This window comes from Plectropomus leopardus, chromosome 5 (assembly GCF_026936395.1).
Source record: "Plectropomus leopardus strain MGB_pleo_1.0 chromosome 5, ASM2693639v1, whole genome shotgun sequence".
Lineage (NCBI taxonomy): Eukaryota > Metazoa > Chordata > Actinopteri > Perciformes > Serranidae > Plectropomus > Plectropomus leopardus.
In genome coordinates this window covers 18,995,308-19,117,203 of record NC_142180.1, presented here as the reverse complement: position 1 = coordinate 19,117,203, position 121,896 = coordinate 18,995,308, and the positions used below count along the sequence as shown (strand labels likewise).

Genomic DNA, 121,896 nt, shown 5'->3' with positions numbered 1-121,896 from the left:
TCTTTTTAACTTTCCAGATTAATTATGAATTGTGATGAGAAAAATATTAGTAGTAATTAGTATCAAGAAAAAGTATAATTTAAAATGCAATCTTTAAAAAAAATGAATTGACAAGTTGTAAAAATAGATAAATGAATTATGTTAACAGTGGTTGAAAGTTACTAATTGCATTCATTCAAGTACAAGTACAATTATCATCCATTTAATTTAGGGCATTGTGCAATACTCTTGGGTGTATGGACTGGAGGGGATACTTGATGTCCTAAAATAAAATTAAGGCTACATACATTTACCATTATTAAGTTGTATCTCAAGGTTAAGCAACTACAGTAAAGGAATAATGTTTCTGACTCATTCTGCCACTTTTGATGTGCGTGCTATCTTTTCAATAGTTACCAGAATGAGTTTTTCATGTATTTTGTTTTGCATGTAAATAAGAGAAGCTTACACACCTCTATCCTTTATGCACAGCTGGGTGCACACTGGATAAGTTCCAGTGTACCAATAATAATTTTTAAGGATTTTTTTCTGCATCTTTATACTCTATGCCAGTCTTTTTGTTTTCAAGGAAAACATATGTTTAGTTAGTTTAGTTTAGTTGACGTTTTAAAAAATATCTGGTAATAGATATTTTTTCGCAGGTGGCCTGAGTAAATGCTTGCCGCTTAATTTATGAATCACCATGAAGCATTGCTGCATTTTGATTTGTCATTTGTGCTGTCGTAAGGCCTGTCTAAGTTGAATGAGACTTAATGCACTTTTCAGTTATTTAAATGTGTCTAATGGACATAAGCAGTTGATACACAAATGGTTCTTAACAAAAGGCAGCACAACATTGAATTGATATAAAATGAAGTTCAGAAAACTAATTCCATAAATTCAATCTCAACACAATCTATTACTATATGGGGTTTGTGAGCCATTTGTCCGGGATGCCAGTCACAGCCTTTGAACTGCAACAGGCAGACAAATGGTGGAAAGCTTTTGCATAAATGATTTTCTCCTTTGCTTTGTTTGGATGCCAGTTCATTTAACATGTGAGGAAGCACTTTGTTGTTATAGATGGACCTGTGGAGGACAAAGGGGACTGTAGTGTTTGCCTTAACCTTTGATTTTATTTGAGACAATCCTGGGTTTCTAAAGCAACATCTTTGATCACGGTCAGTACCTAGAGACAGAGGCCACAAAGTGAAGTAAACGGATGAGCTCTCCAGTACTTGGAAGAGTTCTTTTGGGGCAGTTGATACAGCCCTGTCTCCTAGAAATTATGTTTGTATACAACCAATTTGAAACAGGAAATACTTTTTAGGGAAACTTAATGCCAAGCAAATGAAATTTTCGATTAACATAATGAGGAAGTGTTGCTGATGACTTTTGCTTGTTGTTGTGGATTACTGACAAACTACAATTGAGTTTGATGAAGATTTTATTCCATGCAATAATTTGATAAAGGGCATCTTTACAGAGCAGTGAGCTGTGCTTCAACTCTGAATTATTACAGACAGAAAGAGAAATTAGAACCAAAAGAAATCCAAATTGTTTAAGACTAGCATCAAAGTGGAACAGAAGAAAATGCATCACTTACCACTGCAGACAAATTGGTTTCATTTCTGATAGCTGTACATCTAACATAGGGAAGCTTTCCAACAAACACTATTAGCTCTGTTAGTGGGTGTGTGAAATAACGTCTTTGTCGCTGCATTTGATACTCCTATGACAGGTCGAGTCCCTGCACAGGGAGACTTCTCATGTTCACTCGATTTGGCTGCAACACAATGTTGTGCTACAGCCTTTTTGTCATTGTTCCAATATTCGCTCGTCATTTTTCAGAGGTGGAACATCTTCAAGAAGTCTGCTCTTCAGCAGCAGCATTGTCAATCTTATTTCCTTCCAAACATCTGATCATTTTTTTCAGTTTTGTTCAAATGTCAGAAACAACCTGCTTCTATGTGTTTGATTTTGCTGCCATGTTTGGGCTTTACAGTGCCCTGAAAACATGTTTGTAGCTCATTCATAAATGATACTGTGCTGCACTGATTTTAATCATGCCATCGTGTTTTGCAGTCTAGAAAAAAAAAAGCCCAGGGCATTAAGATATTGGAGGAAAAAAGCCATAGCAACATAACATAACAGTGAGGCAGAGATGTTGAAACTGCTTTTGTCCTTTTTCTGATGTCACCAAGTAACACTAAACTTTTTTCCTCTATTAAAGGTAGGGATTATGGTTATGATTTCCAGTTACTTCGGCTGATGTACTGTTAATGAATTGTTTGTTCCAGACTGTCTGATCAGGGGCAGTTTAGTTGCTTGCTCTGGAACAAGTCGACAAGACACACAGACCATGTTGAGGGGCACAACTTGTCACTGTGACACAGACATGCAAAGGACAGAGCAAAATTACTCATTTTATGATTCAAAGAGTTCTCTACTGTTTGGTGCCCCCATGAGTCAGACCTTATCATGTCTCCTTGGCTTCAATCTGCCCTTCTCTTACCTGTATTTTTACCCCACCCACTAAGTGCTATCTTTGGAGTGTGACATCTTACAAAAAAGACGCAATAACGACCCATACCCACAAATATACAACTTTCCCAATTCAAAGAAAATATACCATGTTTTCATTTGTCAACTCAGACAAGGTAAACAGGTTTGTTTCAGCTGCCTGAGCTTGGTATTCTTCCTATGTGACAACATGATTTCACCTCAGAGTGAAAATGTGCTATTCCAGATGGGTACAAGTGAAGGCTGTGTGTCTGCATTCACAATCTACAGATGGACTCTCCCGAGAGTTGTGTCTGTGCATTGATGAGGCCTTATTTTCCGATCTTAACTCCCCCTCTCAGGGGAGAGTTGGCTATGAGATGATCACTGGCTGTTGTTTACAACAGGAGTATGTTGGTGGTACCCAACATTGCCCCTGAAGATGCCTTGTCTATTGAAAATCTTGTCCAAAGGTTTCAAACATCTGGCAAGATTCAAGTCTTTCATGGTTTGGGGTTTAATTTCAAGCATTTTAGAGACATTTGAGAGGAAAATTCATGGTGTATTGATAATGCTGAAAAAGAAAACCTGCTTATTTACTACAAATTTTGAAACTTTAGACATTTTGCTATTTTACAGTTTTACAATTGGTTATGTTCCAGACTAAATGAACAGTAAAAAAAGACAGAAAAGAAAAGAAAAAAAGAAGCAATAGTGCCCTGAATTAAATACTTATATGAAAAAGACAATGTAAGCTTATGGCAAAGGTAGATAAACTAGCAGTGTGTAACAGCTGTAGAACTGATGACTGATCAGATGAATTGTAAAACACTTCTTAGCATCACTGCTCATTCACTGCGTATACTGTCACATGAAATGTCCTCATAAATTTCCTTGGTGAGACAGAACATCCTAAATTATTCACTTGAAATTTGAAATAGTCCAGCTGTGAAACTGAAGCAGTCAGACCACACCTCAGCACATGTTGTCCTTGTTATACATGGAATCTACATAGAGATGTAAAATGAGCTCTTTAGTCAACTAAGCAGCAAAATAAATGTTGGTACTAAACATCACAAACCCATTACAAAACACAGTTCAGCTGTTTAGCGGTGATGAGAAAACATGAATATATACACATGGGGTTCAGGTGAGTCATCATAGTAATTAGAGGTGAGCTTCAAATGTACAGAGATCAATTCATTTGTGCATTCACAAAAGAACCAAATATAGTTGTATAACAGTGTGTAGTCATAGAGTGTAAAAATAATGGATGGAGCTACCGTAATGCCATCTGTTGCTTTTTGAACTTTCATTTTGAAGCTTCAAGTTTGGCATTTCAGCCATGATCATCTTCGAGTTTTAGAACCAGAAGTGACCATATTTAGATGAGAGGTTGTAGCTGTGGAGGAGTGAGGGGTGGATCTGACTCATAGACCGCAGTGACACCTAGCAAACAGTCTGTCACCCAAGTAGCCCCTATGTGTAACTTTCAGCCTTCACAGAATGTTAACGGTTGAGTAAGATAAAATTTCACCCTCTGTATTTTGTCATGAATGTTGATATTAGCTATAGAGACAAAAAAGGTTTTGTACCAGGCTGTAAACTTGTTTATTCTGTTGTAAAGTAGGGCATTTTAACAAGGGAGTCTATGGGGATTGCATCTGTTTTCGAGCCAGCCTCATGTTGCCATTCAAGGAATTACAGTTTGTGGCACTTCAGCATCATCTTCATTTTTCATCCCTGCATGATTCTGCTTGTGAAAACCTTGAGGAAGCTTATAGATCTTTGTAATTCTACACATTCAGCAAGTGTTATATTGTGTTCAGCTTCATGTCAGAACTCTGGGGCAGCAAATAACTGTGTCCAAAATTTTATTCAAGTTTTGTTTTTGAATTTTATCAAACAAAGAGTCTGGTTATATTTTTTTTGTGGTTGTTGTTGGTTTTTTTATTTTTTATTTTGGGAAACAGCCATGTTTATGTTACATTTTGAATTTTCTGTGTAGGCTTCATCTGTACTACCACAATTACTTTTTTTCCCTTTGGGGGAAAGGCAAGGCCAGGACTAACTTAAGTGTTGCTAATATGAACACATTGACTGAGAAACACACGATTATTGCATCACACCTATAATAACAGTCATGTATTAGCAGCTACAAAGCAAAGCAAACATGGTTGAACCAGATCATGAATATAGGTTACAAGTAATGTTGTGTATTATTGGTGTCACACACACTTTCCAAAGATGCTTTCTCCTCCTTACTGAGTAATATATCATCATGTAAGTTCATGCTCTGCAATCTTCTGTGCACTCAAACAAAGCTCTGGAATTAGATATGGCATGAAATGGAATTGGAGTGGTCTGTATTACCAGACAGGCTTTACCTTCCGACTATATTGCCACAGTCAAAGCCCAGGACATTGCTGCAGACACTTATTTCCTGGTTCAGTGTGCTTTACCCGAGTTTACATCATGCAGAGAGAAAACCATTGCTTTCTACAGTACTGTAGACCAGAATTTCCCTCTTGTTTTATTCATCCCTGCTTTGGCATTTCCCCCAAAAATGATGGGTTAAAGGTCGTTAGATGTGTCACGGGCCTATATACTGGCCTGTGGGAGAAGATCATCCTCATGGCTTTTTTATGGGGCCACAGAACTACACGAGCTGTGTTTCTGTTGAAATTGGGCCTTTTCTTTCTTTTATAAGTATGCTGTTTGGTTGTGTCCTGGCTTATAACACTTTTCTGATTTTCTGACTTTTCTGGTCTGGCAGATTGTACAAATCAATCAGTGATGACTTACTGTACACTTTTTCACTAGTTTCACATTTTGCATCCAAGGCAGAAGGTGTTTTTTTATCATCATTTTAACCTTAAAAATAAACTTGCTCTTGGGGCAAGATTTACCAAATAAGATGACCTTGCACACAGCATTGCATTTGCAACAAACCTGTGACAGTCATGAATCCCCAACAGTAGAAGAGTAAATGTGTATGGTGAGGAGAATGAACCCTTCCCCTTTCAAAATAATGTCAAGGAGGGACCAACACATTGGCTAGAGGTACACAAGAAAATTGCTTGTCGCGAAGCACATCGTGGCCAATAGTACATTGTGGTGATGATAGTGATAATGCCTCTGGTCTAATAGAGTACCAGAAAAGAAAAAAGGTGCATTCATTATATTTTGCCTGAAGTGCAGATTTAGTACTCACTCCAGCTAAACTATCCTGTACTGCCTTCAGTACTGCTGAGGTTGTCTGCTCTGAAAAATGTGTTTAAATTGCTCCAAGAATCATTTACGTTGTGATTTTTCCTTTTAAGAGGTAATGTCTTGGGAATAATACGTGATTACAAGATACAGCTTCAGTGGACTTTCGACCCTCCTGCATGAATAGCTTTGGAGGATGATTCCAATGATGTTACCCAATTATATAGTCTTGTAAAAGGTACTGCATTTAACTTTCTGAAGAGAAGTGTCATCTCTCTCTGAGGCCATTCATGCAGTCCACACTCTGTTGCTGGCGTTTGCACTTCATATAGGCAGGCGTGATTACAGCTGAGCATCGGTCAAAATGTGACTGACACATAACTGAACATTGGCTGGCATCCTATTGTTGCAATGCTAGCTTCCATCTGCAAATTACTTACTTTTACTACTATTTAAGACAGTGCAGGTTAATGGAAAAAATCATGATTCTTGTTTAATGAAGGTATTTATCAAAAAATAGGAAAAAGCGCTAAAATCTGTATGTGAGGAGGTCTGTCTTATATAGTTACATGTTTTTATATTAAACTTGAGTCACTGGGTCGCATTATATGTAAGTTATTGAAAAACACAATCTAATATTCCATAGAAATATAAATGTAGCCTAAAACAGAGGCACTAAAATCTCATATGAAGAGGAACACTGTCCTATGTTAAGTATAATGATACGTTTTGAGAAAATAAACCTGATTCTGAGGTTATTGGAAAAAATTAAGATATTTATGTAAAATAAATAAAGCAGGCCAAATAAAAATAAGTGTATATTGTATATTTTTTTTAAAAATCACATTTTTTACTAATATTGACAGAATTAAGGTAGGCTATAGAAAACTATCTGTTTTGTGTTATTTAAAGAGTAACACATTGATGATCTCCAAGTCAACCCCCAGCCCTTTGTTTCACCATGCAGCTGGTGCTACACAGTAAGCTAGCTGAGCTGATGGTAAGCTAGTGGTAAACTAGTCAACAGATGATGCTATTATGACCTCCAAATATGACTGTGTTTTCCTAACCTTAAGGAATATCATATGCTGTATGAACCAATAAGCGCTGTCTCAAGGACCAACTAAGCTTTAACAAAAACTGCAAAACTTACCCCCTTGGTTGCTCCTATGGTAAATGAAACACCACCTCTATGGTGGCCCAATGTTCAAGACCTGCTAGTGGAGAAAATGTGATATGGGGGGCCCCAGGGATGACATATTTCTGTGGGCTGCTGTGGAAGTAAGTTTATCAACTCACAAAAAAAAGAAAAAAAATAGATTTTTCTATTGGATTTTGGATTATTCCAGAATATTAACTCTGTAACATGATTGTCTCTTATGCTTGTGTTAGCCACAGAACTTATTTAAGCCATCTAACCAAAATCCCATTTCAAAATCTTAATGATCTTAATGATTAAAGACAAGGAAACAGGGAGTTTTGATATGTGAACTCATTTATAGGTTTTAGGACTAATTTCATCAGCACTCTACATTCAAGAAAACTTTGGAAAATGCAGCCACTAGGGAATGCTGGTAGTCTGACACCTAGTCTTTCAGAGCATCAGCTACAGTAGATCTGTACTGTAAATCAGTACAAACTGACTGACATTTTGATGAATTGTTTTCATGGTTTCTTTTAGCATATATACTGTAGCTGTATATATAGCTGACAACACAGCACTGACAGTGCCCATCATACTGAAAGTTATATTTGTCATACTTTTAAACAGGTAGCATTTCCCACATTAAATATCTAAACAAATTATTTTTGGCTGGAAAAACAAGCATATATGTATGTTTCTGTGCAGTTACAAGTTTGTTTCAAAAACGCAAAAGCTGCTTCATAATAGAAATTACTTTAAACTCATATTCTTTTTCTTAGTGATCGATAACATCTCAGCACAAAGTACACTGTGAACAATATAAAGCATAAAGATAATTAACTTAATAACTTAAACACACAAACAAAGCTACACATGACTGACAAGCATTTTGTTATCTGAACATGGCAATACAGTATACAGTACATACTGTAGGCTATCACAAAACAATGCAAGTGCAAAGAATATGTTACAATACAAATGATTTGATATGAATAATTACTGTACATAAAGCATGACTTACCCCTTACATCATGGACAATTACAGAAGCATTAACACGAAGAAAATAAGACATTCATTTGTGTATGATCTTATGTCCATCCAACACCATTTTTTGACCTTCTTACTGTTTTATTGTAATCTTTATTCCATACTCTTCAGTTTATCCTTCCTTTACACCACTGTTTCACATATCCTTAATGTATTTATAATACAAATATATAAAAGGTTTCAACCTCTTTCTGACTTGAACCAATCTGTATTCACTGATCCACCTTGTTTGTCTCAACCTATAAATGCCAGGGTTTTTGTAAACTGTGATGGCATCACTTGAACATATTTTCCAAAGCACACTTAAGTGCTTGCAAAATGATGTGTTTTTAAATTTTACTTTCAATTTTATTAGGTGTTTATATATTGAACATTGAAAATTATATTTCACGTATTATATTTGGCAAACTAGAGAAGACATTCTACTGTAAATTTTTGGAAAAGGAGTTAAACTTCAGTATGTTATTTGCTGAGTTATGGATAAAGCTTTCAAAAGCAGCATAGTAACACTTACACTGCTTGAGCTGCAGTTCTTCCACTCAAGATTATTTTAGATATTTAGCAGTGACCTATAATGAGACAGTCTTTCTAAACACATTGTCGTCCTATAAACATCATTTTCCACTTGATGTGACCTCTAAGTTGTATTAATGCATAAAAGCTGTCTCATCTTTCATCCTCACGTCTCCATCCTCCGCCTCAGCTTCGACCACAGCAGCTCCGTTGCTGAGAGGTGCATCACTCAGTGTGCTGCGGAGCGTCACCCGGGTAACACTGAGCGAGTGTTTTCTGGGAGAGATATGATGTGGCCGATGGCACATGACCTCTTTGAACATTTCTCTAAAGCGTGTGGACATGAGGTTGTACAGAATGGGATTGACTGCTGAGCTGAGGTAGAAAAACACACCGGATATAATGTGCACATACTCGAAGATTTCATGGTGGTTGTCGGTCCATTCATTGATGAAACTCCACATGAGGCGGTCAGTGTGAAACGGGGCCCAGCAGATCCCAAAAACCACCACTAAAACGACTGGAAAAACAGCAAGAGAAAAAAGAGATAATAGGAGACAAAAGGAGAGGAGAGCTATTAGCAATGTATTGATGAACGTTTCCAAAATGCTGTCTTTGCTTTCAGTTGAGTTGTACCTCTAGGGGCTGGTGTGAATGATGCAGAAAACTGACCTGGGGACAATGCCTTTGATTGAAAAATAATGCCAAGACATAGGCTGTATACTGCCCACTGCAAACTCCTTCAATGTTTCACACTGGCAGCAACAACATGGGGCTAAAAAATTAAGCCAACACTGAAGAGCCAAAAACTTCAGTTCCGTGTATGGCCACTTGAAGTAGTAGTCAATCCCCATAGACCCCAGCCCTAACCCCAGGGTTAGGGCTTAATGTTGACTGAATCATCCCAGACAAATGTTGATGTGCTTGCATTACAAAAAAAAAACCCAAAAACTGTAAAATGAGTCACCAGAGACAATACGAGGGTATACTTACAACTTGACCATTTCCTGGTTGCATTTTGAGTACTGGACAAAATTGAAAACTCGCAAATTATGTGAGAATTGGTTGAAGTAGCATTCATCTGTGCAATTACATGATCAAAAATCCATGGAGGGTGTTAGATTATTTCAAGTCTAAACATGATCCCTGATTATCCGTGATTGGAAAAACAAAATCAAAAAGGGGGGTCGGTGTGCTTATCCTCCAGTTTTAGAACTGGACAATCATGGCAGCTGTTTTGGACTTGTGGAAAATCTATCAAACTACTCATCGAAATTGCAGTTTATGTATTTTCCCCAGTGTTCTCCGTGTTTTGCTGTTTGTCTCTTTCTCTGTGTGTGTCTTTTGATTTACCTGTGTGTGCTTGTGTGGACATGGTCTCCCTCTCTCATTCTGACTCTGCTTATCACAGTCACCTGTCACCTATCAGCTCATCGAGCACACATGCATCTCATCAGCTAATCTACATGCATCTACTCCCACTCTCCATCCACTCAGCCATTCTAGCCAGATTGTTGGTAAACCTCTGTGGTAGCATGTCATACCAATCCAGTTCATTTCTAGTGTTTACTTCTTGGTATTTTTTTGTGTCACCAGTTTTCCCTAAGGATCACCATTCACCCAGCTGCCTGCTACGCCTGCAATGCCTGCTCTCTGCGCTTCCCTTTGTTATCTGCCCATCTCAGTTCCTCTACTTAAACCCCCGGATTCCTATTCCTCACCATCTGTTCCATATCCTAATGTGGTAATAAACCTTTTTTTTTCCATCATCATTCAGTCTGTGTCCTGCACTTGGGTTTAGATTGTGTTCATAACTGAAATTAATTTTTATTGTCATTTAACACAAGAAGCATGTTGGGCTTTTCCTAAATCATGCTTTATTCCATATCATATAACTATCTCCAGTGAGCCCCCAATGTAACAGTATTTGGCATAAATTTGAATATTAATTCCATGAGTTATGAGTGTATTCCTGTTTTAAAAATATTCAGTGGTACAGTGTATACATTTGACTAATTTAAGAAGTGTGAAGGATGTTACTTTACAGTATTCTACAATGCATTTTCCCTGACCAAATTTCCTGTATTAACTTTATTTTTTTTAGAAAATCTGAAGATCTGCACCAGCCGAATCTGTTTATATTGTCATCATCAAAATATTTTCTTTGTGTTGGTATTTGTATTTCCTACCTTCTCTGTGCCTTTCTGACCTTTAGACTTCCAGCCTTTTTGCCATGTTGCCATCTTTATAGATTACTCTGACCTTTTTAAAGGTAGAAAACATGATTCTAAATCTTTTGATTTCTTGACTAGATATTGCCTGAAATAGGATGTAAAACACCAGAGGTCTCACCACTGAAGTCTCTGAGGAGAAGTCTCAAGAAAAATGTGAGTAAATGACAGATTTATTGATCTTAACATCCGCATATGTGCTTCCAGCCAGGCATCTGAGAGCATGTAAACCAAGGTCATAGCATTATATTAAGATAAGGTAAAGATTAATCCCTTTAAGCAGCTCATGCTTATGCACCATGAAAGATGTTCACCTCTACATTTGCTTTTACTTTCACCTGTGACAGATAAAAAAGGACATGCGAGCAATGTTATTAAGCTAGTACAGTCTGTGGCAAACACTTCTAGATCTGAAGGTGTTTTGTTTTATATGGAAGAAACTGGCCACACTTAAATCAACACATCAGTGTTTGTACAGAAAATATCAGCCTCATTCAGGTAGAAATAAAATGAGATGCAATTTATTTACATTAAATAGATGGACAACAGCTGTCGCATTTGTCTGATTTTAGATTTTCCTCTCCGTAGCCATCATGTTTTTTTGGATCCAGAAGTGATCATGTTTAGACAAAAGGATGGAGCAGACTCATAGACCGTAGCAACGCCTTGCAGACAGCTAGTTACTCAGAAAGACGCCACCCTTGAGCCTTAATAAAATTGAAAAGAGTTATATAAAAGTTATATCAAGCCATTTAAGAACCCATCCCCCATACAGTTGTCATGAATGTTGAAATTAGCTCTAGAAACCAAAACTGTTTTTGTACCAGGCTGTGAACCTGTTCATTTCTGCTGTTAAATTGGTCATTTAACATGGGTCTATGTGGATATACTCACTTCTGGAGCAAGCCTCCAGTGGCTATTTAAGGAACTGCAGTGTTTGGCACTTCCACATTGGCTTTGTTTTTTTCAGCCCTGGAGGCTGCTGCTTTGTTGTTTCAGTTTCATATTAAGCACACTGTCCACGAAAACATTTGCACCATACACAATCATTAGAAAACAAAATAGTTGAAACATTTTTCTGAGCTATCCAAGATGGTGGCCCTTTTATTACAAAGTTGCTTGTCTGATCTTTATAAACTCTCAAATATTGGTATATTGGCCCAAAAACTCTAGTTGTCCCATGAACAGATTTGGTCACAGGAGGGTTAGGTACAAAGTTTTGGGTAAGATTAAAGTCAAAGAGTTGTTTAATAGGCTACTCACACAACATTTTGGTGACCTGCTGGCGACGGGCCTTCTGCTGCTGTGTTCGGATGTTACAGAAGCTGTCCTGTCCAAATCCTGTCTTCGCCTCCAGTGACTGACGCATTTTTTCCTGCTTTAGCTGCAGCCCGATGAGCATATAGAGCACGCTGATGGTGAGCATGGGCAGCATAAAAAATAGCAAGGTGGTCACCTGGATGGTCAAGTTGTACATCCAGCGTGGTTTCACCATTGTACAGATTGATGAGTCAGGGATCTCCACGGTTATGTTTCCAGTGGGGCCAGTGGAGCAACTATGAAGGACACTGATCCCATGCAGACTTGTGTTTGGCAAAGCACACAGCACCGACACACCCCACACCGTAAGGATAACCCGCTTGGCATGGGTGCGTGTTACAACATACTTTGCACGTAGCGGGTGCACCACAGCAATGTAACGCTCCACGCTCAGTGCTGTCACGTTGAGGATAGACGCCAAGCAAACGGTCTCAAATAGGAACGTTTTAAAGTAGCAGCCGCTCTTCCCCAGGAGAAAGGGGTAGTTCTGCCAAAGCTCATACAGCTCTAACGGCATACCGAGCAGCAGTACCAGCAGATCTGACACTGCTAGGCTGAACAAATAGTAGTTTGTTGGCGTCCACATCACCTTGTTGCGTGCAATGACAGTGCACGTCAGCACATTACCCACCACACCTACCAGGAAGATAACCAGATAGATGAGGCAGACAGGAAGAAACACAGGTGATCGACGAGGCCCCAGATATCTCTCCAGGTATCCTTCCTCTGTCAGACATGTGTCATCCAGATCAATGCGGCTTCCGTTCATACCAGAGGTGAGATTAAGACATTTTTCCCCCGGAGGACAAAGCCAACTGCCTTTTTCAGCAATGAGATCAAAAGAGCAGTTGTGAGCTGACATCCTGCTGAGGTAATCAGAATCACTATCTGAAAAAAAAAAAAAAAAGATTAAATGGACATTTGTATCAAATGCCATTTTTATAGCACAAGTTTTGGACACACATGAAGATAAAGGAGGAGGTAATGGCATTTATACCAAAGAGATTCCTAATCATAGTTTTAAAGAAATCAAAGTGTTGCTGCCCACTGTAAATATACACGTGTCAGCGCAAATGAGAAGTTGTTTCACATCTTGACATTCAGCTCTCTTCATCATGTTTCCTGACCGCTGTTTCTGCTAATGAGTTTTGAATTGACTTCTGACAGCAAACAGAAGACTGATTGATTGAATAAGCTTGAACTGCCATCTGTTTCCTGCCATTGTAGTAGATCTCAGTCTTAACAAGCTTTGCCTCGGTGCTTCAGCAAACACAAATAATTTCAAGTTTTTCTTTAAACTAAATCCCTAAGTAACCATCAAAGAAATATGATTTTTTATGCCAGTCACTACTTTTTTAGATACACTAAATATTTGTATGTGATGAATGTATGGAATCATTATATTTAAAGCTATAGTTGGTAACTTTCTGAAAAAACAACAACCCCCCCCCACCCCCCCAAGTTTTTGTCATATTTGCCAAAACTGTCACCACAACCACACAGAAGTACATGAGACAGTCTGTCAAATAAATCATGTTTCTCTGCCATCTCATAGTGTTTCTGATGGCATTTGCTTGAATTCACAGGTGTGTAGTTGAGCCCACCATGAAGGATAGGAGTGGCCTGAGCAAGGGTGCCCAAAGTAGGGGAGAAGGAAGTAAGTTTATGCCCTTTGGCCGACATTTACTTTAGGTCATGGATCGCTGTGTTGTGGCTTGAGTGATCCCATGGTGATGGTGTCTAGTTTTCTAGTCTAGTTTTCCTGGAGTTTGTGAGCAGTTAAAAGGGTAATGAATATAAGACTTACTCACATTTGCCTGAAACAAGAATCCAAATTACAGCAAATGTTGTTTTATGCCAGTGTTGAGTTTAAAGCTTGTTTAATGCCCCCAAGTGGTTAGACAAAAAAGGATCAGTTAATGCATGTTTAAAATAAATCACAAATATATAGGTCTAAGAAAAAAGGGTCTGTAATTTCCTAAAACAGCTGGGCTCTGTACTTTTTAGAAAAAAATGACTCAAAAATGTTGCAAGTCTGTGACACAGAAGAATGAGCTGTTCAAGTTTAAAGTACACCAGATTAATTGATGGTGTTGGTCTAGTCAAGGGACTTACTGAAAATAGGAAAAAAAAATAGAATCACCAAGTTCACTTATTAAGACTGCAATCTTTTTTTATATCCTTTATTCTGTTACCTTGACCCATTAAAGCTCAGTGGTTGGAGACTGCCTGTGGTGGTGGCGGCTCTCTGTCTTGTATGAGTCAGAACACAATGAATGGCACTGCCACTGACCATTTTATTAAGTGTACTTAGAGCACTGCTAGATTAGAGTGGCCCAGGATTGTAGGTGTAATAGTGTTATGCAACTTGCATCACTTCCTGTGAGGATGATCATTTCTTTTTTGTAATTTAGTATATTACTCATCCAGAGAAGACTGACTGAGCAAACACAGTCACACACATTTACACCTGAAAGTTTTTTGGTGTAAAGTCTGATCTGATGGCACCTAAGCAGCCACAGATGTGTGCCAGACGATTTCTCCACTTTAGGGGTCTTTGGAAAGTCGAGAATAACTTGCCAAGTGTATATGACTGTTTCTGACTCTGAGTAGCCACTTGGGTGCATGTTTCTTTTCCATACAACATTAACAAGGTTACCACCAGTTAAATACCTTTGCCTACTAAGTCTCTACTGCTCTACTTTTTAACTGCTGTGATTATGTCAAAGCAAGCTAAAAGGCCAATTTGGAGATTCATATATCTGCCTCGTGCTTGGTGTTTTCACCGCAATTTCTTAAAGCAAGGGGTGTGTGTATATCAGGGGTGGATTTTTTATTTGGGTCTCCCAAGGCAAATACCATCTTTCTTTACAGTAACTACTTACATTATATCTGTACCAGGCAATGTTGTAGGCTCTTTGCAGTCGTATCAGAAGTACTCAAAACGTTTTATTCGAATATAACTGTTAACTAGATATAGTTAAACCATTAACACCACACAGGAAAAATCCTGTACAATGTGTTAAAATAGAAACAAAATTCAATATTTTTTTATATAAACATCATAATAATTCTCGTACTGTTTGAGGCCCCAGGTGTATCACTCAAGACTGAAGGAAGCGCAGTGTTAAGTGTGAAGTTGTTTGTATGAGAAGCTGCAAGGTTTTAAACTGACACTGCACTAGTCAGATATACCGTGTTATCCACTGAGTTTAACAGGTGTTTGTTGGGTGGATTTTGTCACCTTTAGATCAAACCAGGCTAGCTATAACCCTATTTCCAGTATTTCCAAGCTATCTCCTGCTGATACTATTTCTTTAAGGGCAGGCGTTTCCTTTAGGACTCGGCCAGATGTATCATGCCAGTCTGGTGATCAAAACTGCGACTGTTTCTTTGACTTTTAGCATCACAGTGACAGGGGCAAATGAGCAGATTCTCAAAGACACCTGAGTGTCCTTGAAAGGTATACCTACTGTTCAAAGGAACACACATGACATAGCAGTGACTATATATAATATCTATATGAGGGCTTTTTGAAGTTCTGTAATTTGATAGCACTGTAATTAGATTCCAGGGTGAAGCGCTTTAGGAACTTGGACAAGATGAAAGATAAAAATTAATTAATAATTCCATCATTAAATGACTAAGGCTTTTTGATAGCAGGCCGATAACATAAAGGACTATTTGATTATGCTTACAGAGAAACTTCTTTGGCTTCTGTAAGACTTGATCTGGCTAGTCAATTTGTCGAATGTAAATTTCTGACTTGGAATGTAACATTATTTGCATTTTCCTTGTGAGAGCTGGATAATGACAGATAGGAAAATGCTTTCCTGCCAGTTTAATGAACGGCTGTTGATTATAAGCAGGAAAACACCACAATGACTTTTCCATACATTAACATATATGAGTCAGAGGTCTTTTCTATCTCCAACAGAGTCACTGTGTTATGTATTTCATTAGAATGTGCTTTGTGTCCACACAGAAGGTAAGTTTGAAACACAATCAGCAGAGAGGCATATTTTCAGTGTACAAAGGCAGCACATCTAATGGTTCACAATGAATTGAAGACCATAAATAATTTTCCTAGGAATTTTAGAGTGCAGACACTGCAGTGCTGTGAATAAATTCTTTTGTCAACAGGATTTTTATACTAAAGCCCCAGCATCTTTTAAATTATTGTAGCAACTTCTGTAAATATATCTACTACTGCAATGAATATTTCAGTCCTGCAGGATACAGGTATTGTATTTATGAAGGATGACACATCTTCCTCGTGAGCATTCTGCACATCATACAATATTGTCCTTCATAAGTTTTGAGTAACTCACCATTGTTTGTGATTCATCTTTTTTCATGAAGACACCTTGCAATTTTGTTTCCAATGCTGTCTTCACAGCAAAATGCTGAATTATAAATGATTTGACATGCCATCATTTATTTCAAACAATCAGCTCTTAAAGCATGTCTTCAAAAGTAAATTAACTGCCGTGCCCATCTGAGAGTCATGCCTTGTTTTCGCTACAATGAGTGAAAACAAAGTCACAAATCACCTTGTTTCAAAACTACTAGAAACGGCTGTCTGGGAAAGGATTTCAGCTGTGCATTTGATGGCTTGTACTTGGCTTATAGGCTTTAAAATGTAATGATTTAAAGCCAGTTGGGGCTTTAGAAATACACTTACAGCATGGATAAAACATCTATTTTTACATATGGTTCCATATTTCCTATGTAGACATCACTGACAAAGTCATGGTATTTGACAAGTTGGGAGTGAGAACAGGCAGAGAGACTGCAGTAACATGTGGGGCTTCCACAGTGGCTCTGTCTTTACAAATCCTCCTAGATACACAGCTCATTGCAAACAGAACATTTTAACACTCCAGCCATGAGAAACAGCTTTGCTACTGTAATTACTTTGAAAAATTTAGCATTTGTGAAAACAGTTTCCACTCCAACACCAGATTCATATCTAGTCAACAACTGTTAACCCCTTCATATTGGATAGGTAATGCTTTACCCATAGGGAAAGACGTGTGTTGTCCTGGAGGAAGTTGTCAAATGGCTGAATGGTGTATTGCTTAACAAAAGAAAAAAAAGAAGAAAAAAGGAGATGGATAGTATGAGGGCTTGTCCATCACAGTACTGATCCCTGGAGTGAAGACACTGTTATGCTTTTTCTCTTTCTTCAGAATGACGCCATGAATAAATCAGATCATAGACCAAAATAACCATCTTTTGCATCTAAATCAAGATGACACTGCTTCCTGTGAATCAAAAATTGCTCTGTGGTTTAAGTGCATGAGTGCATCTGCTTACTTTAACTCACTTAAGTTTCTTTGTAGTCAAGTGTAGTTTGAAGGCAATGTGCAAAACCCAGAAAAATTTGAAATTTCTCAGGCATTCATCTTTGCTCATAAGTCATTTTAAGCTTTAATAACACTGCAATCATTCATCATCAGTTGAGGCATTGATGTTACAGATCATCTCTGTCTGACCAACATGAATGAACATGCTGCACATTTCATGACATCATTTAAGATTTATACTCTCTCCTTAAACTTATGAAAGAGATTATTTGCTTTATTGTCATTTTCTTATTTGCCTAGATGTGCTCATTTATTCAGATTTGGTTTGTGACGAAGCAGGGCAGAAGGAGAAAAGAAAGTCAAGGAGACAGATGACATACTACAAAGATGCTATTTGCGTTTAAACTCCTAGTATATTATTTATATTGTGTTTTCGGGCTGAATGCGGCACCCAGAGGCTGAGTACGTTTGCATTTAGACAGAGTATTTAGGATTTTTAACAGAGATGCATTTTTCATCTCATTCATGCATAGATTTGTGGGGTTGAATGGCTTTCTCCCCACAATCCTGTTACTCTTAACTTGGCAGTGGCTTTAACAGACACACACCACTTTTGTGTATGAAGATGACGGACTCACAAATTAAATTACAGCTTCAGTGTTGTAGCCTAAGCAAATTTTACTTTGTTGGTCTCACACAAAAATACAGAAATGTCTCTGAATGTGCACTATCGCTGATATAAAACATAAACCTCAAGTTATGTATTAGAACATGTTATAAGAACATATTATGTTATCAGTATTCACATACAGTTAATAAAAGTTGTTTAGTGAGTCACTTTATTACATTAGCTAGAAATAATCAAAAGAATATGAAGTCTTTTTTTATGCGCAATATCTATTATTTTAAAAAGTGACATTGTTAAAAGAACCTTTGAAAATAAAGTTTAACAGTTTTACAGAGGAATATTGATGGATTAGAAAACAGTACCCACCATGATCCTCTGTATTTTGGATGCGCTAAATCATCAAGTGATTTTTAATATAGTGATCATACATCATAGTGACACAACTATGCTAATGATAAATAGCTTTCAAGAAAACGTAAATCTTCTTACCTCCGATGTGTTGGCTTGTTGTTATTCCCTGATGTTGATACAGATCAATGTCTTTAGTGGAGTGTGAACAATGTGCTGCTCTTTCAGTCCACTCTCCTCCTGGTCTGTCGCTCTCTCCTCAAGCCTCACTCACGCATGCACACGCTCACACACATAAAATGCTCTCTCTCTCTCTCTCTCTCTCGCTCTCTCTCTCTCTCTCTCTCTCTCTCTGTCTCTCTGTCTCTCTCTCTGTCTCTCTATTTCTGTCTATGTGTATTTGTGAAGAACACATTGAGAAATACACATAATAACACATAAAAGGAAATGAAAGGGCAAAAGCCTTTTAGGGTGCAGTACTAATACCAAAGACAACATTTGCAACTTTGCACAAATCGTTTTTTTATTGTCTTTTTTTTTTTTTAATAATTATTATTGTGTTAGATAAGTTGTTTATTTCTCATTAGCTCTTGCTCTAGTACTACTAAATACAATCACAATAGTGTTGCATGCTTGGACAGAAATAGGCTCCAGGTATGCATGAGTTTTCACAATTTTCTTAACTGTTTCGTATTTCTTCAGGCACAGGTGCACAAACACAGACATGTTTTTCTAGCGACGTACTTTCTTCTCGGTTCAATTCCTGACTGATGCATGCAACTGCGTCATACCCCTCGGGGACCCCTTTGGCTGTCCTTCGTGTCGGTCTGAGTTTTCACTTATTGCTTCCATTAACCATTACAGTATAACATGAATGCTGCAGCTTCATATTAACACTTATCACAATATATTATACTGACAGCTGCACATGAACACATTTGTCAAAACATAAAGTCAACAACATAGCAATAATATAAAAAAAATCTATATTTAATCAAAATAGTTTCCATTATATACATCACATTACTGTAGGCCATACAGTAATAATAACAATATTGATTAAGAGGGGGGTGTGCTAAGGGTGCCAAATGCTTTACGTCTGGCACTGGTATTGAGCTTCAAATCTTGCAATCAACTTACGCCATACACCGTGACGGCTGGGTGTAGTTGTCCTTGTTGGGAGGAAAGTGCCAGTTGTCTGTTAATCTCCTCTACATAAGGCTGGCTTACCATCTCCTGACTGAAAAGTAATTGTTTTACTATTGCTTTTCCTGTGTGCTTTTGCAGCCCCAGAAAGACAAACTGTTTTGTCAGTGCAAGCAATCACAGGGCAAGAAACTATCACTGTTGTGTCACTCAAGCGCATTGCATCTTGCTGCAGGAGACCAAATACCTAACACTTTGTATGTAGGTGCCCCACATAGATTGTGCAAAATAATGGACGTGGCTACAGTGACATTACCCATCGGTTTGTGGACTGCAAGTTTTAGGTTGTGAGTTTCTGCATTTTTGCTGTTAACATGTTTGTTTGGGGGGTTAGCAGGGACCATATTTGGGCAAGAGGCAAGTGCTGTGGAAGAGCAAGGAGTGGATCTGACTCATAGACTATAGTAATGCCTCGCAGACAGCCTGTCACTCCAGCTGCCCCGCTCGTAAATATGTTTGACTTTAAGCCTCAGTAAAAATGTTAATGAGTGAGTTATAAAAAAAAAAAGTCACCCCCATACAGGTTTCATGAATGTCAAAAATGTATATTTTTAAGCAGGCTGTAAATATTAAATTTGGGCCTTTAAAAGGGGCGTGTATTGGTATAAACTTGCTTTAGGAGCCAGCCTCAAATGGCCATTCAAAGAACTGCAGGTTTTTGGCACTCCAACATAGACTTTTGTTTTTTGGTACCTCATAGCTGGAAGAAGACTTTGTAGTTTTCCAGGCAAACTAGACCTTTGTTTAGCAGGTGCTGGACCAAACTGGCCTCCTCCACCCATGAACCATCCACATCACCCCAGAGAAAATCATAAAACACAGATGAACACAGTGGTCCCTGGAAGTATTGAGAAGGTAATGACAACTTGAGAATGGGACATGCACCCTTCTTCTCTTGAACTCAGCGCTTAGAGATACTTTTTTTTTTTTTTTTTAGCACAGCCAGCACTGGAAACATCAAAGAAGGTGTGACAGGGGCACACATGTCTAAAAAGCATGTTCACTGATAGAGGTGGGCAGGTGAGACCAATCTCCTACCTCAATCAGAAATGGACCTACCTGCCAGTTAGGATCTAATGGGTTAGATATTAGACTTTACACACTCACACAAAAACACACATGATTAGCATTCCACCCTCTAATTTTGGACAGATTGATTGGCCTCTAGGGGGTAATGGACCATAAAGACGAAGCACAGTCACAGCAGGTGGGTAACTGTATATGTGCTGTGCCCACTGATGACAGCTGGGTGATGTTACTACTGTGGGAGAGAGGAAAGTGGTGGAGGTGTTGGCAGAGTGCCCTCTTGTTCCTAATTTTCCCTATGGAAGATTTTTTGTTGGAGCATTGTATTTCTAGTATGCAATCTGACACCCACATACCTTCACATTGTTTTGACACGTCATGGACTATGTAGAGTGAGTCAGGACTCTTATACTTGTGGGAATATCAGTCATTTGCCAGTGCCTGAAAGCCATGAGGAAATGATTTTCAAGGCAGGTCATTTCACCAGATTTGTCTGTCCAATACAGGTTCTATATGTCAGCCACACTGCACAAGCTGTGCAGAATAATGGGTGTCTATTAAACGAAGAGTGGCATTTATCATCCCCAGACAGATGGCCTTGTAGTAAGATTTAATAAAACAGAAAAAAGGTCGATCAGCCCTGTACCATACCGTCCTTCTCGAAAGATTAATGGGATCAGCATCTCACTTTCTGGTCACATCAGTAACGGAGAGAGATGAGTTCTGACTAAAGGCTGTAAAATCTTCCTTTAAACCATCTCACTGACCCAGAGAGTGAGACACTGGATCATGTAGACATTGCTCCAACAGTGATTGATTTGTTGGTATCATTGCTAAGAGCAAAACTCTCACGGACTGGCTTAGTGGCAATATTGTGGCTGATACCTGGGAGCAGTATCCATAAGGGGCAAAGGACGGGTGCTGCTGAGATGAGTCATTGGGTTTTGCCGAAGACACTGATTTTGCATCATTAGACTAATAATCAGTCTTACTCAGACTTTCCCAGGTTGTGTTAAAACATTTTTTAGTTGCTTAATTAACATGTTAGTATGCCAAACCTCCGACCTTTGCCCAAAAGATAAGGTAAACATTTGAAGAGATGGGTTTCTCAATGTACCAATACAAGGCCTTGTTGTAGATTTGTTGTTGAAAATAAGTTTTCGAGATTCTTCTCACCGGCAGGATTTGAATCGACTCTTCATATTTCCCTGGTCCAAAATATAATTTTATCCAGCTAAAATCATGTGTAGAGTTTGAACTGCACTTGCATTGCTATTATTTTTTTATATATGTTTCTTTTTTTTTTTTTTGGAGCTGAGCTAGATGGGCAATCAATATCAATTTCATCTCTTGCCAAAAAAGAGTGGTCCAAAATGTATTTAGCTCAGAGCTGTGTCTTCCTTATTCAACACATTGGGAAAAAAAAATCACAACTGAGACTCGGGTATAGATGTTAAAGCTACATTATTTCTTCATCAGCAATCTGTGGGTTGAACAAGGTTTCGATTTTTTGGATTGATGGACACCTATATAACATAAAACCTGACCTTTTCCAGTACAACTCTTTAACATAGAACTGACATTTAGAGTTTTTGTAGTTTTTGATGCAGCTTTGCTAACAGTTTTCATTTGAGTTACACTAAGCTAGGTTAAATAGACCCATTTCATCTTTGTATGCACAGAGTAGATATGCCTCTGTTTCCCCTGCTGCCTCAGTTTAGGCAGCAGGGGAAACATTTAAACACATTTTACCTTAAAATATGACATTGTCCCTTTACATAGTATTAATGAGGTGGTTGAAAATACTAAGTAGTCAATAAAATATGTTTTTTTGTATTTGCAATATTTGATTGAACCATCTTTAATTAAATTTACACATGCCTGTCGAGATGTAACATTCGATTTTCAGGGAATTTTTCAACAGTGAGAGACTGCATAATTTCCTTGTGCCTCCTGGTTTTCTGCTTGTGTGATTTGTCTCTTTGTCTTTGCACCCTCCTTAATCAGACCCTCCTCCCATTGTCTGTTATTTTATTTTCTCCTCTCGTGCCAGCATACAGGGGAAAGAGGTTTCTCAGGGTAGTTATAAAAATATACTGATGATCTTTATCTATATCAAATCGTGCTTGGTTTTATAAGAAGCTCTGTCATCTACTTCACCTCAGACACAGATTCAAAGTGACAATGAATAGATGTTCCTAAAATCTTATGATATGCCCCAATTTCTTATGCTCAATGCTTTTAGAAAACTTCAGCTGTGGCGTTATGCACTGCAAAATCATTTTCCCTTTAACCATTATTTTTGTGCTTCTCTGTCACAAATCTTGTGCTGTAGCCGACTGGTTTATATTAGTGCTGAAACATATAATGTGCCATCAGTGTTTTCGAGTGGTGTTCAGCAGTCTGTTAAGGGGTCTTTGTAAAGCTAAATTCAAACTCTAGAATATTAACTTTTGTTTTAAAGTGTGTGATGTAAATGATATTTAAACTAAAATCTGCAGTGCTGCATCATCCCACTATGTGCATTTGTTGACATCACAATGTCGACATCCTGAAGCTTAAACAGCTGATGCAGAAGGATACCTTAAATGTCATAAGTAGAAGCAGAAGGTCACTGACAAAGCGACGACAATTTGGGATGACAACTTGTTAGAGAGTCTCAAGCTGTGTCTTGATCCACATGATACTAATACTTAATGGCCTAGTGCTCTGCATTAATACCTTGCTGTGTTGGCACATATAAATCTACAATTTTACTAAGCTTAAGATACAGCTCAAGACAAAGAGACAAAGAAAAATGAAGAGTATTATAGAGTATCCAACATTAAACCAAGATTTCAAAGAAGTTTTTATAGAACCGGCAATAAAAAAAAGCCTTCACTAAAATGACCTGTGATTGGCCAAAGTCTCCGGTCTCAAGCAGATTTTCGAAAGCCTGAAGACAGAGCCAGTAAGGGATGCAGAAGTCTTTTTTCTAAGTCCACTTTAATTACAGTAAGCTCAAAGTTAACTATAGAATTTTTTTTCACTAAGACACCAAAACAAGACTGCCTTTCCCAGCTTTAGATGCAATAGTCAGGATCTATAACTCATGTTCCACTTTCGTGTCCTTTTAAGAGTGAGCAGGATACAGTGGGGTTGGTTGGTTATTGAGTGGATGGGGCAGGTTTATGGGATGTGCATCAGTTCCAAGCAGTATTTCTCTTTAATTTAAACTAGAAAATGCAGTTCCTGTGGAAAGTGCTTGTGAATGCTGAAAGCTGAAATAAATTTAAAGACATGGCTGAAAATATAGAAATAGTTAAGAAATTTGCACATGATGTATAGCTGATGCGACCGTTCCTCTCTACAAACATTTTAAACAATAGCCACCTTGCATAATCAAAAATAGCAGGACTGTTAGAAGGCCATATCTGACCAGATCTTCTCAAAATAAGCCACAAAGTCAGTAAAGTTGCAGTCATGTTTTCTGTGTTCTCCATTGAGCTGACTCTGATTACAGGTGATGTAGAGGTAGAGTGGCAAAGCTTTTCATTTTTATTTCAATTCAGTGTTTCTCACCAAAATGCACTTTGTGTATCTTCAGATCAAACAATCATGTTGAGTGCATATCTTAAATTACAAATTACAAAAATATTTAAAACATTGCATTTGCATTGTTTGCTTCCATATGGCTTTAGTAGTAACCATCAGAATGCAAACAAGAACAAAGAAAAGGACCCACTCCTTAAAAAAAAATAAATAAATAAATAAATTGCTCTATAGGGCCATTAGTGGTCAAAAACTCCCACAGGGCACATTTAATTTCACAGCATCCTATGACTGTTGTGTTACAGCCCCAGAAATCAGTAGTCAGAGAAGACATGCAGAGGGAAACGATGCCTGGGTGCATAACCTGCAGAGCCAAAGTGCTCTGCTGCCTCACTGCAACTGCTAAGTGGTCGGCAGCTGATTGAAGCCTACTAGACAGCTTTTTGGAGGCAACCAGGAATTTTTCATTTTAGTTGCCTTGGATAACAGTACAACTGATTAAAAAGCCTCATGCTAGCGCTTTGCACCAGAAGTGAATCATTAGCTTGAGGCTTCTAGGCTGCAGAAGGCAGAAGTGTTTTTTTTCAAGTGCTTGTCTGAAGTTACACATTTTTTTGTTATTATTATTATTACTGTTGTTACTGACTGTACTTTTTTTTTTATCATGGTTCAGATCATAAAAACACCCTAGTGATCCATCACTAACTCTAGCCTCTGATAAAGACAATTATCTTTTTTGGAATCATTAATTTTTATGATTTATCACTGATTTGTTTGGGAAAATATTACTGCAGTCATTTACAAAGTCAGTGGGGCATGGGATTGTTTTTTTTTAAGTGCTAATCCATACTATCAATTAAAACAGACAAAATTGCCTCTAAATGGTCAAAACACAGACACCGGAGGCAAGATCATTCATGAGCTCTCCCAGTTCACTGAACTGCTTACAGGACAGACCTCTTTAAATCTATTCCAGTAATCTCACAGTCTCATAGAGCCTGATTGCCTATTCAGTGATCAGTCTGACATATGTAAATCATTTTTGTACCTGGCATGTTTCATTTAATCTTTATTTCAGGTGTAAAAGATGACATGGGTAAATCATTTAACAGCACACAGGTGTCACATAGCATTTCTGTTTTTCATGAATGATAAAAACTCTGGCAAACAGATGTTTACCTGGACCTAGAACTAAGAGTTATACATGGTAATGAGTGATCACACTGACCCTTCATACACGTACGCACGTACGCACGCACGCACACATGCACACACAAAACACACACAATATTTTTCATAGGGTTTAAAGCTTCCTACAGGGAAAAATTATGTTTATGTGATCTATCACTTACTTTTCTTGAGGAATCTACAAAGCAAGATATCTTGCTATTATTATTTTATTTTATTTTCCTTACTATGATGTAATAAATTACATTTACACTGCGAGATCTAAGGAAATTTGGTCATTGCAGCATCTTGAGGACACCAATGCAGATAGAAAAATATATATATACTAAAGCCAAGAAAAGAATACAAAATACAACTATACAAGAGCATTTGACAAGATAAAGTAACAGTGGTGTGTATAAGGTGAGAGTAGCCTGATTGATTACGCAAAAAACAGTGTTATATATTAACTTGATATAGTATCAAATGATATCTAGCCTGAAAGAGGAAAAGAAGACAATCTTGTGAGAATGCCTTTTTTTATGAATAATGACACCATCTGAGATAGATAATAGAACAGTAGTGTGGAAAATGGAGCTCAAAGTGTAGGTGCAGGAAAAATCAGTTGTTGCCAAGACAAATGCCATTGTTCGAAGTGTCATTTCTGCTGCTGACTGCTAATTACTGACCAGCAGACACATGCATATTCAAGGTTCTACATGTATGCTGAGGACAATTTCCATAAAGTCATAGTGCAGCACTAAGAAGGTGACACGCTGAGCTGGGTTGTTCTAATTTTGAGCTCTGTGGTGTCAGTCAGTTCAGTTATTGCCATGACAGTTTGACAGCTTGGCCTTTCAATGAAATCCATTATATCTGACATTGTTTCACCCAACAGCTGGCTGAATTGCCTGGAGTTTAGAGGTAAAGCCAATCTCAACAGCTGATGTGTCTACCAAGTGTCTTTAAATGCCTCACACATTGGTGGCTTTTAACCGCAAAAACCACATAACTGTCGTTGAGTGACAGAGTTCAATTACTGTTCTTTAGTGTCTTTGCAAGATGTTGTTAACTTTGGAGAACAGAAAATGTAACTGATGTTGGGCTAAATGTATTTCCATTTAGAGTATACACTTCTTAAAGTAATAGAAAAATATTCACTGTGAAAAATGTCAATTCTTAACCTCCATCCAAAAGAGATCCTATTTATGAGATTTATTCTTTTTTATTTATTTTGAGGAGTTAGCTTTTTACTGCTGCAATACCAATGTATGTAAGAGAGAGAATTTATTTAAAAGAATGGCTGTTTTTTTTTTTTAGAGATTGTTTATAGTGGTTACTGATTTATGCAGACAGACATTGGTGATAAAATGCAATATGTTATTTATAGAAACATAACTACTGTATAGTTTTAGCTATAGACACAACATTGCTGTACCAGCAGGTGTTTTTTTTAATGATACTTGATGTTTAGATAAACAACCCACAAAAGCATATGAACACATGCTGTATACTATGTATGCAATACTATGTATGCATGAAAAAGCTCTATTAGATAAGAGTATAAAGGCATTTTTAGCAATCAGTGTGGATACAAAAGTGCTACTCATCGTGTCTTTGCAAGTCTGTTATTCACTCAGTAAGTTTAAAAGTGTCTTTGCTCCAAATGAGTTCTCATTAAATGGCTGATTTGATTCCCAGTAATGAGTGCAGCCTTGGATGGCATTTAAATTTAACAAGAAACTTATCAGTCAAGATTCAGTAAATGAATAGGCCTTAATTTGGCAATTGGAAAGAAAATGACTGTCATAAATCGGATATTACAAGGGCAAATAGTTGCAGGAGGAACTTACCGATCTGACGTGGGCAGTTTGGGTGGCTAAAAAAGACTGGCTGATGTGCTATAACACCTGATTAAGTCATTGCTCAGACATAAATCCACATAAAAAAGGCTTTTAGACATCAGGGTTGTATCTGTCTGTTTTTTGGGGTTTTTTTCAGACCATATTATAACTCATTTCTTAGCTCCTTGTTAAGTGATACTGATCTGGATTTTCTGAATAATGCATGATGTATATAATATATAGGAATTCTGTGATAACAGTGTGTGCTAGCATCTCTGTGTGGCTTTACTTATCCACAGCAGCGCATACTAAAGTATATGTTTGATTCTGTTCACTATTTGGTTTAGCAAGTTAGCATAAAGTAAATAACAAAAAAACAGGGGGGCACTCAGCTGGGAGAAGCAGGAAATGAGTTTTGCCCTACAGGGTTATCAGGTCAGCTTGATGTAGACAGGCTGGTGTCACTCTGTATGAGCAAATTGTCTGCAAATGCCTTCATCTTCAGGACTAATTTCCACATTGGTCAAACTCATTTGTATGCACATGCAGCCACCTCAGTGCAATTCGATTCAGATTTATATTACTGGTCCAATACCGCACACAGGACAAAACACAACCACACACTCATACACAAAATCACAAGACTGATGGGGATTATGTATGTGTGAAGGGGTCTGGAAAGTGTACCTTTTTCTTTCTCATTAATCATTTGCCAGACAGATGTTTTAAGTGTTTTAAGTCCAGCTACATCCATTTTTATGAGCTTGCAGTCTTCTTTCCTGCCATTATTAGTGCATTGGAATATATCTTTGCATGTTACCGCCCTCTGTTGATCAGTGGAATAGTGTGACACAATTTACAGATGAGGTATTTGTCACCAACAGCATAAGATAAACAAAATAGGAACCCAGTTGTAGTGCTGCTAGAGGTCTTAAAATCTACAGGATACCCTTAATATTAATGATAATTTCTGCTCATAACAAACAGCTTTTCACTGTAACAGCTGATTACATTTCAGAACTATAAACAGTTTCATAAATAGTTTAATATGGCTGTTGATATATAAAACAGGCATGGTAAGGTCTAAACTGTATTTTGGCAGTCATGGAACATAAACCATGGTGGTCACTGTCTTGATTACTGGAGGATATTCATATGCGGTGCTAACGCTGATTGTAAACGGGGTCTGTTTCACAGCTGCCATGTCAGACATTTTCCCAAGTCACAAGCAAATGAGAGCAGACTCTGAAGACTGGCCAAGCAAAAGGCCATATCATAAATATGAGCAGGATGGCAGATGGAGGCTACAAACTCAATTCATTTTAATTTTGACCTTTTTTTTCCCTTAGAGGATCTACTGTGTGCAAGGGAGGTGATATAAAGGTAATGCTTTCCCTTCTTTAATACTTTAATATTTTAGAGTTTAAAGCTGTATTCATAGTTTATTTCTGCCACTTTGGGGTAAGCATAGCATGCTGTAAAGACAGCTCTGACATATTATGACCTTTACAGCAAGTTGGTGCTTGCCTGGGCAGGTAGTCTGCAGTGGGATCATGACAGCTTTTTCACTGAAAACAATGAGCTGATGCTAAATTGTTCCATAGAGCAGAAGGAGTTAATAATGCCCAGTTGGTTCATCACTATCAATTGCCCCTTTCACATAAGTCATTTGAGACATTTGTAATCATAGACATTATTGATTGATGCTGCCTAAAAGTATTGATACTTACAGTGATACTCACTGTGGTGACTGGTGGTCACATTAAGTGTGTTTTAATACAACACATTTTCACTTCAAACTTTTGATCCTTGGCCAGTGGCCCCAAGAGTTAAAATATGATGTGCCAGGTATCCCTTCTGCATCAGATTTATGCTGGTTGCATGCACCATCTCTTTAAATATAACTTTAATTTTTTACAGCATATAAACAGTTTGGGCTCATTACATGCATAGTCTTTTTTAATATAAATGTAAATTATTTTGTATTTATCCTTTATTCAGCAAGGAAGGTCCGTTGAGGTACAAGATCTCTTCTTTTGGGGAGTTCTAGTCAAAACGGCAGCGCAATCCATTCCAGCAGCAGAAAAGCAAACTGTCACAAAGACAAACACACAGTGCATAATAGCGACGCAAGGGAAATAAGTAAAAGAAGAGGCATACACAAGCTATACAAGTGACATTTATACACATTACACCTAAAGGTCAAGGACATCATAAAGCAGCAACGTGTTACCTTCAAGGTAGTCTTTTAAAGACCTTTATAAATGTTCAAGGAAGGGAGTTCTATAGATAACATTTAAATAACATTATAGAATGCAATGGTGAGTGTGAGTTTGCATTTGTGGCAAAATGTATTGCAGAATCTATTTTTTAAAAAAAAAAAAAACATCATGGTTTGGCTTAAACTGAGTTTGTGTGTTACTAACATAACATTACGTGCGATATGTCTCTAATATGGTTTGCTACACATACTGGCACAATATGTTGTTATTAAAACAAGTTGACTGACCTTTGGTTTCACTCTGGACATTAGCATAGAGTTCCTGGGTGAAAGTCCAGAGTTTGTTTGACCCATGTACCTCCCCTCCCACCCACCTAATGCAGACTTTATTCAATTTTATACTATGGTAGTTGCCTGGAGTGTCAATGAATTCAGATTGTCTCATTCCTCTGTGAAAGGGTGCCTCTGTGCTTCAGTGACTGACAATGCCGGTTCACCGGCCAATCGTTGGTATTTAAAGAGTCAGGAGTGAGACTGGGGTGTTTCATAATAAAGGTTCCATAATTCCATTCAAAGTCACACAAATTGTAAAAGCTGACAGCTGAGGTGGGGGCTACTTTTTAAGTGCACCCTCAAAATATTGTAATTCTGCAGTGATATCCCTGCATATCATATAGTGAGGGATGGAATCTTTGCACTACTAATTCGTTGTTTTTTATCATCAATCAGTTCTACAAAACTAGAGAGCTACAATAGTAAAATGAGGGAATTGAATGTGATGTGATGCCAGCAGTATCCCCTCAAAGTTTTGTTGTTTTTTTTTTACATACTTAAAGGTAACCATTAATCATTTTTAATATCTGGATCCAGCAACTTGACATAACATCATCCTGTACTGCCAAAGAAACAGAGAGGCATTACAACTTATTCATACATATAATAAACAGCAAGTCATATGTACACACCTCTCATCCATGTCAACATACTTAGAGTTCAGGTCTATTCCACGCAATATCTCCTGTCCGTTGTATAACAAATGCAACTCCTTCCACTCATTGTTTTATAAACTCCAGATTTTACATCGCTCTCAACAGTCTGTACAAGGCCTTTGTGCAAAAACTTCTGAGTCAAAGCCAGATGGCTGTTCACAGCTAACACCGGTGTTTGCAAATGGAAACTCTCGGACCAACAGAAAAAGACACAGCTTGGACTAATTTCCACAGCGTCACAGTGTGGTTCAAAATCCCTGCATGATTATTAATCTGAAATTTAGCATCTCCTCTTTGGTGTTTTCCCTCATGCAAAGCAGTCACTTCAGCATGCTATCAGTTTGTAGCAGCTGCCTGGTCTTTGCAGTTTTTATTATTTGCTTGAACATATTTGTTCATTTAGACGTTGCAATTTCAAGACAGTTCACACACAGGCCTATGCTGAAAATCCCTTGCCAAAAATCCCACCTGCAGAGGATGGCTTTGGATGTCATTGAGAATGAGGCTGAGTTATCTGTGTCTGTATCTGTATCTGTACTTGAAAAGGGCGGAGTTTAAACAATAAGCTGGTTGGACTTGACATGGAAATGGGTGGGGTCTAACCTGGAGCTGTTATTTTCAGCCAGAAATTAATATGGGCTGCTATATATTTATTATTTATTAAAGAACTATTTACAGAAGAATCTCAAATTTGAACTTTGGATCATTTTTGGATCATTTTTGGATCATATGAGTAACAGATTGAGGAGAATTTTCTTCCATCAAGAGTATAGTGTATATAGAGTGTATATAGAGTATACTGACATATTTTACTGGGATTATACTTGTAACAAAAAGTAATTTACCTGTACAGGATACTGGTTTCATGCAAGTATTTAGCTCAACCCTACTAAACAGCACGGAGATAAAAGAGGCCCAATAGAGTTTTCTTGCTAAGCAAAACTGCACATTTAGATTAAAGAATAACTTACATTTTCACTCCACAAATTTACTGCTTTGTTTGTCTGAGTAAGTGTGACAAAGTGTAATCCCCTGCAGCTATCTGCCATGGGCAAAGACATACAGAACTACAGTTAGACCAGAAATATACTGTCAACAGGACAAGGCATTTATGGAGACCAAGGTTGCAGAATATGCATATTGAATACAGAAGGTGACTTATATTAGCTGTGCAATATCTGTATTGCATGATTCCCTTGGTTTTATGGATATTCATTTTAGGTCAAGTGCGCCACCTATTGGCTGGCTGAACTAATAACCCAAGTTAGCAACAAAGAAAAAACTGAGGCTCATCAGTTGGCATTTGGTGGTCTTAAGGATGTAAACTCATGTGGTGTTGTGCATTCTTGACTTTACTTCACTTTAAGTAGTTTCTTATCTGTTCTTTGATTTTCATGTAGATTCCCTTTATTTCATTCCTAACCCACACTCCCATATAGAGACCAGAGTACCATTCTGTGTTTGATTCTGTAGTGTGAGTTATGCTATTGTTCACATTAATAGGATGACATGGTCATGTCATTAGTGAATTGAATGTTGCTTTAAAGGCTGTGTCATTGGCTCTTTCTCTACAAAAACTTTTTTGGTATATCACTCCTTTTTTTTTAAAATTTAAAACCACCAGATCTCAGGATTGTTTAACTGTAAACATTAACCTTGGGAAAGCTTCCTTTCACTTCTTTGCACCTTATAATTTGAATTAATTACAGAAGATATTTTTTTTTAAACTTCAAATCTACTCAATAATGTCTGTGATTGTCTCTGACACTTTGTGTCCTTTTGCTATGTTATTTTTTGTTATGGCTAAGCTTGTTTTCTTCTCCACTGTAGTAAGGACTTTTAATGAGGTTACTTGATACAACAAAGCTTTTAATAGTAATGACTTCATGAAACCAACACCACTAGCTCTGCTCAGTGTGAATTATCTAAGAGAAAACACACGAAAGGCCTTTTGTTTAAACAGAATTATATGAAACCTTTAAGCTCTAAACCAGACTGTACAGCGTTATTACACTTAACCAAACTGATATTGTTCCTGTTTTTGTATCCCCTTATATAGGACTGTGGACATGGTGCTATTTGTGAGGTGAAGCTGAAGAGAACCATTGCAGAATCTCCACTCGCAACACAAGATCTTTATCATGTCAGTAAATAACCTGCTTCCATGGATAACACATTGCAACAGGTAAGTTCAAATACCATATTGTTTGTTTGCGCTACTAGATATTTTAGAGCAGATGGCTGATGCAGGAGGTCTCCTCTCACCTCCACATCGGCGGCAGCTAATGGCAGAGTAGCTTGGTGTGTTTCAACACATTGCCAACCTAAAACGTACTGATATAGATGTTGCAATTACAGCTTGTTTCTCCTGCCCCCAAGTGGTTATTGCAGATTTAACCAAATGTTTTAGTTGCTTATAACTGCCCAATCCACAATCTTTGTCAAACCTTAACTAGACCATAGCTGACATGTACAGAGATCATAGAAAAAGAAAAAGAAAAAACAGTTTTAAAACAAATAAAATATTAATTGAATGTAATTTGGGGTTTGACAGAATCAACTAATCTGGCAGTATGGGTGGCCTGTTTGCCTGTATACATTAAGTTATATTATAATTTATCAAGTGTAAAATAAAAAAAATGGCTTGGGCTTTGGGTTGCTTCCACCAAATACTAGGTGCAATTACCTCAAAATGTGTGTACAATTTTCCCTTCAGTATATCACAAGAATAATTTGTGTCCCCAAGAATACATGGGGACACAAATTACAAGAACATCATTGTCACACCTGTTGACAACAAGGGTTATGAGATGTCAGACATGCTGGATTTTTCTCTGCTCTTGAATGAGTGTCACTGTATGTAAATGAAGAGGCTGTTAAAATTGCATATGTGATGCTGGAGAATCTCCATCCTTTGGATGTTGGTGGAGCAGTGTTAGCGGGCTGGGAGAGCATTATGGTGCTCAATAATGATAAAAGGGATTGAGTCTCCCAGCTGGTGCTTGTTTAGTTGTTCTAGTCTCTGGTTATGGCTGGTATAATGTGAAATTATTTTTTTTTTAAAAACCTAGACACCAAGAAATATCTCCTGATTTAAGAACTTGGTGATACAGGCTGTCCTCTTGGTTTTGGCCAGAACTCTTGCAGCTGAATTTTGAATAATTTGCTTGTGCCTGATGGTCTTTTTAGGACGTTCTGCCAGAAGTCCATTGCAGTTATCAATTTTGCCTGATATGAAAATATGAAACATTTTTTCCATTTTCTTTTTCACAAGTTCTCTGGTTTGGCTATGTTTTTGAAGTGATTAAATGCAGCTTTTGTTATTGCTTTTATATGACTGCTAAAACAAGGCTAAGACATACATGGCCATATTCCACCTTTAACTCTGTTATTCTTTAATTTTTCGTCATGCAGAAAACTTCAGTCGCATAACTAAACCAAATGTGACCGTGAAATGATAAGCAAAAACTGACTTCCCTTCTTTCTTTAAGAACATTTGCTATGGAAGTTCACAAATCTGTGGATCTTATAAAAAAAAAAGACAGAGAGAAAAGTATGAACACTAGATGGAGACATCATTCTACTTATCCTACATCCTGTTTACTCAAAAAAGCCCCTTTTCTGAATGAGTCTCTCAGAGTCACACTCAGGCTTACAACCCTCTAAATCCTTTTTTAAGATTTTTTTTTAATAATTATTATGATAAAATTGATAAAATAATACTATGACTTATTCCCTATGACTTATTAACAATCCTGTGAGGTATGGAGGGGCCTCATACAGTATCTTGGTTTGACAGTATAAAATGTAAGTTAATGTAAAAGGCTAAACTGAAAAGTAAAAATCTGCCCAAATCAAAATAAATGTAACTTTGAGTGAAAGATAAACATTTTAGTATAAGTAGGAAGATGCTTTAAAAGTTTAATTTAGACAGTCAAAACAGAATAAATGAAGACGCTATGGTTCATGAGACAAGAATCTGAGTTTAACATCAGTCCCATCATTTTGGTAAACCAGATGATTTAGCTCGGAGAAAAAAACACACATCAAATTTTCATAGTATAAGGAATTTCACTGTATTTCATCTTCAAATGCTGCTGTGCCCTGAAACACCTCAGCCAGAGCTTCATGTGAACACTCCAAACACCATCACACTTCACACACACCTCATCTACCTTTCTACATTTCAACCTCCCACCTCTAAGGCACCATCTGCCCTCTGCCCCCGCTGCAGCTCACGATATGTACTTCCACTCATGCAGAAAAAGTCACAGTGTGCGTCGGTGAATGTCTGCCTGTGTTCACGTTTGTTCTCCGTCTGTTTCACTGTAGTTCGCCGGCATTCATGCACAGCGAGCACAAAGAGCCATGGATCTAAACCTTTACACTATTTTCATCATAAGCCACAGTCCCTCCTCCCTCTGTCTCTCTCTGTCTCTCTCTGTCTCTCTCTCTGCTTTTTCTCTTTTTGTCTTTGTAATATTTTAAATCCGCGTTCCACAAATTATTGCTGGAATAGAAATGGCAACACTCAAAGGACTTAGATTAATACACCAACCCCACTTATCAGTACCATTAATCCTCTTGGCATTTCAAAACAGAGCGCTGGGTCTACACTGCACCTTTTCTAAAATACAGCAGTGGAATTTAATTTACACTCTAAAGACTACTAGTCTGTTGGCTCTTAAAGTCAGAATTTAGTGTTTCAAAAAAAAAAAGTGCTGCATCCATTGTTAGGCCTCCCGGATTTTTCTTCATTTCCTTTATTTTACGTATGATATATACTGTATATATATATATATATATATATATATGTATATATATGTGTGTGTGTGTGTGTATGTATTCTGACACATTTTTTTAAATAAAAGTTAAGTGAAATACAGTGAAAAAAGACAATGACAAAAAACAATGACAACAGCTGAAATGCAAGATCACTTACTTTAACAAAAGAATGATTAAAAGTTACACATACAATTTCTAGAGTTTTTAATGTCCAGAGTATTTAACCTCTATTCTTGTTGCTAAACACTGACTGATAAAGTAATCTGATTGACTGAATCTAATCAAACCGTAAAGTCCTCCAAATAGAAATAGATTTTCAGTAGGGCAGCAATTTTTTAAAAAGTAAATGACTACTTGCAAAGGTACCTTGAAGGTATTATTGTGGATATCTTACTCATTTTAAATAATAATTGGATTACTAAGTAAAACTTTTAATTATGCATTGTCTATTCAGCCATCCCCATCGTACAGCCCATACAGTTGTGTAATATGAAAAATAAATCAGTGTAATTTTAGGATTTTTCAGATGATTTAATGTCTAAAAAGAAACAAAGATGCTGGAGTATTCCTCTCTCCATCTCTCCAACAGTGGAGTTTTAGCTGTCCATTTTGCAATCATAAGCCAGCTTCTCTAACAAATGTTACTGATTTCCAATTAGGTAGGCTGTATTTCTGTCATTCATCTGGGTCATTTCTCAAATGTTTTTGGACTTTAAATGTCCCCAAGCATTACTGCAGTGATTACATGATGCCATATTGTTAAGAGAGCAGCGTATTGTTAATGGGATACTATGTGTTTATGAAACTGCACATATTAGGCTGTGTACTTTTCCTCTTTTTAGTAAGTAGGACCATGTCTCTGTCCTCATGACTAATTTCAAAATGGCACTTGTATCACACTCCCGTCTGTTGTGGCTGCTGGAAACAATCAACGACCATTCTTTTGTCTTTCTCTTAGCTGTGATCACCAATACTGTGTTTTATTCAAGCCATAACCTCTGGGACTATAAAATGAAGCCAACATGCTTCTGTCAAAACAACAGTTTCTCTAGTAGCCACTAATGGCTGGCTTAAGAAGCAAATCAGTCCCCATGGAACTTACAAAAACCTTCTCATCCCAGGTCATCACATTTGTCAGTGGACTTCCACGTCTGCATTTCATACACTAGGTTTCCCCCTGCATCTGCTATTGATGTCCCAGGACACCACAACCAGCACTGCACATCAACAAAACCACATGGTTAGGTTTAGACAACCAGAACAAGTGGTTAGTTGTAGTGGCAAAAGCGTGTGGCAACCAATGCCACCACATCAACAAAAGTACATGGTTAGGTTTATGAAAAAGAATAAAATGGTTTGGTTTCACATTCATACAGGTAGCGAACAGCTGGCTCCTGGGTAAAAGTCCGGGGTTGGTTAGGCCCATCCAGCACCCCTACCACCACCCTATAGGGATTTTCCAGCTCCTTATACTACGTTATTACTGGCAGCGTTTAAACCTGACGCTGGTTACTTTATGAACAGAGGCCTCCTGTCCCCATGTCATACTGCTGCGCCAGGTGCCGTTTGGCCGACCACTAAAACACATTTTATTACGTGCTTAAAGTTACATGTAATCAATGGTGGGATACTTTGAGTGACAGACTGCCAAAAGTGCCCTCAGCTTCTGTCAGATCCTCCACAGCACCAACCTCTCACCCAAATATGGTCACAAATGGATGACATCATGGTAGCTATCTCCATTATATATAGTCATATGTTTTCAGTGCAGCTGAATTAATGATTATTCTCATTTACACTGGCTTCTGTATTCAGATAAGTATGAAATATTTAATTGCAGCTCAAAAATACTATCAGATAAAGATAGCAAAAGGTTGTCTTCTTTATTTTACTGCCATTCATTCATTCTAGCATACAGTGTATATTTCATAATAACAAAACAATATGGCCAATAATTGCTATAATCTTTTGGCAATGACTGTAGACACCCCAAATATACACAGTGCCTTCCCAAAATCCACTGTTCTGATTTGTTTTCACTGAAAACAATCGTTACTCTCTGTCTTCAGACGCAGCTCTTGGCTGTCTTGCCAGGCCTTTGCAGCTGCCAAGCCAACCTGTTAGGACTAATTCACTTCATGGATCCCTGACAGACTCTTGTGTAATGCACATTAGCTTTATGCCCAGACGATCTATAGTGGCCAAGATATCACGGTTTGATACAAGGCTAATGGGTCTCTCTCTCTGTTAACAAAGATGTTTCTCATCTGTTATGTTAGTCGACAGGTTGGCAAGGTCCTGAACTAACAAGTTTTACACAAAAAACATTTGTCCATTATTTAAATTATGTAGCACTTTGTGCATGCAGTTAAATAAAATTTATTAAAAAGAATTACTTGGATGCCATTATCACTAACAAGCGAGAAGACTTATTATACATATTAATTTTTTTTAAAAATCTTTTCGGTATTTAGGAATGCTCTATTTACTTTGAATTAAGTGCTGTCATTTGTATTCAAAAGAAAACATACTTCAAGGATAAAGTCACCTCTAAAGTGTGACAACTCTAACAGAGGCATAATCATGACAGCATCCAGCCACTAAAATCATGCAAAAACAAAAGGGATGCTTCTCACAGTTGGGAGTAAAGCTGAGGAAGGGACACAGGCTTCAATTAGTAAGCTGTTGTGGAAGCTCAGTGGCATCCTCAGTCTTATCAGTTTGTTTCAGAGTTTCCGAGCTTTGCAAGCGCATGCCAGCCTCAGTCTTCTATCGTGAACTGTTCCCCATCAGACCTACAAAACTGCACCAATGGGAGAGCAAAAGAAAGCCATCAGCATGAATTCATTAAAACTTTCACACATTATCACATGTCGCTTTTCAGTGGACGTCTCTGCATTCACTTTAACAAGCGTCATGGCGGCCTATCTGCACGGAACAGGTGGGAAGCACAGTGGCCTCTCAGAACTCCGACATTAGGGAGGCGCTTAGAGAGGGGTGGCTAATCGATTAGACAGACTGGATTTACTGAGATGACTGAGTCACAGGGTGACTGCAGAGGTAACGCAGGAGCTGTGTGTGTGCGTGCGCATGTGTGCGCATGTGTGTGTGTGTGCGTGTGTGTGTGTGTGTGTGTGTGGGAGGAAGGTGTCTGATTCCACTGAGAAACTCACTACCTGAATTATCAAAACTAGGATAGTTTTGAAGTGTACTGCATGCTAATGTAAGTATGAAATACAGTCATTTTTGTTTTATTTATGGGTAAAATATGACCAACATTCTTTAGGAGCAAATTATTTTCAGTGAGTTTAACCCTTTAAAACCAGCATCAATGTCTCTTTTCTTGTGCTCCATTTGGACGCCTTTCACAAGTATTTGATACTTTTGATCCTGAACAAATTGATTTGATTTCTTTCTAAAGTATGGAAAAAAAGCCAAAAGCAGGTTAACAAGAATTCTCCCACAAACTGAAAGAAATTAGTAGATTTTGGAAAAATATTTTTTAAAGCAAATAAAATGTCCTGAGAGCTATATTATAATGATCATAATAATTTATTTATAATTATTCTACAGAATTATTATCAGTTTTGGGGGTACTCTACTAGTACTTTGTTACTAATGTCATGCTAATTTTTCAGTCAATTCTTCCCACATTACTCTTTGGCCTCTTATGTTTTTGAAATATAAGCCAATTTGCCAAGGTTTCATGGATTTAAAGAAACTGCAGATGATTAAAAATATACTTAAGACATTCAAATGACAAACTATATATTTTATGCCGTTAGGTGATGTTGCAAGGTGGAACTAAATCACATACTCTGGCAAAAAGCAGGTAGGACAGTGACTACTGTAGCAAAAACAGGGTTACTGAAGCTAATTTGACTTGCTAACCCAATTTAGCACTACACAAGTTTCAAAACAAGTCAGATTTTCTTGACAAATCCTATTTTTAGACTATCTGCCAGCCACTAGAAAACAGGGAGCCATATTACAAATTTATTTAACATAAAAATAATTTGCTTAAGAAAAACTCAAATGGTGGTAAACATCATCCCTGTAAGCACATGAAGGTAAAACATACAATGCCCTGACTTTCTGGTGATGTAAGTAAGATTTGTGTACTTTACTCAACTTTTTCTGTCCTGTGATTCACATTATTGACACTGCCTTCATCATGTTGTGATCCTGATCCACCCACACAGCAAATGTATAGCTGAACTCAATGTATAAAAGTCACTTAAAGATAGTTTGAAACACCCCCACATGCCCCACAGCTATATAGTGGACAAATAACTCTCCAGACAACTCTTGTCAACTCCATATGTCATGAGAAATTCAACTCTGCAGCACCAGAAGATTTGCTGAACATTTGGTACTCAGAACATGTTGCAGTAATACGAACTTCTGAAAATCTCATTATTGTCCACGATCTGATAACAAAAGAAACTCTGTGCTTTCTGATTCTTTGGGAGTTTTCGCTTGGAAGAAGCCAACAGCTCTTTGAAAGGAATGGGCAGCCTTGACAACAAAGAGATTTAAATGTTGTGCCCACTGAGTCCTGCAAAGCTGCTGACTGTAAGAAAGATGAAGAAGTGTTTGTTGTTGGTTTTTGTCAGTACCAAGAAAGTGATGATGCAAACTCAGGCTGGCCTCTGTCTCTAATTATGGCAATTAGATTAAGTATATGCAGAACGCAAAGTAGACTTTTCAGTGCCTCTATATGTGTGTATCATATTTGATCATATTTGTTTGGAAGTTTATGCCTTCTTAAACAGTAACAAAAACATGGCTTCGGTGGTAAAAGTTTAAAAGTTGAGCCTCTTACATAAAAGCCTGCAAAATACAAATTTTTTTAACAATCTTATCATAGTATCTGAAATAGCATTCTTTATTATCTTGATATTTTCCCACCATCTCAGCCTGTTCTCAGTCTGAAGTCATCAAATAACACTGCTTTGACAGTGATTTTGGAGTAAGATACCAATGCAAAAAGCCACATTTCACGGCAGTAGGATACACCACCGGGTGACATCAGTTTGGAGAGTGGCCAGATGGAAACAGTGCAGTATTATGATATGCTGCCATTTCACCAGATGGTGCTTGGTGAGGCAGTATGATACACTGATGGGCGTACTGAGTTGATAATGCGATCAGACGGAACCTGTCACAGCAGCTGGATAGTGACCACTGGACTACATCTGGTTGAAATGACCCTATAGGGTGGGTCCAACAAACCCAGATTTTCACTTGAAAGCCCGGTGTTCACTTCTGGTATGTTCTTCTTCTAACGTACCACATGTTGTTTTGACATCCCAACATTCATTGCAGCATCCTGGAATGTCAACAGCAGATGCAGGAGGATACCCAGAGCATAATATGTAGACGCAAAAGTCTTACGACAAAGTGTTGATAAGTGACGTGTTGACCATCTGCTGAACGTCGCAGTACCAGAAAAGGTACAAAAAACATTTCAGTATGTCCATTGTAAAACCCTTGAGTTTTTAAGGTTTTTTTTATTATTGAACCATGAATTGCTTGCTAGAATAACCAAAAACTAATCTGATGACAGATAAAATGTTAGAAAATGTTCAAATTATTACTCTTGTGTTTAACTCTTTACCATGCTGCAATGATGCATATTTTCTGACAGGAGTTACAAAGCAAACGTCCAGTCAATGACAACAGCAGACTTGAGGCTTTTTACTGTCAACAAATAATGTTTTCTTTACCTTTTAGTTTTAATACTATCATGTTGACAGTGGGGAAAACTGTCCAGAGTCTGTTCGCTCCCTCCTTCATTCACTGTCTTCTTCTCCGAGTTATTTGGTCAGGGATGAGTAGAATTAAGGGCTGGGTGTACACAAACTGTGCCGAAGACAAATACACCCTGTAAGAGGATGCTTACATTCCCCTCCAAGCCCTATTAATTTTTCTCTCTGTCTGATGCTGACATTATGCACAGCACAGCTCAAGTTGACATGTTCAACTCTGAGTGCCACAGGCACTAACCCAAAACCTGACGCATCCAAAATGCTGAGAAAATGTGAGATTGGAAGAGACACACGTCTGCTACAGACAAGGGCAAAAGCGGGGCATGAGAGAGAGATATAGTGGGAGAGTGAGAGACGGATGTACCATCCTGTACCCTCCAGAATTTCAGATCATTAACCAGCTTGTCTCAGACAGTGTTAGCCAGACTATGTAGGAGGAGAGAGGCTTCTTCAGCTTGCTACGTTTCTGCTCGTCCTGTAATCCTGTGTTGTCGGCAGGCGAGGCAGCCCATGCATTTGCAGAGTTGTACTGAAGGTCACAGGAAATTGATTTGCAGAGTGATGCTTTTTTATAGAGAAAAGTAGCAGGGAGGCATTTTCGCCCGTCACTATGTTTACATGCACACAAACAACTACTGAATACCTTTTTCAAGGTTTAGTTTAGTAAAGGCATTTTTAAGGTGAGTGGCCTGGCTCTGACCCTTTACCTACAGTGAAAGCATTGAGACAAACTGACTGTACTTTTCCTGAAGTAAATAGCCAGAACATTTACTTGTTACACAGTTGTTATTTTTACTTCATATACAGCACAGATGGGTGCAACAGTCCATGGCAAATTATTTTATTTTAGAGGCTGATTGTATGTTTTCTTTGTTGAATCTCCTTAGCTTCTTTTCACAGGTACCTCCCCATTAAGGACATTAAGTTTTTGGATTGCTGCGCCTTTTACTTCAATCTGCATAACTTAAACCTTTTGTCGACGTTTGTGGATGCTTTTGTGCCATCTAGTGGTAGAAAGAGCTCATTAATCCATGTATGAATGAACGAATGAATATTTTATACTCTCGTCTTGACATTTACATTACCCAGCACTCATGGGATTGTTCAGACACATTCACTAGTAACAAACCAGACATTCCGGTATGTTAACCCCTCATCATCCAGCAGCACAATACAAGAAAATCATCCAAAATATAAACACAAACATTATCAGGCAACAAAGCAAACAGAAAATAAGAAATACAAAGTACAAACACGGCCCCCTGAGCGCAAGACATAATTCAAAATCCAAACAAGACAAAACCCACATTTACAAGAATTGATGCCAAATACAATTTGATCTGGTTGACAGACTGATAATCCACAGTCCAAACCAAACAGAGTCAGTGGCATTTGTCATATGTTACTTTTGTCTTCCTATTCTAAACTCTAAAAAGATATTCAGAGATTTCAAAACAAGATGGCGATGTGCTCGGCTGAGTCAGTCTACAGCTGAACCAGACACAAAGTGGACAAGGTACATAATCTGATCACATTTTATGAAACTTCTTCATGTATGCTTAATAATGTTTGTTGTTTTACATGACATACAAATATGACCAATTTTTTGTAACAGTAACAAACTATGACACTGTTGTTATTTGTTGCTGTGATTCATTTGTGACAACACTCGAGCTCTATTTTGCTCTGTATTGTCACAGCTGTTTCTCTGTCACCACAAAAAGCGACTTTTATTTTTCCTTCACCTCGAGCCATTCCGCTTTTTTATTAAACACATCGCTTTGCATCTGGTTTACGTCATGAGGTATGCGGTGAGTTTGCAGAATCAAAACACCACATGGTAACCAAATTAAATAATCAACAGGAAAGGGGTATTTCAAAAGAACCTAACTCTGAATCCGGTTATCTTTATTACAATCTAACTCATTTAAGGTGTTTACACGACAATTAATCTGAGTATCACCTTACTGAGGATATAGTCACATCATTAGAGTGAATGTAAACACACTTTGTGATTCAGTGGACACATAATTGACTGTAACATGAGGTGTGGGCCATCCAATGGAACAGATTGCACAAGTCAAGCACAGTTCATTATGTTCAACATGATTGTGTGTGTGTGTGTGTGTGCGTGTGCGTGTGCGTGCGTGCGTGCGTGCGTGTGTGTGTGTGTGTGTAGGTACAATGGGTGGCTGTGTGGGTGGGTGAGCATGTGTAGCCTGACTGCGAGTCTGTGTGTGTTCGTATGTGTGTGTGTGTGTGTGTGTGTGTGAATAAAGCTCACTGTCAGTGTAGGTGGGTCAGCATGCACAGTATGATTGAGTGAGTGTGTTTGTGTGTGTGTGTGACTACTGCATGAGTGCAGGGTGGACAGTTAGATATACAAACAGACTGTCATTCTGGACGGCGGCCCGTGAGCTTCACTGGGAGATTTGGTATCGAGAAACTGGAATTAAGAATCATTATGTGGAAGTAGAAGAGTTAACATCACTAATCCAAAAAGTTCTGGGGGAGAAAAAAGGCAAAGTGACTTCCCCTTTTAAAATCCCATAGCTGAAAGTATGTTTATCTCTCTCCCTTTTGACAAATGACATCCATTAAAAGAAAAGTTGAGAATTTAAGAGAAAAGCTGAGGGGGGAAAAAGCTATTTTACTGAAACAATAAAGTAATGTAAAATTGTGTAGGATGGCAGAAGTACTTAAGCCAACAGAGAGCTGTTGCCAGCACTCAGTAATATTTTGTCTCTGTCACAGGCCCTCTGTTTTTAGATAAAATGAGCTTTTAATTCAACATGTAATTTCCAGTAATTCTGCTAAATCTCCTCACTCTTTGAGAGGGGAAATTGAGGTGACTCCGGGTTGATTTTTGTTTCCCAGCTGTTGGCAAGATTGAGAAAACAGAAATGAGATGCGTTTCATTTCTGCATTTTGTTGCTGATTAGCTTTTCAGCATTCATAATAGAGAACCTAATATTTTGATTTTCTTTCTGTATTAATTTGGGGATCTAAGGAGGTTCCACCCAGGACATGTGTTTCTGATAAGAGTCTTGATGTGATTCTCTGATGTTTGGCTGTGTGTAATTGTGGACACATAAGTGTGCATTTACAGATAGATTGTCTGAGAGTAAATGGCACTGGAGACAGAGATGGGGGGAAAATCTGTCACCATGGGGTAAAGATGGCAAGAGATCAGGAGAAAAAGAAGAGAGTGAGTGGGAGTTGTGGACACTTAAACTGTGAATCACTGGGAAAGATTGAGGAGGGCTGTGTGACCCCTGATGACCTTTCACACCCATATGCACGATGCAAAATCCCTTTGAGGTCTATTGTTGGCCTCCATTATTTTTCTATTTGGCCAAAATCAGAAAACAATGCGTACCCGTGAGGCTCTCCTGCAAACTGTAGCCCAGATCAGTCGCCCTTGGCTCCACAGCACCTTCTGAACCACAAATAGTGTCCATCACAGCAAGAAATTCAATATTGTACTGGTGTTTTGAGAGGTTGTTTTTTTTTTGTTTTTTTTTAACAGTAAGTCAGTAAGTGAAAACACATGGAGATGAATCACTGATGTCGGGAGTAAAGACTTGTATTGAACTAAAGTTAAAAACAAACATCTGGAAAATCATTATCAGTAGATTCATTTGCAATTGTGGTTAAAATAAAAAATGGTTTGTAAAGCTTAACTAGTCAAATATCATCCAATCCTCCCAAAGATACTTCACAGATTCATCTGTGATCCAACTGTTTTAAGTAGTTTTTAATTTTGTTGTGTTTGTTTGTGGGAATATTTTCTGCTCTTTACCATAGCAGATAGTTTTTGGTGGGTTTTTTTTGGTTGTGTTTCAAACCTGTTTCTTGTTAGTATCTGAGAGAAGAGGAACCAAGTCATTGTTTAGCAAGTCACATGAAAGTCTCAAGTACGGTCCTAAGTCAAGATAATTAAGCCTGGGTCAAGTAGTCAAGTGAATAGGTGGAAGTAGACAAGTCTACTAGTCTACTGAGGTCTAGTCCCAAGTCCTATACGTTGGTTTTCAAGTCCTAAACAGAACAAAATGCTCACCAATCATGATACAGTTTTATTGACAGAGTAATAATATATTGGATTTTCAAAAATCATGAATGATTCATAAAATATGTTTACTTTTTAAAATTAGTTTGTCAGTATTTGTTGCATTGCTGTTTGTAATTTTTGACACATGTTTTGCATACTACAGTTTGCAGTCTTTTTTTTTCTTGATCACCATGTTGTTTTAGTACACAGACAAAATGATCTTTGGTACATTTTTTTCCAACTGGCACTCAGTAAAGTAACATTAGTTCTTAATGGTTCTCTCCTGCAACTGATGTTGGTGGATCAAACAAAGTGAATCACCTGGGAAATTAAATAAAGGGAAATGAATAGATTCACTTTAATCTTTGGGCTTGGGGGAATGTATCAGTGTTTTCAAGTCAAAAGGCTTAAGTCTAATGAAATCACCAGTCACTAGTGTTAAAGTCCAAGTAAAGTTGCAAGTCTTTTTTTTTTTTATTTGATTGGAGTCTATTGTGATGAAATTTTCTGACCCGATTCTTACTCATGTTCAAGTCATTTGATGCAGGTCCACACCTCTGGTATCTGTTCTGATTACCTGTTGCTGAAGTCTTACCTGTAGGTTCATCTGGGCTCTGTCTGCTTAATCTACCTTCCTGTCCATTGTAACCACCACCATCACTGTACCAGTTGGGTCTCAGTATGGGTTGTTCGTCCCTTATTCCTGTTGTCAGTACCACACTCCCTCTGACTGTTTATCTCTCTACGCCTCATCTTGTTTAGAACCTGCTGTGGTTTTTAGTTGTTGCTGGTTTCTCTAACTCGGTCTGTTCCAGAGACTCTACTCTGTTATGTTTTTTTTTAAACACTCATCTCTCGCCGTCTGAATCTGCTCCAGTCTTCCTGTCATTCCTTGTTGTGAGATGTTTTTTTTCCTAAGATAGATAGAATGCACTGCATTGGGGAGGTTAAGATTGTGTTTTGTAATTTAGCAATTAAAATATATGGTCTTGAACTTTCTTGCTCTGTTTGTGTTGTGGTATACACAAAGTCTTGCTCATCTGGTGCTAAAACACCCTGCAAAGCATTTTTGCAAACACAGTTTGACACAGGTCTACTGTTGTTGCACCAACTATTAAAAAGATTCTCTCCTCAGCTCTGATAGACAGGGCAGAATACTGTGGGAAAAGAGGTCAGAGGCGTTGTTTTGGCTGCATGCTGCAGCCTCATAAATCAGAGGCTGTATAAACCGACTTTGCTGAGAGAAGGACACAGAGGCGTCTGTTAGCCTGCTGGATCAGAGGCATGCAAACAGGAATAAGTACTGTGTTTATGTGTGGCTGCCTGTGTGTATGTGTTTGTTTAAACGTGATTATATGTGTACATATGTATATTTAATCTCCCCAAAGGGATCATTAAATCTCAGTTTGGCATACTCCAACATGTGTATACGCACAATGTGTATACGTGTGTGTTTAAATTTGCACGTGTACTTTTGTATGAGTCTTTATCTCAGACAAAATGAGACACCACCTGTCTACTGTACACACACAAAACAATACTGAGCGCAACACAAGTTGATATCAGTAGATTTTTATCACTCATATTATTTGTCTTATTTTGATCTCTGGGATGAAAATAATTGAAAACAGACATTATTGTCCTTAAGTGGCTGTGATGTGCTCATATGTGAAGCTACCATGACAGTAGCAGCTTACTGTGCAATTTGAGAATCTAAGGCATCTTTTGGTCCGAACCATGTTGCCAAAGCTTGTCAGGAAGAGGGCTAAACAACACTCCAAAGTTTTGGCGAGGCATGGCCATTTTCACAGAGATCCCTTGAACTCTCTCCTCATTGATTGATTGAATGATTGATTTCTTTATTTTCATGTCATGCACATAATGTGCCCAACCCTCATGGGTTTATAAGACACCAAAATTGCTGTTGCAGCAATCAAATAATGAATCACATTTCGATTCATCACATTTCATTTCATTATAGGTATATATAATGTACAATATGTATATGTGTTTAAATTAAACACATAAAAACATTAAAAATTATTTTACAGCTTAGCCTTCAGCATAATATTCTGCCTATGGGTACCAATGAGTCTCCCCTAAACCTGAGAGGGCTTATTCTCAGTAAATGTTTTGTTCCATACAATCAATGTACTCCTTCAAATATATATATATATATATATATATATATATATATATATATATATTGTGGAATACTGTGGAATACAGAATGTTAATGTTAACTGTACTGGTATTAGTATGAGTACACCGGGTAATGAGTAAGATTAACTGTAAAATATGAAACCAAAGTATATCAGTATATGATTCCTTAACTCTTCATCTTGACAGAGTTTTCAACCAGCCTATACTTCAAAAACATAAGTGTTTTTCAATTTTAAAAATTCAAACAGGGCCAATATTAGCACAACCACTCATGCAACAGCTGTAGTGACTTTCTGAACAGCTCTGTGTAAATTCAAGAAATGCTAAAGTGAAACTATTGATAATTGTATCATTGTTGATCATTTATTCATGAAAAAAAACATGTTTTCAGCAAATGTTATAGTTGTAATATTATAATTAATGTGAATCTGCCATTTCCAGTTTAAATAGTAAAATAAGACAAAAAGTTTTTGTACTGTTGCTATTTGTTACACCTTTGTGTGCAGCTATTAGAGAAGGGGTTTGGGGGATTGTAGGATGAACAGAAGCAACTGGCGATGCAGGGAGGACGCAGACTGAGGCAAAATGGTTGTATTTAGTGGGAATGCACTGTAAGCAAGTTCCTAAAATCCAATTATGACTTTTGGTTTTGGTGTGCCACCCCAAAAATTTTAGTTTTCACAAGTGGTTTCACAAGTTTCTCTGAGCCACCACTGGCCATGCGCCCTACTACTAGAGCCCTATTTGTTGGCCTATATTGGTTACATCTTGGCAACTTTGCATGATAAAAGTATGCTGAATTTAATATTAGCAGTTTCTCTTTGCAATGTGCCCATGAATGTACTGACATCTGTCACTGAGTTGCATCAGCATGGAAGAAAAGTTTAAAATGTGATGTTCAGGCAAGTTTTAGTTTTGGTAAATCATGCAGAGGATGTACAGCTTTGTTTTGTTGTTTTTTGTTACTGATTTAGATTTAAACATACTTTAAAAATATGTTCAAACAATTTCTTTTATAAATGTGAATCACCAAAGTACTATGAAATGAAAATGAATGACATACATATGAGTCCATGAGGTGTACGTTGGAATTCACAGACACATTTACAGCCAGTTTGTGATTTGCTTGGAATGGCTTACTGGTGAACTATCAGACAAGATGACAGATTCAGGAGCAGCTTGCACTCCTTGAGAAAGGATCCAGTCTAATGCTTTAAGCCTGTCCAATGATGTAACATTGCTTCATTCTCAGTGGCTCTTTTGGAGTTTCTTTGCTGACACAAAAGATTTTCTTTGTTGCTCTATACTGACCCTTCTCTGCTAATAAGGCACTGTGGGGATGACCCTTAGCCAAAGGTTTGATCCTTCAATTTCATTCTCATGTGGTTCAAATTACAGAGAAAACAACAGTGGGTTGTTTCTCAGCTGAGAGGAAGTGATGCCCACAGTCATGTCCTGGAAAAGTGTGGCTGAAGACATGACCTCAAAACAATTGCTAGGCTGACCCATGGAAGCTTAAAATTGGGAAGGCGGTATGTCAGAGACTCTGCAGTAGTTGTGCTATCTTGACATCTTGTACCACTCTTGTGACTTTTATGGTGAAGGAACCCACTGAGAGACTGAATGTTTTTGTTCATGACAAAAGCCTGGGAGGAAAGCCAGGAGTGATTCCTATTTTGTCCCACACCACTATCTCTCCAAGAAATTCCATAAAAAAATGTAATTGTCACCTGGATTCACTTTTTTGGAAAGAAGCATCAAATATCATTTACCTCACTGGAGTCGCTGTGAGGTGGCAAGTACACCAAGAGGAGCAGTGAAAAGTTGAGTGCTGAGTTTTGTATTTTTGTGTCTCTTAAAATAATCGTGGCAGTGATTACGTTGTCACCACAATGTAACTATAAATACAATTTAGTCATGCACAAACTTAATTTCTAGGACACGTGTGAAGTCACAGTGAGTGAATACTGTCTTGCAGTATTAGATATTTTGTCAGAAAACAAATGACCTAATTGACAGTTATCATTTTACTGATTTGTTCAGAATCAGTTTGGCAACTAGCAAGATGAACAACATTTTCTCATAATATTAATAGAAGATGTAAGGGGCTGTTCAGATGCCGTATTTTTTGGGGGGGGTTGTTTGGCTTTTTTTGTACCCTTAAATTTATTTTCCTTTAAAGATGTGTGGAAAGCGAAAGGGAGCAGCGCAGGTTACATGTTGTGTAGAGGAACAACCACTCACAGCCATTATATCTCTTTCCTTTCTTCCATAAATATTAATCTACATAGAGGGGAAGCTAACCATTTTATTGCAGGGCTACCACAAGCTGTGTGACCTGTCCCATGGACAATAAAATCAGTGAGTGAGGGTGTGGCCACAACAAATATGGATAACTAGGAAGACTCACTACTTCCAATGATATAGATGTGAAGCGATGCCATTCATGGAGCCTAGTAGGATTTCTGGTACTGCCACCGTGGAGGTCCACTGTGCAGCTTTGTAGGCACAAAAAGGACTTGGTTAGATTTAGGGAAAAATCATGATTTTGGTTAAAATAAGTAATTTGTTAAGGTAAGGGGACCATCATCGTCATGGTTACGATAATAAACATTTAAAATACAACGATGACTGTTGGTTGGAAACAGGAAATGAACAGCATTCTCCCATGTGAAAGTCTAACATTTGGTCAAATGTGGGCAAAGGAAAGTGAGCGTTAGGAGGCCATATTTACTGGAAACAGTGGCACCGCTTCAGACCCAATATAAATGAAGGTCAGATTATTAAGTCCAAATAATATATGATGACACTGACAATAATAAAGTGACACTGAATCAAACAACAATGATTATATTATTATTACATTATTATAATTATTATATATTTACCACTCAGATGAAACAATAGATAATACTGAATACTGACTAGTCATACTAATAATTCAAGATACTGTCCAGAGCTTTCGTCCGCATTCCAAGGACATCACAATCACTTCTTTCATAATATAAATTTGCATTAATGCATGCATTTTTAAGGTTCTGTGTGAGTGCATATTGATAGGTGGTTGATAGTGTTTCACTCAGCTTTGCCAGACATTTTATAACTCTGTCTTCCAATGCTAATAATCAAAAGTGTTTCCCTCTTCTCAAAATGTTATTTCTGTCAAAGCTCATCTTTTCTGAATCACCATATCTTTACTTTTCTACAATGAAGGACACTGTTATTGAATCAAATCGTATTGAATCTGTCCTGGGGATTTGAGGTAATGGCTGTGCTGAGACAAAAAGTATCTTTTTTAATTTAATGTTCTACATCAGTGAACAACAATTTGGTTACCTGATTGTTAATGCATTTCTTACAGTATGAGAATCCTCATTGTTTAAATAAAGAAACTAGATTGCCTCTAGCATAGTGTTCAAGGTAACAGAATGAATGTTGTGTTTTTGCACTTGTTCTTGCTACACAATGGGACCAAAATACTTACAACATTAACCAACACAGTAAGGACATTTTTGGAAAATTATGTTGGCCAGTCCTTACCTCTTCTATGGCTAGTTTTAGGGTTTAGACTTGACTAGACTTTAGATGTGTGTGTGTGTGTGTGTGTGTGTGTGTGTGTGTGTGTGTGCACGCATGCGCATATAAAACATAACGAGCTTAGATGTGTAGCAGTGTACACTTATGAGTTCCTGTAACTCTAGATGTATGCATATTCATGTTTTATAAATGATCTCACTTTATTGTGAACCAGAACCTGCTCATAACTTCCAGTGTCCTTTTTATTTTCCACCCAAAATCAACACTAGCTGGTCTTCCTCCACTTGCAAGCGACTTGGGCGCCTTTGATTCTGATAGTTTATGTTAAGGTTCTGATATACAAATTCACAGTCAGGAAGAGACACTGATGAGCCCATTGGATGAGTTAACAGGATGGCGCTGTGGCTCATTTTGGAAACAGAGCTTGTGCCATTAACAATAAACTCCGGTAGTGGTTGTGTGTTACTTAACCAAAACCACAAGCACAAACCTCCCAGAGCTTTAAACATTAAACAAATCATATCCCTGCCTTGATCGCGTTTTCTCTATAAGGTTCTGATGAATAAAGTGTTGCAAGAGACCGCACATGTGTGTTCTTGCTTGTAGGACTTCATCTGAGGTTTTTGTATGGTTGGATGTCCTTTTTTGTAAACATGCTGTTGGAATTCATGGATCTGTGTGTATTTTCACAAGACATTTTTATGCAAAATGTATTTCAAATTCTGGTTTATTGCTGGCGCATTATGAAACAAACATAAGTTCATTGACTGCATTGTGTCCTGTCTCTGTTCCCTCCCTGACTGCACCAAGCCAATCTAAGCAATTAGCACAGCATGCCCATGAAGATGACTTTGGAGGGGAATTTTCTCTTGGTAAGCCACATGGCTTTTTGAAAGCTTGGAGACATCATTTAACTGCTCAGAGATGGGGTCAGTCGCTCCACTGTCCTCCTCATGTGGGCGAGAGGAGCCAATCAGACTGACATTACTCTGCTGACAGCATGTGTTTGTTGGTCTGAGAGCAGCTGCGGGGCACTCTCCTTGACTCCTCTCCATGTGTTTTAGATAAGTACAATACAGTTGCACTTCTTCTTGAACTTTTATAAGAGTTGGACAAATTCAGCAGTAGTTGCATCCAGGAAAACAATAAGTACAACTATTTGCTTGATTCTCTATCACCTAATTTCTCTCTTTATAAATTTCAATAATACTTTTACCATATGCAGTACTAAAAGCCATCCAACTGGCATGAATAAATGGTCATTTATCAACAATATGCTTACGATTCACTAACATTAATACTGTATCCATCTTCTTTGGCAGCGCTAACATGTTGGCCAAAAGGTCCTACTGCGTCAACACCCAAAGGGAAAAAGAAACTTCTGAGTAACAAGAGAAAGTACTTTATTTGTCTTATAAAATGTCTTGGGGACACAGGCGATGAAACCATTAAACGGTTATGGGAGATGTAACCCCGCTGACACTGATGGTATCAGGGATAAGTGGGAGGGGAAAACACCAGGGACAGACCATGTGAAACTCAACCCACCCCTGAGAGCCCTGCTGTTCACCCTGACGTCCACGCATCAGGGAAATCAAGTCCCTGAAATTCCACTCTGCCCCTCCATCTACCTCCCCTCCCTTCACTTTCTTTTCCCTCAGTCAATCAGGATGGGGTCCAAGTCTCCCCACAATGGCCGCCACCAGACCTGCTCACTGTTCAAGCTACCATTTCCAACCCCATTCTCCCGCTGACTAATTAGTGTTATGGTTAGTTAGCATTTTTGGCAGGCCGAGGGGTTCCCTGTGACATTATGTCTAAAGCACTTGTCAAAACAGCGGTTGGAGGAGCCGTGCTGGCCTGCCGACTGGGGAGGCTGAGGCAGCAGCAGGGGTTGGTGGTGGTGGAGGGGAGGCAGCCAAAGAAATTGCGGGTGGGCGGGAGAAGGGGAGAGAGCCTGGCGTCTCAGGCAAGGCCCTGACAGCTCCAGTCTCCAGGCTCCCTGCCCACAAACAGCACCGGCCAGACAGGCAGCATTAGCTGAGTTTGGCTGAAGCTAACTGCAGTATGCAAACTTGTGCCTGCTGCTCAGAAGAAATCCTCTCCCCTCCCTACAAATCAGGTTATAGATGTTCAAGTATTGCAGAGCACAAGCTCGGTTGCAGTCATCATTTGATATCTATCTCAGACTGTACGGAGAAAAATAGAGGAGGAATACATTAACCCGTTCAGAACCCAACTATGTTCCAAGCACAATAAAATAAAAAATGTTGCTAAGATGGATTTCTACTCTAAATGCACTCATAATTCATTAGCACTTTTTCTTTCAAATTTGGATACCTTTTTATATGTTTTTATTCTGTCCAATCTAGTGGACTAAAAATCTTAATGTAGAAATGGCCTAAATGAAGATCTTAATAACATTAACATTTTCAAACATTACATTACACACACACACACACACACACACACACACACATACACACACATATATATATATATATATATATATATATATATATTCAGGATATACTTCAGAATATATATATATATTCTGAAGTATATCCTGAAAATAGTATTGGAAAACCTCCAGAGATGAATATTCTGTGAATACAGGCTAATTAATAAGATGCATTATAAGATGAATATATTCTTAGAAATCAAAACAAAGCAGTGATTCTCTGTTTAAACTGTATTTCTTCATTTTTCATTGACATTCAGATCCACCGTCCGTTCAAATGGATGGATAATATTTTTTTTTTAAATCCTTTGTAAAAGCTGTAAATCTTTCATATGATTTTTTGACATGAATAAATACTATAATATCTCACATTTACTTTAAAGACTGTTTAAACATAAATAATGTATTTTAATAATATGATTTATAGACTGTTAAGTGCCACGCACTTTCTGCTTTCCCCCAGTCGGCCATGCTCTGCTACAGTTGTTGATGTTTAAACCTGTAATTCACTTGCATTTGAGTAGAGTCAGATGATAGTAATCATGGAATTAGACATCCTAGAAAATGTATGTCCATTGGAATGGGGATCTGAATGGGTTCAAATTTCCTCCTTCCTTCTTCTCTTTCCTCTCTCTGTATCAATTTAGACCCTGCGCTGGTGTTTTTGCAAATGTCTTCAATTTGCATGGAGTCGTACCCCCTGCTTGCTGCCCATTTACCTCTGATCTTTGATCTTAGTTTCCCCGCCGATAAGCTATCACTCATTTCAAAAGGGAGACCCGTCTGTAATGTGGTTTGTTGTGAGAGTCTCTGGGTGTTGTGGGCTCCAGAGTGAGGATAGTTTATGCATTCCCTCATCCAGGCAGTTAGGAGCTTACACAGAGTATAAAGATAACAAGCTCAGAAATCAAGATGGATGAAGAGACCAAATGCCTTTAAATAAATGGTTATGATGGCAAAATGTTATTAAATTAATAGGGCAAATTAGATGATGTAGTTAGAGGTTCGTTTCTTCTTTTATCACTCTTTTCATACTTTATTGAGTTTGAAATGGTTGCTTTGGGTGCCTGTGGAGCTACTGTAGGATTCTAAGCAAGAAGTAGCGCTAGCCATACTTCAAAATTCGGCTCTGATTTGAAGTAATTTCATGCAGGGTGAGAGAGGTGGTATTACTAATATTCATTTTAATTTTCATTCGTAAAGGTAACAAATTTACTATTATGATGAGTTTACTGCATCATAGTGTTCATTGCTCATGTGTGACTTGCCAAATATATCCTTTCACTATTTCCTAATAATTAATTAATTTTTGTGTGAATTCTAACAAGGTAATTACTGCACACATGCATATAAAAAGCAGCAGAGAGGAAAAGAATGCATACAAAAACAGATGTCTCCATGTGCGAGAATGTAATTACAAATGACATCATCAATTGCGTTGTTTTTTGTAGTGACAAGACTGATGTGGTGTCGATGCCGTACTTAATATTAGTGAATTAAAACTTAATAGGTATCAATCCTGAAACTCCCCATAATTATGACCACTCAAAATTCTGAAGCCATTTTAATGTCCCATTGGACCAAAAGCCCAATTCTCCATGAGCTCGTTATCCCAAAAACAAACACCCATTGCTCTGTTGTCCTTTCTCTGAAAAAACACATTCAATGCAGTTAGACAACCTAGTTGCCCGTAAATATGTTTCCATTGCACGTTTTAGCAAACCGTGGATACAATACATTTGTCGACAGTGCTGTGGATGTGTGGTGGAGTTTAGGCACAAAAGCACCTTTGTTATGTTGAAAAAACACCCTTGTTTGGTGGCACAAAAGTTGTTGGAAAAGCAGGAACGGGTTGGTGAAAAACGCCCCGGTGGCTGTCGGAACAATGGCATGACACCACGAATCTGCCCTCTCCTGGTGATGGAGTGGAGTACTTTTTAATCCAAAATCCAAGAACTATGCAGCCTTTAGCAACACAGATGCACTAATGTAAAAAAAGAAAAACAAAGAAAAGCTGGCGACAAAAACATTAAAAAAACAAATCGAACCACATACACAACATTGCATGAGCACGACGATAAACACGACAATTTTTTGATTTTATGCTGTAGACAGGAGTATGTACATGCAGTTGTTAGTTTTTAGCTTGGGAATTAAGTGTTTCAGAAGCTCACCTAATTGGGGTAATAAACAATTATCACTGTGTAGGTGATTCTTAAATGCCATACCATGATGTCATCACAGCCACAATCCTCTGCCAGCACGTAACTGCCCAAAATTCAACCCCTTATCCTCCTGACCTGCTCCCCCTTTTCCTGAGTCCAGTATTTATTTGAAAAGTACAGTCTACTCTTGTTGATTTATGGCTTTTAAAAAGGAGGGTTTATGGTATCCCTGCCAGTTAAATGGCTCCCAGGGTTGCAGTTTTTTGGGCTGGAAGCTAACTCTCTCTCAGACAAGACCATTACTCGTCATCCTTCCACACAGCACAGTGCATTCACAAGTTCACTTTCTCAGACTGACTCTAAGTACCTGCACACCCCAGATTACACCTTCCTTGCATTTTCCATCCAGCACAGGATGCAGACTTCAGTACAAAGTTCCGTTTCCTTTGAAATCTCCTCAGAAGCATTCCCTCGTCCCTCTGGATGTGGTGCTCATATCAAGCTTGAAGTTTTCTTTATGTCTTTGAGTCCTCGCAAGTGGCATTAGAAAAGGAGGCAGGTTGCATGTCAGCATTTTCCATCCCTGACCCACAGTTTGATTTCACACTACACACTGTTTCACTAAATACGCCTACTGAGGGCAGAGCACATGAGCCAAAAAGCACTCATGCATTCTTATTCAGACTGGTTTGTTTGTCTGTTCATCCATACTCTCCACACGTACATACATCCACTGCTATGATTCACAAACTCCATTCCAACTTCTTGTAGCTGCAGACTTTGTTACAGTGGAATCCATACGCAGTGAAGAGGCTGTTCATGAGCTCCACAGGGCAGAGGAGCTCATCAATAATGCAGCAGAGAGAGAGGCTGATGGCTGGGTATGCAGGAGCGGAGCATCTGCCCTCAGGGCTTGGAGGTCTGGTCAGGCCCTGCAGGCAGAATGATAGGCTGGTGCCCTCAGGGCAACGGACCACTGACACCAGCATCACCTGAGGAAGCTGAGTGAAAAGCCCTGCTGTTTGGATTAGCCCTGCGAGATTTAGTGTGTGTGCGCTTCTGCATGTGTGTGTGTGTGCGAGTGTGTGTGTGTGTGTGTGTGTGTGTGTGTGTGTGTGTGTGTGCGTGTGTGTGTGAGAGTGTGTTTCTTGATGTGTTTGTTTTTGTGTGTGTCGGAGCTGGGTACTAAGAGAACTGTGTACTATCAGTAACCATTAGCACCTCTGATTATTATCGCTGTGGTTTAATGCTGAGCGGCAGGCTGAGATGTAGATAAATAAACATAAAGGCACACTCACTGATAACAGCAGATGCTTGTGTACGCACAGATGAGTGAGGCTTTCTCGGAAAACTGGGCGACTAGCCAGGCAGAAATCTTTCTTTTCACTAGCACTACCAGCCAATTTCCAACACTAATATCACTGCATAATGTCACACAGCACATAGAAGCCCTCTAAAATTCATCATCAAGTCTAATAGCCCTTTTGATCTCAAAGCATATTTCATTTCGCTTGATATCAAAGAATTGTCAAGTTGTTACAGTCCGTTTTCATCTACAATCTGACATTACGTCCACTCTAACCAAATTGCGTGGAAGATGCTACTTTTTTTTTTACCTAACCAGCCTCTGGAGACCCTCATATATGCTTAAATCTAACATCATTTTAAGTCCACACTGGTGCGTAGCCATGCCAACATACCAAATGCACCTGTTTTGTCATTGGGCCTTCACATCTAACTATGATATGTTAGGTTTCCTCCTGTATATGTTGATGTTCTGGATTTACTCTTGTGTCTTATGAAATTACACTTCCATTTTCACAGGAAATGATTTCAGTTTCTGCTTATTACATTCATACAGTCTTTTTTAAAATACACATACAAAAAACAATACTTTCTTTATACATGGTTTGGTTTAGAATAACGCATTAACATTCTCATAGCAAGCAAACAATGGACTCCCAGGTGAAAGTTCAGGGTTTGTTGGACTGGTTGAGCCAGTTGTCCACTCATCAGAAATTTGGCATGTCGAAGTATCATTGTGCAAGATACTGAATCCCAATCGGCTCCCGTTGGCTGTTAGATTGGTGTGTACGTGCCTCAAAAATTTAGTAGCAGGTGGCACTTTACAAATGTGTGTGTGGATGGGTGAATGTGACTCATAGTATGAAAGCACTTTACAAGGTTGAACAACCAAAGTTCTACACAAGTGCAGGTCCATTTACTATTTACCATTTACCACCTCCGCTCCCACCCGCCCTATAGAATGTTTCCATCTCTTTATATTATGATAATTTGGCGGTGGTATAACAAATAGTCACTGCCCACCGCGTATCAAACCAGCACACAAGGTACCGCTTTGTATTGTTGTCTGACACTGGCACCACAAACAAAACAGGGGTATTTGACCACTTTGAACCTGCCTGTTTTGCCAAGGTTTAAAGAGTGGAGCAGAGTGGAGTAAAACAAACGACAATAATGGATGATGAGAGAAGACGTCCATTTAAAACAGCCTTGATTGCAGTGTTTATCTTGTCTGTACTGCTTGTTATTGTTGTTATTATTCTTACTAGTTTCAGCATACCTCTTGACAATGCTTGACAACAGCATTAATCCCACCAATGGTTCTAACTGGCAAAGTCTGAGTCTTTTTTTTTTTTTTATTGAAAACTGAGAAACCACTATTTCATGTTGCAATTCCATGTTGCAATTCCTTGTTGCAATTCCAGATGAATCAGTCAATTCAGGAAAGTAGGCATATTCGAAAGTCCAGACACAGGTAATATTTCCTTTGATAAAGCAGCTTAAAAAACTCTGGATATTCTCAACTTCTTCCACTATTGTGGTGCATGCAAACCTCTGATTGCTTGACCGTGTCAAACAGATTCAAAGTGGCCATAAATCACGTAAAAATATGAGTTTTGATTTCTCTGTACCTTCTGTGTTTCTTACTAACAAGGCATCTCCACAAACAGAAACACAATCTAACCTCAAAATTTCCAAGAGGAAAACCCCAATTCCTCCAATACCAGAACTATGCCGGGTTATCTTACCGAGGTTCCCTGTTCTGTGTGATTGCTGCTAGCTGTAATTACGTCCAACACTAACCAGGATCAGGCTGTCCACAAGATGGTTGTGCGACACCCATGTGGTTTGGAACTGTATTCCTCCTAAGAATCCTTGCCTGGGAAGTAACCCCACCACAATTTCTCCTCTCCCCATGACATCCATATATCCCCAAATTACAGGAATGCTCCTGTGAGTGTGAGGGCATGTTGGGTTTGAGCGCCAGACATTCGCAGTTCAATCTCTGTCTCTGACACCACTGTTAGAGTAAAGGATGGTGGAATTTGATTTAAACCTGCAGGTGGTTACAGTGCAGCGGCTGTAGAACATATTATCGCTGGTGTGATCCTGCTTTAGCTCCCCATCTTCATCCCCTCCTCCCACCAGGCAGAATGACATTTATAGGGTCCCGTGCAGTGGTCTGTGACCGTGAAAACCATCGCTGCTCTTGAGTGCACATCTTACCCTTCCTGCTCCACAGTATGTCATTCAGATAGTGGAGTATGTGGGGATGGAAAGTCCACATGGCAGAGCAGAACGGTTGACTGACGTGTGCGTGGTCTGCTATAACTCAAAATATGGAAATGTGGGCTGCAAGCTGATTTTACATCAGTGACCTGTGAAAACATATATGCAAATTGTTTTACTTCTGTGGTGTTCTTATGCTCTGGTCTATTTTTTTCTGATAGTTCAACACATATTTAGACTCCCCTCACAAAATATATTTACTTCATGAAAATCCATTTACAAAATAAGACAATAACTATCACATGGTAAATCCATAATAATTACCTTAAATGTGATGTCATATTTTTGACACTTCAAACCAAATGTTGAATTTTTATGTTTTGGTTTTTTTTGTTGTTGTTTTTTTCAAATTGATCAGTACATGTGTTGCTTTCAGCTCTTAACTGTCATTGTCCCTGAGTCATATCTTATATGAAGGGAGAGGGGTCAGCATGAATCGCTGTCTGCAACTGTGTCTTTTTTGATAACACCACTGTGGGGCAACAAAGCCAGAAACTTCAGATTTTACACACCAACATAGCCCTGCTCCCATTTTGTCAAAGGTTTATTTAGAAAACAAAAAGGCATTTAACAAGCGTAAACTATACATTTAAAAATGGGAGTTTATTTTTAAAAGACACAACTATATTAGTTGTGTTTCTCTATAGACATTAGGTAGTATATGACTTGCTACTTTAAACACAATCGTGGAGCTGCTTTAGTTTTAAGATCCTCTCAGTGCATGTTCTAAACTATGAAAGTACTTGATAAATAGGCTAGTAATAACTAAATGAATAATATAACATTACTTTGCAATTTTGAGTAATGATCTGTGGAAAAAGGTTGTTTTTTTTATCCTAAAATACATGTACTCCTTGCTCATCAGAAACACCCAGAATCAAATTTATTTCAAAACTTTAACTGCTGATGAAACTGACAAAATGTCTTGTGCACAGACTCCTGCTCATATGGACATATGGATCTCCAACTGAGAGTCAAGGTGAACACAGAGAAACTTTCCATCGTCAGAAGATGAATGTGAAAATAAACTCAGCATATACATCATTTGATACCCTGAAGGTCAAACATCCAAGTAAAGCAGCATTTTTGCATGGAGGTGGACTTCCAATGAAAAATAGTTACAGTGTCAAAGCAGCTTCCTAATCACTGACAGTAATAGTGGCAAGTTTTGCTGTCATTCTAGCAATGACAGAAAAAATAATAATAATAAAGATTAATTTTGCTCTATTGAATTAATTCTCAAGATGAAGTAACCTTCTTCTCAGTGCATGCTTACTCTAAAAGTAGCCCAACCTTCATATCATAAAATGTTTTCGACTTTGAAATATCATTTAAAATGTGTTGATCTGCATGGGAATTAATTTTGTTCAAGTAAAAATATTTTATGACTCGGCTGCTAAATTAAACGATTTAATGAAAAGGATGTTGTTTTTTTGAGAGAACATGCACTTCAAAGAGCATAAGTAATGCAGAGCCAGCGAACGCCTGTAATATTTCCCATTTGCTTGTAAAATGGAATAGATAACAAGCTGATATGGAATCAAAGCATGTTGCTGTTACTTATAAGAGAGAAAGTAGAGGAAAATTGGGGGGAAACAAGGGTTGTGGAATGTCTGGCAGTGTGTCTGACTGGTTGGCTGGTTGGTTAGCTGGTTGGCTGGCTCTGTAAATGTGGCTTTTCATATTTATACGTACAAGTCTGAAAAAGACACCCAAGAAACCACCGTCTCTTACCTCTCCACCCTCGCCACCACACCCCTAGCAGACACATGACTGCCTGGCAGACAAACATATGCCTATATCCTTACTCTTCTAGCTTTAAATTCCCATTACGACACACATATATACATTAACATACACATAAACATACTCAGCAGCCGCTCTCTTCACTCAACTCTTCTTTCACACACACACACGGGACTGATAAACCCCAAAGTACTCCTTTATCGTTTGCAGATATTTATTTTACACTGTTTATAGTTCTGTATGTCAAAATCATCAGGGAAAGTGTGCTCCAACATGTTGATTTAAGAGAACATTTACATAGTCCGTTCTCTTTCCTTTTGCTTCTTTGTCTCCCAGTTGCCCTCCTTAACCAGAACCACATTGACCCTGCCTTTGAACACAGCACACCGAGAGCAGATCTACATGTAGAAAAGAACTAAGTGGGTGCACGGAGAGCTGGGCTAAAGCCAAACTAATAACTGTACCGTATTAACAGGTCACAGAAAAGCCATGTTTTTAAATGTAGTGGGCTGAAGTCAAATAAACTAATGGTTTGCCATAAGCTTTGCCTGGTCCTCTGAGTGATTACCTTGTCAAAATGACTTGGTGAGTGTATCCATTCAGCTGCTGATGAAGCTATGAGAGGGGCTGCGTTGAGGTTTGCGCCCTCATTCTCAGCATGCTGTAAGCTAACTGCAATTACCTGAATGTTTCTGGTTAATTTGATAGACCAGAAATTTTTCTATTGCAAATTTCCCACAGCTACCATCCACCAGTCTTCTGTGCTAAGGAAAAATGAAAGTTTGAAACTGGATAGAGCTTTAATAAGTACTAAGTAAGATTCATACAGGCCCCATAGAACCAAAAGACCATAATATATCTGTAGGAGTGTGTTTGGGTTGTTAATCAATACCACCGATTTAACCAATAAAAAAGCATTTTATTGCTGGAAAGATGGTCTTTTCATAAAACTTCATAAACAAGTTATGCAGTTGATGCTATATGACCAAAGAAAACAGAGTTAAAGGGCTGTGGTATTTCCTTGTGCTCATGGGATAAAAAAATTACAACTACTAGAATGCACTGCACTTCACAGGACACAATATGGCAGCCAACTGGAAACAAGTGATCTTGAATTACAAGTACACCGTAAGCTGAACTATATCTCTGAAAACATTTGAGGAGAGAAATAGGCACAAATTCACAAATTCTCATATTATAGCCAAAGTGTGTACTAAAATATGTTTATGAAGACATTTTAGGTGCGAAAAAAGGCAGACGGTCACATAAAACCGGTTTATATTTAGCCTGTTTTAATTTAAAAGTTGTCAAATCCTGCTGCTTTGTTTGTCATTTCAGTGTCAGACACCAATGCCAAAAGCCACCTTTTGTTGTGGTATGATACGCCGCTGGGTGGCATCAGTTCGTAACAGCTAACAGAACATTTCATGGTGTTATGATACCGTGCTGGCAATATGATAGGTGGATGTGAGGTGTCATTCACAGCGCCACTGGATGGCACCTGTTGCAGCCACATATGCCGCTGGATGGAGTCAGTTTGAAATGCTGCTGGTGATGATGTTATATAATGAGGTGAATGGTCCCCATGGGTGAATGGGTTTATTTGGGTGGATGGGTCCAACAAACCCCGGACTTTAGTGTCTTTAATGACTTTAATGTTTGTTGAGTCCAGTATTTGCTTCCCATACGGAGGTAGAGACAAACCATGATAATGTTTTTGTAAACCTAACCATATGCTTTCTGGAATGCCCGCCGGCACTTTCACAGCAAATGCAGCAGGATATCTAGTGCGTATGGAAGTCCACTGGCGAAGTGGCAATATGTGATGACTTGGGATGAGAAAGTGTTTGCACTTTCTAGTTTTACTATTTGAATAGGTCTGAGATTGGGAGAGAGAGAGAGAGAGAGAGAGAGAGAGAGGGGTGGGTCTTTCTTTTGATCTGCTTCCATATTTTGTCTGTAGTCGTGGACATCAAAAAAAATGGGAAGATTTCGTAGTTTACATTTAATGTACAGTGCAAACAGTAGATGTCTATAAGCTTAAGAATCTGGCCATATCTCTCTCTCTTTTTTTTTTTTTTTTTTTTTGCAGCTGAATATGCAGTGAAAACATTATGCAAATTTAGTCCCAGCCTTTACTGACCCAATAACACAAGCAGAGAGGCTTCATATTTTTAACTATTCAAATCTGCACTTTTTGTTTTACTGTTTTAACGAGCACAGTTAATAGGCAGATTTTAATATGAAGAAATGTTGAGCGGGACTCTCCTGGGAAAGTTGGGTCAGGACTGATGTCAAAGCTTTAATCAGCAGCTGCAAACAAGAGGGCACTGATTAAGCTATTTGTCTTTAAAGAGAGAGGAAACTATGCACATACATGCACATCTGACACTTGATTCAATTAGGCACGCTTTCCTAAAAGACAGTAGTCATCTGACAGTACAGTTCATTAGAAGGGCAGAGTTAAGTAGATTTACAGTAAGTAGATTTGGCTCACAATCTTAGTTTTTACAAAATTAAAACAAGTGAATAAGTAATCCTGCTCAACAACATCCCTCGTGGCTGGAGTGGCTGCTTAGACTTGTGGCCTTTTTGTTTGAGGGTCAATTGCTGTGACCATTAGATGTTCCCTTTGGGATTTTGATTTTATTGTGTAGTCTACAACAGCGCCGTTTCCTTCCTCACAGAGGTCAAAAGTTGGACCAACTTTGTGGGTACATAATGCTTTACCAATGAAACCCACTGGTTTCTGTGTGAATAACTGTACAGTGTATTGCACACATGTTTAAATACAATAGGCAGTTTTAGTATTTTGTTTGTATCTGTGTGGTAAGCAGTGATTTTTTTTTCTTTGCACCAAGTTACATTGCGTATGGTAGCAGTGCATCAGTAGTTTGATGATTGTTTTCCTCTCGAGGAAAAAGCACACACACCACAGATGCACACAATACTTGTTTTGAATCCCTGAATGTTTATTCCAATCCTTCTCCTCTCTCAGTTTTTTTAATGCATGTTGTCAAGAAACAATAAAAGTTTAAATCGAAACAGAGCCTGCGCTTGGAGGAAAGTAATGGAAATCATTAGAGGACATCATTGTTCAATATTTGTGTGTGTGTGTGTGTACATATAACTGTGTCTATGTGTGCATCTGTAATAACTTCCACAAGTATTAGACTGTGATGCATGTGTGGGCCTCGGTCACGTTGAGACACATGCACAGTTTACGTGCATCTGCACAATCTGTCTGTATACAGACTTTAAAAGAGAACAGTGTCCCCTGAGTTCCAGCCGTTACTCATAGTGCTAGAACTTTTTAATAGGAAACCGAGATTTGGCCCGGTGGAGACTCATGCACAGACAATAGCGCATTGATGCTAGCGCCGTGTCACTCCTACCTTCTCACTCCCTCTGCGCCTTTAGGTGCTGACAGACTGATAGGCAGCCATTGTTCCACATCTGAATCAGAGGAAGGCAAGCTGTGGCCTCTCCCCTGCTCTCCTGCTTCCCTCTTTTACTTCTCCATCCTGAACTCTCTTCATTCCTCACCCGTTTACACCATCTCCCTCTTTCTCCATGTACTGTAATATTTTGATGTCACAGATCTCCCCCATTTTTGCTTGCCCGCTCATCTCCTGCTCTTTCCCCTTTGTGCTAGTTTCACTTCCTCCCTCTCATCTCACTGCTCACTGTCTCCAACCCCCCTCTCTGGCTCTTCCCCGCTGTGCATCTGTCATTCCCACTCTCTCTCCCTTTTTATCTCCCGACTGTACGTATCCATCTATTCGTGCCTGGAGTGCCACAAGCAACTTGGCAGGTCACATTCTTTGCTCCTCCATCTGTTGGCTTGATCTCCAATTTCACTTTATCGACATTGTCATCTCTTTTTCTACATTGTTTCGCCCCTCTCCCTCTGTCTTTGCGTTCATTCCGTCCGTCTGTGTCATCACCTTCATTTGTCCATGGGTCCGTCCGCTCTTATAACCTTCTCCACCCAAGGCACCCAGGGGACAAATCTGGGGTGACTTCATGGTGAAAAACACGCTCAAAGTTCAAAGCAAAGTTTGCTCGGCAGTGGCAATTTAAATCAAGGCATTATCTTCTAAAATTTTTCCTCAGTGGTGTCATGCTCTGATAATAGCCGCGGCACTTTGTGATAATTGGGGTGTTATCAAAATTCCACTGTTGTAACGACACCAGATATCCTGTGTCTTTAAAGTTTCCTGTTAATGCAAGCAGCAAAAAGAGGGTATTTCAGTGATAAAAGGATTAACTTCTTGGAGGAAACTGTCCATGAGTATATATATTTTATAGAAAATAATTTGAAAACTGGAAAAGTTGGAAATAAACATATTTGTTTTCTTGCAGAATCAAGTGGGAATATCAGTTGTATTTACTGGTTAGCCCTCTGAGCATTAAGAATAGCCCATTTAACACTACCGTTCAAGGTGGGAATATCGCACCATTGCCTTGCAGTTCTGTATAAAAGGCATCATCAAGGAATGGAGGGACAGTTGTGTCACCATTAAGCAGGCAACAGAGGTAGTAACAATGCAACTGGACTGCTGGATTGTTTGCATTTTTTGTTGTTTTATTGCTGCCTTGTTTGCATCTGTTGCTTTTCTGAAAAGGACTTGGAAACCTTGTTTATCAAAGTGCGATAGAACAAAGCTAAGTTTATTATGAATATTATCATCATTCCACTGAGTATTTTTGCCCATCAGTTTATATTTTTAGTTTTATCTTGGACCATTACTTTGGGACAGAGTCTGACTAGCACTTACTCTCTGTTTCCCATCTTTGTGCCAAGCTAAGCTAAATGACTGCTGGCTGACCATACAAACTTGTGCTTGCCTATTGATCTTCTTATCTAAAATAAGCTAACTAAACTGAGATAAGATTAGCTTAATTATTGAGTATTAAGCCCACTCTTACAAACTGAATGTGTGCTTTATGACCCTTTTAAATCAATTGTTTTGAATTGTGAGCCTTGACTCTTATTGTGCAAGATTTATTAATAGAACTTTTTTTAATGTATTAATCATTTGCAGTCCACTGTAAGTGGTGGCAGTTACCTGTCAGTGTTCTTGCTGTTTCCTTTCCATATAGATCACTTGATACAATTTGAAATACAGTACATATTTGTAACAGCTGTTTCTAAGTATGTAATGGAGTCTCAGTGGAGAAAGCCTCACGCTTTCTATCCATGTTGCATTCTGGCATCAGGCCACTGAGTGGCAGTGTTATGTCACAGCTAACACTCAGACAGGCACCCACTATGGCCACAGAAACACACTCATACACACCTCCACACACCACTTCTTTCAAACCAGTTGGAAAGATATATGGACTGAATGTGGGACACACACAAACAAAGGAGGCACACGCAGACACACACACACACACGCAGTAACAGAACAATCTTTTCTGTCTCTGACAGCACCGAGTGACACTTTACAATAACACTGTGGTCTGAGGGAAGAGAGGAAGTTGACTTAACGAAGTGTCTGGGAATGAAAGGTGGCCTGTCTCACTCGCTCACAAAAAAGGTCAAAGTGGAGCAGCCAGAACAGGCCAGTCTCTCAACCAGTGTGTCACACATTCGCTCATTCACTCTGAGATGTCATATGAACATTTAAAGAGTTCAAAATGAGGCAGATTGATTAAAAAAATATGCTTACTTGTTCAAAATAATGTCATAAAACTGTGTTTTGCATGTTTTTCAATGTTAAAGCCCTGAGCACATTATAACATGTTTTGTTTTCTTTACTCTTTCATCTGCCTTCTTAAAACTTTTATGAATGCACCACACCATTTCTGTGTTTAAAAATACATCCTGAAATTGCTGTAATTCTCATTTAATAATGGATTAATGCACTTTGAAAATGTTTGATCATTTGTATGATTGTAGATTTTCAAATCTCCCCCGAAGCCCATCATATCTTAACAATGCCTGACATTTGTTTTAAGGTGCTCACTAATCACCACTAAAAATGTGAGCCAAATATACTGCAACCACAACAAAACCCATAAAAGTCTCACATACACTGCCAGTCCTCGCATCAGAAGCTTTGGCAATTGATTTAATTTCAAACAGTGGAAACAGTGGCTCTGTCTGAAAATAAACAATGGCAGTAGTGCTGTTTTGAAAGTATTTTAAAAGCAAGTGCTCCACCATAAGAATGCCCACTCTTGCTTTATTTCACTGCATGCTCTGATTTCATTCAGCGCACACTCATCTCCTGCAGTATATCTTGGTTCACTTGGCTTCCATTTATGAAGAATGGAGGAGTAAGCCTGTTCCTGGCACACCAACACACCACGCACTGTATACATTCACTTCAGACAGAATCCTGTTAACTCCTTAAAGGTCCAATCCGTAAATACAGTGCAGTGTTGAAACACTGCAAGACTGCTGGCTGTGTTTACATAGTGATTTATTGCTTTGAGGACATTGCTTTCAGTGAAAGTTATTGTCTAAGCTTAGATACAAGGACTCACAGGGTTTGGCGGCTCAACATGAATTTTGCATGTGTTTATATTGTGAACAGAGCTTTTACAGAATAGTAAAGCAGAGCTGAATTGTGGAAAACTGGATTGCATTGTTACTGTAAATATAGATGATAGGGCTATGTATGTAGATGGTAACAAAATAATATCAGATTAATATGTATACATATATATATATATATATATATATATATATATATATATATATATATATATATATATATATATATATATATATATATATATATATATAACAAAAATGTTTGCATTGTCAGTGTCCTTATACCCAAATACAATGGATGGCAGATACTTTACAAACTACCAAAAAAAAAAAAACATTCGGATTGTCTTGTCTATCATTCTTTCCTAATAATCATGGTTGTTTTTGAGGATTTATGGAAATTAGTTAAACGCAAGCTTTTCCAGACTAGTGTTTTAGCATGTGTAAATGTCAGTGGTGTAAAGTAACCAAGTAATGATACTTCACCACAGTACTCAAGCATTTTTCAGAGTATTTGTACTTAACTTGAGTTTTTATATTTCTGTTAACTTTCACATTTACTCCAACACATTTGGTACATAAAAAGTATACCTTTTACTCCTCTATGTATCCCTCAAGCATTTCTGTTGCTGACTACAAAATAGGAAGGGAAGGGAGGATGGGAGGAGGGGACAAAGGAATTGAATGAATGTGATGATTTAATTAATAATAATTATTATTATTTTGGTGTAATGGTATAATTTTGGTGTAATGAATGCTTCATTTTAAGATGGTGTATATTATAAAAAGAAAATAACTTTATAATTCTTAAAATTCCGACCGGTTACTATTTTTTGTTAACAGAAATTACTTGTACTTTTACTTTCAATACTTAATAACATTTAATATGCTTAAACTATTCTCGATACTTTAGTATTTAAGTATTAAATCCACTACTGGTAAATGTAAATAAAATAAAATTATGGTTCAATAGTTACAGCAAAATATTTGCTTTATCCACAGGTAAACTCAAGGAATCAACACCCACCCACAGCAATCGAGCAACAGCTTCTGCTGAGGTACTGCAAAACTGCTTGGACACACAGAAAAATGTATTACACGATAATAATAGAACTGCTGTTAATAATGATAATAATAATAATAATAATAATAATAATAATAATAATAATAATAATAATTTGTTTAGTTTTTTGCGATTATGATTACAGTTGCTAATTATTATTTCAGATGAGAGTGCATGGTAGCCTTATATACTTTTTTTATTAAGATATTTAATATTTATTGTAATTACCGCCTTGGGTCAACTGAATACAAACTGCTACAGTATCTATATGGTACACACCAGGTAATTGGGCCTCGGTTGAATTGGTCCCATGAAAATGAATGAAGCACAATCAGTGCAATTTATGCTTTCATAATTGGATTGGATTGGTTAATTGTGTGACTTTTTTCCCCAGAATGACTTTCACAACTCCTGGAAAGCTGGTGCAGAGGTCAAAAGTGAGTGTTTGGTTATAGAACACTGACATGTCAAGTAACCATGTCCATGTCACTACAGTCTGTCAGTTTGTTATCTTTTTCTGTGTTATAATGGGTCCTTCCGGTGTAGTTGTATTTATGAGTGGCAGCTCCACTAAAAAGCTTTGTTCATGTAAGACTGTGACAACAAAACCTGCCATTTTGTTGTTTTTCCAGATAGATGACAATTTTCTGCCATAAAACTCCACACTGGAAGTTGGAAATACTTCACAGTGACATCACGTTGTCTGCTGTGGTCAGTCATTCACTGGAAACGACACATTGAACAACAACAAAAGGAATCAGAGGTACATCAAAAAGAACTATCTGGTTTTCCTATTAATGTTTTAGCTTGAATTTATCTCCTAAAGATATCATTTTTCCTTAAGCCTACTATTTTTTATATAATTAGACAAGAACTTATACATAACAAAGGAACTGTTAATGTCGTCTTTAAATACACAACTTTGTAATATGATAGACACACACAGCCCCTTAAGAATTCCAGTAGATAGTGGAAAAAGAAAAGGGACTTAAGTCAACATCTAAAGACAGTCTGAATCCCAGAAATAATTGGTTACAGAGGCGAAAACAAAGGTAGCAAATGTGGGGAAGGTGTATGGTAGGAGAGAGCTTTTGGGTGATTTGTGTGTTGGCGGCAGCAGCCTTTTAGTGTGTGTCTGTGTGTGTCTGGAGATGGCAGCGCTAGAGCTTCCAGATGTGGAGTGGGCAACCTGCCTGTCGAGACCCAAACACAAGAACTTCCCCCTGACGGTGGAGATTAATCAAAACCAGGGGAATCTCCACAGCAAGACGAGGAGGGAGGATGTGTGTGTCTCTTTGCGTGTGTTTATTTGTGGGAGGATGACTACTTTTTTAAACATGTGTTTCTGAGTGTGCATGACTACCAAATTCCTGTATAAAAGGGGAGCTTCTAGTCTTTGCCAAGTCTGTTGATTTGTTGTCCACTGCCTAGAAAAGGAATTCAACCCTTAGCTTTATTGATGGTGCCCTTTGGGAAGAGACTAATACTAGTGTTATTATGGGAAACATGTAGTCATGCTGGCATGAGCACAGTATTTACAATACGACCAACCAAAGCAAAGTATGATATTTTTCCCTAAAATTTCAATCTGATTATAAATCAGCACATGTGTATATACAATAATCACTCGGTCAAAACACATTTACCGCATCCCTAATGATGGTTTTCAGATTCAAAGTCTTGCTGATGGAACTTCATGTGCCTGTGTCAGAAGCAATCAAAATGGGTTTGCAGCCTTTCATGGAAGACTTACAGACTTTGCCATAATCTCGAGGGCTTGGTGCAATTTAAAACTCACGCTATTGCCCTCCACTATCAGTTGAGGGCTTTGGTAGGTTAATGGCATTTCACTAACTTTCTCTTAATGCATTTTTCAGTCTTTGATTCACGCCCCAGTGCACCCTTTTGCAGTACTTCCATACTATCTGACGGGACATCACGTCCTGGCGTTTATCAATTAATTGCACACTGCTCCTGGGTGCCATTGTGAGCCATTTAGATTTTTTTCTTTTTTAGTAAATGAGTGATGCATGTCTTCTCTGAGGTTCCCTAGATAGAGGAGAGTAATTACTCACAGGCAAAGCCCTGGCCAGATCTTTGAGTCCTCTTGCAACTCACTGTGACATCGGTGGTCATCAAAGTACAGGGACGCATGGCACTTTAACGGCAGCAAGAAATACATGGAGGAACATTTATTACAGCCCTTTTTTGCATTTCAAGGGGGCATGGTGTTGTAGCATGCATGGTATAAGCAGAAACGAAGCATCTCGTGCCTAACATCAGAATAGGTCGATTTCCACTGACTTGGAAGATTGGAAACATCGTGGTTTGCATTAATAAGTGCTTTTGTCACTAATGTTACATATGTCACAAGCATAGCATGCCACACATAGCATATACTATGTTACTATACTAGGTTTAGTGTATAGTTTGGGAGGGCCATCTGAAGCAAAGTCATAGATTGTATCATAAAGATGGACAACATAACAGCTCCCCAGAAGTGAAGCCAAAACATCTTGACCGTCCCCTGGTGGCTGGCTGCAGTATAGGTCATAAACCCCACCCCCCTCATCCATGCTATGGATTGGAAATGGGCCAAACCAAAAACTCAAAGTACATGTCAAATAAATTATTCCAAATTACGGTTTCTGTCATTTTAGGTAGTTCCTAACATGGTGATGTGAGTGCAAGTCTTTATTTTTCTGACAAATTTGGTTAGAATAAATTATATGACATTATAAAATGGGGGCAGGGGGTTGATATCATTACTGACAGTTGTATGTGCCAATCAAGTGCCTGCGATCAATGGTGCTACTACTATTGATTAATTGGAGATTGCTACTTTGGCTCCAAATGATATCACAAGCGCAAGATGGAAGCAGCTGTATCCACGACATTTGGCTCCATTTTTTGTTCAGTGGGACAACGCATCTCTGTGTTGTCCATCTCGATACACAGACTGTGTATCAAGATGGACAACGCATCTCTGCAATGCACATTTTAGTTTTTCTAACCGACAGTTACACTAGTCCCATTTGGGCTATACACAAGCAAATTATATTTTACTGTTATATAGTCGTTCAATATCTCTGTTGACACCATCATTCTCTGCTATGAAAAGGTTTTGCTCATACACCAACACTCTAACTTCTTTCATCAACAGGGTATGACAAATACTAAAGGTCCTTGGTGTACTTTACTGTACAAGTGATTTGGTATTGTTGGCTTCTGCTATTGATTCTCAGTGGCTTAAAAAAGTATTCTTCAAGTAAGAGCTGCTGCCTGTCAGATCAGCTTTTACCACTCAGACAAGGGTTGCCTCTGACCGCTGGCTCAAAGATAATAAAAAAACAACCTTTCCAACAGGAACAAGAGAGTATTTGACTCTGTGGCCAGCACTATAATAAAAGATCACTGGGAGTATCTTTAGTGGCTATCATAATGGTGGCTTTATTATAAATGTGTAAGACACTGTATTCAGTGTTTTGACAAACCACACCAAAAGCTGTCAAGTAGTTACTTATTCTGAAAATCATCATTTATAACACTCTCAGGTTTTGATTATTATTGTCTTCTGCCAGTGAGCAAAGAAGATGGTAAAACGTTTTCTCAGCCATTTGATTGTGACACCTTCTCTCTTAAATTGCCCTCTTTTGGAAGTGGGTCCATTAAAATTGAGGAGAGAGATACTTAACATGGTCTCTGTTCTTCAGGATAACCTATTTAACCCAAAGTATTTCCACTTGACTGTACTCAGCTGTAGTTCAGTACAGACATGCAATTATTTTAAGCAAGTCTATTGACTCCTCAAAGTTTCAAGTCAGACTCTGTCACAGACCCATCAGTTCATTCTATTTTTCAAATGAACATGCATGTAAATGAAAGGTTCTTTCTCAACAGACAGGGTTTCAGCTCACTTCCTCATTGTCATTGGCCATTTTTGGTTACGCCCAAATAAGCGAAAATAATTCAGATATTATTGTCGTAGAAATTAACTTTGTAGTCATCAGTAATTGTGAGCAAAAGTTTCATCATGCAGCTTGTACAGTTGAATGCTTGACCTTTCTTTTGGGGGGGCTTTTTCATAAATGAAAGCTCCCAGCTTATTCACAAGATTTTTTTTTTGACTTGTCATTGCGGGAAAATTGTAGGTGTAACAATAACATTAAGTTATTATGCCTGTGTGTTAGAAAGTCAAAACACTGTGTTGCCTGGCATACAAGGAGCAAGGTTACATAGTGGAAAGCATGGATAAGTCAAGAAAAACTAACAAATAATCTGAAAAATAAAGTGTCACAAAGCTGAATATCTGTCCTAGCTTATAAAAAGCTGACATTTTGCAAATGCATAATTTGGAAAAAGCAAGCCCTTCCAAGGACGCTTCTTTTTTTGCCTTCAAACTGGGGCCTGTTGGGAGTTTATATTATCCCGCTTCATGTGAACTGTACATGGGTTCAATTTTCATATAAATCTCCTGTTTACATCTTATTAAGGCTTAAAGTTATGTATAATTGAGGGCATGACCAGCTGAGTGACAGGCTGGAAACAAGGCGTTACCCTGGCTCCTAGTCAGATTCACCCCTCACTCCTCCACAGCTCCACCCTCTTGTTTAAATATGGTCACCCCGGCTCCCAAATTCCATGATTGGAGTCCACGAAATCAATGGGTGACATTATAGTAGCTTAGTTCATTATTTTTATACAGTGTATGCTTCCTTCCCGTCCTCATTGAGGGTCTAAAGTTTAGGTGGGTGTCATTTACAGTAAATGTCGGCACTGTCAGGCCCAGTGTGCAAGCAGAATTTTTCAGTATAGTTAAAAATGTAGTTGACTTATTGGGTATGTGCCACTGGTTTTAGAATATGCAGTACTATAGTTTCATGAAGGCACACTCCCATGAAACAGAGGAACTGTAATGTCCAGTTTACCCATTCATTCCTCTTTAAAGAACAGGATTTTACTAAAAACTTTGACTGCAAAATAAAATGCCATGAGAAAATGTCTTAACATGAACCAAAAAAAAAAAAAAAACCCAAACAAAATATGACCCTAACACTTAGTGGTTTTGTGTTAAAAACTGTACACTTCCAGTCTCTTCCATGTGGTGCCTCTATTGTGGATAAACATGTATTGTAAATCTTTCACTTTTGTTCACTGAGCATGATTTGCATTTTTAGAGTGTGCTGATGTTACGAAATTCTGGTAGACCATTCTGCACGTTGCAGCATCCCCTGAACCTTTGCTTGCCCTCTTCCTGATAGCTGCTGTGGATAAGAGCTGACGCTTGAAATGCTAATGATATTCACAATGGCCAAGGGTAGAGTGCACCTCAGCTCTGTTTTTGAATTTGCTTTGGAACTGTGAAAAAATGTCAGGGATGAGAAGCTGAGTTGGAAATGTTTGAGGGAGATGAGCAGGTCTCTGTAGGCCTGTGGGGTGTATTGTCTGGCAATCAGTTTGATGAGGCCTGCAGTTATGTTCGTGAAAGTAATTTTTTGCCTCACTATAATACTTGGTGCTGAAAGTTAAATGATGTACCTGCACATATGTGATAATAAACAGCGGATAACAATTATAGTTCTTAGCTGAAATTAATTGCAAATACACAGCAGCAATACACATGTAACAAAATTACTTTGTTAGAAAGCTTATCAACCATGATTTCACTCTAAATGCTTGTACATACTTCACTTCTCTCTCTACTATTCTGCATGACAAGTTCATGACGCAACATCTCCATTCAACTCTGGAAGATTATTGTAATTACATGGCTGCGCTCTTCCACCCAAATTAGGAGCATTACATTTGTGACCCCTAAAATGAGGGAGCAACTATCTCTTAGCAACCTGTACCAACAATAAAAAACCCCTAGTCAAAGGGGCTCATATTGGCATATTAGTTCGGGAATGTGCTTTTACTTTAATCCGCCTGCACAATTTGCATTTCGATAGGCTGACGGAAAATAGGTGAAGGCGCCAGGCAGATGGTTCAAATTGATTCTTCTGTTCATATAGATGGAAGTCTGAAAAGTTAATCCTGAAATATACTGCCAGTGCCAAAGCTCATCTGCTTCTGGCATTACTGCAAAGGCTATATGCAGGGAGGAAGCCATGCGTTCAAAGTATAATCACAGTGTTGATTGTAATATAAAACATAAATGTGCATATGTGCAGTATACATTTGCCAAGATACATTTATTAACAAGTGATTCTGCATCTTGGTCAGTTTGTCACTGTAAGTCAGAACTGGTTCTAAATTGACTTATGTGGTTAAGCATTAGCATAATATTGCCTGAGCAAAAGTATCCTAATTGCACAGTGTTGCCCTGAGGCAATGGACAAAAGAACACAGTGTTAGTATACAAATAACAACAAAATAAGTCTTTAAACAATCAAAAATGCTATTTATATATATATATATTTATATATGCAATTTTAAAACTACTGAAAATTTAAAAATGACAAAAGGTTATATGGGTCTCTGCTTCCTGAGAGGACTACTCCACCCCCAGGCAAAATGCCACACCCACTTCAGCTCCTCCTTTTACTGGTCTGTCTGGTGATTTATTTATTTTTTTCATGTAAAAAAACATTAAAGGGGCAGTGTGAGGTCCAAGAATGCAGTTTCTTGCTTAAGGGCAGCACAATGCCATAGATGATTAAGTTAAATTACATAAATAAATACATTTGCTGTAAAAGAGTGAAGGTGGGTTTTTTTTGTTTGTTTCTTTTTGATGCCTGGCACATTTGTATAAATTAATTCTACAAGCTAAATTAAAGTGAGTGAAATAAATTATCAGGAAAAGCTACATTGTACTCTTATGGACTTTTATTTATTGTGCTGTTTTAGGTAGTGTAGGCTACTTGCTGTTTTGTGTGTTTGTTTTTTGTTTACCTGCCCAGAAACGACAAATGCAAACTAGCTGCTAGCTAACTCTGATGAAATTGCTTATAATTGTGTGCTGACCCTGTAAAAATAAACAATAAAATAAAACACATATCTGAGATGCGGAGGTTATTTTTTGAAGTGCTTCATGCAAACATGCCTGTTCACCCTCACCTCCCAGTCTATGAATATCTATATCCTTTACCCCGTATGCTAACATTTTTGAGGGCTCCAAAAGCCGGGGCCACAGAGTTCAAACAGGCCCAAGACCCCATGCTAACTCCCTGAAGGAAACTTGGGACTCACTGGCTCTGCATTTCTTCAGCTTCCTTGACGGTGTTGGACCCTGTCATGAGCATGTCACATCGATGAAAGTGACTCAGCGGCGAGCAGAAGCAGGAGTATGGCGCCGTCACAAGGGAACAGTGGTCCCTGGCGTAAAGACGGAGGAGGTCGGAGGTGGGGAGTCTGGGAAACTCACAGTTTTGCTCTGTGAGTGTTTAGGATGTTTATGATGCAAGAGAGAATATGGGAACCATCTATCATACAAACATTCACATTTTAGGCATTCGGCTGCATAATAGAGAGAGAATGAGGGTCTTGGTGTCTTGCTCCAGGATACTGGGATAAGATGTGTGGATGTTAATGACCACATTAAGTGTTGCAGGAGTTTGTTTGGCCGCAGTGAAAAGGAACAGTGTTATTATGTATTGTTAGAGCAGCAGCACTTTATTTTCTAACTGAAAGTAGTTTTTTTTGTCCTTGGGTGAATATATTACATTCTTCTCATTAGCTAACTTTTACCTAACCTTTTCAAATGTTACGAGGAGGTTAAAAGGGGTCACTTCATTAGAAAGATAAAAATGCTCCGAGTTCACAGGCAGAGTTTTCTATTTTTCTGTGTTGTTTGTGTTCCACGGACTTAGCCAATCAGCATTACCCTGTGTCGGCCCCATTTGCTCTTTGCCTCTCCCTCCGGTGTTGGTCCTCCCTCGTTCTTGACCACCTATTAACAAACAGTGAGATAATGTAACTAAATACAAGTTGCAATAATAAAGGGGATTTATCCAGCACTAGGAGAGAATCAGGAAGATGCTTTCTCTTGCTCTTGGCTTTCATGCTGATTAATGGGTGAAGCAGATTTTATCTACTTTATTAACTTCTCTCACTCCTTGACTCTTTTGCTCCCTCTTCATCTTCCTCTCACACATTCCCGGAGTCTTACCTCACTTAATGAAGATGTGCTTCAAATCTTTATTTTCAGCCTTGTCTTTTCTTCTCTTTCCAAATAGCTCCCCCGATGATGTGTGTTTCTTAAATAAACCCCATCTTCAAGATGCTCATTTTTCCTATTAAAGTCCCTCTGTGTTTGTCTCAGTGCAATTCACAATTTCCTTTTCCTGGCACGCAGACTTGGATCAAGTTATTTACAAAATAATTGCCAGATCTATTGTAGGCTACCAGAAGAAACATGCTTTTTTTAATACAAGCCAACACAGTGTCAGCCAGGAAGTTGAGCCAACACCATTAATTAGTTTTGCTAAACTTGGTGTCAAATCTCAGTTCTCTCTATATGACTTTAATAATTCATGATTAAAAGCTACAACTAATGTTAACATTTCAAATAACATTTATGTTGAAAATTGCACTGTACACACAGATCACAGCAATATGGGTATTCAACCAGTTATGAATTAATACCATTTACTTAAAGCTATCCAGGCTCTGAGATTAGGTGCTTCTTAAACTTAACTACAGATTCTAATCAGTCATCCCTGACATGTTGCCCTCTAATCATGCTGCTGTAAAGGGTATGGTTATGCTATGAGCCGAACAGCAAGAGGATATTCTTTTATTCTTTTATTTTAATTTATTCATTTGTTTCTTTATCTCACCTCCTGTATTCATTCATTTTGCTGCTCATGCTATTTATCCATTCCTTATCCTTCTTATGTCCTGTTCTTGCCATCTTTTCATGTTTTAAATGTATTTATTTGTTCATCGATTTCTTATTTATCTGTTTTTATCTTCTTATCTTTGTTTTATCCTTACTGATGTGATGTCTTCTAATATAATTTCTTAATCATTTTTATTGCATTTATTCTCATTTTGCATTTTATTTTCTAAAATTTTATTAATTTAGTACTTTCACTGTCTGCTTTATCACTTTTATTTCTTTTGTTTGCTTTATTCTTGTTGCCCTTTTGTATCTGCATTTTGTTCTTGCCTTTTTGTTTGACTTTTATAGATCTTTCTCTGTTTGGCATGTTTGTTAATGTTTATTTTATCATTCCCTAAGAGCCTGCCTTGCTTTGTCTGTCAAAGCACTTTGTAAACAACTTTTTTTTTAAACGGTGCTATATAAATAAAGTTATTAAAAGGCCCTACCACCTCTCCTACGAAGAAGCAAGACACAGACTTTGTGGTGGTTTTATCTTCATTTTTTTTTCGGTTTTTGGTTGTTGTTTTGCATCTCTTTGCAGTCATTACGCATCTTTCTATGCTTCTGTGTCTGCTTTGTGTCTCTGGGGCATTTTGTTTCTATTTGTAGTCGTTCTGGCTCTTTTATGTTATTATTATCATCATTATCTGGCCTTTTGTGTTGCTTTTCAGTCATTTTGTGTCTCTGGGGTAATTGGGTACCTTTTATTTGTCATTTTGTGTGTCTGCAGTTGTTTTCCCCATTTTTATTTATTTTGTGTCTTTTCTGTGTTTTGCCATTTTGTTGCAATTCTGGATCTCTGGGGTAATTTAGTATCTTTTTTAGTTATTTTGTGTACCTTTGCAGTTGTGTTTCCTAAGGATGCACAACAATATTGGCATTGGTATCGGCCAATATTGGCCTTTAAGTGAAATATCAGTCATGGTAATCTCTGCTGATAACACAAACCAATATTTTTTTATTACTATTATCAATATTGACAAACTGAACATGTACACAACATCAACCCTTAGTTATTAATATGAGACAAATTATTAATTATAATAATTATAAATTATTAATATTACTGACTATTACATATTGAAAAGTATTTTATGTCTCCATTTGCTGGTGTGTCATCATGGTAAGAGCATACATTATATGTTGCACTGCAGAAGAGACTTCATGATCATGGAAATTAGGTGGGGAAAAAGTGGATATATTGATTTCGCGATCGGTGAAATGACTTTCAAAATTCCATTACTGCACTATGAATCCCTAGTTTATCCCCTTTATGTTCTTATTTTGAGTCTCTTTGAAGTATTTTTTTTGTTTGTTTGTTTCTTTACATGTCCTATGTGACTCTTTTTGGTCTTTTTTTTTCTCTTTGTGGTCATTTTTGAGTCTCTTCCTGGTAAGTACATTTTAATTTGAGAGACATTTTGCAGTGGTAAGGCAAGGGGAGTTTTTGCCCCCAGGTTTGTGCCTAGAAGGCCCCTTCAGTAATCTATCCATGCCTGTCCAGTGTGTACCCCACCTCTCGCCCGATGTCAGCTGGGAGAGCCTCCAGCTCCCCCAGGGCCCGATAGAATAAACAGTTACAGATAATAATGGATGGATGGACATTTCTTCCTATGTAAGCCCACACAACCTGAAGTGCAATAAACCTTGGATGACACACAGCACCTCGGGATATGCCACTGTCCTATTTCCTGGCAGCAGTTTTACACACATTCCCTCCCTTGCTCTGCACTTCCAGGCCTCTGAATGTGGCTCCAAGCAAATGGTGTCTGTTGCACTTAAGGATTAATGGAGTGGAAGGACTTTGTTTTGATTAGCGATATGACTTTAATTCCCACTTAGGCCTGTAGATGTCAATAATGGTGATAAATGACTTATAAATACATCTCATAGCCTTTGCTGTTTCCATACGATACTTTGGGACATGTCACGATGGTCTAAATCCTGTCCATCTGGTACCATAAGGTGGCTGAAATAAATGTTGACAGTTATTTGCAAATAAAGTATTTGATCCAGCTCCACATGCTGGTGTGTGGTGTCACTCTCACTACCTCCGGACACATGCTTGCTCTCTCTCTCTCTCTCTCTCTCTCCCCCTCTGTGTGAGTCTCTCTGTCTCCCCAGTTTTGTGTCTTGGGTTACAGGGTAACAAGAGCCGTGTTAGTGTGTGGCGTTCCTCAATCCCCTAGAGGACTTCAGTTCCATGTTATGGTTTCCATCAGTCTTGTGTAGAGCTGGAAAGAAGGTGCGTATGTCTGTGTGTGTGTGTGTTTGTGTGTGTGTTCTATTCAAGTTCACACTGGCAACGGGTTGCCCGTTAACCACGATGATTCAGTTGTTTTACTGTAATAGTCTGAGACAGAGGATGTGCTTGACAAATGCTGCAAGTCAGAAGCCTGATTTAAACACTGCTACAGTTTATATCCGCTATACTTCACATCAACATATGACCTCATTCATTTCTTGGTCTCCTACATTTATTTCTGACCTCTAACATTTTCCCTTGACCTTTTTTACATTGCATATACAGTAATAATGTCTCTGGATTCTGTTAAATGAAAGTGTGTGTGCAAAGCACGCTGTACAGTCTGCCGCCTTATGTTTCATAGGGTCGATGGTACATTATAAAAGGAATGTCGTTCACGGCTGATCTCAACCTCTCACCATCAGTGTCATACAGTGGTTGTAGGAGCTTTCAAGTCAACATCAATAAAGCATGAGAAGGTGATGAAACAACAAACAAAACTGCACTTTGGCCTGTGCTTTCAACATGCTGCAGGACTAAAGGTGTGGTGGGCCTCACACATGTGTGAAAATCACTATTTCTCCTTCTGTTTATCGTGGAGTTTGAAAGGAGCAGGAGGACAGGACGAGGTGCTTCTAGTTTCACTGTCTGGCCAGCCACCTATAACCGAAATATACATGACGTCAAAAGATCATCCATCTTTGTTTGGGGGAAAGGGGGTGTGTATTTTATGGTTTGTACACTGCAAATTCTTGAGTAAGCTTTTGAGTAAGATTTTCATCCTTCCTAGGTGATTCCACAACCTTGAGTTACAGTTTTATTTGAGAATTATTGAGGCCAACATGGCGTTCAATTATTTTGAAGCCCTTTCTGATGATCTGAGGCAAGATATGAGTGAAAACTCAGATGGCCTTGAATCATGCCTTAGATGGCCCATTACTTTTGCACTAGCTTAAAAAAATGATTATAGTACAAGTACAAGTAAACTTACTTAAACTGGCCAAGCCTTGGCTTATAATAAACTCCAAAATATAAAACACACAGGCTTGGATTATCACTGTTAAACCATTATTATTAGTATAAGATTTGTTTGATTCTTACCTGTTGTAAAATGGGTAAAGCAAACGTTTGACTGTGGGGACCAGGCTCAGTTTTGGTACACACTCCTGTCTGTGTTTATGTGAGCCCTCTTGTTGGCCACCAGACGCTTTTTCCTTCATGATTCCTCAGCTCGTATAATATATAAACTGGAGTCTTGGACTTTTGATGTTGTTAGTCATACAGTCAGTCACCCAGCAGCTCTTTGGCATGATGCCACATTGATGTCATTACGAAAACAATCTTATTTTGCAGCTTTTCCAAGAAGTTTCCAGCACTGCTACAAACTGTACTGGAAGTGATCTTTCCTCCACGCCATAGTCATGTAGCAACAACAGGTTAGAAATTAATTTTGAGGATCCATCTATAAAGATGCCAAAGTTCAAGGTTTAATTTCAATTTAACATTCTTGAGCACAAGATATATAGCGAGGTCACAAGTAAAATATGCAAGATTTTCTTTTTCTTGATGAGGCAAAGTGCACTTACTGTTCCACTCCAGTTGGTCAAGTTCCCACACCCAAACACCTGCCAGTCATATTGATGAACCAACTACCTTGAAACAGCATGTAGCCCGAGGCTGACGCTAACAAACATCTCCAAAGCCACCACAGGCGTTGAAGCAGCAGACAGTAAATACAGGAAATCAGCAATAAAATGCCAATTATCTCCAGGTTTTTCAGCTTTCACTGTACTTTTGTTCTGCTGTTGTTGCAACGACTTCCCAGAACTTAACAGCCACAACTCAGCTGATCACTGACTAATGGTTTATGGTCCATAACATCCTGAACAGTACTGGAAAAAAAAGCTTCAGACAGAGATATTCAACCATGTACAGGGAAGTCAGAGTCACAGACAGAATAATGTGTAAAATATGCTGTTTATGGAAATTTTGCGTACCACAAACATGCAACCCACACATTGTATTGCAGTATTATGGCTGTGACTGGGGATTGGTCAAAGGTAATTAATAGCAGTGCTGGGCTTGTCTTAATCAGCCTCTGGGCTGTGGATTTTTTTTTTCACTTTGTATTTGAGCTTAAAATAAAAAACTAAACAAAACAATAATATCACGCATAATAATAATAACAATAATAAATCTATATAAATTAAGTATAGATACCCTGCATCCAGATGGTGAAGGGAATGTCAGAAAAATGAGTTCCTGACTGGGAAAAATTGCATGAACACCCCATCATATCTAAACAACTTGGAAGGTCTGCAAAATTTGGTACACCAGTTGCCAAGTAAACATCATATTTGTAGAAACATGGTGAAAGTAAATGTTTGGTTAATGATAATAAACTTTTTAAATGTCATTGGCCACTACAGCTTATACGGACAACAACTAACCACTGCCACCTAATACTATATCACAAATGACACATAGGCCTAAGCAAAAAAAACAAAACAAACACACACACACACACACACACACACACACACACACACACACACACACACACACACACACACTCTCACTAAAACAGTATTTGGAGGTGTTACTGGAACAGCAACAAGTCTGTGACAAAACAGCCATGTAATAGGCCTATAACACTCCTTTTGTTGATTTATAATGTCTCTTTGACTCTGCTTTTAAGATAACAGCAAACAGGAAAGCTATTAATCAATTAATTAATTAAGCTATTAATTCCAAATAATAATTGGAAAATTTATATCTAACAATACTTATACTTTACTTTAATCATATCTAATAACAAATAAGATGTCTATGTCTTGGTTTAAATCTCCCTCGTTCAGTTTGTCATCTGTATTGTTGTTTTTGTTTATATTGTGTTTCCTTTACGTTTTTTCTTTTTATGTATTTGATATTGTTTTGATTTGATATTATGTTTTAAAATGAATTATATGCCTGTACAATGTACTGTATAATTTGAAAAAATGAATGAAAATAGGCCTATAAAGCTCCAAACTGTTATTAATGTGCTGTTAAAATGCTCTGAGGAGCAAAATACAGCACTTCTCATTTGTAACTTCCATGCTGTATCCACATTATGACTTAAAGCTCCTGAACACGCTTAAGTTAGAAGCACAATCTCGGGAAATAGGACTATTTCAGGAGCACCTGAATGCAGCATTAGCTCAGGCAGTGCGCAGAGTTCACTCTTGCATTGGTTGAGTGGCATCGCCTGCTGTCAGGATGCTTCACAGTGATTGGCTCCTTTACAGCTTCGCTCGTGACCTCCAATGATGATCATGCAGGTGCAGCGAGCGGACGTTAGAAACTGAACCTCGTCACCGTAACGCAGATGCGTTTTCTCGTGCTATCACTGCGTGTCACCTCAGCTGACCTGACACAGTCCATTTTTCTAGTTTTAGAGGACTCTATTAAATTACGGCGTAAATAATGGCCGCGGGCCGCCGCCAGCTGTCCGGTTGTCAGTTTTTCGTCAGACTTCCATCAATTCAGATGAGCCAGGACAGACTGCGTGTTTTCTGTGTTTGCTGTCGGACCACAACCACGCTGCCATGGGCCTGTTCACTGGATATCCAGTCGCCATTATACCGGGGCCAGAGGCAAGTGCTTTTATTCAGTGACAGTGACCAGTCATATACAGAGATGGAAATTAAGCTTTTGTCCACTTGCCACTGTGGCTGTTGGATTCAGAAATCTACCAGCCACTCAGTAGGTTAACTATTTTTTTTATTGGCTGCCCAGTGAAGCAAATCTAGCAACCCCTTGCATATTTTACCAACATTTAGCTGGTGACTGGTGCCAATTTCCATACCTGGTTATATGACAGTGGCATTTATATACTGTGTTTGCCTGCTGACGTCAATGGGCTCTTTGCATTGCTGTGTCTTGGTTGTGTTTGCTGCTGTGCTGCTGCTGTTCAGTTTCTGATGTGCATGAATTATTATTGTTGTTTAATGCTCTGCATGCTTGCAGCTCCCTCCAACACCCTAACCTGGTTACAGTTCATACTTACCATTTACTCAAAATGGCATTTGACAAGTTTTTTGCTTTAATGTATAATTATGAACTAAATGTTTATTGCACAATGTAATGGCTATAGAACAATGACAACAGCATTTAGATGGTTCCCTTTAAACTTTGCTTCCAGTAATTCTCTCTGCTACCAGGTACAATCTCCTGGGAAAATGAATGCTGCCTGTCTCCCTCTCTATCTGCTTTCATGTCTCTCTGTCGTAATACACTTAATGAATGAGTGAACTTGCACTGTTGTCCTGTGTTATAGCTGCTACACTGTGTGCTTTTCTCAGAGGAAAACGTGAAGTGATCCGGTTGTGTTTGCGACAGTGGCACCAACAGTGATACCACTAAGAAATGCTAGTGAAGGGAAAGTTGTCTGTTTCCTCTTTAATATTTAATGTTCATAAGGGAGAATAGGCTCTCTAAGCAAATCTCTTGTTGTTGTTTGGATTCTTGAGAGCTCCCTCAAACAGCAGAGCCTTTTTAACCGCCAATAGTTTCTAAAGTAAGTGCCTCTGATTGCATTAGATTTAATTGCAAGGAACTCCTCAAAGTCTCAAATGTTTATTTCCTTCGGTGATACTATCATTTATTAAACTCGGTGTTAAGCTGGTAATGGGTTGCTGTTATTACTATAACACTTGTAGCACATGGAAACATCTATAATCCCCTGTGACCTCAGTGTCACATGACCCGCCTGACATGTGTAAGACAGCAGCCGCCTCAGCCCTGATGGCCAGCTTTGTTGTGGTCATCGTTGACAAATCAAAGTTCTCTGTTAAGTCTGCGGTTTGTGAGGGCACAGGCTCGATTGATGTCTTTCTCTCATAACATTAAGACAGCAGGACAACCTCCTTACTTTTCAAAATGGATGGCGTGCTAATCTGAAAGCTCCCTCTGTGATCTTATGACCACAGTTTTGGGGTCAACGTTGTGGGCCACTGAAGCGCTCGTGGTATAAATAATTTCAACCCTTTAATCCCCTGTGCACACAAATCAGATGAAAAGTATTGCCTTGTTGTGTACGGAGCACCTGGCTCTTTGCAAGTACTGGAATTAAACTAGTGATGCACGATAATGATTTTTTTCAACCGATACTGATAACCGATAATTTCAAGCTTCTGGTGGCCGATAAGATACTGATAATTGCTCATTTCTTTTGTTTGTTTTTCATTACCTGAGGGTATGAAAGGCTGAGATGTAGTGAGTACAGATGAATTTAACATTATAACTCTGATCTAACCAAATATAACTGACACCACTACAGTTAACACAACAAAAACAAGAAAAATTCTCATATTTCATCCAAAAAAATATAATTTCAGAGAAAAAGCTGGGGAAGTTGCATTTTTGTATAAGTCATTTTCAAGAGCAAAATCAATTTCATTTTTATATTTTTGTTTGTTTTTTTTCCTCTTATTTTCTTATGTCAGCTTAAATTGGAAAAAAATAATGCTGGAAAGAATATTCTGTTTGAGTTACAGTGGAACTATAGAGTGAAACGTTCGCCAAATGTCAGTCCCTAAGAAGCAACTTTGTGATTCTGCATATTTACATATTTTTCTGCTTATTTGGAGTAAGAAGGAATCAAACATCCGTTATCAGTTTATTCTTTCAACATAACTGAGCTGGAAACTCACTACACCTGAACTCAAACCGTGTGCAACGTGTCCTCTCGTCCCCGTCACAAACACACGGAGCAGGAGCAGGACGAGGGAGGGGGGAGACGCTGGCCTGATGCCCGCTTACACCGGTGTTCAGCAGTGACTGTGAGCACCGAGCATGGTAATAAATGACAGTATATTTCCTCCTTGTTCCCTGTTGATCAAAATAAGTTGCTATGCGTTTCTCCTGTTGCGTTTTTTTTAAAAAAACAATGTCGCTGAGAGGGTCCGAAGAGCCGCTAAATAGCGATAAAGTTTGCATTTATCTATTTATGCAATTATTGGTCCTGATAAATACTGTGCATCCCTAAACTAAACCCATACTGTATCTACCCTATATTTATTTCTATCTACTGAATATTACAATAATTTCAACATATTGAAATTAATACATTATGATACTATGTGTTAACAATTGGAGTACTTATCATTTAATATCTTTGTCTGATACCATTAACCTGTGTTGGAGAGAGAGGACAAAGTGACGGTTTCACTAAATATTATTTATTTATTCTAATTATAATTTTATAATTTTTATAATCAGCCAATTTTTATTGGCTGATTTTGTTAGGTGCAGTACTGAGTTGTTTAATCTTGACTATCCCATGTAAATCACTGAAAGAATTACATTATACAATACACAATATACTATACATATATATATATACAGTTACTATAAATTATTGCTCGATATCAGCAGCTTCAATCATAATGCCTCATCCCTATATTCCACATTCGTTTCCACATTTCAGAAAGGAAAATGATTTTCTGAAAGTGAGCTTCAATAACATGATAGAATAGAAAAGATGTCCACACTGTCTCTAATGTTGAAACATCAATAAGAGCATATTGAATATATCACCTGTGATCAATAACACATTTTGACAAGAAGAAATTTCAACTTTTTAAAGCAGAAAAAGCACCTGCAACTAATAACTCTACTCAGGGCTCTTTTTTGTGCATTTGTTTTTCCCTCATGTTCTCCTAATTTGAGATGACTACTCTCTCTGCCCTGTGGTTCATGTCACTGCTCAGCGGCACAGTTGGCCTGCGGCGGGTGTAGACAGACATGTGCTACCTCCATAACATGCTGTTGCCAGACGCTTCCTTTCTCCTGCCGGCAAGGCACTTCCCTGGGAGGGTGTGACACACTGGAAGCTCCGGCTCACTCTGTTCCCCACAAACCATAACCCTTAAAAATACCCCAGATAATCAGTAGGAGTCACTAGTGTAGCAAGCCCTTGGAGGTTGTCCCACCTGCAATCATGCACAAGCAAAAGGTGGAAGGATTGAACCTCCTCTACAAGTGAGAATTCAACCTGTAAGCCACCTGTGCAGCCCTCAGGGATGGCTCTGCTCCATTTACGTGTGCCAGTGAGCCAGCTGGAACATTGTCAGGGCATACATCCACTGTAAATGGCAAGCAGGTATTATGAATGAAAACATGTCTGTTGTTAGGAAAGGATGTAGTAGTCTTGTATAAATGCTTTAGCATTAGGGAGGCACTGATTGTGAAATTCTAGGCCAATACCAATGTTTAGAATAACAGTTAAGCCGATTACTGATACCAGTGTTTCATTTTTGTTGTTGTTTATTGTTTTCGTTGGTATTAGGGCTTTCAAACATTTTAGTTTATCAAAAATAATCACTTTTTTTTGTATCACATTTTTTCAATTCCAGTATTTTTCATTTGAAAACTGTTTTGAAGTCCATATTGTCGAGGTAAAATAATTCTTGTGAGACTTTGAATCAAATGACAGCACAAAAACTTAATGGGACTAGCATAAAGTGGGTATGTCTGCAAAGGGCAGGCTGATGGGAACCCATATAACAACGTTTTATTCCAATGTCTTGAGTCATGCTGTTTTTCCATCACCAAAATGTAGCCTAACTCTTATTCAACCCTCTTCCTAAGAGGCTAGCATGAAGTGGTTTGTGCCACTGATCATCAATTTCACTGATTCTTGTGGTCTTCTAGTTTGATATGATACCAGTATTATCACTAGCTTTAAAACTCATCCCAGTACAGCCTCTTAAAGACATGACTGTTGGCCAGTGATTAATGGGATAAAACAATTAATAAATAAAACATGCTATGGTCTCCAGAGTGCCATTAGTCTCAAGCCCTGCTCTTTAGCCTGTGCAAAAATGAAACAATAAAAAAACATCAGGTGAGTGTTATCTTATTTAGCAACAGGCCGGTTTCAGCCAAAGGCAAAAATCAGCTGATACGTATGAGTGGCCAGTAGTAAGCTTGAGACACACTACTTCTCATTTACTGTTAAAGGTAATGCTATTATTAGTGTTTCATCATCATGCTGTATTCATACAAAAATTCTCACCTTTCTCCCACATGCAGACAAACAGATGTGGATTGGGTTGCTGAATATACACAGAATGTGAGTGGAGGTCTTGGTAGATGCATCATCCATTGTCATATTGCCATAATTTATGAGTGACAGCAGAGATATGATAAGAGATGTGGCAGAGTTAATCGGATTCCCAAAGGTCACTGGCAAGGTCTAGGGGAGGGGTTCATTATAGCAGATTTTATCGATGTCCTTCAATCGTGTGTGTGTGTGTGTGTGTGTGGTAAGTGGGAGCCAGGACAGTGTGTGGGCACTGGAGGAACAACACAGGAATAAAGATGAAGAAATGCCAGTATGTGGATAGTGAACTGTCTAAACTGAGCTGTGTTTACTGCAACTGTTTTGATGTTTCCTTGGTGGCTCCAAATATGCGTGCTTGTCTGTGTGCCTTTGCGTGTTTGCTTGTAGGTGTGTTCATCTGCTTCTTTGCTCTTCGCACAGGGCAGACAGCCACAACCGTGTGGTTAACAACATGTGCTGGTTGTACATATCTGTGTGTGTGTGTGTGTTTTCCCGAGATGGAAAGAGGAAAAGGATTTGGACCACTGGTAGAGGACAGCCTAATTCCCTCTCCTGGCCTTGATTCCCTCCGCTCACAAGTGTGACTGCAATTTTCGCGCTGTCTTCATGTTCGAATTTACGATCTCTCCTGGCTTTGCTGAACAAAAGAGGGGATTGAAGGCAGAAGGATCCATCGGGCCCCGTCAAGCCCAGTTCCTCTGAGCGCCACTTAATTGATGCCAGATCTTCTCAAAGGCCAATCCTAAACGTATCAGGAGGAGGAGGTGGATCACTGCTGGAGTAACATACTCCATACGTTCATGATTCGGAATTAAGCATTGGCATAAAAATCCCAGAGCCCATCCTCTCTGCTAAGCACTGAAGCTACACAGTCTGCGCCTGCTGCATGAAGACAATCACACTGGCAGCGCATGTGCACATTTGTGTGTTTGTGCGTGTGTGTGAGAGTCTGAGCAAGGGCTTTCTCACAAGTGTCAGTGCCTCACTGTGGCGTGAGTAAGTAGGGTGTTGACCCCATCTATCCCTGGAGAGCATATGGATGCAATCACGCAGAGTGAGAGAGGGAAAGAGAAAAATTATAAGAGGAGAAAAGAAATAGGAGAAAAGAGAGAGGGGGAACTGAGAGAGAGAGAATAAGAGAAGAGTGATAAATTGGAGTCTGCCTTGTGTTTTTGGGAGACAGAAAATCTCCTTAATTCCTTGTTCTTCCTTCCCTTTATGGATTTGCCAGTGGAGGGTTTTGGTTAAGTCAAGCTGGTGGTTTCCTCACCCTCTCTTGTTAAGAAGGCGAGGGATGATTGCGGTCACTTTGATTCCACTTGTTTTGGACATGGCCAGTAGCTACTTAGCACAAAAATAGCACAATCCCATCCTTTTCCGTTTTAAATTACAGGAAACAATAACTCGGGTAGTGCATGTCACATGTATTGTGTGTTTATGAGGGTCTGTTTTCACAGTGAGAGCAGAATAAGACAAGCATGCTCGACTGACACACATTCAGAAAATGATTGCCCCAAACAATCAGCCGTAGTTTCACCCCCAACTTTTAATACATAAATTCATGGCAGCCATCATTCCTAATCGGGACTCTTTCTGGCATGTTGTCACACATACAGCTGCACTGCATCCCTCCAGTGTGATTCTGTTCATTTAGTCTGATAAACATCTCAGCGCTCTTAGAGTCCATTACTTGCAATTTACTTCTCCCCCCGGCATGTGGACACTGGCAATTCTTATTGAAGTTACCTCACACGCTCACTCATCTCAGGCTGCAGGCTCTGCAGTTTACCAGAAAGAGAAGTTGTTAAACTGACTGACTAAGTAATCACCAGAGAGATACCTTAATTAGTGTATCAGTGTAAACATACTTTAAGCCAGTTATGCTTTGAGATTATTTTTGCTACATTAGCCAATACCCCCCCGCACTCTAAACACTGCAAATGATGGTCTTTGAAAATGCCACATGTTCAAAATGCCTCCATCTTTTTTTTTTTTTTCATTTGTGGTATCACTTGGATTTTATGATTATCAATCAATACCATATGCTAATTTTTCAGTAAACACAAGCACTAATTATTTTCTGTCACACTCAATGAAACAATCTGCTTTTAGCCCCCATTTCAAGCCTGTCTGTATCTAAGCTAGCGCAGCTAAAACAATGAAGTACAGTCCTTTTTTTGGACTGACAGGGCCTCTTAAAAAAGTGACTTGTTTTTTGGGTATTTGCATGTCAGAGTCTGAGGAGAAAATCAATGATGCTAATTAGTGTTCCAAAGGCAGACTTTGCTGTGCGCTGATTACTCTGAACTAAGTGCCAGGGGATTAGGGTGGACTTGCCTCACAGACTCAGGAGGCAGAGGAGCTATTAATTAGAGCGCTGTTGTGTGTGTGTGTGTGTGTGTGGAAGTGTGTGTGTGTGCCTTCGTGCACATGTGGGCCTGTGAGAATGTACCATGTACCATTATTTTCAGCTTTTCTCTGTTTGAAAGACGGAACCCAGTAAACTGCACTATGCAGAGCTCCACTTATACTCCTGTATGTTGATGCATTGCAAACATTTACCGGGCAGAAACAGCAGGGTCAAGCAGGAGGCTCTCCAAACGTACAGCTCGGGACGAGAGGTGTGTTTACATATGTGATTATCGCTTTGACCTCTCACCCTGTGCGGGGCCATTTGTAATACAAACAAAAGGAGGCACCCTGCTGATTCTGTGGCGCTTCACAAGGCACCTCTCATGAGTAAAAAGGGTTACTCTCGACTCCTCAAAGCACCTTGCCACTTCGGAGGTCACATGTTTCCCATTGAGAAAAGTTTACTTCCATCGAGACATATTTCCGTAAGCCTTTGATTCAAACCAGAGACAAAGGAGGGTTTCTTTCTTTCTTGCTCACATGTTCCCTTTTCCAAAAACCATCCTGAAATGATCTGCACCAGCAGGAATTCCTGCGCTTTTTTTTCAGTCTGGTACCTCCATAGCTTTCCAAAAGGTGTATTGAAGGTTATTTTACACTTCATTGTAACTAATGGACCCCGAAAGCTTGACATGTGGGACGGTGCAGGACTGGGAATGAGAGGAGGCATGTTCCCTTTACAGAGCAGGTTGGGTTTACATATTTATTCCCACCCGCTCAAAACCAGCCCGTTTTTAAATAGGGCTTGGATTTCACAGGCCGCTGCCCCCGACCATCTGTCTGTCCATTTGAATTAGACAAGCCCTAATCACCTCAAAGTTTGACAAATTTGATAACGTTTCTGTGCTCGGATGTGTTGTGATGGGCCTCGCACTTCAAATGTATCCCTTTCATTCTCGATGGTCGTTTGGTTTCGTTCTCCATTGTTTGATTCCACTCATAGCGGCGAGCAGCGAGCCGCCTTTTGTTAAAAAAAGATGCAGGCATTTACCTTACTTCAAAAATGAGCACCTCAGGAAGGTCAAAAATTGCATGGGAAAACAGGGATGGTCTTTATTATACATTTTTTGTGTTAACATATTGTGTCTGACGCTTTCCAAGAATTTTACTGCCTATGAGAGCAAATTACCTTGTTTGTGTTCAAGATACCATTTCGTGTAAAATAGTGCATCGCTAAAGTTGACCAAACAAAATACAAAAATACAAAAATACAAAAATTATATTTCAGCTTTAAATTCTTAATATAAATTAATGCCATTTTTATTGCATGTCTTTTTTCTAATTAACCTAGTTAATCAATAGATATGGTGTTTGGTATGTGCAGGTGCCTCTCACCCTGAGGGTAGTATTTTTCGTAGATTGATTTATTTGCATACATATACTTCTGCCTCTCTTTCCTATTGTTCCCACTTATTCCTCATGCATTTAAAAAACCCACATTTGGCTTCAGTGCAAAAACCTAGATATTTTTAGTCCGTCAATAGTTATTCAAATCGCACAGTGCCTGGAAAAACATTTCAAGTCTGGTGTAAAATGAAGATGGAATCGAGTTTGTGAAATGTATGAGCTTGCAGAATGCAAATGAGTCAATTGATAGAAAATCCTTTGCCTGAGCCAAAATTGTATTTGTTCTCTCCCCAGTTTTGACGGATTATGGGAAGAACCGAATGGTAAATAAATTGTATGTTACAACAAATTATGATTTTTATCTGCATACCTACAACATGTTCTCTCAGAAAGGCATTTGATATGTATATAATTCAGTTTAAAGGCATTACATCTATCTTAAAATGATTCTCAAAATCTCATTTAAATCCCCTCCAGCAAAACAAACAGAATATCTGATGAGTCTCACAAAGTTCTGTGTAAAAGCCAGTGGCTGCAGCTGCCTCACACAGGATGAAGTTGCTACTGTAGTGCATCCCTGTGGTGGAACTACTTTAAGTAAGAGTGGATGAACTTCTTTTTGGCTGTGTGTCTGTGGGATTTTCTTAAGCAGATTGAGATGCTTTTTGATGTCTTGGTGCAGCTGCCCCCCATAGTGAGGTGGTGAAGATACAGAGCATCAGCTCAAAAAGCCGCTGAGGATACACCACGCTACGTCTTCATTTTAAAACAGAATTTTGAAAATAAAAATGAAAAATAAAAATTTTGAAAGTGTGTAGTGTGTGAGCACAAGGTGGTCAATTTAATTTCTGCCCATCCAGATTAAAATTCCAAAGTTCTGAGACTAAATGGGGTAAGCAGCATTTTTAAAAGTCTCTTATTTAGGGTTCAAACAGCCCGTTCTCACTCCCATCAAATACTGATGCTTGATCAATGACCCTTGGTGGCGACGTACAGAGGCACCCTTCATTTTAAACACTAAAAACAAAGTGTACCAACATTGTAAGTTTATTTTGAGAAAGACAGTATACATTAAATCAGTATAAACTGCATTTCCTGTAACAATGGAAGTGTATTGTGAAAGGACACAATGTATTTAACAAGCAGAAATTGACACACCATCCCTGAACTTTGAAATGCGAGGCAGTAAGGGTATAGCGCATCCCATTTAGACATAGAGGACTGACCGTATGTGTCCATATGAGTTAGAATGAGTGCGCATTGGTTTGAGTACGTGGTAGTAGTGTGGATGCTAGACATAAATGCAGCCATAGTATTTGAAAATGAAAATGTTTAAGTGTGGTTGTAGCCTGAGAGAGTGGCACACAAAGAAAGTAAGTGAAGGGACAATGATAAACAAAGTTTAATTGTGTGTCAAACAGTAAACCTCAGAATGCAAATACCATAAAGCGATTTAATTCCTGAGGCTGTACCTTACTACCAGTTAATTCAGCTGTAGTGATCTGGTGGCAATTTAAATCTCTAAAAGGAAATGAGTCAGAAAATCCTTGCTCACCTCAAAATTTCAGTTTTGTCCTTTTCAGTCTTGCTTTGCAAGACTGAAAAAGTATTGCTTAAGTATTGCTTTAATTATATGTTTGACTCACATGACAATTTCTGCATTTTTTTAAATAAAGGAAACACCTTGCCACAAACATGTTCTCTTTCCATTCTTCTTTCAGTCTGTGGAACCACCTGAAAGCATTTTTATTATTCTCATGCAAAATGTATAGAAGAAGAAGAATGTTGAAGTTTTTCATTTATTATGTAATGTATTCATATTGGCTGATCTCCCACAACACTTTATCATCACGGATCTGTCTTTGTGGATATACTTCAAGAGCATTTGCTGTTGTTATCAGCACAGGGAATTGGACAGCAATTTTGGGGGAGGTTTCAGGCATACTACTTGTAATTGAATTACTCCTCCAATCCCTTTAGGTCCCCCCGCCCATTTCAACATTAAGCAATAGTACTTGTGCCACAGTCAGGGGCCTTCCCTCAGCGGATGGGACAACGGTTATTCAATAAAGCTTGTATTAAAGACGCAGAACTCACACACCCCTAATTGTTTTCACCCTGCTTTAATAAAAAATGTTATTAAAGGGGAAGAACGTCTCCGAGTTGGCGGCTTCTCTGGAGAGACTTGGCTATGTTTGCATTTCGCCAAGATGGTGGAGATTACCGCGGAGGGCCCTTTTTAACTGAAAGCCGAGAGACAATATTCCAATTACGGAAAACACACAGGAGGAAAGGGAGCCGCACAAAAATATGACCGTTTACAAAGGCTCACATTATTAAGGCCACCTTGTGACTAAATGTAATTCTTATAGGTCATGTGTGAGTGGTAGGGCGGTACAGATTGTATAACATTTACAGGGGTTTCAAAGGCCTGTAGAGAGGCACATTTTGTGTTGGCGTTCCTGACACAGCACGGTGTCGCCTTGAGATTGAAACCCTGCGGAGGTGTTACTATAGATCAGAGTGTGTATGGCCATTTGATAGAGCCATTTCCTGCTCCTTGGAAAGTTATTCTTTATTCCATGTGAACAAGAAATAAGCCCTGGACTTCTGGTTTTAAGGAGCAGTGTAAACAAAATCCTCTTTTAAACTTCCATTCAAAGGATTTTGGAGGAGATCATGAATATACAGCAGCACATTCATGTCCCAGTGGACACAAAGTCAACACAGACTTTAATCCCACTGTCAAACCGAACCAGGGTTGTTTCTGTAGTGTGTGTGGTAGATTTGGCTTTGGTTGGCAAAGGTCGCGGCATGGCTCCCATCAGGTCATGCTGTGTCTCCCGTCAGAGGACAAAGAAAGGGAAAACAAACAGAAAGAAAGAAAGATGAGGAGGGAACCCAGAGAACATTAGTGGACAGAGGGAGGAATAATAGTTTTTTCTGGATGTTTATTTGAACATGGCACAGAAGAGAAGGAGGTCACTGTGGGATTTAAGGGCGGGGAGTAATAAAGTCAAGATGTAGTCAAAGCCCCCCTGCTGACTCAGGTCGCTTTACCTCAGTCAGGCCCCCAGACCTGAAACAGGAGGACACTATTTGTCTATTCACACACACACACACACACTCAGGAGGAAGCTGGTCTGCCATAATACATTATCAGAAGGAGTTTGTGTAGAATGTAGTTTAATTGATGGGCTACATTATTGTATTAATTGCAAGTCACAGAGAGGTCGCTTGTATATTAGGGATTCATTTTAGAAAGTTACTTTAGCAGAATGACTGATATTAAGAAACATAAACCAATCATGCAGATTTTAAAGTCATGCTAGCAGCGGGACTCTCTCAGTCGGTCCACGACTTTGACCCAGACTGAAATATCTCTGCAACTATTGGATGAGTTGTCAGTAAATTTATTACAGTTATTCATGTCCTTCTCAGGAAAAATCATAATAACCTCGGTGAGCCAAAATTATTGGGAACTTTTTATTTTGGCACTAATATAGGAAAAAAAATTTCAAATATTTTGATCAATGACCAAACACCTGCAAAACAAATGAAATACCCATAAGCCTCAATGCAAATACTAGGAAATATTAGCATTAGCTCTGATTCTCTGGCCCAGGTGGGCCCAACTGGCCCGCCATTTTTATCTATGATGTCTCATTCTTCCCTGGGCTTGAATCTGGTTGGGTTATTACCAATTTACCTGTTTTTGTGGAGTTCTCATGCTTAAATGGCAGGAGTTTAAATGGACTGACTTAAGAAGGAAAGAAAGAAAGGTACATAAGAAATTTGGGTTTTTAGTCAGGCGCGGGCCCAAAACTACTGTTGTCAGTTGGTCTTGGGTCAGACTTGGATTGGGTTCATGTAGGGTCAGGCCTGATTTTTTCCTGGCCCGATCAGCACTCTTATTTACATGCTAACACACCAAAAGTAGACGGTGAACATGTAAACATTATACCTCTTAAACTTTAGACTGTTAGTGTGTTTGTGTTTGCTTCTTCTTTTTATTAAAGCACAATTTTTTTAATCAGGTTCGGCCCAAAACTACTGCTGTTGGTGGGGCTTGAACAGAAGCTCTGAGGGGCTGATTTTTATGATCCTGATAAGTAGAAAGCATGCAAACTCGGATTGTGAAGATGTAAACATTATAACTTCAAAATATCAGCATTTTAGCAAGTTCGCATATGTTAGCATGTTGATGCATGTTGATGCATGTTAGCATGTTAGAGTTCAGCTGAAAGCACTGCCATGCCTCAGCCTTATAAAGCTGCAAGCATGGCAGCACACTCTTCCTGTTGAATGGTAGCAAGCATCCTAAATACCAGATTCTCTGATCAGTACTGATTTTTTTTGTCAAGAAAAAGATAATTTTTGAAATAATCTCTCCTTATACAGACCAGTACTATGATTGATGATGTGACAAAAGGCTCCTTGTTATAATAGTCTTATTCTGACCAGTTCCAGTGAAGTGCATTCCTCTTCCATTTTTCATTCTTCCCTCTCAGGACAGCACACTACTTAAAATGCGGTGTTAATATTGCTATCCAGTGTTACATTTCACCCTTGCCACCCTGTGCCTCAGATTGATAGGTGGAAACAACTGCATCCATAATCACGCCTATTAATCCAATGCTAGACTGCTGAGTCTTTGCGCTTCATTGTGTACCACGTTTCCTATTCCATTCAGCATACATTTAGCTCTGTCTGAGCCAGCCACGTGTTCACCCCTTTTTGTCTGGTGCTCATCTCGTGTTTTGATCCCGGGGAGAATGCATTATTTATTAGATGTTAAGGGCTCCATTGCGAACTTTAAGTGGCAGTGTGTTGTATTTGCTTAATGAATGGGGTTAGAGAAGATCAAAGCTGGAAATATGACAGATGAAGGGGAGGGGGTAGACGAAGAGATTCTGCTTGTCTGACTTAATTGCTGCCTTGCAAGAAGAAATCTCATCAAGTCAGACTCTGAAGAGTTCATGCTTGGTTTCAAACTCTGGGAGAGAATTTTTAAGGATCCTCAAACAAACTGTCTCTCCACATACATTTGGCTTCAAGTAATATTATTGTTATATCCAGAATTCTTCATTTAACATTGACCACTTAAACTTTGTTTCTTAAAGCTAAGTGTTATTGAGTAATCAATTACGTATAAACCTTCATCACAGTGATATTAGGTGGGGCAGTATGACAAAAAATCAGGATAATACTTATTGATATTAATATGTTGACCTTGTTCAGAAATTATTGAATTAGAGTCATGAAATGTAAGTAGTGATGGGTATGGTGAGATTTTAATGGTTCAAGGGCACAATCCAAATTATGCTATTTATGTACCGAACACAAATTCACTATGATCCGTCTGTGCCAAATGTTGCTACCTGTGAATGCATTTGGGTAGGAACGCCAGCTTTAGAGAGGCAGACGTACCGCAAAGCACCCCGAAGCCAGCTGTGGACCTCTGAGGCTTCCTCTGCTGGCTTCTTAGCCAGCCAGAACTATTGTTGCAGTGCCTGTCATCAAAAATACTATTGTAAATTATCAGAAAGGACAATTAGATATTCATTCATTCTGTGCTGTACATTACCGACAATTTGTGCTGTGATCCTGTGATAATAATTCTACTTAACTCGGCTGTATTGGCTTATAATTTTTTGTAATAGTTTTACTTTCAAATATGGCTTTTTGCATTCCTTCTTTAGCAATAGCTGACGGCCTAAAGTATCAAATGACCCTCCAACAGTAGCAGAAAGCATGACATCATTATGGCAAACATTCTGTAGCAGAGAAAAGTTTTCCGTCGACTTTGTGCTGGTAGTCCTTGTCTGCATGGCGCCTTTTAAGCTACCTCGCTATAGCTAGCCACTCCTCTTTCCTCTCTCCACAGATCATTAGCAGTCATGCTCCTGCCCTTTGAAGTCTGTGAGGTCTGCTGTGTCTGTCATAGCCATGCAAATCCAGGGGACAACCCCAGCCACCTGTTCGCAGAAACATCTGTCCACAGGCCGAGGCTTTACTCTGGCACCGTTCAGCTGCCTCGCTCCACTCTGATCCTCAAAGGGCTGGAGGATGGCATGGAGGCTATTTTTAGGGGGTTGCTTGATATGCCAGTGCAGACCTTATGCTCTCCTAATGAATGTAATTTCAGTATGAGTGCAGGCTGAGAACAGAAATTTGTTACTTGGTGAGAAAGTGAGTTTTAATGTAAGTTTGTTTTGCTGCTTGCCTCAAGAAACTAGAAAGAACTTTTATAATATGCAGAACAACTTCTGTATATTTTATAGGGTCTACCGGCATTTCATTCTGTTTTCATCACATATTATCGTACTATTCTGATATAATGAAATAGTCTGATTTAGTTTAATATGATCTCACACCCACACATCCCCATTACATATGTGAATTGCTATATAATAATTTGTTTTAATGGTCAGCACTGCATTCTTTGAAGAAGACTTTAGAAGATGTAATAAGAGGACATTTTGTTTAGAGAGAATAGTTGATGTAAGTTTCCATCAACACATATCTTCTGTATTGCTTTTAATGAAGTCCTTTATCTGCAAGTTGCAAGAGCCTCTCCTTGCCCTCAGTACAGCAGGACTCCTATAGACTGGTGTCTTTTTCAGTTGGTGAGGAGCCAGATCAGAGTGCTTTAGGTTTCTGAGGGAGGTTCAGCTGCAGAATGATGACCACACTCATTAAAAGTTAGCAATTTATTAGTTCTCAAGAATTCCTGGGAAATATTTCCCCTCTCTCTCTGGGTGTGAGATTCTGCACGAAGCTGTAGGTAATATACCAGTCCCCTATGCCCTCTCATGGGACTCAACCAGGAAATATCTGATATCTCAGCCATCCACTTGGCCTTCAGCAGACCATGGCACCTGGCATCCGTGATGAACTCACCACCCAGTATTCAGGAAGCAGGGCAGTGTGACGTAAGGGCCGGGCAATGCCCGTCCTTCCGAGGCACAGTGCGTTTGCCAGTTTCTACCAAGGGACAGATTGCTTTGCATGTGTCTCGTTTCATGACAGCCGTGTTGTGGTAGGAGACCACTGAAAATTGACCCAGAGGGTATGCGCCGAGGGATGTGGGTGGAAGGCAGCCTTTTGATTGGCTGCCAACAGGATTGCGTGTTTGAATAGAGAATTGTAATAGGCCACCTGGGAAGCTGTTGGAGAGGATTGTGGGGGTCCTGGTGATTATCCATCAGGACTTTGGGGTCAGGACGAACTAAACAAAACTTGCAAAACAAGTAAAAATAGTGCAATGTTATGATTATTTATGCCTGGGTCTCCAAGGGACCCTGAGGCCAAACTGAAAACACACACCTTGCCGGATCTTGCGGCCACACTTGGAATAAAGTCCACAGTGCAGCAGAGTTTACTGTAACGCCAACATCAGGAATACATTATTGAACAAAGGCTTACGGAGAGGAATACAAATTCCTCAATGATAATTCCCTGCATCTTCCATGCAGTATACTTTAAACAGATTACTGGCACAATTAACAAAGCAGGCCCTCGGGGGGGTTACGTTACCACTGACCCTGCATCAACAGGACACCAAGCATCTGTCAACAACCTATGTGGAGAAATCTTATCCTCAAGAATAAGGTCTATGCTGTCACTGTGCATTATACAACATGAAAAGTAAAGTAAAACAATACAAGGCGGATATAACGCAACTCTACACTCAAGCAGAGAATCAGCGGATTGTTGGACGTGGTGAAACTCGGTTACAGTAGCTCGACACTGCATGCGAAGTCTTGGGAAAGTTAGCAGCTGTGTAGCCTCTCCCTCTGCAGGGGAACTGAGATCAGTGGAGTGTGTAAGAGTAGATGTGCATGAGGGAGAGACCTGCTGATCCAGGTGTTGAATGCTGCCTGGCACTCTGACAGCTGAAGGGAAAGAGAGAGTATACGCTTTGATTCACACAGAGATATTGTACGGATACATGCACATGCATAACCTACAGGAAAACACACATGCAGTATTCCTGCACACAAACACTCAAACACAGGCAGTGATGTCCCATATTGTTTCCACCGGATGCATGCTGCATTATCCTGCCAGCCATTCAGTAGGAAATGCATGAGACAGAAATTCCTGTTGGGTGTTGTGCCAGGGTTTATGGCCCAACACTGTACAACTGTCCTCTGTGTGTGTGATTTGAGCCACGATGATGGGCTGAATCAAAGCTCCGGCAACACCCATTTGAAGTTAGCCTCACATCTTGGGAGCAGCAGACTGCTCTGTTGTGAGCCAATTACAACAACGTGCCTCGGCTCATTGTGCATTCTCTCACAGCTCAAATCTGTGAGGAAAAACCCAGAGCTATACTGTGCCTCTGGCCCCATCTGCAAAGAATATGACTGGCTGTACGTGCAACCAGCTTCACACCCCATTGTTGTTTTAAAACTTTGGCCATTTAAGAATGTCAAACTCCCCTATTTCATGGTTTTATGAGATTATGGAGTTTTGTTTCAGAATGACCAAATAAGTTCTTAGTTCGACTTTTAATCAACTCCATCTTTTTCCATCTTTTGCACCTTTAAACCAATTTTAGTGTATTTATTTCACATTTCTTTCTTTTTTCACCCAGTTCTCTCAGATCTCCTTTCTCCAAGGTTTGGAACATTTCAAAAGTCTAATATCTACTTCTTATTTGTTATACCTCTTCGTGCTTCAAAAAGCCACTGAATGACAATAATGATAATCTCACAACTTTCTAGATTCTCCTCCACTTTGGGAACCAGATCTAGTTTAAAGGTTAAATCACAAGGATGTCTCATGCTTTATGATGTTTCCACAGTGAGAAGGGCAACACTTAGTTTTATTCTGTGCATATCTGCTAATGATTTTCTCTATCAATCAGTTATTCAGCTGGGTCATGCAATTTTAGAAAACTGAAAAATGCCATCAGAATTTTTCAAAGCCCAGCATCTTCAAAATGCTCCCTTTGTCTGACCAGTAGTCTATAACTCAAAGATTTTTTATTCACAATCACATAATACAAGCATCAAAAGATCGCAGTTGAGAAGATTGAATTAATAGTTGTTGTTAGGCAATATTAAATGAGATGCCGTACTTCACTATAAGTGATATATTGATTGTTAAAATAGCTGATAAGTTTTTGTTGAGTGTTGCAGATAACGAATATGTGAGATTCTAGTTACAGGATCTTTAAAAACTAGACCACCTGCCTTTTGAAAATGAATTATTATGCCAATTCTCATGTTAAAGTGCAGGGAACAGTTTGTAAAGTGCATATTTCAGCTATTTCAACTTGTAAAAACTCTGGACCCAATGCCGCTCAATGCGCCCGACCTTCACAGACAAAATTCAAAAGCTTGACGGTAAATTACTCAGTCGGCACCCATTAGGTGAACTTCCATTATGGCCTAGTTAACAAGCTGTGATTTAGTGCAGTCCATTCTTCACACATGTATGACCACAAATGCATTGTTCTGTTTACCCTACCATTTCATTTCCAATTAAACTCTAAGTCACAGAACGGCGCCTCTCACTTCAAATTATTTTCTGACTTCATTTCTGATCTCTTAATGACTCCGCAGAATGACGTTAAGCTCATTAAAAGTTGCCTTACAGTACATTATGACTGCACTTTCATTTTCCACCTACTCTATATTTCCACATTATGCTGTCCAGATCTGTTGAGGTGACTGAAAAGTGGGCTGTGATGTTCTCCTGAAGCACAGGGGTACTTTCCGATTGTGAGGCCTGCAGCTCCCAGGCGACCAATGTGATGAAATCCATCTCAGGCGAGGTCATCTGCTCACTCTGTAGTTTAATTGCAGACAAACAAAAGGTTTTCGATTTGAATCCTTACACCATCCAGTTGGTATGCCTTTTGAAAAGCCGTCACGAGCGTGTTCGGCTGCTGGTAACAGTTAGGGAAACATCAGCATTCTTCCAATCAATCCCTCAGAAAAGGGCAACGGTGATTTGTCTGCGGCCATTTTGCCTGTCAGAGATGTTTAACTTCCTTGCGCATAATGGCTCTTGTACTCTGGGTAAACAGCCATTACTAGCCTGTTTATTTGGAAGGAGGGGCTCACCGTGGATCTGACCCGGTTTTCAAATGACAACCCATACCAGAGAGATGAGGGGCTGAGGAGGGAGAGAGGGAGGAAGAGCAAAGGAGGGAATGGAGAGGAAGACCCAATTTATTTTGAGTAATTGGCTCCACTTGAGCAAACACCCATGCTTGCCCAGTGGTCGTCTCAATCCAAGTCTGTGCCAACAGCAAAAAAGAAAAATATCCACTCCTATGTTCAGCTAGACAGATTAAAAGAAAATGAACCGGGGCATTTTTTGACTTGGTGTATGTCCTCCACAATAATCCATTTTTATATCTCTGGCACAGCCTTCTCTGCATTGATTTATATTTCTCTAAAACATCTACAAATATTACTGCTGTATGGGGGAATTTGGCAGGAGGTATTATCTACATTATAACTGCTCATTTTCTCATAATCTTGACTCATGATAACTTACTAATAAGCTAAAACGTGACACCTTTAGATTTTCAATATGTTTTAAATTGCCTAAATTGCCAGAGCAGCTTAAAGGGATACTTTGCTGATTTTCAACCAGCTTTACAATGTGGATAGTATGTGTAACTGTTTCTACCATATTTTTCCGTTATAGGAGTTTATTTGGGAAGTTTTTCCATAGTCGATGTGAGGGTCTAAAGATAAAGGGGTGTTGTATGCTCAGAATGCTAAAGCCCTCTGAGGCAAATAGTGATTTGTGATAATGGGTTTTATAGATAAAGCTGAAGTTGAAATGAAATAACCTGTGGTAAACTTCCCTCCTTCCTACCACTGCCCACATCTCCACGCTCATCTCTCAGCTCAAATCCACTTGTCATTCAGTGGATCTTTGCTAGCTCTAGGGCTGTTGCTCACACTACAGTACATTCATATTTTCATATGCCCACCACCATGAACATGTGTTGTATAGGAGCTGAATAAGAGAGAGACAAGCCTCTCTCTCACTATCTCTCAAACTCAGACCAAACTCCAATTAAAAGGTAAAACCAGACATGTGCTATTGCATTATTTATCTTTCACCTAAAATGTTTTCAGAAACACATTTCTGTGTACTGTTCAGCTGAAATATGATTATTTGTGAAGTTCCTACATTGTGAAAAGAGGCTGAAAATGCTGAGATCAAACTAAAACGAGGCAGCACTGATCAAATATCAACCAAGATTCTGCATATTACCCAACTAAAATTTCCTCAGAAACATATTTTAGTGCCTTGTTTAGCAGTAATATGAGAATTTGTTAACAGTAAGCTGGCTCCATACGCTTTTCTATATTGTAAAAACAGAAGCTGAAAAAAATTTGATTAAACTTTAAAACAAGCCTTTGTGGACCAAATAACAAACAAGATTTGGCAGGAAACACAATCTGGCCACACACTCACCTTTATTTCCACTGGATACAGACACAAAACACCAGTGGTAACCATGCACAGCTTCTCTTTGACAAAAGCAGACAAATAAAGAAATAAATCAAAATCTGATAAAGCCAGCACAGCACTCTCAGAAAAGTGGAAAAACACACTCCTGATGAGGCCTTGTCAAACGACACTCTAACAGGCAGGGAACGTGTGGCTCTTTCATTTAACCACATACACCTTTCATAGTCTGAGTGGCCTCAGCTGGTTTGATGGCCCCATGGTGGCCCCTCCATCAGGACTGTCCTGTACAGGAAAGAGGAAGCCCCCTGAAACAATACGCCTTGCCAATTGATAAGTGAGACATCCATGGGCCTCCTGACAGATTGCACAGGGCTGGCTGGGCAACGTTGGGGTGAGGCGAGGTTGCGGTCGATCCCCTGAAGGGGTGTCACCACTGGGTCGCTCTGCTAAGTTAGGAGACATGAGTCCGTGTAAACATGTAGGGATGTGACTGCATATTTGTATGTGTATAGACACGTGAGCCAGTGTGTATGTTTATTTTTCTTTTTATGTGTGTTTGTGTGTCACCGCACTAGGCAATTTGAAGTCTGTCATGTGACTGGTTTCTGTGTTGACCTGATATTGGACAGTCTTGTGGCTTCTCCTCCCTGAGGCCGCCTCAGATGTCACACACCATATGTGACTAACACCGCTCCCTCCCCTCTAAACAGAGCACACACAGCCACTTTAGAGTGCCCTGAAGAATCCAAACTTACATGCACACACGCGTGCGCACACGCACACACACACACACACACACACACACACACACACACACACACACACACACACACACACACCCACCCTCTCATGTACCCATCTGTCTGTCTGGACCACAGATAGTATTTCTAATAAAAATTTCAGATGGCTGCCCCTTCCTCTCTACCACTGGTAACCAATCTGCTCACCCTCATTGCTCTGTCTCTCCAATAGACGCAATAGATGAGAAAAGGAAGAGGCGTTTTCTGTGGCTGCATAAAATAGTTCCTGGGGTCAAGTGGCCATCCCCAAGGTATATTTAACAGCCAAAGCTCAAATGAAGATTAACGCTTAGGGCTAACTGTTTCTGGGAACATGCATGGGGCGGTAAAACGTGTCACAATTCAGCAAACAAGCTGCTCGCTGGACTGTATCCTTGAACCTTTCATGTGTATGTCTTTGTGCGCACACACTTTCTGGGGCCTTGCAGGGTGTTGAAAAGAGTGGCCAAGACTGTGTATTGAAATTGAAAAGTTACCTCATGACAGAAAAAAAGTAGACAGGAAAAGTGGGTAGAGCAGTTTCAATTGTTCTCTCATGCAGGGTTCGGTGTTGCGGTATTGTGTGGTCATCTGGATAGTGTTTATGTAATTATTGTCGGATCAAACATGCAGTTAAAAACTCAACATGTTGTAACGCAGAAACACACAGTCAGTCACTTCAGATGTACACCAGTAATCGGACTTGTCATCAGCCTTCAACTCACAGTTGAAGCTTTTCCGTTTTCCATTGAATGTTAATCTCTTTTGATTTGTCTGTGTGTCTTTTTTCATTTTGTAACTTGCCGTTTCGAAGGGGGTGATCAACTATCGGTTTTGACCTCTGATTTCTTGCTGTCCAATGACTCTCGTGAAGAGAGCAATCAGAGGAAACCTGAGAGAGAGAAAGAGAGAGCTTTATTGAAAGAAACCATTGTGGCTTTGCTGCCCACAAACAAGATTCATTTTTGCTGTAATTTCTTAAAGGAATAGTCTGACATTTTAGGAAACATTGCAGAGTTAGATAGGAAGATCAAGACCAGTCATAGCTGTCCTTTAAATCTAAGGCTACATCCAGCAGCAGGTTAGCTAAGCTTAGTAAAAACACTGGAAACACTCTTCGTGCTAAGCAAGCTCTTTTCCTCCTGTTTCCAGCCTATGTGCTAAGCTAAGTTAACTGGCTGCAGACTCCAGATGTATGAGAGTGGTATCGATCTTCTTATCTAAATCTCAACCAGACTGCAAGTAAGTGAATTAATGTCTATCTTGTCCTTTACAGATCCCCCTCCAGACATGTTTAAAGTTTAAAAATACTGCTGTTGAATAACAATTTGTCTCTAATATATTTTTTTCACAAAAAAGTTACATGGTTAGAAATTCTTAAGATTTTATCTTGTCCTTAACTGAAAAATCCAGAATGAATAAATATATGCAAATACTGTTAATTTCAAAAAGTTATACCGCTGCCACTTAATTGAAAGGTCCACTCCAGTATATTATGTGCAGTGACATACAAGGTGATGTGAAGCTTCCACATCACACTTGTTTAAGTTGCATATTGGACCCTGATTGGTTTCCAAGGTAGTATGTCACAAATCATGCTCGTATGTACAAGCCCCCCCAAGGTGAGCATGGAAAAACTTCACCCCTCAGCTGATGATACTGAAAGCAGCCTCCGTGTGTCAAACTCTGCACATGCATTATTCTGCATAGAGAAGGACTAACATCCAAGTGTAGCAACAATAAGAAACACATATTTTCGAGTTGTGGGTAGAGTTTGGCGTTGAGAACCAGTTCCAAATTAGAACTGGTTACTAAATTTCAATTCTAAAGGAACTGTTGATGAATTTAAATTTCAATTTGCAATATTGGTTCTTAAATATATACATGCACATGGGTGCTTTTTCTGGAGTGAAGAAAGTTTTATGGTGTACTGTTGGAGGCAAGACAATACATTTAATTTTTGTTTTTGTTTTTTGGCACAAGATCAATACAAGTTCGGAGCATATGAGACCGGATAAGATACACATGTATCGCAGGTTTTCTGCTTTGTTCTGATGGCCATCACCTGTTTAATATCAGCGCTCTATGTTTTTCTCCAAAACGTAATGAATGTTGTTTTGCATGAACGAGATTTGAACCGCAAATGATGAGCAGAACTGGAAACAGTTTTTACAACCCAAATGATAGCCAACCCCAGTGCAGAGGGACTTTAATGACTGAGCGGAAGTTTAGCTTTTTAGTATTAACAGGAAATGTAGCTTGCATCAACACATTTTGCTGCTGTTAACAGCCGGCACGGACATGATAAACCTACAGCATAACTCTTTCTCTCTTCGGACTTTCATCTCAGGCCTCACAGAAAGTTCTTCACTGCTCCGCAAAGCCACATAAACATTGGTCAAACCAGATGTCTGCTGCAGCACAGAATCCCATGCAGCTATAAATCTTGATCACCTCTAGTTTGTCCTAGTTGTCAATCAAAGCCACATCCTAAGTGGGGGACTCATAACAGCATGAATCCCTTCGCTCTTTATACCGCCCTGCTCCTCCATTTCACAGGTTTTACTCTTCTCACTCGGTGTGTTACTGTTAAGTTAATAGGCCCACTGCAACATTGGTTACAGCTCTCCGAAAACACACTGTTCTTCACTTGGACAGAAAGCACGTGAACAACCAGGATCTTTGTATTTTTCTTGGACGTCAAACCGACTGACACATTTTTCTTCCCAGTTAAAAGTGGGTTTTGTAAACAGACAGAGAATCGTTTGACAGTTTCTACAGCAAGTACAACTCATCAGAGGTCTTATTGAAACAGGTAAAAATATCAGCATAAGGATTTTGCCCCCATTTCCACAGGCCAAAGAGGGAGAGGAATGCAGGGATGGAGATAGACTTGAAGCCCACGCACTGCATGTTGTGGTCTAACCTGTTTATAGCTTTTGGATTCTTTCCACCACATAATTTCTCGGTTTGCATGGTTCAGCTTTGTCTGTGCACTGTCACTTTTGAGTGCTTACATGAACCGCTGTGGTCAACCATATTCACTTGTGCACACACACTACAGTTTTACAGAGTTTTTATCCTAACAAGGAGCTTACAGGATTCAACAAAAACACTGTAAAGTGCATGAAAAAAAGGCTATTGAATCAAGGCCACATATGAAGCAGAGGAGATTGTTATTGGCTTCAGGATCATCAAATATGACAACTAAAACTTTTTTTGGAAAATGTTTTATAAATGCTAATGTGGCTTGTTTGAGAAACACCAAAAGTTTTGTAACTTTTTACTTTCATTTCGGAATTTGTGGTCAGTCCGTTGGTAGTAATCCTTACTTGTGTCTGAAGATATGATTGATAGTGTTTTGGCTTTCTGGGCTGTAAAAGTCCTTAGTCCAATGATATCATTGTATGCTGGGTCCAGGGCTTCCAGTGTCAATGTTGACACGGGCCCAGTGCCAGAATGCTGTCGACTCCTCGGGACACCCTTGTCTGTTTCCTCAACAGGCCCTAGGGTCCAGAGTGTGCCATTTCCTTTGGCAATGAACCGCAAGGTGATGTCACCCCATGGACATCATGCGGAGAGAACTGCCATCATCAGTGAAAGGCAGTGGGGAATCCTCAGTGAGCTCTGCAGCATGAAGCCAAGTCTAACTGCATGACGAATGCGCCAAGTTCAGATAAGCAGGTGCAATATAGCTACATTATCTGTCTGTCTGTGCACTGCCTGCATGTTTGCGCTGCCTGCAAAGTCAAGAGCTTTCACTCCGCAGCAAAATCTGGGGACCAAAATGTCCTCAGATGTACACCGCTCAGTACACTTCCAAGTCAACTGAAGGGCCTCCGACTGACAATTCAAATCTCTGACTTTTTAAGGGGCAACCCTAGATACAACTATAATTATATTGTGAAAGGCATTCTTGACAAACTCAACTAAGGTTCCTTGTAATAAATTGGATAACCTGTCGTGAGGAAGAATTGATAATAATTTATCGTACCAAATTGATAATGTGGGCAAATGTACATCAAGCCAAACATGCAGGGTTGAAAGGTGTTCAGCATACAACATTATACAAGGCAATTTTACCTTTTGACTATGGAGTTAACACCAATTATACAAAGTTTTGGATCCATTACTAGTCTGAAACTGCCTTGGCTTGACCTGCAGCATTCTCAGATTTGTCAGCAAAGCCTCTCTACACTGTAAGATTGTTCCTTCACCCAACTGCCAGCTTCCTACTCTGACTCAGGGAAATCACTGAAATCATAACCTTCCGTTTTGAACTTTATACCCTTCATTTAAGTCATACTTGCCCAGTTATATGTGAAAAAATCAATGGGCACAGAGACTCCTCTGTGGCCCCTGGGGCCCGGTGGCAGTCAGGTCACCTTTCCTCACCCTTGCCTTGTCTTCAAGCTTCCTTCAGGAGCTGCCTCTCAATACTTCCTGACATCAGATCAAAGTGGGATACACTGAACCTTCTCCTCTCTCTCAGAACCTGGGTATGCTTGTTTTTGGAGCGGCCCCACCACCCTCCTCCCCCGGCGGTGATCTAATCAGGCTTATGCTGACTCTGGGGTGCAACGGTGGGTTTCCGCGCCAACACGTACATTGTACAGTTCCCTGCTGAAAACTGCAACTCAACACTGACTGTGACACACTGTGAGAGAGGACATGGGATGTCTGCACCCTGCGGTGATTTCTTTGAGGAGGAAAACAAAAGTGCGTGTGTCTGAGTCCATATTTGTGTGTGCGGAGGCGGCAGCGAGGGACGGACTGGTAGAAATATACATAACTAAACATCCTCAGGTACAGAGAGAAATAAGCCTGATCCAAAAGAGGCAGAGACCATCAAAGAGTGGTTCCAGGATGTCAGAGGGGGTGAAAGGAAAGGGGGAGGAGGAGGAGGAGGAGGGCCAGAGGGGTTTCTGAAAGCCTCCCTGGTTACACACAGCCAGAGCTTGACCTGAAAAGAAGGAGACTTGCCTTTAAAGGATGAAAGGGTGGCAACGCTGAAAGTCAACTAAGTTCTCAGGTATTCACGCACTGCCTCCAGTCTAAGGAATGAGTCAGCACGATGTTTGCAGCAAAATTCAAAGCAGAGGGGGGGGTGGCGGTAAGGGAGGGCTGCCTCCAGTCATGTGTTTTAATTAAAAAAGCTGGGCGAGCAAGCTTTAGGTCTTGCAATGGCCGTGTACTCCTGCAGGCCATAGTCAGGTGCAGAACGATGAGGGAATGCGTCTTTGAGTGAATTTTTCTCTTATACCAAAGCTCCTATCTCAGCCTTCTTAGCCTTGCTCTTTGCTCTTCTCTGCTTCTCTCAACACCTCAATGCATAACCCACAGTGCACTGCGTCTATCTCTGGCACTCGCTGAGAACAAAGAGAGACGGCAGAAAAACAATTTCAACTTTAATTTTTCGTTTCAAAAGCAGCAATCTGCATGAGAGTGAAGGGTTCCTGGAATGTGCCTTTCTGTTTTGATATCTCCCAATAAAACGGTAATGATATGCTCTCTCCATCTGGATCCAGTTGCCAGTCCGCGCCAGAGGTAGACGTGTCAGTTGTTATTATTATTTTCCCTCTGTAATGTTTAGGTCTGGTTGCAGATGAAGGAAGGTCACTTGGCATACCTTGCGTGCTCTTGTGTAATTATGGAGTCACTTGTTGAAGGTCATCTAATATGACTTCACAGGGCAACACATCGCTCCACAGGGTAAATATTTCACAGAGAGAAAATTCGCCATAACCACCAACAGAGCAAAGCAAGAAAAAAAAAGAGGCAATGATTTTTTGTGTTTAAATAGTCCCACCCCTCCCCCACCCAAATGCAGTTTAATTTTTAAATTTTTTTTATAATGTGGCATAGTATCTGTAATGCCACATTACAGATACTATGCCATTTAAACCAGCCTTTGTCTAACATAATTAATTCATGTATTTGTGGCAGCCTGCTACGATTAAAACATTTGCTACCACTTTGTTTTTGGAGTTGGACCGTTCATAAGGATTGACTATAAGGATCTGAATTTTGGAAGGGGACACAGAATTATGCAAAAGGACACATACATATTTTAGAGGTGCCCCCCTTTGTTATTAACTTCTGCCACACATGTGCTCTCATGCTATGGGAAAGTTCTAAGTTGCTCTTCACGCACCTTTCCATAAGGGACGTTAATTACAAATCCCAGGAGTGTTTTAGTTTTTTTTAGATGTGCATTTATGTGTTGATTATGATGACGCCTGCATAATTATATTTTGGTTGTCAGCCATTTTCTTTCTGTCAGACTTCATCCTGTCCGTAGAAGACGCACTCAGCAGGAGAGGCATATTCCAGTGACAAGGCTGTCTGCCAGCCTTCTAACTCCATGATTGTTTCCAGACAAGTGTAGTTGCCCTCTGGACAGCATGCCTCTCAGTTCTAGAATAATGGCCAATTACCAGGAGGCAGTTTGTTGAAAGGATGCAGCCAGGAACTACATCTGCCTTCAAACAGCCCTCAGATTCAAACATATGCTCTGGAACAAACTACCTTCAGAGATGAAATGTATTCAAAAAAACCAAAACTGCCTTCAGAGCATCATGCGACTGTTGCGAAATGCCTAAACTATGACTGACATGAGAACTGGGATATTTTTACAGATATTGTTTACTAGGATGGAATGAAGAAACGGTTGATGAAAGCTTGTGCACTCCAATGACATGTGTGTATAAAATTCAGAGCGCTCAGTTTTTTATCTTTGTCTCGGTTTAGTTCAGAGGTCTGAAATCAAACGTGGCATTTGACTGGAGAACATAACAATGTGGCTCCATGCACACAAAGAAACATGAAGTGGCATCCATAAATGACACATTGAGGAGGCAACAATGAAAACACGCATCAGAGTTTTTGTTTGACGTACTAAATATTTGCACTTGCAACAGTCATGTGGAAACTGGTGACGTTTCACACCGCAGTCATTGCTTGCACCTGCAGTCCTTTCAACAGGCTTCTGCAAAGGGAAAAAGAATTTATTTCAGGACGCCAACAGGGGTTCCAACCAGCTTCTTTTGTCACTGTGTCAGCACCAACAGCTCAACATATCACTTGAACACAGACCTGCTGCTTCTACAACCATCCTGAGAGCACAAGACAGTGTCAGAACCCAAAAAATATTAGAGTGGGATATCTGAAGGGGGGAAAAAAATCCTCCTTCAGCCCCTTTAAGTGGTCATTGTTGGGGCACCAAGTGTCCACCAGATGTTTTCCTGAACCTCTGATATATTTACTGGCTTTCTGGAAGCCATCAAAAAACAGCACGTTAAAAACTGAAATAAAAAAATAATCCTTTCCAACAATTCATCCACCATATCCAAAGACATCTAATGAAAGTTAATTAAAAAAAAAATGTTAAAAGTCATATATTGTAAGATGAAATGAAGGGAACACACTTAGCCTTATCTTGGAAGAACTTAAATCTGGAAGAAAAAAATGCAAAAATAATAAAATGATTTCAGACCAAGTTAAATAACAACTACTTTTGAATGATATCATCTAAAATTCACAAAAGAAATTGGATTAAGTGGGGTTTAATAACAGTAATGAAGTTTTATATCACCTAACCCTAACCCCACTAGTGCATTATCGTCTAAAAGAAAATATAAATGTTGCAAAAATCACAAGTTATGAGTCAACTTCTCTGGATTTTGCTTTATACGTGGGCCATCCATATGATTTTGCAAAAACACTCAAAGTGTCAGACTAAACAACAAGCTCTTTGACCTCACTTCATCAGCCTATGTGTTATGAAGATGACTTGAAATGCTGTGTATCACATGTCAGTTCAACCCCGTGCCGTCACCACAGCTGCTTCCTCTTACGGCTGATACAGAGCAGGTTGGAGACATGGTCAGCTGACGGCCAGATATTGACCTATCAATCATATTGTAGCAACCCTTAATCTATTTCTCCTAAATATATGGCATGTATACTGCCTAATGTACATAGTTTCAACATAAAAATGATTTAGGCCTATTTATCCAAACATTTCCAACATAAAGCTGTTACTAATAAATCCATATGCATATACTGTAATCATTTCTAATTTCGACACATTAATTATCAATCAACTCAACCATTTTCATTCAAAATTATGATTTTTTGCACGGGCAATTTGTGATATTCCTGCAGGTGTGGTCTGGATCAGTTGTGAAATAATATCCTGAGTCCTCTTTGTCTGAGACCATGACAAGACGGAGTAAAAATGCGGTCAAATTAGACTTAGACCTTCAAAATTGGCCCTGAATCTAAGACCAATCTCAAATACAACACTGTCTCATTGCCACCAGCACTGTGAAAATATGTGTCATGTGAAACCATTACCTCCATCTGGAAGCTGTGGCCAACCTCAAAATATTCCTCAATATTTTTGATGGAACTTTTCCACATTTATATTATCTGCAATTTCCTTCTCTTCCATCCCCGCCTGTGTGCTCTTTTTTACCACAAATTTGGACAAATTAGGAGTCTCCTTTAATCTCTTGATTAGGTGCTGTTGTGATAGTGGATATCCGTGAAGGATGAAGATTGATTGACTCCTCTGATGCAGTTGTGAGAATCCAAACAACCCCGTTTCCCCGGTGATGTCACAACGTTGAAACCAGGTGCAGAGGCCACCGAGTGCATCCGAGAGGCCCACTGTAATTCAACGCACACTTTACAGCTAGTCAACATGGCTCAATATGATCCATTAGAGTTTCTTAACAGCATTAAGTTAAATTCCTTGAGTTCATGTGTTTCAAATTCAGACAGCTCCCATTTCAATCATCTAATTGTGCCTGCACCTTTCATTGAGGATTTGGGTTCCTCTTATTTATGAAAATAATGGGCCTTCAAGTGTTTAAAATTTGGAAATGGAGCAATGGGGCCTGGGGGCAGACCTAAACCTCCACCTTCACATGCACGTGTTGCTGTGGCCCTTTGATGATTTTCCACAGCTATTGCAGCATCCCTTTAGTAACTCAGAAAACAGAAACATCAGCTAATACAGACAGCATCCTGTTTTTCAGACTTTATCGAGCTAAGATCCTGTTTCGAAGTTTTGGGTTCCTGTTATGGATTCAAAAGTAACTACACAGAACCATATAATCCCATTACATCTGTTTCCAGTAAGTTTCTAGGAAACCAAACTGAGTCATCGATCCCTTACTGGTTTCCAACCAAACAGTAGTGCTAATAGTTGAACCCCAATTGCTTCTAATGGTGAGGCCCTTTGCATATAGTCTGCTGCCATCAGCATTGTCAGTGAGTGTATGAATAGTTTGAGAGGAGGCACATTGAAAGTGCTTTGGATAAAAGTGTGATATAAATGCAGTCCATTATCCAGGAGACTCCTGTGTTTTAACGCTAGAGAAAATTAATTATTTGCAACCAACAACTCTTTCCAGTTTCTAACTCTAAACGTCTTCAATCTTTGTCAAGTGGTATAAAAGTATTACAAGTAAAACTTGACCGTTCATTCTGCTTGATCTTAAAGTTTTCATTCACTCACAGCAGCTGTTCCTCTCATCCATGATATGATCTGATCACCTCTGGAAGGGTCGACAGATCAATTATTCACCATATGACTCCTAAGCTGCTGCTGAGGGAAAAAATAATAACAATGGAGAGCTCAGCCCGTGCTCTGTTCACAGACCAGCAAAAGCCTCTGAATTTAGAGAGGGGACACAGAATGACACAAAAAGACACACAGGCATTTAATAGACAAGGAAAAAAAGAAACAAATAAGAGTTGTTTGCTACAACCACACATGTACTATAATTTGTGGGAAACACACTATTTATACATGTGCATTTATTTGAGTGCCAGATGAGACCAAAGGGGAGAGTGAGGGTGTAAAACCAGACTGCTGCCCTTCTGACTACAAAACTCCACAAATGCATTATATAACAATACAGTCTGCAGTCCAGTCTTTAGCTGGCATTCTTATAATGCCTCCATCCCCAGTGCCATCTCTGTTTATTGTTGTCAGGGGAATTGTTTACCTGTGCCACAGCGTTGTTACGTTTGGAGTCTATAAGGCTGTTTGGCGCTGACTTAAAGATGCAGGAGCTCTGTAAGGCAGCAGTGTGTAACTGTATACCCCCCACTGCCCTGGCTCTATCAATCAAACCTCACACTCGCCAACCCTCTGATGGGATAAATGATTCCAAATCTGACTAAAGCCGTTGCTTTGGCACTGGGGTATAAATCTTGGCCTTTAATAAAATAACATGAGCTCAGAGGGGTGAGGCACCTGGACTGTGATTGGTCAGGGGGATGGGAGTCGCAGAGGGGAGTCCTTGGGTACTGTTTTGTCTTTATCAGCCCCTGATAGCCATCCACCTGCATTCCTAATTCAGCCCGGTCACTCTCGATGATGAACAGTGTTTCATTTTTTTTAAATCACTTCCCTCCTACCTGCGCTTCTCCTTCTCCATTCCTTCCTGTTAATCTGTCCAACGATGAAGGTTCAAAGGGTTATGTCTGTGTTTTACGCACTCCTGATTCATCTCCTCTTTAATGTGCGGCGTTGGCGGGGGGAGGCAGGGAGAAAACAGGAGTGATGGGGTGAGCTGAGGCTTTTATTCGATGTAACTACCATAATACTTCTCGCAGTCTCAGATCTGGTTTCCCTTTGGCTGGTTTCAATTCAGCGGCTAGTAATCACCATTCCTGAGGAGTTTCCACTTTATGTCCCCCTGTCCTCTTCTCTTCAGCCAGCAACAGCAGGTAATCTCATGAAACAACCCTTGAAAAGCACTGGTTCACTCACGAAACTTGCTGATAGTGAAGAAACAGAACAGGTTTCTGCATCTTTTGTAAATTTCCTTAAGTTTTAAGGATTGACAGCCTTAAACTGAAGTTTAAAGAATCTTTATAGAAATTTAAGTGTCAAGTGCACTGTTAAGTTTCATGAGGCTACAATATTAAACTGATTCTTGGGACAACTGTACGATATTTGCTGATGTCATAAAGTATGACAATTTCGATTTGATTTAATACAGGAGCCTGCGGTTTATATGAGATATTATCGCTAAATATTCAAATTGTTGTTTTCTGAGCTTACCTTTGCCTACCTGGTGATAGGTTGCTACCACAATTTGAATGTTCAGGAAGGAGGTGTTTAAAATTAAAGGCATATCTTAAAGATGGCAATATTTATCAATGTTTTCCCTTTGCATCAATAATATTGGATCATTGATCATTAAATCCAGATCGAAGTATGGTTGCATCCTGAAAACTTGCTACATTTTGCTTAGCATACACACCACTCCATAATATTCAAACCCCTGAAACGGAGACCTCCGAAAACCCTGACCCTGTTTTAGTTTGAAAATTCTCTGGCTGATTACACAGACACTCAAGCTGGTTCCAGATTGAGTCTTGTAAGTCACAATGTATCAAGCCAAGACTTATCTTTTTATCTTGTGTAGGTAGTCCTTCTTTTCCCATTGCCATAACTTTCTCTGGCAACGAATAATGCTTCTGTTAGTGCCTTATAAGCATATTACTTACTTACTTAACTTAGTAACAGTTTCACTATGTCATCCAAGCAAAGAAATCTCTAGTCTTACTTTCTGCCTTTGCTGTTGTTTCACTTTCAGTATTTTTTATAAGTAAGAAACCAACTATAAAGCAGAAAATCATCCTCCTGCAAGACCAGTGTACATAAATGGTTATGTGATATGTGTTTTTGGATGAATGGGTATGGATGGAGATTTTTTTTTTAAAGATTTTTTTAAAAATGTTCACGTGTTCAGAGATCATCTTCATTGTAACCACTGTTTCACACCGTTTTTAAAATATAAACATATTAGTGTGGATGTAGCCTTTGTCTATTGATACTCTAACCATAGTAATCAATGCTTAGGGATGGAACTAACTGCTAACACATGGTATGGGTTTGTATTGGAGTGAGGCACACGTGTGGCTTCACAAATGACAATCATGGGGAGAATTTGTGTAATGGAAACACATGTAGGTTCCCTCTGATGGTGAGGTGCGCGGCAGTGCTCTTTTATTTAGAGATGTTTTACATGGAAAGGAGCCTTACTTTCAAGGGACGTTTCATCTTTGTGGTATTCCTGGGATTTGTTCGGTGCTTGCCACGTGTTATTACAAGTTGAGAATTTTGACAAAAAACAGCCCTCGGTCTTGCTGTATTTTGATCCTTCCTTTTTCTCCCCAAAAGAACAATTTAATCATCTTCGATTTTTTTTTTATTTTTGTTTTTATGGTGTCTATGAGATTGGACCAGGTTGGAGTCAGTGGTTTGTAAGCTACACTGCTTGTCTTCTGTGTGTTTTAACTTTCCAGAAAAGTACAATTTAAAGATACAGTCAGACCTCATGAGTTGAAAATGGGTTTTTGGTCTTTGAGAAGAAACCAGTCATTTGTAAAACTGGTGAGTGATGACAATTCTCCTCTGATCACTGGTCACTTGTTCATCACTTTGCAAGACTCTCAATCTTGGACCCTTTCATCACTCTTTAGGAGGTTAACCGACCATCACAGCCCATACCGCCCTGTGTGAGCATATGCGTGTCCTCGTGTGCATCAGACACACTGGCGGGTGGTTAAGTGAGGCCTAATAGATCATTGCTCTCTCAGCTGTTGTCCTCTGTTTTATTTGGAAATCAGGCAGGGATGACCTCATCTCTGTTGAATTCTTTTAGGTCGTCGGGCTGTGCGGAGCCCCCCCTGTCCTCCTCATTTGTTTTGCCTTACGCAGAGGTCCCACAGTGTGAAGCATTCAGATGCCTGCAGAGTGACCCTGTACTAGTGACCAATTAACACGTCACACAACACTGCTATTTTCACTGAAGGAAATGATCACAGAGGATGCTAAAGTGACTCCCTGCAGTGCCAGCTACTCTGCTGAACTCCAAGGAAACGGAAACGGAGGCAAATAGAAACAACTGCAACAATGTGAATTGTTGTTTCACAAGTGGGGGAGAGAAAAGCAATTTACCATATAAGCTAAATCACAGTTTCCTGTGGGCTGTGGAGAGAACTGTGGAGCTAATATTGGAGAGAATAATGCAGGGCTCTATTTGTGCTTAGAGGGCAAAGAATAGTCAGTCAGTAAATAAGAAAGGAAACACATAACTACCCTGAAGCCATTTCTCTGTTTGTTTGTTTGGTAGCAACCGTGCATCACACGCAATGCAGGCATCACACCCACACATGAAAGGCCACCATTGCATTGTGGCGGCTGAGTAAAACGACCCAAGTGGCACGCAGTGGTTAACCCAGATGGCTTTTTTGAAGGAAGGCAAAGAAATGTAGGGAAAACGATCCTCCTCAGAAAACAAAGACAGGTTTCATTCTGGATTTGTGAAATCGCCATTACATCCAGTAATGTCCATATATCAGGGCTCTATGCTATTTTTTTCCCCAAGGAGTACATGTGCTCCTAAATGAAAATGAGAAAAATTAGGAGCACAGTTCAAAGTGTTCCACCACAGTTTTTGAATTGCATACATAATTTTCACTATGCGTGCACAAGCGTTACTCTCCTTGTGTATTGTATTGCACTGCAATACAGTTTTTTTCCCTTACTCTGTGTGTGAGGTGGTAGGAAAAAATTCACCAGCCAAGGATATTTTTTTTACTGGTTACAATGATAAATAGCCTTTTTTGTCTTACATTTACATTCATGAGTATGAGTTCAAGAGACTTGAAGAGGCCAGAGCAAAATCTGAAGCAAAATTATTTTAATATTTGAACATATCATGAACACAGCCTCAGTATATGAATAAGTTCCATGTGGTAAGCAGTTGGATTGTTGTTGCACTGTTTTGTGTAGGGCTTTTATTGTGAAAGTAAAAACTGAGGAAGTGCAGATCACTGTTTGGAAAAAGGAGTTTGGAGAGTTTACCATCTTGTATCAAACTTTGGGCCTTTGCATTATTATTTCATAACCTTTATAAGTAAGTATGCGTGTGTGTGACGAGACAGCAGGAGCAGATTAGATGCAGCAGAGCTGTGCACCCCAACAGAGACTTTCAGCATAGTTTAATTAGATGATCTGTTTTGGTACAAACATTAACTTGCCAGTGTAGTGGGTGGCTCTCCAAGAGTTACTCGCCAAACAAAAAATTGACCCACATTTGGTGCTTGTTCATTTTAGACACTGCTTGGAATATCCCTTGCCGGATTCCTTTTCCTCCTTCTCTCTTTGGTGAAAATGAAAATTTAACAGGCACAACTTCAGCTATGTATTGTCACCAATAGGTTTTGTAAGCAAAAGCCTTCTGTCCATGACTGTGCAATGAAGTTACTGTCACCAAGGTAGTGTTGCCACTTCCTGTAAACGTCATTTCAAATTAAAAGCCCTCTAGTTAAATAAAAGGGATTTCTGTTACTTGCACACTGCGCTCCTAAAGTATTTTTCCATTTTGCAAATATCAATTCCTAGGTGCAATTGCGAGTAAATTGCTCAAACTGAAGAGCCCTGTATATACTGTAGATGGTAAGCAAAGCTTAGAAAGCTGCTCAAGGCTAAATCATGCAATCCCCCATGAGAGCAAAGTGAAATGCACAGTAATGCATTTTTGTCACATTTATGTTTCTATAGTGAATTGTTTAGGGAAAAAGGGCACCGGGTATATCTATTAAGATATTCCACAGGAACAAACAATAAAGCATCCAGTTAACCTCATGGTTTTCTACTAAAAGTCCAAGGTTAGGTTTCTGCAAAGTAGGTCAAAGAGTGAAACTTGAACTCAGGTTCACTATATGAGCCTTAGCTTTAGTCATAAAATCCAAATGCAATCCTTCCAGGATGTTGCCCCCGCAAGGGTTTGACAAACTCAGGGAGGGTTTAAATACGACAGCAGTGTTACTTACCGGAGCAACGGTCGAAAATCTAAATGAGGGCTGGAAAAATAATGAAAGGCTGGGTGTCATCCTTTAGCATAAGAGTACATGTTTCACAATTGCTGTTAGGGAATCACAGGACAAAAACCAGTTAAAACGCGGAGGGCCAGAATACACTATGAGGCCCATTAGTGACTCGACCAAGGTATCTGGTGTCTCATGCATTCATGTGGATCTGTGTGTGGTTATTTATGCAAGCTTTCTCACAGAAGACGCAACCAAAGCATTCATTTCAAAGGCTTTCTCCCTGGTGGACTTGTGTCTTTCTGAGTTTCTTGGAGAGAATATGCAGGTTCAATGGGAAGGCGGATATAAGAATACAGTGTATACATGAAACAGACTAGAGATTAGCTAACCTCTTTGATGACCACAAAGGAGGAAAAATAAGAATGAGGCGAGTCAGTCTGTAGGAGGAGTAAGGTATCTAAACATGCCTTAGAAAAGAGAAGATACTTTATTTTTAATTGATAAGTAATCCACCTCAAAGAAGAATGAAAACAGTCATTAAAATGACTGTTACAGTGCACAACATCAGGGAGACTGACACATAAAACACGAAATTATTAATCTTTGTATGACTTAACCTGAACATATTTATATTATTTATCATCAAATAACTACTGTACAATATGATGTCGTAACTGTTTTTACTCTATTACTTACTTATATTTATGGTCCTATTTCAGGTTTGTTGTAGTGTAGGGGAGATCGGGGACGGTTGTAACAATTTTGACATTGCTGTCCCCTTTAAATCAGTGCATTCAAATTTTGATACAAACTAGTTACAAGAGACATCTGCTGTCACAAATAGATTTTCTGCTGCCGGGGGAAAAAAAAAAAATTAAAACTTTAAGGGTTCAGCAGCCATTAGCAACCTGTCAAAGTGTCCTTGAAGATTCTCCACTCCTACTTGTTCAGTCTTTTGCTTAACTATCACAGTGGAAGTTAGAGCAGGAAAACCAGAAGCTCTAACATATAACTAATGTTGAAGTCTTTATTTGGTTTGGGCCTTGTTCAGCCTCCTAAAGAGACTTAGGGGTCCACCTAATCCCTGGGACGCATTCCCTCCGACACACTCATCCGCTCCAGTCCCCCCACCACCACCACTCCCACCCCACTAACAGGACATTCAGTCTGTCTGTGGTCTTCACCAAAGCACACATTAGTGGAGGAGAGACTTTGTCCGCCCACCTATTTTATAGCGTATCATACCAAGACACGCAAGGAATCGCTTAGCTCCTTCCCTCAGCGGGGGCTCTGTGTACACGTATCCATATATTTCCACACCATACCACCTTAGGCCTTTTTTTATCCTTGGCTGCCCTCAGATTCTGAAAAAGTGTGATCCAAGTCTGTCTCTGGACAGGCTCAGTTTTGATGGAAACCAGGACCCTGTTGCATGGGGTAAAAGTTAGCACATTGGCCATCAGGGGAACAGTGTCTGTATACACGTTTTGAGACACTGCACCCCAGAGAGGGGAACTTAACTTGGGTTTCTCTGCATGAACTGAATATCTGCTATGGGAACTCGGATAACTGCCTCAGGACCGCATTTTGAGTTTTTACTGAGCTGTGGAAGGTCTCTTATGGTGGGAGTCTCAAACACACATGTTAAATGTTGTGGAACGGAAAGGTCAGCCAAACCTGGGTTTGCTTTTCGGAACATTGTATATTATGAATAAATGATGCATTGTGCTAGTCTGAATCCAGAGGCAAAATTGCTCCTCTATCCTAAAAAAGATATAATTATTATATTATTATTATTATATTCAAGCTTCGTTGTTTGATTGATTAGGATTTAGGAAATTTGACATGCAGTTGAAAACCTTGCAAACTAAGACGTAACAGCAAAAGAACTGCCTGTGTAATAGAGACATGCATTCTGTTTAAATATCGGAAAAAAAGAGTCCTATAGGGACTTGAGAAAATGTCTGTTTTCCTGATACTAATCAATATACAGTTCAACATTTGGGATAATATTTTGAAATAAAACTTGTTATTCAGGAAATGGCTAACAGGCATCTCTCAGTCCTGCTGGGCCTTTGGATTTGTAGAAGTCATTTATCGGTTCTCCGATCTCACCTCAAAAACCTCAGCGTCTAAGAAACACACACAGACAGCTCTGCAAAGGTACACACATAGCAAGAGCTTAGAAGAGACAGACGTACTGCAAGCTTTGCGCCTGCTGTCTGCAGATAAACACTGTCCATTGGTTAACGGTGCTCACACTCCCTGGGATTCAGCCACTTTCTGTGTGCCTCTGCCCTCCAATGTCAATGTTTTGAACAAGGCTTCTCACTGAGAGAGACAGCATGGCTTTAAGGGAAGTGAAGATTTTCTCCTCTGGCTTTCCATGTAATGCTACTGCAGTAAAAACCAGTAAAGAAAATCCCTGACATTAAAAACAATAGAGTATATTAGCTGCTCTGCTGACACATTCCTTAAATGCTTGTTACTTGATATTGCATCAAATAGATGCTCTTCAGTGGTACCTTATTATGAAAATAGAGAGACTTTTTCCTGTGTAGAAGAAAGAAGCTAATAAAACATGCATAGTCATGTTTCCTGTTGATTTTCTGTCAGCTTTTGATTAATATCTGTGCGTGTAATAGTATAATTTAAATGTGTGCTGCTGAGCGTGCCAAACAGTAGGTTTCATAGTGCAGGGCGTGTGTGTTTGTGTGTGTAGGTGTGTGTGTGTAGGTCAGACTCTGGCAGGAGTCTGATAATAGAATATGACTTAAAAGGTTAAAGGAGCGTTCCTAACTATTTTTTAAGTTTAATCATGCACGCTAACCGTTTGATGGAGTCCTCCCTTCAATTGCCCAGCTTTCCTCTTCATTACCTAAAATGGAACAGCTCACAAATCAAGTGTGGCAGACCATTTTTTTCCTCCTATAAAGGGAAAGGTGCACATTAATTAGCTTGTATTTATTTAGCTGGAAGCCTTTATAATTCCACAGGAAGAAAAAAACCTTGGGGGAAGTAAGGTACACTGTGCTAGATAAGTTTCTTTCTTTCAGTTTCAACGTAGTTTTTGTTAAACTCTGAGGAGAAAAATGTTCGGCTGAATCAGAGCAAGACCTGTTTTACATGTAGACTTTGTCAGGAAAACATTGATAAGGTGCAAGATACAAAATCAGGGAGTACAAGAAAAAAACAAGGAAGTATGTATTAAAGAGGAGAGTTGGATTCAGAGTTGATGATGGGATAAGAGGGGACAACACAGCAGGAAAACAGTTGGTTGTCTCACCGCAAAAATCTCACCCACACACTTGCTAACAAAGTGATGATAAATGTAAATAAGACGGTGGTTCTCCAGAGTGGGATTAGTCTGCGGCTCATCACTTTTTTTACTGTACTGAGATTGAGAAATTATGGTCTCAAAGGAACAACATTTCATCGTACTTCAGGTTGAAGCAGAACATTGTGCAGAGACAAAGGGCAGGTTTGGAGGGTGGGAAGGTGACTGTACAAAAAACAGGACCATCAGTATATTTACAAAGAGGGATTCAGTGTGTCAGGAAAAGGAAACAACAGAAAATGCACATTTGGTTTAGGTTGACAGTTATCTTGTATAGAAAGTCTTTTAGTTGCAGGTTTTTAACTGTCAGGAGGGGGAGGAGTGCAGTGTGTTGTTTTTGGTGGGCTGAACACATACTTGAATCTAATTCATCTTGCAGTCGAGGAGTAATTTCTTCAAGAACTCACAGATGTATCTCCCAAAGCTGTTTGAATTCCTAGAGACCACCATGCAAATCATCCACGGT

General features: G+C 39.1%; 1 protein-coding gene and 1 long non-coding RNA gene across 4 annotated transcripts; one reads left to right on the top strand and one right to left on the bottom strand.

Moving 5' to 3' along the window:
• Positions 1–7,286: 7,286 nt before the first annotated feature.
• Positions 7,287–18,491, bottom strand: nmur1a (neuromedin U receptor 1a). Of its 2 annotated transcripts, XM_042484011.2 has the most exons (3): positions 18,374–18,491; positions 11,891–12,835; positions 7,287–8,916 (listed from the first exon to the last, which is right to left on the bottom strand). In XM_042484011.2, the coding sequence occupies exons 2-3, from the start codon at positions 12,807–12,809 to the stop codon at positions 8,531–8,533; spliced, it is 1,305 nt and encodes a 434-aa protein (XP_042339945.2). In that variant the 5' UTR covers positions 12,810–12,835; positions 18,374–18,491; the 3' UTR covers positions 7,287–8,530. The 2 variants fall into 2 exon arrangements, with proteins under 2 accessions (XP_042339945.2, XP_087933789.1); XM_088077663.1 differs by lacking the exon at positions 18,374–18,491 and having other exon boundaries at positions 11,891–12,943.
• LOC121941255 (uncharacterized) lies at positions 9,425–70,852 on the top strand. Of its 2 annotated transcripts, XR_015776597.1 has the most exons (6): positions 9,425–10,140; positions 10,709–10,783; positions 32,276–32,401; positions 68,455–68,497; positions 68,693–68,823; positions 69,212–70,852. It is a non-coding gene; the product is annotated as an uncharacterized LOC121941255 (long non-coding RNA). The 2 variants fall into 2 exon arrangements; XR_006105733.2 differs by lacking the exons at positions 68,455–68,497; positions 68,693–68,823; positions 69,212–70,852 and adding an exon at positions 60,826–60,987 and having other exon boundaries at positions 9,441–10,140.
• The last annotated feature ends 51,044 nt before the right edge of the window (positions 70,853–121,896 follow it).

Excerpts from the sequence above, each read along its gene's own strand:
- nmur1a (XM_088077663.1), bottom strand. The coding sequence starts at position 12,938 with ATGCCATTACCTCCTCCTTTATCTTCATGTGTGTCCAAAACTTGTGCT. Across the intron at positions 8,917-11,890 it reads GCAGGTCACCAAAATGTTGT|TCGTTTTAGTGGTGGTTTTT; the intron begins GTGAGTAGCCTA and ends CTGTTTTTCCAG.